The sequence below is a fragment of the Mirounga angustirostris genome, unplaced genomic scaffold (genome assembly GCF_029215605.1).
Source record: "Mirounga angustirostris isolate CCGP_5_RB_7025 unplaced genomic scaffold, mMirAng1.0.hap1 SCAF_1, whole genome shotgun sequence".
In the NCBI taxonomy this organism is placed as follows: Eukaryota; Metazoa; Chordata; class Mammalia; order Carnivora; family Phocidae; genus Mirounga; species Mirounga angustirostris.
In genome coordinates, this window is record NW_026991709.1 from 210089682 (window position 1) to 210206132 (window position 116451).

At 58.1% G+C, this 116451-nt stretch overlaps 8 protein-coding genes across 15 annotated transcripts; 5 read left to right on the plus strand and 3 right to left on the minus strand.

Annotated features, from left to right (window-relative positions):
- The first annotated feature begins 12618 nt into the window (after positions 1-12618).
- On the plus strand, positions 12619-41475 carry EVI5L (ecotropic viral integration site 5 like). Of its 4 annotated transcripts, none has more exons than XM_045863132.3 (20): positions 12619-12774; positions 24436-24619; positions 25836-26025; positions 26432-26656; positions 26770-26844; positions 27440-27565; positions 28897-29040; positions 29211-29300; positions 30401-30498; positions 30581-30641; positions 33597-33650; positions 34599-34631; positions 35714-35866; positions 37151-37279; positions 38816-38956; positions 39040-39195; positions 39284-39430; positions 39510-39605; positions 39686-39781; positions 39964-41475. In XM_045863132.3, the coding sequence occupies exons 2-20, from the start codon at positions 24483-24485 to the stop codon at positions 40240-40242; spliced, it is 2430 nt and encodes an 809-aa protein (XP_045719088.1). In that variant the 5' UTR covers positions 12619-12774; positions 24436-24482; the 3' UTR covers positions 40243-41475. The 4 variants fall into 4 exon arrangements, with proteins under 4 accessions (XP_045719088.1, XP_045719090.1, XP_045719089.1 ...); XM_045863133.3 differs by having other exon boundaries at positions 12620-12774; positions 35714-35854; positions 39964-41474; XM_045863134.3 differs by lacking the exon at positions 34599-34631.
- Positions 41476-41495: 20 nt separating this feature from the next.
- PRR36 (proline rich 36) lies at positions 41496-52655 on the minus strand. Its single transcript, XM_045902250.3, has 6 exons — positions 52600-52655; positions 48147-48334; positions 47930-48029; positions 47604-47716; positions 45320-47509; positions 41496-45121 (listed from the first exon to the last, which is right to left on the minus strand). The coding sequence occupies exons 1-6, from the start codon at positions 52653-52655 to the stop codon at positions 44607-44609; spliced, it is 3162 nt and encodes a 1053-aa protein (XP_045758206.2). The 3' UTR covers positions 41496-44606.
- A 1120-nt stretch (positions 52656-53775) lies between these two features.
- Positions 53776-61243, plus strand: LRRC8E (leucine rich repeat containing 8 VRAC subunit E). The gene is made up of 3 exons (XM_045863896.3): positions 53776-53858; positions 57150-57292; positions 57971-61243. Exons 2-3 carry the CDS (start codon positions 57155-57157, stop codon positions 60212-60214), a joined length of 2382 nt encoding a protein of 793 aa, XP_045719852.1. The 5' UTR covers positions 53776-53858; positions 57150-57154; the 3' UTR covers positions 60215-61243.
- Positions 61244-62492: 1249 nt separating this feature from the next.
- Positions 62493-71658, plus strand: MAP2K7 (mitogen-activated protein kinase kinase 7). 2 transcript variants are annotated; one of them, XM_045863137.3, is made up of 12 exons: positions 62493-62703; positions 64432-64479; positions 67522-67663; positions 67836-67902; positions 68021-68134; positions 68213-68332; positions 68477-68584; positions 68678-68857; positions 68967-69047; positions 69158-69300; positions 69825-69870; positions 69983-71658. In XM_045863137.3, the coding sequence occupies exons 1-12, from the start codon at positions 62580-62582 to the stop codon at positions 70115-70117; spliced, it is 1308 nt and encodes a 435-aa protein (XP_045719093.1). In that variant the 5' UTR covers positions 62493-62579; the 3' UTR covers positions 70118-71658. The 2 variants fall into 2 exon arrangements, with proteins under 2 accessions (XP_045719093.1, XP_045719094.1); XM_045863138.2 differs by lacking the exon at positions 64432-64479.
- A 693-nt stretch (positions 71659-72351) lies between these two features.
- TGFBR3L (transforming growth factor beta receptor 3 like) lies at positions 72352-76819 on the plus strand. Its single transcript, XM_064571992.1, has 6 exons — positions 72352-72751; positions 73630-73766; positions 73866-74174; positions 74809-74929; positions 75022-75180; positions 75389-76819. The coding sequence occupies exons 1-6, from the start codon at positions 72682-72684 to the stop codon at positions 75454-75456; spliced, it is 864 nt and encodes a 287-aa protein (XP_064428062.1). The 5' UTR covers positions 72352-72681; the 3' UTR covers positions 75457-76819.
- Positions 76820-76937: 118 nt separating this feature from the next.
- On the plus strand, positions 76938-79437 carry SNAPC2 (small nuclear RNA activating complex polypeptide 2). 2 transcript variants are annotated; one of them, XM_045863897.3, is made up of 5 exons: positions 76939-77177; positions 77805-77924; positions 78084-78152; positions 78430-78721; positions 78813-79437. In XM_045863897.3, the coding sequence occupies exons 1-5, from the start codon at positions 76995-76997 to the stop codon at positions 79142-79144; spliced, it is 996 nt and encodes a 331-aa protein (XP_045719853.1). In that variant the 5' UTR covers positions 76939-76994; the 3' UTR covers positions 79145-79437. The 2 variants fall into 2 exon arrangements, with proteins under 2 accessions (XP_064428044.1, XP_045719853.1); XM_064571974.1 differs by lacking the exon at positions 78084-78152 and having other exon boundaries at positions 76938-77177.
- Positions 79438-80747: 1310 nt separating this feature from the next.
- Positions 80748-82711, minus strand: CTXN1 (cortexin 1). Of its 2 annotated transcripts, none has more exons than XM_064571986.1 (2): positions 82135-82711; positions 80748-81758 (listed from the first exon to the last, which is right to left on the minus strand). In XM_064571986.1, exon 2 carries the CDS (start codon positions 81736-81738, stop codon positions 81490-81492), a length of 249 nt encoding a protein of 82 aa, XP_064428056.1. In that variant the 5' UTR covers positions 81739-81758; positions 82135-82711; the 3' UTR covers positions 80748-81489. The 2 variants fall into 2 exon arrangements, with proteins under 2 accessions (XP_064428056.1, XP_045719854.1); XM_045863898.3 differs by having other exon boundaries at positions 80748-81773.
- Positions 82712-82850: 139 nt separating this feature from the next.
- TIMM44 (translocase of inner mitochondrial membrane 44) lies at positions 82851-97703 on the minus strand. Of its 2 annotated transcripts, none has more exons than XM_045863140.3 (13): positions 97548-97703; positions 94759-94860; positions 91834-92004; positions 90703-90783; positions 89809-89958; positions 88938-89077; positions 88594-88679; positions 87803-87895; positions 87590-87714; positions 86196-86246; positions 84414-84503; positions 83721-83777; positions 82851-83402 (listed from the first exon to the last, which is right to left on the minus strand). In XM_045863140.3, exons 1-13 carry the CDS (start codon positions 97590-97592, stop codon positions 83283-83285), a joined length of 1311 nt encoding a protein of 436 aa, XP_045719096.1. In that variant the 5' UTR covers positions 97593-97703; the 3' UTR covers positions 82851-83282. The 2 variants fall into 2 exon arrangements, with proteins under 2 accessions (XP_045719096.1, XP_045719095.1); XM_045863139.3 differs by having other exon boundaries at positions 83721-83831.
- Between the last annotated feature and the right edge of the window lie 18748 nt (positions 97704-116451).

Consider the following 116451-nt stretch of genomic DNA (forward strand, 5'->3'; position numbering starts at 1 on the left):
GAGCAGCCAAATGAGGAGGTGCACAGAATGAGTCCAGAGGGTCCTGCATGCAGGTGGCTCTGTCCCCACAAAACTGGGCTGCATAGGCCTCCCACATGTGGACGCCTCACCGACCAGGAAGCCAACCAAGTCTTGTTGTTGAAGAATTTCTGTAGAGTTTAACCTCCAGCCCCCAGAAGTTGCAACCTTCTAATCATTTGGCCTTCTTGGTGACCAGACCCCCCTGAGGCTGTGGAGGGGCCCTATGCCAAGTCATCTCGTTAACATAAACTCAGGTATGATCCAAAGAGGCTCCTTATAAATAACAAATGACACTCTTATCACTCAGAAAATTACAAGGGTCTTAGAACCTTCGTGCCAGGAACCAGGCACAAAGACCATCAGAGAAGCCATCCTAGATCTCCCCCACCCACCCACCCAGGCTAGGCCAGGTGCCTCCTCCAGGCTCTTCCTGGATCTGTCTTTCAGATCAGTCTCCCCACTGTCGACCAAGTTCCACATACAGAAACCAGCTCAAAATGGTGTTCAGGAAATGTCTAGGGAACAAATGGAATGAGCAAATGTTGGCTCACTCCACTGCCCAGTTCAACATCAGCACCACACATAGACACACATGGCTACCCAGTCCTACATCCCAACTCATATTCTCCCCTCTCTTCCACTGACAAATCTCATCATCTTTTAATACCACCTCTTCCGAGAAGTCTTTCTTCCCTACCCACTTGTAGCCCGTTCCCAAACTAACTGGGCTCATAGACTCTGCCACACCCTGTAAGCTTTGACCTGATAGGAGGTTTTCCCTATAGGAGGTCAGAACCCACTTAACCTCCCATGGCTCAGACAAGTGACACCAGCAGCTTTAGGGATGTCATTCTCCCCCTTCTTTGAAATGTTGGCCAGGCTCGGCTGGCCTCTCAGAAACTCAACAGAATTCCAGAACCTCGGCTAACATCCACAGACCAGGAGGAGAACACCGAGCGCTGTGGTCAGGAATCAAGGAATGGGCAGCCTGCTGGGTTTCTCGCCAGGCTGGACAGCGCCACCCAGTGCTCAAGGTGGCTTCGACACTAGTTGAGAGAACAGAGACCACGCGTTCCTACCTCCTTGCCTTTGCACTGGCTGGGACCTCTGCCTAGCCTGCCACACCCTTCCTCCATCTCGCCAACATTTTGCATGGTCTTGAGAGTGACCCCACAATCCTCCGGGTTGCTCATTTTCCTCACCTTGAGCGTTAGCCCTTCCTGGAAGGAAGGGCATGCCCTACCACAGAGTTCTGCCCTGCAGCGAAGTCAGCTCCTGGGTCTGCTCTTGCTTCAGCCCTGGAAGCTCAGTTCCTGGGGATGCAGATGATCTGTGCCTCACGTCTTGGAACAGGAAGTCTTCCAGGAACATAGGCATGCTTCTCACATCTTCGGAAGAAAAGAAAAAAAAAAAAAAAACAACTCCTCAGTCCTCTAGGTGTCACCAAACTTCTTGGAAAAGTGTTTTCCTCACTGCTGCCTCCCACCACTCCATGAAAATGACCAAGAGCAGGAACTACCTTCCCCTTGAGAAAACCAACAGACCCATTTTTGTCTTGGTCCTACCCATAAGAAGGGTGACTACTCCCTCCTTCCTGCTGGAAACCCCATTCTTCCAGAACTTCCCTCCCTGATGGCTTCATCTCTGGGTTCTCATTAACTCCCCAGGGGCTTTTCCATCCTCTTCCTAGGCCCCTCTTCTGCCTGACCTTGAAATGAGCCTATCACTCATGAAGCTTTGCTATCCAAATCCCCTTCCGCTGCTGGGAGGTTGAGGATGAAAGGCAGCTGGGGATAGACTGCTCATCCAATTTCTTCAGGACTGAAGCCAGCCTGGGGCAGCAAAATCAGAAGGAGGCACCAAGGCCAGAACTGCAGGAGAAACCATCCAAGATCCAATAGGGCAAACATGAAAATCCAAACTGGTCATGGGAATGGGGAGACCAGGGTGAGGCTATAGAATCATCTTGGCCTTGTGCTGTTTTAGGTACTAGATCTTTAATTACTTTCCTTTCCAGTGTTTCCTGTAATATTTAGTCTGTTTATGTTTCCAACTTCCTGGGTCCTTTGGATAGATTGTATCACTCTGTCATTTATTTCTGAATTGTTCATTTATTTGTTCATTCCAACTCTCTCACATAGAAGCTATCCATTACTGCATAATAGATTGTTACTAACCGAGTGGATTAAAGCAACACACATTTATTATCCCAGGTTTTTGTGGGTCAGGAATCTAGGCATGACTTAGGAGATCCTCTGCTTAGGTTGTTTCATGAGGCTGCAGTCAAGGGGATGGCCAGGATTAGGATTTTATCTGAAGGCTCAACTGGGGTATGACTTATTTCCAAGCTCACTCACATGGTTTTTAGTTGCATTCATTTCCTGTTGGACTAAGAGCCTCAGTTCCTAGCTGGCTGCTGGTCAAAGGATATCTTCAGGTTTTTGCCACATGAATTATTGCAACACAGCAACTTGCTTCATCAAAGCCAGCAGGGAGAAAGTGTGCCAGAGAAATGGAAGTTAGAATCTTTTGTAACCTAATTACACAAATGACATTTCTTCAGTGATGAGACATTATATCAGTTAGAAGCAAATTACTCCTTGGAAGAAGATTACACAAGGCCATGAATATCAGGAAGTGGGGACCACTGGGAAGTATTTTAGAAATTTCTTACCATATCCCACCAGAATATAAATTCCATTACAGCAGGAACACTTTTGTTCATGTTAACTATCACTTCTCCAGTGTTTTGAAGAGTGAATGGCATGTAGAACGTGCTCAATTAATATTTGTAAAATGAAAGACTGAATGGAGTAATCTGTATGGTCTAAGAGTAGAATAGCTGGAGATTGTTCAATTCAGGGGTTCTATTCACAGGTTGTTGAAACTAATCAAGGAGCAGTGGGATGGGTGGAATTGTCATAGCAGATAAAACCAGGGGTGGCAGACTGTAGGGTGAACACAGACAGGGAGGAGTCACCGGACTATAGAAGTCATGGTCTGGGGTGCCTGGGTGGCTCAGTTGGTTAAGCAACTGCCTTCGGCTCAGGTCATGGTCCTGGAGTCCCAGGATCGAGTCCCGCATCGGGCTCCCTGCTCGGCGGGGAGTCTGCTTCTCCCTCTGACCCTCCCCACTCTCATGCTGTTTCTCTCTCGCTCGCTCTCTAATAAATAAATAAATAAAATCTTTAAAAAAAAAAAAGAAGAAGTCATGGTCTGCTCACTTGCATCACCATGTAGGGCTCCAGGAAGTGATTAGGTGATATTATGCTTGGTGAGTGCTACATACCTGCCAAATATATCAATCAGCTATTGCTGCATAACAAACTGCCCCCCCCCTCAAATTAATGGTTCAAAATAAAATCTATTTAGTTCACAATTGTGTGGTTCAGAAATTTGGGTCAGGCTCAGATGGAAAGCTCTGCTGAGCACAGCTGGGCTTATTCATACATCTGTGGTCAGCTGGCAGGCTAGCTAAGTTTGGTTACTTAGCCAGTGCAGTTTTAAAACATGACTGAAAATGCTTTTTTAAAAAAGATTTATTTACTTATTTTAGAGAGAGACAGAGAGAAAGAGCACAAGCGGGAGGGCCATAGGGAGAGAGAGAATCTGAAGCGGACTCTGCACTGAGTGCACAGCCCAACACAGGGCTCGATCTCAAGACCCTGCGATCACAACCTTAGCCAAAACCAAGAGTCGGAGGCTTAAGTGACTGCGCCACCCAGGTGTCCCATAAATGAAAACACTTAGACAATGAAAACACTTAGACAATCAAGAGATGAGGTCACCTTGAATCTGGGTGTGCCTAACTGCTTCAACCAACAGAGTATAGCAGAAGCAATATTATATGACCTTCAGTGTTATATCATTAAAGGCCATGCAAGCTTCCAACTTGCTTGCTGGAAGACTCACTTCCAGAGTCTTGAGACACCATGTAAGAAGTCCAACTACCCTGAGGCTGCCATGCTTTAGATGTCATGTGGGGGACCACATGGAAATTCCTGAGACTATAGAGAGAGAGAGATCCCCACAATGAGACCCCAACCATTTGAGCATTCCCAGCCCAGGAACCAGACATGTGAGGAAAGATGTCCTCCACATAATTCCAGCCCCCAACCACTAGGCACCCCAGCCCTTCTAGTCTTCCCAGCTTAAGAACTAGATGCCATAGAGCAAAACAAACCATCCCCTCTGTGTCTTGTTCACAGAATCCATGAACATATTAAAAAATGGCTGCTGTTTTATGCCACTGAGTTCTGGGGTGGTGTGTTACCCAGGAATAAGAAATTGGAATAGATGGCCTCACTCATAGCTGGAGGTTGATTGGTTGGTGGTTGAGGCCATAGAGGTGATGAAGTCATATATTTCTCATCACCTGGACTAGCTTGGGCTAAATCAGAGTACACAGCTTTCATCAACCCCCAACAGAAACATCAAAAAACAAAAACAAAAACAAAAAACCAGCAGAAACTGCCATAACTAAGTTTTCAGAACTCTGGAAAAGAGTCAAAGGTTTATAGCAACCAAGGAAACACTGGTTAATAAAAAAGGCAACTTCAGAATGGTAAAAGTCTTTGCAGCATTTTTATTTGCTCTGTCCCACCTTCTTCCTGGTGTGGCAGTGTCATAAAAAGGGAAGTCCATGTTCTCAGCATGAGACCCTGGTCCCTGGATCTGAAGGGATCCCAGCAGACTTGATTCAAAAAATTATAATGTATGTATGCTCTAACCTGTCTGGAAACTACCTGAAAGACTGACACAAAGTACATATCTCTTTTTTGCTTACCTGGCATTCAAGCTAGAGAAGGCCTAGATGCTGCTCAAAAACCCTGCAAGCTGACTTAACAATCCATAGACATCTCGGGCAAAGATTATGGTCGAAACATACAATATACTGCCTGAGACTCAGGATCAAAAGCTGGGGAGAGTGTTTTTGGAAAATTAGGACATTCAGAAATACCTGCGTAGTAATGGGGATGTAGAAAGTCTGGTGCCCAGGTATTTGCCCAGGGCAAAATACATGCTCAGAAAAGACCTGAGAAGACCCCAAGGTTTACTCTAGGCTGATTCTAGGCCCAGTGCAAGCCTGGCTAAGTGTTGAAGGAGTGCTCTGGCACAGAAGTGATTTGCAAAGACAGAAAGGTGGGATTTATGTTTTATTTTATTTGTTTGCTTTCTAAGCTCTTGGATGTTCAAGCAAATCTCTGTAAAAACACCAGCTGAACCACAAACTAAGGAACAGAGAATTCAGTGACCACACACATGAAGGAATACAGTATTTGCAAGAATTGTTTGAGAAAATCACTAATCAAATTGCACTACTAGTGCTTTCAGCAATCAAAAACCAAAAACGATAACATCAAACATCAAACTCTGGTGCAAGGGGAGAATCTGATATCCAAAGTTACCACATTATGAATATTCAAATTTCCAGTTTTCAACAAGAAAAATCAGACATACAAAGAAACACAAAAATATGGCCTGTTTAAAGGAAAAAGCAAATTGACAGAAACTATCCCTGAAAAAGTCCAAATATTAGACATACTAGAAAAAGATTTCTAAGCAACTGTCTTAAATATATTTAACAATCTCTCATTCTTTCTCTCTCTGTCAAATAAATAAATAAAAATCTTTAAAAAAAAAAAAAAAGGCACCTGGGTGGCTCAGTTGGTTAAGCGACTGCCTTCAGCTCAGGTCATGATCCTGGAGTCCCGGGATTGAGTCCCACATCGGGCTCCCTGCTCAGTGGGGAGTCTGCTTCTCCCTCTGACCCTACCCCCTCTCATGCTCTCTCTCTCTCTCATTCTCTCTCTCTCTCTCTCTCTCAAATAAATAAATAAAAATCTTTAAATAAAAAAATATACTTAACAAGCTAAAAGAAAATATGGACAAAGATTTGAAAGAAACTAGGAAAACAATGTATGAATAAAATGACAACATCAATAGAAAGATAAGAATTATTAAAAAGGAACCAAACAGAAATCATTGAATTGAAACGTACAAAACTGAAATTCAAAATCACTAGCAGTGTTCAATAGCATATTTGAGCAGGCAAAAGAAATAATCAGAAAGCTTGAAGACAGGACCATTGAGATTATTGAACCCGAGGAGCAGAAAGAGAAAAAGAATGAAGAAGAATAAACAGAGCCTAAGGGACCTTTGGGATACAATCAAGTGGACCAATATACACATTATGGGATTCCCAGGAGGAGAAGAGAGAGTGGCAGAAAGACCATTTGAAAAAAAAAAAATGGTTGAAAACGACCCACATTTGGTGAAATACATGAATCTACAAATCCAAGAAATTCAGTGAGCTCCAAATAAGATAAACCCAGAGACTAAGATACACTAATATCAAACCATCAAAAGACAAAGTGAAAATCTTGAGAGCAACAAAAGAAGTGATTCATCATTTCCAAGGGATCCTCAATAATATTAATAGCTGACTTCTCATCAAAAACCATGGAGGCTAGAAGAGATGGTGGTGACGTATTTAAAGTGCTGAAAGAAAAAAAAAACTGTCAATCACGAATTCTATATCTGGCAAAATTGTCCTTCAAAGATAAGAAAGAAATGAAAATATTCTCAGACAAACAAAAGCTGAGAGAGTTCATGACCACTAGACTTGCCCTGCAAGAAATAATAAAGGAAGTCCCTAGGGACTGAATCTACCAGCACCTTGATCTTGGACTTTCCAGCCCAGAACAAAAGAGAAATACATTTCTGTTATTTATAAACCACCCATTCTATAGCATTTTGTTATAAAAGCCCAAATGGACTAAGACAATACTCAATGGTGTGAGACTGAAAGCTTTCCCCTAAGATCAAGAAAAAGGAAAATACCCACTTTTGCCATTGCTATTTAACATTGTACTGGAAGTTCTTTTTTTTTTTTTAAGATTTTATTTATTTATTTATTTGAGAGAGAATGAGAGACAGAGAGCATGAGAGGGGGGAGGGTCAGAGGGAGAAGCAGACTCCCTGCCGAGCAGGAAGCCAGATGCGGAACTCGATCCCGGGACTCCAGGATCATGACCTGAGCTGAAGGCAGTCGCTTAACCAACTGAGCCACCCAGGCACCCTATACTGGAAGTTCTAACCAGAGCAATTAGACAAGAAAAAGAAATAAATGGCATCAAAACTGGAAAGGAAAAAGTAAAACTACCTCTGTTCACCAGTGGGTGACATAATCCTATATTTAGAAAATCCTTAAAAATCCACAAGAAAGCTACTAAAACTAATAAACCAATTCAACAAAATTGCAGGATACAAAATCAATACAACAAATTCAACTGCACTTCTATATACCTGCAATAAGCAGTCAAAAAAGATAAGTAAAGCAATTCCACTTACAGTAGCATCTAAAAGAGTAAAATACCTGGAAATAAATTAAACCATGGAGGTGGAATGCTTGTATATTGAAAACTATAAAATGTTGTTGAAAGAAATTAAAGAATATATAATAGGTAGAAAGATACCCTGTGTTCATGGATAGGCAAACTTAATATTCCTAAGATGTCAATACTTCCAAAACTATCAATGGATTCAGTACAATCCCTGCCAAAATTCCAACAGTCTTTTTAGCAGACGTGGAGATGCCAGTCCTCAAATTCATATGAAATTGCAAGGGGCCCCAAAAAGCCAAAACAATTTCAAAAATGAAAATCAAAGTCAGGGACGCGTGGGTGGCTCACTCGGTTAAGTGGCTGCCTTCAGTTCAGGTCATGATCCCAGAGTCCTGGGATCGAGTCCTGCATGGGGCTCCCTGCTCAGCGGGGAGCCTGCTTCTCCCTCTCCCTCTGCTGCTCCCCCTGCTTGTGCTCTTTCTGTCAAATAAATAAAATCTTAAAAAAAAGAAAGAAAGAAAATCAAAGTCAGAGGACTCACACTTTCAGATTTTAAAACTTAATACAAAGCTATCCTGACATAAGGATAGACATATAACCAATGGAACAGAATTAGGAGTCCAGAAATAAACGCATACATCTATAGCCAGTTAATTTGTTACAATGGTACCAAGTCTATTCAATAGGGAAAACAATAGTGTCCTCAACAAGGGTGTGGGACAACTGGATCTCCACATGCAAAAGAATGAAATTGGACCCCTACTTCACCCCAGATATAAAAATTAACTGAAAATAGGGGCGCCTGGGTTGCTCAGTTGGTTAAGCGACTGCCTGCCTTCGGCTCAGGTCATGATCCTGGAGTCCCGGGATCGAGTCCCGCATCGGGCTCCCTGCTCAGCAGGGAGCCTGTTTCTCCCTCTGTCTGCTGCTCCCCCTGCCTGTGATCTCTCTCTCTCTGTTGAATCAATAAATAAAATCTTAAAAAAAAAAAAAAAAGTTAAAATCTTCATGGGGCGCCTGGGTGGCTCAGTCGGTTATGCGACTGACTCTTGATTTCGGGTCAGGTCATGATCTCAGGGTCCTGGGATCGAGCCCCAAGTCAGGCTCCGCACTCAGTGTGGAGTCAGCTTGGTATTCTCTTGCTTCCTCTACCCCTCCCCCACTCGTGCACATGCACCTTCTCTCTCTCTCTTACTCTCAAATAAATAAATAAAATCTTTTTTTTAAAGATTTTATTTATTTATTTATTTGTGAGAGAGAATGAGAGAGAGAGAGTCAGAGGGAGAAGCAGACTCCCCGCTGAGCGGGGAGCCCGATGCGGGACTCGATCCCCGGACTCCAGGATCATGACCTGAGCCGAAAGCAGTCGCTTAACCAACTGAGCCACCCAGGCGCCCAATAAAATCTTTTAAAAACCAAATAGTTATAATTTTTTAAATGAAAAATAACAAGTACTGGCAAGGACGTGGAGAAACAGGAACCCTCATGCATTGCTGGTGGGAATGTAATCTGATGCAGCCACTGTGGAAAACTCTTCTGGGTCCTCAAAGAGCCAAACACAGAATTACTCTATGGTCCGGCAATTCTTACTCCTAGGTAGATAGCAAAAGAATTGAAAGCAGGAACTCAACTAGATATCAGCACATCCACATTCATAGAAAAATTATTCACAAAAACCTGAAGATAGGAACCACCTGAATGTCCATCAACAGAGGAGTGAATAAACAACATGTGGTTCACACATCCAATGGAATATTATTCAGCCGTAAAAAGGAATAAAGTTCTACATGATAGGTGAACCTAAGTTCATCATGCTAAGTGAAAGAAGCCAGACACAAAAGGACTGATATTGTATGATTCCACTTATATGAGGTCCCTAGAATAGGCAAACTCATAGAGACAGGAAGTAGAATAGAGGGGTGAGGGACAAGGGGACTGGGGAGTTAGTGTTTAATGGGGACAGTTTCTGTTTGGGATGATGAAAACTTTTTGGAAATAGATAGCAGTGCTGATTGCACAACACTGTGAATGCACTTAATGCCACTGAATTTTAGTCTTAAAAACGGCAAGAGTTATATGTATTTTATCACAATTAAAATTTTTCCAAAAAAGAGGGACTCCTGGCTGGCTCAGTCGGTAGAGCATGTGACTCTCGATCTCAGGGTCAAGAATTTGAGCCCCATGTTGGGCATGGAGGCTACTTAAAAAAAAAAAAATAGTTGGTTTTTTTTTTTTTTTTTTTTTCAAAAAAGAGAAAGAAGTCACAATGCCTCCTAGGATCTAGGCTTAAAACTAGCCCAGCATCACTTCTGATGTAGTCTGTTGGTTAGAACAGGTGACAAGACAGCTCAGATTCAAGTGACAAGAAAACAGACTCCACTTCCTCATATAAAGAGCTACAGATACTGTGGCTTTTCTCTCTCTCTCTCTCTCTTTCTCTCTCTATGAGACAAATGAGGTCTAGGCTCACTCTAGTCAATATTCATAACAAATGAATTTCGAGTCCAAAGTTTAACCCAGAAAAAATTTTTGATTGTGCTAAAATTTGTTATCAGCAAAATACTGAGAGAAGAGTCTTTTAATAAATTCAAATGTGCAAAATTCGACTCTGGAGAAATGACAACCACATACCAAAAAAATCACAGTGGTAGAATTAGCAGTTGGTAAAAATTGGACAAAATGAGCCTGATTAATGAATCGAATGTTTCAAAAAATCACATGGAAAAAAATGTTCCTGATAAAGATGATTTCAATCAAGTAAAACTGAGCATAGAAGAAAAAGTTGGGAATGGTTTAGCTGCACCAAACAGAAAAGTGATCCAGGAATCTAATTGGCTAAATGCAGTTTGTGATTCAAAAGTATTTTCCAACAGAAATGTGTTGGATTTTTTTTCCACTGTGCTTATAAAAATGGAATCAAAGTGTCCCCAGAATAAAACCATCCTTTGTGTGAAAATGGCAACGTGAAGACAAGAGGGTCAAATGTCCTGTGCATCTTTTCTTGTGTTTGATTTTATTCACCAGACACCAGATGCTGCTAATCTCCCAGGCAAGGCCCCAGAAATGAACTGGTCATGACCCTTTTCTGGGGTGCCCTGGACCCCACCCAGACATGTGCTTCTATAGACCCCTTTGTCTCTCACATCCCTGCTGCCAGTCCGGGTTTTTCTGTTCCTTGGAAGGTGTGACTCACACCAAACTGTTCTTTCCTGAGGGGAACACTAGTGGGGAAAACCTCTGGAAACCCAGGTAAACCCCAAGACTTTGGCCCTTATGATGGCTACTCAGTCCCCCACACTGAGGGATCACGGGCAGCCAACATAAAGATTGTCCCTTGCTGGTCACTGGATCCTTACCATGTCCTGGCATTATTCTTACCCTCCTGACTTAACGCCCACCCTGCATCGCATTTCTAACCACGTCCATGCAGGTCTACGGAACCCCCTCAAGCCCACCCAGAAATTGAGGGACAATGTCAATGAGATTCATTTCAGCTTCATACTCTGCAAATCCAAAGTCACATTATAACTTTGTCAGGACTATGAAATGCCCAGCGGAGAAGCTGACTTTAAAAGAAGTGAGGTAAAGATGTTCTTTAAAAAAAAAAAAAAAAAAAGGGAGAGGGTATACAGGCATGTGGGGAGAAGGAATGCATTACATTTATTTTTACCACCCGAGTTTTTAGAAATATGTTTTGGGGCTTTTCTTACAGTTCCAGAATTTTAATAGATGCAATGTAGATAGTAAGAGATAGAGAGGCAAAGAGGGTGTGGACAGTATTCAGAGAGTTAGGCAGGGGAAGAGAGGATACAGACAGAAGCAAAATGCAGATGGAACAGAGTGTAGACAGAGGCAAAGAGAATGGCCAGGGGCAGGCAGCGAACAGATGTCAGTCATTGCTCCCAAAACCAGATAGAAGCCCCTAGTATTTAGAAGGTTGAGATCTCAGACCTTAGAAGGCCCTGACAGCCCCACTCTCTATCCCAGCCCTCGCACACCCATTTCTGCCTCCCCATTTTCAGCCCCCATCCTGAACTTACACTGTTACCTTCTCTTCTGTGTCCTTCCCTGCCGCATCCCCTCCAGGGCCCATCCCTTGGGATGGAATCGTGTCCTTTTTGCTAAATCTTGCTTGCTGTCAATGACTGTCCCTACATGCTCCTCCCCAGCCTGAGTGACACTCCCCCACCCTTTTCTTCCCTGTTGAGTCTTGGGCCTACCATTCATTTATTCATTCATTCATCAAGCATTTATACTTGGTTCCCACGAGCCTGGCCCCTGCTCAGCAACGCTGGGGACGCGGGGGAGACCTGACCTAGGCCCTGCATCACCCACCCGCCCCCACCCTCCAGGTGGGGGATGGGAGGGCCGTGTAAGCAGTGATGACACAGCCTGATCAGAGTTTTGATGGGGGAACTTAAGGCACTGTGAGCCCCAGGGAAGATACTTAACCAAGCCTAGACTAGGTTAGGGGACGGGCCTGAGCCTTGGACGAGACCCCACCCTCAGCAGCCCCGCCCCCAGCACAGAGCTGGGCGCAAAAATGCGGTCCCATCACCGCCCCCTCAGCCTGCCAACGCCCCTGCTCAGACCCAACCCGTTAGCCTCTCCCTTACTTGCCCCGCCCCATTATTGGTCTAGGTCACGCCCCCCTCAGCCCCTCCCCCATTTCATTCAATCCGGCCTCAAGCCCCACCGCCAGGGAGGCTAACCCCAAACCAATCTCACGACCCCATTGGCCAGGCAGTGTTACTGCACCGCCTTCCTTCAGTGTTATTGGGTCCCCAGGTGTCAATCTTCTTTATAGAGTCCCAGCAGTTGCCATGGCCGAGATTTGAGGGGCAGATAATAATGGACGGCTCAGGACGGCTCGTTATTGGGCAGAGAGCCCGGCTCTGGGCGGGGCTTAGGGCCAAACGCTTGGCTGCCTCCGTCTGGGGTTCTTCAGGGCCGCAGCCTTCCCTCAGAGACACACCCCTCTCTCCTTGTCATTGGTGCCCCCAGGTGTTGCTCAACAGGATGCCACATTTCGATAGGCAAAACCACCCGTCCTTCACTGCTTTCCTAATTTCAATTTGCTTCTCTCCTTAGAGGCGGCAACCTTCTGGCCGTAGCCAGGCCCCCCTCACGGAATGGCTACGGATTGGCCCGGCAACCCGTCACTCCTGGATGGTGGGCGGAGCCAGGGTGCCTGGGGGCGGTGAATTGGCTGACTGGGCCTCGGGGGCGGGGCAGCCGCTCCTGTCAGCGGGTGAAATGGCAGCGGCAGAACCGGCGGCGGCCGCGGTCCCGGGGGGCGGCTGAGGGGGCCGGGCCGGGGCTGCGGGGCGAGCAGCGCGGCGGGGATCCAGCGGCGCGGCCCGGGACAGTGAGGCTTGGCACGGCGATGGCAGCGCGTTCGGCGCAGGTAGGCAGGCGGCGCGGGCCGGGCCTCCCGGGCGCCTTCTCAGGCCGGCGGCTCCGCGCTGCGGCCCGCTGGGGCCCGGCAAGACCGGGACTCGGGCTGCCTCGCCACGGAACCCGCGCTGGGAGCCCTCGGCACTCCCGGAACGGACCCTAGCCGTCAGCCTTGGGCCGAGGCCCCCGCCCACCCTCGTCCCGGATGCCTCCGGACCCCTCGGGGCCCCTCCCCCGACCCTTCCGGGCGCCCCCCTCCCCCATCCCGCCCCCTCTGCAGGGGCCTCCCCCCACTCTCCGGCCGTGACCCCCGCCCACGCTTTCCATAGACCCTCAGGACTCCTCCCGGACCCTTCAGGTCTCCCCCAACCCCCACCCCGCAGACCCGCCCCCCAAGGCGCCCCCCCCCCTCAGGGCCAGGACCCCCGCCTCCCGCTATCCGGATCCCTCAGGACCCCTCCCATCTGCAGACCCCTTGCCACCCCATCCCTCCCCTCACTTCGCATCCTATCTCTGGGCCCAGACCTGCCCCCAGCCCCAAGGCTAGGAGCCTCAGAGCCCTATCCCTCCCTTTCAACCCACAGGACCCTTCCCCTAGCCTCTGTAAATCAGGATTCCTACCACAGGCCTCCGCTCAGCCTGCTGGCCCATCTCCCCCCCCCAGCAACCCCATGCCCAAGGGCACCGGGAAAAATCACTCCTCAGGCTCCTCCCAGGACACTCCAGCAGCTGCACACACACCCCTGAGCCTGACTCGTCCTGAAAATCCACCCTCACCTCCTGCTCAGGACCTCCCAACAGATAGTCTGAACCTCCCTCAGGTTCAGAGGCACACATCTTTCTGAAAGCCCCACGCTCACCCGTGCGTGCCCCCCGCCCCCACACACACATCTGGGAGCCAACAGTTCTCACAGAGATGACCATGAACCCTCGACAACTCATACTGACAGACACCCTGGCCCCTAACACACAAACAGCCAGGAGCCCCCTGATCTGCAGGTGGGCGTACACACACACACACACACACACACAGAGCTAGACACTTGGATCCCTAGCATGCACAGAGGAACGCAGACCTCCAACATAGACCCAGACAACTGGGCCCTCCCCACACACACACAACACAAACACACACTCTCACACGCAGGAGTCCTTTGCACTTTCACACACCATGGATCCCACCTGCCCAGGTCCTCCTGTGGTGCCCAGAGCTCCCAGCTCAGGCCAACTTGGAGACCTGAGCTGCCTACCCTGCCCCAGGCAGCCAGCCTGCCCAGCCACACCAGCCTTCCTGACCTGGGGAGGGTGGCAGGGTGACCCAGAATCTCCCAGCACCCCTGTGGACACCTGCCCCAGGCCTCTTCCCCTTTATCCATCTCCGCCTGCTTTGCCCTTCTTCAAAGGGAAGGGCACTCACTCTCCCTCCTACACTGAAGTCTTCCAAAAGGAAGCACTGCCTGCCCCCTGATTTATGCCATCCCCTGGTGAGGAGGGGTTCAGGCTGCTCCTGGCCTAGTCCTGAAGTCTGACCGGACTGGGAGGACCAGCCTCCTGACCCCATCTCGCCTGCTGGCCTCAAATGGCAGGGCCAGCACTGTTGCCAGGGGCAGCCCCTGATAGCCCGCATGAGTTCCTTCACCCACGACCAGTGTATCATGCCAAAATGAAACGGCTTCCTTCTCTCCTGGCATTTGGGACCCAGTGGGGCTGGGTTTGGGCCTGCCAGAAGCAGACAGCTCTTTGTTAAGGAATATTTTCAGAAGGGAAGAATGTGCTGAAGAGGCTCGGGTGGAATACGAGTGAGTAGTCAGCTTGGTTTTCCCCTTGGCCAGGCTTTGATCAAGCCAGAGGACCATGTCCACCCATCTTTCCCGGTTGTGTTGGTTCTCTCCTTTCGTCCTGCCACCCCACAGCTCTCACCCTCAGGTCCAACCTGTGGGTTTCCCTGGGCTTTTGTGGTTGGCTGCGGGAGGTTTGGAAGGAGCTGCAGGTGGCTTGGCCCTTGCAAAGGGATGAGGAAAGAAGATCACAGAACTGGCGAGATGGTGTGGCCAGGACTGCAGGGAGTGAGGAGGAGCCTGGGTCCCGCCCGTGCAGAATCCAGATCAGTCCAGCCCCAGCACTGCCTGTCTGGGCTCCTTTGAGCCACATGAGCATGCCTGGAAAGCCCCAGAGATGCAGGCCCAGGCTTCTTTGCAGATATTCACCAGTGGATTTTGGACGGCCCAGGGAAGAAGCACCTATTGGCTCAGGGCCTCAACTTCTCCATCTGGAAAATGGGGGGATAAATCCTTAGACCCTTGCTTTGTACTGCAGGGGAGCCAGTGAGGTTAGGATGTGGTCCTGAATGTCCCCTGGGCACCGTGTGGGAGGGGTCAGTGGGGTCCAGCAGGGCAGTCACCGATCTATGGGTGATAGCAGAATCATTGGCTGCCCTGGTCCCCTGGTTGTCATTAGTTGACGCCTCACTGGATAATGGCCATCTCTCTGTGGCCAAGCTGCATCTCAGGAAGCCGGCTGAGAGTTGGGGGTTGAGAGATGTTCTGTTGTGGGATTCGTGGCCGCACAGAAGCCTCCTGTGGGGACGGAGGGTAGGAGGGGGCCTACTTGCTGGCAATGCCCTCGCCTCGCGTACACCTCTGACGCACAGACCCGGGTAGGGAGAGGCTCATTCTGCCCACTTGCTGAAGGGAGGAGTGGATGAAGACTCCTGAAGGTCACGAGGCACACAGGAAACAGTCTCCACAGCCTCCCCAGGGTGGGCCCTTGTGCAGATGCAGTGGGGCCAGAAGGCTCTTCAGAATAGACTATGAACTCCTTAGGAAAACACGAGAAAGCTTCCAGGGAGGGCTTGTGAACAGTATCATGCACTTTCACCCGAGGCTGGGGGTACAGGCCTGTGTCTTTGGATATGCGCTTTGATGGGTGCGGGGGGCGGGGGGGCGGCGAGGCGGAGAGTGATCTCAGTTTCTTCTGGCAGAATACAGATGCTGATTGTTCCAGGTGAATCCCCACCACGTGCTAGGAACTGAGTCAGGTGCTGGGATATGAAGGAAGGTCACACGTGGTCCCTGCCCTGCCTCTAAAGACCCTCTTGGCGCACCCTGATCGGGCCCATCCCACATGCCAGGCCTGGTGCCAAGCACCATTTATGTATTATCTCATTTAATCCTCCAAACCATGGGGAGGAACCAAGATTCCAGTGTGCACCCTCACCATCACGTCCTGCTGCTTGCCATGTGGAAGCATGAGACAGAATTATGCCCAGCATGCTGTGGGAGTACAGAAAAGGGTCCAGTGCATCCCTGAGCCATCAGGGAAGGCGGAACAGGGATGACATGTAGGCCCAGAGAGGAGCTCTCTGGGCAGGCGTGGTAGGGAAGGGCATTCCAGGCAGGCAGAGTGTTTGGACAGAGGCTCACAAAGCAGGAGCAAGTGTGGTGCATTCAGGGAGCCATGCCTTGTTCGGTGGGCCTCATCCTGTACTCCCGGTGTCCCAGATGCAATCCATAGGGCACATACTGCGCACCCCTCCCTGGGAAAAGGGACCCGTAGTTGGAAGAACTCAAGAGAGGGAGCAAGCCCTACCCTGCCCAGCAGGAGTCTGTAGCACACCTGTTCCAGAAGTCAAACGGGAGTGACAACGGACTCACCGGAACCAGGGGAGAGATTTATCTTCGAAGGCCCTGTCCGCACAGCTCACTTGTACTTTTCTTGCCTCACTCAGTGTGCTGTGCTGTGTTGTGAGATGGTTTCATTGAGGTGCGTCTCCCACACCGGCCCACTAGTCCCACAAGGGCAGGGAGCCTGTCCATTTGTTCACGGCTGAATCTCAGACAAGTGTAGGACACATAGCAGATGCTTAGTAAATACTTGCTTCGTTTTAGGATCTGACAGTCTTCCCTACCACCCACTTAGGGAAGACGGCCTGGATCTCTTCCACAGAAAGAGGTTGACCCATCTGCCTCGGAGAGCTCCCAAAGGCAGGGTGTACCCACCTTGCCTCCTGCCCCCTGGCCCTGCAAGACTTTGCCACTGACACAGGCAGCAGGAAAGATACCATCTTGGCTTTGAAGAGCCAAGAGCCTTTGCAGGATGCCCCTTCTCTTATTCACCTGTCCCTGGAAGGCTTATAAGGGCTTTTAATTTTCTCCCTTGTCATTCTCAAGGACCTAAAATATAGAGAAATGAGGGATTTGCCAGGAATGAGCCTGTTTCCATGGCAGAAAGGAAGTTGGTGATGATATAGGGTAGTAAACATTTTTTTTTTTTAGGCCAGAAGGGATTCCACAGGTCATAATGGTCCACCTCTCAGATTTTAGTCTGAAGGTATTTGCCGCAGCTGTTACTTCCAATAATGATAATTATAGTTTCACTGCTTTAATTTAATTTAATAATTATGCTTTCTCTTTAAAGGGGGTCTGTTGCAGAGGAGAGGTTTGTTTTTTCATTCCACGAATATTGGATGCCTGATGGTGTGCTAGACTCTGGGGATCCAGTGGTGGCTAGATAGCCCCTGTCCACATGGAACGTTCCATCTAGCAGGGAATACCACGGACCAGCTCCTGTCCTAAGCACTTGACGAGTTTAGCTCAGGTATTCCTCCCAACGAAACCTGGGAGGCAGGTACTATCATTAGCCCTGTTTTCAGATGAAGAAACTGAGGCAAAGTGTATCACAAAGATATACAATGGTGTAGGAGGGATTTGAACCCAGGTTACTGGCTCTGGAGTTCTCACAGAAGGCCAAGAGATCTAAGAGCAGTTCTACACACACACAGCCATGTGAAGAAGGGACACGGCTATGGAAACATCCACAGCATAGAGGAGCAGCTAGAACTGGGGAAAAGAGGAGGGCAGACAGTAAGCCCTAAATTCCAGTTGCTGTCCTTGTTATTCAAGCTTACCCATTGGCTGCCCATCCCTCGGCAAGGAAAAGGACCCAGACACGAGGCCATTTCCCTAGGAGTTGGAGCCAGCCAGGACCATGGTGGTCTGCTGGCCCACACTGACAGTCCTGGCAGGCTGGGCATATGGGGTCACGTGGCATCTCCCGAGGCATCCGGTTCAGAAATGAGTCTGTGTCCCCCATAATCATTAGAGGTGGAGGATCAGAAGCTGGGCGGGGCGGAGGTAGGGAGCCAAACTGAAAGGAAACCTGGGGTCTTTATTCCTTCCTCTGAAATTGCCAAGCTCTCTGCAAGATGGCGCGCACACGCATACTCACTCCCTCTCCCAGTTGAAAAGTAATGACTGTGCTTTACTGAGTGCCCAGTAAATTGGGCATTCGTGCTTTAATGTATATTGTTTCTAAAGTAAAAGAATGCAGAGAGCGGCAACGCAGAGGATCAATTTAGGGCAGAGGCTCTGGAGTCAGAAATCCAAGTGCAAATCCTTCCTCCCCTGCGGCCTAGTCAAGGGAACCTGTGAGTGTCCCACTTGCTATGGGACATGCATTACAGCTGGCCTTTACTTTTCTGTCTACACTGATACAGAATCTTTGTTTTAAATTATTTTTAAAATAGAGTTTATTTTTTAGAACAGTTTCAGATTTGCAGAAAAATTGAGAAGACAGTAGAGGGTGCCTGCAGACCCCACACCCAGTTTCCCCGATTAGGAACATCTTCAGTAGGTCTGGTGCATTTGTTATAATTAACAATGTTGATACATTAACTACAGTCCACACTTTATTCAGATTTCCTTAGTTTTGCCCTAATTTCATTCTTCTCTTCCAGGAGCCCATCCTGGATCCCACATGACATTTTGTCATCAAGCCTTCTTAGGCTTTCATGGCTGGGGCAGTCTCTTAGACTTTCCCTATTTCTGATGAGCTTGACAGAGGAGGAGGACTGGTCAGGCATTTTCTAGAATGTCCCCTGATCTGGATTTGTCACATGTTTTTCTTGTAGTTAAACTGGGATGATGTGTTCTGGGGAGAAAGATACAGAGGTGACTGCCCTTGTTAGCTCATCATGGGCCCATGCTCTCAATGTGACTTATCACTGTTGATGTTGACCTTGATCACTTGGCTGAGCAGCACAGACATTTTTGTCTTCATTCATTCAGGAAATGTTTATTGAGCTCCTACTAAATTCCAGATGTGTTAGGAGCTAGGAGTAGAAAATTAAGAAGATAGGCCCTTGCCCTCAATGTTCATGACCGGGGTGCCTGGGTGGCTCAGTTGGTTGGGCGTCTGCCTTTGGCTTGGGTCATGATCCCAGGACCCTGGGATCGAGCCCCACGTCAGGCTCCCTGCTCAGCGGGGAGCCTGCTTCTCTCTCCCTCTGCCTGCCTCTCTGCCTACCTGTGCTCTCTATCTCTCTGTCAAAGAAATAAATAAAAAATCTTTTAGAAAAATTATAAAAAAATTTAAAAATAAGAAAAAAGAATGTCCGTGACCCAGTAGGGCAGGCAGGCGTATATAAAAGTAATTGCCATGGACTGTGACTTGGGCTGAGGTGTAAGGGGCAAGTATTTTCAGAGAGAGAAGTGAGCCAGCATGCTGGAGGTGGGGGTTGACAGGAACGATTTCACCAAAAAAGATATTCAAACCAGGTGTTGGAAGATGCCTTTCCAGCAAGAGGGAACAGCATATGCAAAGACACAGGCATGAAGAAGCAGTGGTCCTGGAGGGCTGAGCATCGTGGGGCTAGGATGAGGGAGGAAGCAAGGCTGGCAGGGCTGTGTGCACCAAGCAGAAACATCTGGACTCCATCTCCAAGTAGGGAGTGGCTGAAGGGTTTGGGCAAGCAGCAGGAGGGTAGTGCCAGGCTTGGCCTGAGCAGGTGGGTGGAGGGCAGCGCCATGGACCCAGCTAGTCCCGCTTGCAGCAGGAGGAGGCACTGGCTTTAGTCAGGAGAGTGTTGAGTTTGAGGAGCATCTATCTCCACACCAGGGACCAGGAGGGTCTCAATAAAATGCAAGCCCAGCCAGGCTCCTGCCTGAGCCCACTTGGCCCTGTGGGGGCCTGGCCCCTGCAGAACTCTCTAGTCTTTTCTGGAGTGGCATGCCTCCCTCCTGCTTCTGCACCACCCTTCCTCTGCCAGACCAGCCCATCCCTTATCTTTTTCTCTCAGCTATCATTCACATAACATAAAATTCACCCCTTTAAAGCGAACAGATCAGTGGGTTTCAATATATTCACAACGTGGTACAACTGTCATCACTGTCTAGTCCCAGAACATCTCATCACTCCAAAAAAGAAATCCTGGATGCAGGTCCCCCATTCCCCCCACCGCCCAGGCCCCAGCCCCTGGCAACCACCAGCCAACTTCCTGTCCCTATAGATGTACCTATTCTGGACATTTCCTATCAGTGCAGTCATGTCACTTGTGATCATTTGTGTCTGGCTTCATTCACTGAGCATAATGTCTTTAAGGTTCATCTGTACGGCAGTGTATGTCAGAGCTTCCTTCCTTTTTTATGGCTGAATCATATTCCAGTGCATGGATGGACCACACTGTGTTTATCCGGTCATCCATCAGTGGACATTGGATTGTTTCCACTGTTGGGTATGAATGACGCTGCTGTGAGGAGTCACATATAAGTTTTCATGTGGATGTATGTTTCTCATTCTTTTGGGTAGATAGCTAGGAGCAGAATTGCTGGGTCATATGGGAACTCCATATTTAACTCTTTAAGGAGCTGCCAGATGGTGTTCCACTCTATCTGTTCTTTGAAGCGTGTCTCTCAATCTGTAAGAGAAAGCTTGGATGATGGTTTCTTACTCTCGATGCCCCGTGTGCTCAGGAGGGCAGCGGCTCCGTCAGTCTTTGCTTGGTGCATTGCCCACAAACATCGGTGGGTGGGCAGGTGGGTGCAGTTCCTCAGATATTTCTCAAGTCCTATGTTGTAGGCCCAGTGCAGGGCACTGCAGTAGTGGGGACCCAGACAGGGGTGGTTCTTGCCCTGGTGGGGGATCTGATGGAGATGTTCGGGAGCCAGTTGGCAATCTTAGATGGTGCTCAGGAGAAAGGACAAGCTGGGAAAAGGAGGCATATATGTGGTCATTTAAGCCTCGAGAGGGAGACTGCCAAGGGCATGAAGGGACAGGGGCCAAGGCAGGGCCCGTGAGGGAGGGGGTGCCATGCAGGAGACTGAGAGGCCCTAGCAGAAAAGTAGGAGAGCAGCCAGGAGCCCAGCCTCTCTGAAGCTAGCTGGAAAAGGATTGCAAGAAGGAGGAAGCATGACTGGCAGTGTGCAAACACCCCTGAGAAGGAAAGAGAAAGGGTGGTGGAGAACACCCAGCAGCTGAGCCTTTCTGCCCCTGTGCGCCCGGCCCCAGCTCACTGGCAATCTCTTCCCACCCCTCTGCGTTGGTTCAGCCTCATAAGCCATGGGCCACCCTACGGGGGGCAGGGGAGTGTGTGTGGAGGGTGGTAGTGCCGGCAGACACAGGGGTAGGTGGCCCACTGCCCACTCTGCAGGACCCAGGACCCCCTTTAAGTGGCTGAGATGGAGCAGAGGCAAAGGGGACTGACGTTGAGGATGCTGAGAGGCTGGGACCTCAGACTTAGTGGGCCTGTGCATGGATCCCAAAGGCCTGTGGCCCCTCCGCACTCAAGGGCACCTGCCTTGTCTCTGGGTCTCTGTACCCATCCAGCAAGGACGGGATGGCTGTGGGGGCGGTGTCTCATCTGCCTCTTTCTCCTCCATATCGCTGGGCCTACAACAGTGCCTGGGCTTCAGATGGCCCTCAGGGAGCATCAGGGAAGGAACAGTTGAGCCAGTAAGAGTTGTAGTGCTCTGGAAGGGAGGCCAGGCCACCCACAGAGCTAGGAGGGCAGCAAGCCAGTGTCCATCCCAATCTACTCAGTCCCAAGGGTGGCAAGATCTGGTCAGTGCAGGAAGTGTGCGTGTGTGCGTGTGCGTGTGTGTGTGCATGCGAGAATGTGGGTGTGAATGAGATGGTGTGGATGTGTATGAGTGTGCGTGTATTTGAGTGTGTCTGTGTGTGTATCCATGTGTGTAGGTGCGAGATTGTGTGTGTCCGTGTGTGCGTGCACACACAAGAGAGTGGGTAGAAGAGTGCATGAGTGTGTGGGGTGTGAAATAGTGTGTGAGTGTAGGTAAGTATGTGTGGGTGTCAAATACATGAGTGTGTTAGTGTGTACAAGGTGTGAGTGTGTGTCTGTGTGTCTGTGTGCATCAGGAGGATGGCTTCCAGGGCCAGGCCGTGTTTAGTCTGGCGATGAGTCAAGAGAAAGTTCCTGAGGGATCAGAAGATTCTGCCTCTCAGACTGCAAATTTCAGCCTTATGTATTGAATCAATTTTATTTCCTGTATGAAATTCACATTAATATGTGATAAATAGCTGAACAAACTGCGCTAGTGGCTGGCCCCGGTTGTGTTTTTAAATCGGAAACCCGGAGTTGAACCATTCCCTTGGGCCCTTTGGGGGCAGCACTGGGGGTGCTAATACACTCCCAGGCTTGGATCTCCTGGGCTCAGCAAGGAGACAGTGGGCCCTGACCACTACACTGGCCACATGTAGTCTCTTTCTCTAGAGCCTCCATTGCTCCCCCAACCCAGCCATGCTTAGGAGGCTGCAGTCCTCACCTCCAACACGTCTTCCCCACCTCCCAAATCTGACGTTGGGAAACCCACACTGCCTTCCCAGCCCCTTCCTGCCCAGAGAGATCCTTCTAGTTCAGCACTTCTTGTCCACAGCCCATCTCTGCCCTGGCTGGTCACAGACTTTGACCCTGTGGTAAACCCCAGAATGCCCCCCCCCCGTCCCTCTCTCAGGAGAGATTAACTCCTGGCTAGACGGTGCACAGTGGCTTGGTCTTTGGGCCAGTCATCCCCGGCCAGCTAGGCGATGGGAAGAAAAAGTCTTCCAGTTCCACCAGCATGTGCCACCTAGAGTTTGTACCGCCCTCAGCACCCAACAGAACTGGAGAGCCTTTGGGAGCCAGAGGCAGAACCAGTGGCCCCGAGGAGACACAGAGACCAGGGAAGGGAGGGTTCTGGGCCCCCTACAAGGTGGAAGAAGAATGATGCCCACCTCTCCCATCCCCCATGACAGGGCAGCACAAGGGAAGGAAGCTAGAATCAAGTGCATGGTCAGGGTCAAGCCCAGGGTCAACCCCAGGGGACCTCAGGTGCTGGTTGGGGTCTGAGTTTGGATTGTGAATAGGTGTCCAGTGACCTGATGGCAGGTATGAAATGGTCTACTGTTATCCTGTCATCGTCCTTCTGCTGCCCAGGGTACCGGATGCCCCCTCTCCACGGACTAGACAAGGACCCCTCTGTGGGCTGAGCTGTCAGAGCCAGGTCAAGTGGGGTCCAAGGGCAATAGTGGATTCCTGGTTCAGAGTATGTGGGGGAGTAGGTGGGCATGAAGGAGCCATCCAAAGTGACAGTGAGGGGAGCAGCATTTCCTTCCTGCCTCCATGGCCCTGGAGATCCCCATCTTCTTCGACCCCTGATGCTAGCCTGGGCTTACCAGAAGCATGACTGAGTAGAAGGAACACCACCCCCGGCCCCTGCCTCCGCTCCCCTAGCCATTCCAACCCCTAAACCCTCCCACCAGGGTGCTGCCTGCTTCTGCCCACAGCCCCCACACCTGGTGTAGCAGAACCCTGGAGCCCAGCTAGACCGTGGCCTTGGCCCTCGCCCTGGAATGAATAAGAATGGCCAGCAGCGAGGGAGGGAGCAGTCATTAAGTATCAGGCACTGTTGTCCCATGTTACATGCAGTGGCTTGCTCAGTTCTCACGGCCACCCTCTGAAGTTGGTCCCATGTGATCCTCAGTCTTTGGAGACTCAGAGAAGCCAAGTGACTGGCCCAAGGCCACACAGCTGGTTGAGGGAGAGCAGCGGTTCAGACCCAGGTTCATTGGAGTCCAGAGCCTTGGCTTTCGGCCTGCTGCTGGGCTGCCTCTCCTGAAGCCGGCAGAAAGCAAGAGGCTGGTGTTCTTGAAGGCCCCGGGAGGGTGGGGCCGGACCATCCCCAAGAAGAACGGGACAGATGGGCCTGGCGCGCACCCGGCACACAGCAGCAGGCCGCGGTCAGGGTACTGATGAGAGCCTGTGGCTCTCGCTCTGCAGCCACTGGGGCGGATCCCCAGCACTTTGACGCATCCATCCCTGGCTTTCCAGCCCAAGGCGAGTGGACTCTTCCGGCTGTTGGCAGCAACGGACAATTAACAGTAGAGAATAATTGCTTCTGGCTGTGCCAGCAACCCACTTTGGTGGATGAGACGGGGAAGGTCAGATGCTGAGGCAGGGCTTCCAGGACCGGCCACAGCCAGAGACAGGGACCGAGGCTGTCAGGAAGGGCCACTGAAGCGGGGGCTTCTGCACCCCCAAGGTCTGAGTGACAGGGACCCTTGCCCCTGGCCCTGCTGAAGACTCAGGAGGGTCAAGCTGAGACTTGGCCTTCATGCCCAGGGACAGCAGGACAGCTCGGGCCCTGGCTGTGGTCCTTCTGTCTCTGTCCACGCATCTGGACACAGGCAGGGCTCCTGGTAGCTAGCATCTGGAGTAGAAGGAGCCAGCACGGCCATCCACTAGGCTGGAGTGCGTGGGGATGAGGGGTGCACCAAGTGGACAGACCAGCCCTGGGTGAGGAAACGTACCCAGGTGAGCAGCAGGCTCAGCTGCCCAGAGCCTGCAGGACAGGGTAAGGCACCCCACCTGGTGCTGACCACACGTGTCTCCGGTCCCCAGACAGAGCTGTGACCTGGCCCTGCTCGCAGCTGTTGAGCCTGCCCACCATGGCGAGCCCCACTCTGAGCCCTGACTCCTCATCCCAGGAGGCCCTGTCGGCCCCCACCTGCTCCCCCACCTCTGACTCCGAGAACCTCAGCCCTGATGAGCTGGAGCTGCTGGCCAAGCTTGAAGAGCAGAACCGGTGAGTTGGGGCCTGGGGGATGGGGAGCGGCCTCGCGGGGGTGGGTGCAGCCTGGGCCCCAAACAGAAGTTCCTGGTGGCCCTCTCACACTCAGAGCTGGGCCTGGCCCTGGGCAAAGGAACAGCTCCCACCAGAGACTTGACAGGGGCTGTGTCCTTGTTGTTCTCTCATCCCTGGATGAACAGACAGTTTCCCCATTCAGATGAAACCTAGGTTTCAAGAGGCCGTGTGAACCTGGCCTTCACCGACTGAGCCTCTGTTGGAGGGAAGAGCAAAGCCTCTGACTCAGCCAGGCCTTCCCACCTTTCTCCTCTGGCCCTCCCCCTGTTTTAAAATGTAGGTGTTGTTATTATAAATCAGATATGGCGAGGACAACAGGTCCAGAGTTTGTTACTCACGGTCCCTAAGAGGTGGCGGGGAGAGGGGCGCCACACCATGTGGGGCTAAACAAGAAAGCACCAGGTCAGTCAGGGGGCAGAGGGAGTGAGGGAAAATGTGAGCAAGAGCCTTTGTTGTGGTTTCTGCGAGGACCAGCAAGGACCAGCAAGGACCATCAAGGCCGTGTGAGCAGGGATAAAACTGGCTCGTTTAAATAATCTCAGCGGGCTCTGGGGTGGGGGCTAGCCCTAGTTGTCTGGCACCTGGCCCTGGGGGGGATCGGAGAAGGGGAGGTAGTTGGTTTGTGGGTTCTAGATTGGCTGGTTTGCATAGGAAAGGGGCACTGGCAGGCAAGTCCTTAACTATCTCTAGGAATCTGCTAGGCCTGCGTGGGCAGTCCCTCCAAGGTCAGTGAGGCCCCAGATGCCAGAGCTGCAGAAACGCGTGGTAATAGAGCCGCTTGCCAGCTGGCTGCCCCCCGGCCAGTGGCTCGCCCTGTCTACACCTGGCCTGTAAAGCACAGATCTTAACGAAACCTGCCCTGCTGGCTTGATACAAGACTAAGTCAGCTCCTATACATGCTTCTCAGCCTAGTGCTAGACACAGAATGGAACACTCGGAAGGCAGACTCTCCAGGGGCCCAGGAATAAGGACGCCGCTTAGAGAGTTTAGGGCACCGGCCAAGGTCACTGGCAAGAACAATTTAGACCCAATCCCTGGCTGCCTCCGGGCCCCCTGAGAGGAGCAGCCGGGCTCCCCAGGGCGTCTCTAGAGACCAGGGGCTGGGCCAGGAGGTGCCCGCAGGCTGGGCCCGCCTCCACCAGCCCTCCCTGCCCAGGCTCCTGGAAGCCGACTCCAAGTCCATGCGCTCCATGAACGGCTCCCGGCGGAACAGCGGCTCCTCACTGGTGTCCAGTTCCTCGGCCTCCTCCAACCTGAGCCACCTGGAGGAGGACACGTGGATCCTGTGGGGCCGCATCGCCAACGAGTGGGAGGAGTGGCGGCGCAGGAAAGAGAAGCTGCTGAAGGTGGGCGGGGCCTGTGGGGCTGGGCGGGGCCGGCCGGGCCACTGGGCCTCCCGCCCCGGCACCGGGGTCTTCCAGGGCCTGAGGGTAGAGGGCAGAAGTGGAGATGAGCCTTGCCGGGACACGGGAGGGGCGAGGAGCCGGGTGGGGATGGTGAGGCAAGTAGCTGTCACCTGGCGTCTCAGGTGCCTGTCTGTCTCCTGCCCTGCTCTGTCCCGTGACGGACGGGGGACAGCGCGTTAAGCAGAGCGCATTCTGTTTGCCGCACGGTGGCTCAGCCAGCTCTGGGCTGCGGGCGAGGCAGAGGCCAGCGCCATCCCAGGGGCTGGCCTGGGTGGCTGTGGGGGAGGCTGCCCTGGGACAGGGTCCAGCCCAGCCTCCTGCTCCCCCTGCCCCACCCCGCTGTCAGGAGCTGATCCGCAAGGGCATCCCACACCACTTCCGGGCCATCGTGTGGCAGCTCCTGTGCAGTGCCACAGACATGCCAGTCAAGAACCAGTACTCGGAGCTCCTCAAGATGTCCTCGCCGTGTGAGAAGCTGATCCGCAGGGACATTGCCCGCACCTACCCAGAGCACGAGTTCTTCAAGGGCCAGGACAGCCTGGGCCAGGAGGTCCTCTTCAACGTCATGAAGGTGAGGCCCGGGGCCTTTGGGGCCTCCCCTACCCGGGCCCCTGCCGGGGTTGGCCTGCTGGGGTGGCGGGGGGGGGGGGGGCGCTGCTGTGACGCACGTGTGTTCCCTTGCAGGCTTACTCCCTGGTGGACAGGGAGGTGGGCTACTGCCAGGGGAGCGCCTTCATCGTGGGCCTGCTCCTCATGCAGGTAGGTGGCTGGGGCCAGCCAGCCTTGGGTTCTGCCCCCAGGAGGTGGGCAAAAGCAGTGTTCCCTCCATCCACGGTCCTCCTAGGGCCGGAGCTTCTCTCTCCATCCGCCTACGACTTCTGCCAGTCTCCAGGCCAAGCCCCCAGGGGGTGGGCACAGGGGGGCTGGCCACCGGCACTGTCCAGGGGCCAGAACTCAGGCAGGGGGCTTAGGTCAGCCAGTATTAGTTGCGTTGAGGATTTCTTCCAGAGAACCCAGCAGACTCAGGAGGCGAGAATGGAGACAGCTGGGGGCGGGGGGACCAGAGGGTGTCTCACCTTGAGCTCTGGAGGTGGGCAGACCTGGATGGCAAGTCCCAGCGCCACTGTTTTCTACCGGGCGGCCTGTGGCAGGTGACCTCAGCCTCAGGAGGTTTCCCATCAGTAAAACCCAGGTGACGCTACTGACCAGAGGCTTGTTATGAGGGTCCAGGCCGCCCACACAGTCCATGTCCCGTAAATCTAAATGGAACAGAAGCAGGCAAAGCCCTGCACACCAGGGCCATAAGAAGAGCAGCGAGCACCCCCTCCCACCCTGCCTGCCCCCCCCACCGTAGATGCCTGAGGAGGAAGCCTTCTGTGTATTCGTGCGGCTGATGCAGGAGTACCGACTGAGGGAGCTCTTCAAGCCCAGCATGGCGGAGCTGGGGCTCTGCATCTACCAGTTCGAGTACATGCTACAGGTGAGCGGCAGCCAGGGGTGGTCTGCACCCACCCACTCCTGTCAGCCTACACCCATGGGCGCTAACCTAGGGCATCCCCATTTCTGTCTCTTTGAGAATCCGGGGGCCAAGAAGTCGCATGCATGTTCCAGCTAAGAAAGGGGTCCTGTGCTGGCGAGGCTGGGGGTACTGTCCCGAAGGGTGCCTCCAGGGACAGGGCGAGGACCAGCCATTGATGGTGGGGGCTCCTGAGAGCATGGGGCTCCCAGAGCTGCTAGGACAAGAGTGGTCAGGCTGGCTCTTCTCAGATACACCATCGGCCCCCTCCCTGTCTGCTCCCCAGTGGCAGAAGGAGGGAAAGTGTTGTCTGCCTGCGTTTGCTGATACCGGAGAGCAGCCGACTCTGTTTATAAATAGCAGCCCCTACAGGGCCTGCCCCTGGCTGGCAGACGGAGACTGGGCGTGCGTGCGTGCGTGCGTGCACACAGGGCCTGCTTCAGAAGCTGTCGCAGGTGGGGCTGTGTAGCTCGACGTAGCAGCGGGCAGGGAGGTACTGTCGCTTGAGGGGACCTGGTAGTGTTGACAAGCAAGTGGCCCAGGCCACAGAGAAGAAGCCACCTGCCCCAGGCCGGGTAGGCAAGGCCATCCACAGCAGAGTACGGGGACAGGACCAGAGAACTCCTGGCTGTGGGATGAAGCCCCAGGGCAGGTGGGGAGACAGCCCCAGAGTCCACTCTCTCTTGGTGAAGGACATCCAGGGGCTCCTGACACCTTGTCCAGCCCCAGTTTCCCCAATTTCTGTCCCTTTTCAGCAGTCTGAAGTTCAGGCCCATCAGACAGGCATCCTCTGAGAACTGCTGGGAGCCAAGCATGATGGGGCGGGGGAGGGGGGCGCTGTGGGTGGACACAGCAACTGGCAGGTCACAAAATATGAGGTGAGCTGCAGTGGGCTCACTACCCCACCCCCCCGCTCGCTCTCTGGGTGAACTTGGGGAGTTACATAACCACATAACCATCCTCCCCCCCACCACCCCGAGCCCTGGAAGCTCCCCCTTGAGGCAGTGGTGAGGATCCCATAAGCGTTATGCTAGTGCCTGCCAGTATACCCGGCCCCCCCCAGCTGCAGCTACTCCTGCCACCCCTGCCTATGTCCCCACCTCGTGCCACTCAGAACTCTCGGGTGCTTCAGCCTCACCCAAACACAGTGCCAAGGGCACACAGAGGAAGGGAGCCACAGGCTGCCCAGGGCGGGCCAGGAAGTCTCCCTGGAAGCCGGGGCACCGAGGCCCTGCACTTGTGCCCAGCAGTCTCTTCATGGTGCCTGGCCTCCTCCTCCCACCCCCTCACTCCAGGAGCAGCTCCCGGATCTGAACACCCACTTCCGCTCCCAGAGCTTCCACACGTCCATGTACGCCTCGTCCTGGTTTCTCACGCTCTTCCTGACCACTTTCCCGCTACCTGTTGCCACCCGTGTCTTCGACATCTTCATGTACGAGGTGAGGACCCCAAACACCCCTTTGTCTCCCAGATACCTGACATGGGAAACAAATCCCAGTCAGGCCCAGGCTAAGGAAGGGCCAGGGCTTGGAGGGATGGGGGGTGTCAGACAGCCCCCCCGCCCCGGGAGAGCAGGATTGGAGACTCACTGCCATCATCCCCTTTGCAGGGCCTGGAGATTGTGTTCCGGGTGGGCCTTGCCCTGCTGCAGGTGAACCAGACAGAGCTGATGCAGCTGGACATGGAGGGGATGTCCCAGGTGGGCCAGGAGGCCGGGGTGGGTGGGATTCCCTTACACCAGCCGCCCCCCCCCCCCCCCCAGCCCAGGCAGGTGAAGTCCTCCTGAGAGATGGGGAAGGGCCTGGCTGCAAGGGCAGAAGGTGCTCCTGAGCATCCTGCTCCTTTCCCATGCTTCCCTGAGGCCTTCCTGGAGGACAAGGCAGGCTCTGAGGAGCAGCCTGGCTACTTGGGGGTCGGGGGGGAAATGGTGGAAGGCCTAGGCTTAGGCCAAGCCCTAGGAGGTCCCACTCCCCTCTCCTGCTCCCAGCTCTGGGTCCTCCAGTCTAATGGGGCAAATAGTGATAGCAGCTGAACCACCAGGCCTTGGCTGTGGTTTGGGCCCCGGCAGCTGGGCCAGGCGAGGGCACGGACGGGAGTGAGGGGGCTGGGGCAGCTGCAGAGGAGGCAGCCGGCTTTCCCGCCACGTCCGCGTCATGCAGGCCCCTCCCCCTGCCAGCATCTTCCAGCTGGTGCTTCGGGGAAGAATGCACAAAGGCCACGGCTGTGTCCATGAACACGGGCATCCATTGTGTGCCCCTGCCAGAGGGGGCCAGCTGGGCTGAGGAGGGAGAGCCAGCCTGGCCCCGAACCGCCGCAAGCTGTGTCCTCCGTTGGGGCCGGTGCTTATTAACCCTTTGCCGGGGCTCCTGGGGCCACAGGCGTGCAGGCTGACCACCAAGGGGTCTTCCCTCCAGGCTGCTCCCACTGCCCTGACTCCTCACACTCTTGAGCCTCTCACTGCCCTAGGGCAGTGACACGCCTCCCCCCCCATCCCTGCGCTCAGATCCCACCACCACCCAGCCTCTGCCCGCGGGAGCTGCCGAAGCCCTGCTTTTCCCCTGCAGATGGCAGTCCTGGCTGCAGGTGCTGCTTCCCCCCAACGCACGCCCAGCCCCGCTTCTCGCACTTACTCGCTCCACACGCACTGACTGAGTGCCCATGGCAGGCTGGGCCCTGAGCTGGGACATGGTGACGCCCCTGGCAGACCAGCTCCTCCTGCAGGGAAGCGGGGTACAGCAGGGCTCTGGCGGCCCCCCGAGTCAGGGCCTGTGTGTCAGGGACGGTCTGTGCCCCCCACAGTACTTCCAGAGGGTGATCCCCCACCAGTTTGACAGCTGCCCGGACAAGCTGATCCTCAAGGCTTACCAGGTCAAGTACAACCCCAAGAAGATGAAGAGGTCAGTACCAGGCGGCCGGGGTGCTGGCAGAAAGGGGTCCCCTAGAGTGGGACGGCGACCACATCGGCTTTCCCCTCTGCAGGCTGGAGAAGGAGTATGCAGCCATGAAGAGCAAGGAGATGGAGGAGCAGATTGAGATCAAAGTGAGTCCCCAGGGAGGTGTGGGGGACAGGGACGGGATGCCCTTGGGAGTGCAGCCTGGCCCAAGCCACGTACCAGCCTGTCCTCAGAATTGGAGGCGTCGTCCCTCCACCCACCTGCCCCTTCGTTCACCAGCCGGCCGGCGTGTGAGCAAGGGCCTACCCCAGGGCTGGAGACCCGTCCCAGTGCTGGAGTGGCAAATAAGGTGGATAGGTCCCTGCCCTCATGGGACCCCCCAGTTATAGTGGGGAGATGGTTGGGGAACCCATAGATACAGAGTATGGACTCCAGAAAGTATTCTGGATAAAAACGTGCAGGAGAGAGGTGGAGCTGACCCCGGGGGAGATTGCTCCAGGCCCACGGAGCCCGTGCAAAAGGCTATGCAGCAACAGGCCTGATGGACTAAAGGAACATCAGGACTAGAGGAGTAGCAGGAAGGCTGCCTCAGTGGGTACAACCCGGAGGTCAGGGCCAGGCAGGAGCCAGGCATGTCGGACAGAGTCCCAGACTCTCCTTCCTCTCCTTCTTTCTGCTTTCATCCTTCCACACGTGATTTTAGTTAGTCACGCAATAAGCATTTATTGAGCACCTACTGTGTGCCAGAGTCACAGCAGAGACTGAGCCCCCCCCCCCAATCCAGCGAGAGGGACAGACACAAACACATACCCCTGGCTTTGTCCTCTTCAGGGACAGAGTTCCACAGACCAGGATTCAAATCCCAGCTCTACCATGGACCAGCCATGTGACCCAGGAAGATTCACCTTTTTGAGCTTCAGTGTCCCCTTCTGCAAAATGGGGATAACATTTGCTCTGCTGTTCAAATTATTATAATTTATTAATTTTTATTTTTACTACCATCACCACTATCAACATCTCCACCTCCTTTAGAAAGGCAGAGGCAGAATCTAGATTAGAATCCGGGTAACCTGCCACCCATACCTGAAAGGGAAAGAGGACATCAGCGTCCTGACCCTGTTTGTAGGTTTTCCAGAAGTAGTTTTGTGTCCTGAGTTTGCAAGCGTCCCCCTTTCTCAGGAATGGTAACTTGACTGATGCACCAGTCCAAACGTGGGTACCTGTCTTGCTCATGCACAGTCATGGGCCTGCCCCCATTGGTGACCATGAGGGCCCAGCAGTAGGTAGGGACACAGCAGACACTGAGACAACACGCCCCCCCTGGAAACTTCCCCTCAGAGGAGCTTGAGAGCCCATAGGCCTTAAAGGATCCAGGCAGATGCCTTCACCCATGGCCCTGCCCTTTGCTCTTTCCCTTTTAGCCTGTTTCAAAACGTACCTGGAATTTGCTTTAATCAGGTGTGGTATGGTGACAGACACGGAGACAACACACAGACTGCCTTTGAAAGAAGGGTTTATTACTCACAGTTCCGGAAAGGAGGGGGCACACCCCACCGTGCTTGGCCACATGGGGAAGCACCGGAAGCAGAGGGCAAGAGGGGCAAAGCATGGGCCAGTGCCTTTACTGTGGTCTCCACAGGAAGGAACGGGCAAGGCAGGGCAGTCAAGTTGGGGTCGAGGGTTGGTTCCTTTGAATAATTTCAGGAAGCTGCGGGCTACAGTGGGGTCCCGCGTTGTCCTGGGGCAATTTAGGGCAGGGAGAACATTGGGCTTGGTGTGTGAGTGAGACAGGCAAGGTGGGTGGGTGTGGGCTCTGGGTTGGCTGGTTTGCATCTGAAAGGCGCACTAGCCTGCAGGTGGTTTGCTGTCTCTAGGAATTAGCTAGTCCTGGGCAGGGCAGTCTCTCCAAGACTGGCCAGGTAGCTGGATATCAAAGCATCAAAAATACAGGAAAAAAAAAAAAAGCCTGATGTATACCTAGACCCCGGAGTTCTTGCTCACTCCTTGTCTCGTTTTCCCTTTGGAGTAAGCAGGAGAGAGGAGAGTTGTTGCTTGGGCACATCAAACTCCTCAAGGATCTCTGCGGTTATGCAGTGGTGGGCCAAGGCCAGAGATGGGGCAGAGTGATCCAAGGGTCAGGGGTGAGGATCTGGACTCCACATTCCGGATGTGGGGCAGAGACCTGTGCCTGAAACAGCTCTAATCCAGGCAAGCTGGGGGGCTCAGACAAGACAATGCCCCCCTCTGGTTCAGTTTCCCCATGCATGACATCACTGAATGACTATCAATCACGTCTGTGATTTTCTCTGACTGCAGATGCTTCCCAGGAGTGTTCTGGGTGTTTCCATCACCTTCTTCCCGGAGAAAAACCAGAAAATGTTCTTTGTAATCCACAGGGAGGCAGGGCCCTCATTAATAATGGATGAATGTGGGGTCTCAGGGCTTCAGGAAGATGCCGGATCTGGTTGGTGCTCATTCAGCACACACTTAGGATCCAACTATCTGTACCTGCTCCTTAAAGGGTACATAGGTAGAGACTAAGATGCAAGGCGTATATAAACCTCACTTTGCTTAAAACCAAATCCATCAGTGTAGGGGAGAAGGTGAAAAGCAAAGCAAGCTGCTTCCAGAACCCCAGTCGGGGGCTGACTTTTGGTGGGTCACAGAAACATAGCCATCCAGCTGAAGGAGGGCTGTGTGTTCCGCAAGACCCCCTCCCCTGGACCCTAACTCTGAGAACAGTTCATTCTGGTGCTGGAAGTGAAGCAGTGAGGGGAGGGAACGGAGAGGCGCAGAGGAAGGCCTGCCCTTGTGGGAGGTACCACACGTCTCCCCAGGAGACTCCCCAGGAAGGCGAGGGTGCTGACTACTGACCCCTGATACACAGTGCATACCCATGAAAGCAATCACTTTATGAACCAAGGTTTGTTTAAAAAAAAAAAAATCTAATGGGCCATGCTGTATGGGAATTGGCCCTGTTTCCTGGGATCACTGACCCAGAGCATCTGATGATGGCTCTATCTGGCCTGGAGGCAGCCTGGCCCTTCAGGTATGGCAGTGGGAGTGCGGTTCTGACACACTTCCCCCTTCTCCCCACATAGAGGCTTCGGACGGAGAACCGGCTCCTAAAACAACGGATTGAGACCCTGGAGAAGGTGAGGAGCGTGGCCACCAGCCTATGGCTCCAACCCCTCCAGGCCCCAAGCAGGACCCAGCAGCCAGAGGGCCAGCCAGCCCCCTGCCCGGGCCTGGGCCCCACCTTGAACCAGCGGCCCCGAGGAGCATGGTGCACATCCCATGGCCCCCTGCCCCACAAGCCCCACTGAGATTTGGGCTGCCATAGAACCAGGGGGCATAGGGCAGCTCTGCCTGGGATTGGGTGTGAAGTTATAACCCAGTTAACTGCAAACACGGGTCCCTCCTGGGCTGTCTGCGTGGGGGGAAGGAGGCAGACTGCTGCTTTGACTGAGGTGCCCTGAATTAGGCCACAGGCTCCCAACCCTGTAATTTGGAGGCCTCACCCTCGAAAGAAAGGACGTAGAGTAGAGGAGGGGCGGCCTTACCACAGGCGCCGTGGTGGGGTGCCACAACCTTGACCCTGGCCCCCAACCTGTTTTTAAAGATGGGAGTAAAGGCGGGGGGGGGCCCCTCTCCAACTCTCACTTGGCCCCCGCTGCCCACAGGGAGTAGTCATCCACCGGTGGGTACCGCCCTGGCGCCAAAGCCTCGATTCTTACTCCGACTCCAAGTTAAAACACTTCCCCGTGGCCCGCCGCTGCCGCCCCATCCCTCAGCCTCCAGGGATGCGCCTCCTCCCGCGCGGAGTTTGCCGGGCCCTGGAGGGGGCTGCTGTGGGCACCCCCACCTGCCCACCCACACACAGATCCCTCTCCAGGACGGAGCTAGCCTTGGCTTTGCTCTTCCTCCGGGTCCTCTCCTGCTGGTTCTTTGGTTCTCTGGTCTCACTCCTCTTTCCCCTGCTTCTAGAGATAGTCCACTGCGTTAGTGACAAGTGGTTCTTGTCTGTCTCTCCCCCTCTCCTGTCCCTGCGCCTTCCGCTCTGCCTCCTCCCCCTGTCGCTCGGAACCCCCTCCGCCGGGTAGGAGAGCGCTGCTCTGGCTGATAGGTTAATCCAGGTACTGTAGCTTTTCATGCCCCTCTCCCATGTCCGTCCTGGTCCCTGCACACGACAGCCAGGAACCGCCTCTTCCTTGGCCGCTGCCAACCCGGGGGCAGAAGGGGGCAGGCCTGGCACCATGCATGGGGGTGGCTGGGGACCGCTTCTCAGGGGAGACAGAGGTTTCCCTAGGGGGGGAAGAGGGGTGTGTGTGTGAAAGCATGGTGTGTGGGGTAAGTGTGAGTCTGTGAATGTCTGTACATGCACGTGGACAGAAAGCTTCCTCCCTCCAGGGGACACAGGTGGGGATCCTGAGGCTGTATCAGCCACAGGCCCTGGTGTGTGCACTGCGCTGAGCCTCCCTACCCCCCCCCCCCACATGCACCACCCCTTCTGGCCCCTCACGCTCCTCTCCGCTCCTACCTGCAAAGCCTGCCATCTTCCCTCACCTGCTTCTGCTGCTGCCTCATCTCGAATGGCTTTATCTGGAAGCTTCTGCCTGCCACCTGGTGGCTCCGAGCCTGGAATGGGGGGACCCGAATTGGGTGGGTTGAGGGAATGAGGCGGGGGGAGGGGTCTTAGCCCTGGGTAGATGGAGGCCCCAGGATTCAGGACTGGAGAAGGTTCCAGAAGAGCTGTACTCCACCTGCCAACCCTGCTCTGAGGGCCGGTCCTGAGTCCCCGGGGCCTCTGCTGCCTCCAGACCCCACCCTCGCCAGTGGAGCCCCGCAGCTGCTGTGCCTCAGTCCCGAATAAGGATGGGTTCGCCTCACCTGGGACAGAGGCTGGGAGCCAGGAGCCGGCAGGGGAAGGAGCTGGCCTCGGCCCCACCTTGGGGCCCCCGTTCTCCATTTAAGCCCCACAAAGCCTGGGCCTGGGGTGGGTCTGTGCTTTCAGGCTCGTCCCCGTGTCCTGTTCCTGCCTGCCCCCACCCACAGGCCCAGACCCGGTGGGGCGCCCCATCCCAGGCTCTGAGTGCGGGAGGCCTTGCCCCTCTCCCACCCCATGGCCGCCCTCTAGGGGCCTCCCCCTGCGGTGGGCCAGAGGCAGGGCCTGGAGTGTGAGCAGAGGGTCACGGCCTCCCGTCCTCACTGTGCTCAGGGGCAGGTGACACGGGCGCAGGAGGCCGAGGAGAACTACGTCATCAAGCGGGAGTTGGCCGTCGTGAGGCAGCAATGCAGCTCAGCGGCCGAGGACCTGCAGAAGGCCCAGAGCACCATCCGGCAGCTTCAGGAGCAGCAGGTACCAGGCCAGGTGGGCAGGGCTGCGCGCCACACCATGGCTCCCCCCTTCTGGATCTGCCCCCGTACATCCTGGGTGGGGTGCGGGGTAGGGGAGGAGAAACCTAGAGGGAGTGCAGATTCTCCCCCAGCCCTGCCCCCAGGTTGGGGAATCCTGGGGTCTCCATTCCGCCCCCAGCCAGGGAGGTGTCTGACCAGCCACACTGAGAACGAGACAGCATCAGCACAAGGGCCCCTGGGACCCAGGCTCTACCTGCAGGGCCCCCTCCCTCAGCTGATGTGGCTGTGACTCCTTAGGGGAGCCCTGGTGTGTCCCCAAGGTCGGAAGGGCTGTCAGGCTTCCCCAGGGCCAGCCATGCAGGGTGGGAGCTAGCATGAGAGACAGGAGGGGGTTCCCTGCTCCAGAGCCCAGCACTTTGCCCCCATAAGAGGGTCTGGTCTGTGCCCACCACTCTGAGCTGGCAGAGTGGGGGTGAGGGGCCGGCCCAAGTTGTGCTGTGGAGTCAGGAACTCGGAATCATGGTGGGAGGGCCCTCACAGGCCAGAGCATGGTGAAGAGTCCACTTCTCCAGCACGTGGCTTTTGGGATTTTCCTTCAGCTGTACCCAAGCCACCTTCTTATTTGATGACCTGCCAGTGGCAGTGTGGCCAATGGGGAAACCAAGGCTGGGCTCATCCCAACCTTGGCACGATGCCCCCTTTGAGGCCAGGGAGACATTCCCCTGGCACCCCCAAGCTCCGCCTTTAGGGGCATCCCTCACCTACCAGCCAGGTCTTCACTGTCGAGCTGTTTTGAAGTGGGGGTGTAATGAGAGGAGGGAGGTGGGGAAAGAGGGGCAGGAGCACCATAGCCCTGAGCCCCACCCTGCTCCCACCCCCACCGTGTGGTTAGGCACTGACCACACAGCAGGGAGGGGGCCCAATCCTGGGAACCAGCCCCTGGCATCCCTCCGGGGGGCAGCCTGAGGCCATGGAAGGATCCCTTCAGAAGGTCCCCTCATTGTGGCTTTCCCAGGAAAGAGGCTAAGCCAGGATGGCGACACCCCTGGGCACAGAGCATCAGAACCCCCACGATGGGGCTCAGCTCTCTCCCCACGAGGTCAGAAGGCACAGGAAGGGGATCCAGGGTTTCTCCTCACCCCCCACCCTGCCTCTACTGGCAGCCTGAGCCCCTCTGCCAGCCCGGGGGCTTTGAGGAGGGGGGGGCCAAGGCCTGGGCCCACAGCCGGTTGGCAGGAAGGCTGCATACCCTCCAGCTGCCGCCTGGGGCCCGACACAGCCCTCTGCCCGCCTCCAGGACAACCCGCGCCTCACCGAGGACTTTGTGGCCCACCTGGAGACTGAGCTGGAGCAGTCAAGGCTACGGGAGACCGAGACGCTGGGGGCTCTGCGGGAGATGCAGGACAAGGTTCTAGACATGGAGAAGGTGCGACCGGGTGGGCAAGGGGGCAGGCACTCGGGGAATGGTGGAAAAGGGGAAGTGGAGGTACTGGGTGCACTTTGGGAGGTACATGACCAGGCCCTAGTCAAGAAGGGGTGACCAGGCAGACCCGCAGGGCACATCAGACCCCCCTTGCTCTGCGGGTCCCCCAAGAACCTAGGGAACCTCCCTGACACATTGGTGCCCCGCTTCCTCCCACATGGTCACCACCCAAGGTTCTGGGCCTACGGGAAGTTGGGCCCCTCACCACAGACCCTCCTGAGCCCCGGAGGTATACACACGTGTCAGGGCACACACAAAGCAGAATGACTCTTCAAGGGGCATATCTGCCCTTGTGCCCCAGGCACAGGGCCAGCAGTGTGGTGGCTTTCATGGGCTTCTGGGCAGACAGTCCCACCCGTGTGTGTCTCCCTCCCCGGGCTCCAGGATGGAGGTGGGAGGGAAGGCCAAGGCCCATCAGCGTTGCTCTCCCCTTCCCCACCCCTATGGAGATACCACCCAGGGGGTGCACTGGGACCACCCTCTCCCACCTGCTACCCTAAAGGGGGGCCGCAAACCTCCTGGGCCCTCCTCAACTGTTGTCACCTTCACTCCATATTGACTCAGCTCCCACAAAGCCACCGGAAGAGAGGTGCCCCGGCCAGCAGAGGGCAGCAGGACCCACTCACACAAGGCAGGAGCCATGCCCCACCTCCCTCAAGCCTGCACTATGTGGGGTGCCCTGCCAGGTGGGGTGACTGCCCCATCCATGGGCTTCTCAGTCCCCATCAGCCGGCCCAGAGCTGGGCTTTCCTCCCACCTCCCTCCACATCAAAGGGAAATGTGCACCAGGAGATCCTGCCACCACCACCAACCCCCCCAACTCCCAGGCTCAAACAAGGGTCAGTGAGGACCTCCAGCAGCAAGCCAAATTTTGATCCAAGAGGCTGGAGCACAAGTCCCTCATCACTAAGCCCTTGGAATGCTGGGCCCGGGCCTATACTGGCCCTCAGCCCATTCCAGGGAAAGGGGCTGCCTAGCCTGGTCTGGGGCGTGGGGGGGGGGGGGGGGTATAGGGGCAAGGAGCAGGGACAGGTTGCTGCAACTCATAGTCTTCTCAGCTGGTGCTGAGGCAGGTCCCAAGTGTGATCATGGGCCCCAGGGGGCGGATCTCAGATTCCCAGGTGGGGAGGCCCCTGCCCTTGCCCAGCCTGCCTGGTGTTATTAGCAGTAAAATGTGTGGAGAACGCTGGCATTAGGGGGTCACCCTGAGACAGTCCAGTGAGAGCAGGTGCTGTTCTTGACATCCCCTTTGCAGGCAGAATTTCTGAGGATCTATCCCCGGGGCCACATGGGTGGGGTCTGCTCCGCATAGGCCTGGGCCGCCCGTCCGGTGTATCCTGGGCTCCGGGGCGCACCCTGTCCCCGCGGGGCTGGCGGAGGTGGAGCTCAGAGGAGACGTGGCGGAGGGGTCTTGGTCCCGCGGTCAGGGCCGCCTGGCCGCGCAGCTGCCCTGGGCTCTGACCGCCTTTCGCCCGGCAGAGGAACAACTCGCTGCCCGACGAGAACAACGTGGCGCGGCTGCAGGAGGAGCTGAAGGCGCTCAAGGTGCGGGAGGGCGAGGCGGTGGCCTCGGCGCGGGAGCTGCAGCTGCAGCTGCAGGAGCTCTCGGACACCTGGCAGGTGAGGGCCCTAGCCCGACGCACACGCGAAGTGGCCCGTGCGACCCTCGGGGCCGGAGACGGACCGCGCACCTCTCCCCCCAGGCCCACCTGTCCCGCGGCGGCCGCTGGAAGGAGTCCCCGCGGAAGCTGGTCCTGGGCGAGCTGCAGGACGAGCTGATGAGCGTGCGTCTGCGCGAGGCCCAGGCTCTGGCCGAGGGTCGCGAGCTGCGGCAGCGCGTGGTGGAACTCGAGACGCAGGTGGGCCCGAGCGCCCGCGCCCCGGGGGGGGGGGGGGGGGAGGGGTCGGTGCCGGCGGCCAGGCCGTGACCCCCGCCGCCGCCCCCAGGACCACATTCACCGCAACCTGCTGAACCGCGTGGAGGCGGAGCGCGCGGCGCTGCAGGAGAAGCTGCAGTACCTGGCGGCGCAGAACAAGGGGCTGCAGACGCAGCTCAGCGAAAGCCGCCGCAAGCAGGCCGAGGCCGAGTGCAAGGTGCGCCCCCGCCCGCCCTCCCCCCCCGGCCCCCGCCCCGCCGCGCCCCTTGACCCGCCCTCGCCCCCTCTGCCCCCAGAGCAAGGAGGAGGTGATGGCCGTGCGCCTGCGGGAGGCGGACAGCATGGCGGCGGTGGCCGAGATGCGGCAGCGCATCGCCGAGCTGGAGATCCAGGTGAGCGGCGGGGGCCGGGGCGGGGGCCGGGGCGGGGGCGGGCCCTGCCCTGACCGCCCGTGACCTGGCCCGCCCCGCAGAGGGAGGAGGGCCGCATCCAGGGCCAACTGAACCACTCGGACTCGTCGCAGTACATCCGCGAGCTCAAGGACCAGATCGAGGAGCTGAAGGCCGAGGTGAGCGCAGGCTGGCGCGGGAGGGGCGGGAGCCCTGCGTGTCCCCCGCGGGTGAGGCGCGGGCGGCGGCGCCGGGGAGAGCGGGGGCGGGGGTAGTGGGGGCGGGAGGAGCGGCCCGGTGGCCCGGTTCCGTCCGCGGGGGCGGCCGTGCCCGCCTTCAGCGCGCCGGTTCCCCGCCCCAGGTGCGGCTGCTGAAGGGCCCGCCGCCCTTCGAGGACCCGCTGGCCTTCGACGGGCTGGGCCTGGCGCGGCACCTGGATGAGGACTCGCTGCCGTCGTCCGACGAGGAGCTGCTCGGCGTGGGCGTGGGCGCGGCGCTGCAGGACGCGCTCTACCCGCTGTCCCCGCGCGACGCGCGCTTCTTCCGCCGTCTGGAGCGGCCGGCCAAGGACAGCGAGGGCAGCTCAGACAGCGACGCCGACGAGCTGGCCGCGCCCTATAGCCAGGGCCTGGACAACTGAGGCCGTGCCCTGCGTGCGGGAGCCAGGGGGCCAGCGCCCGCTCCTCCGCAGGTGGCCGCACCTGATAAACTCCACGCGCTCCGCGGTCCCGCCCACCGGAGGGCCAGGCCCACAGCGGCGGGGCGCAGAGGGTCGGGCCGCGCTGCGGTCTGAGGATCCTCAGGGTCCCCCCGGCAGGCCCACTCTCCCCAGCAGTGTTTATCCATCTTGGTCTGTATCGCTCCGGGCCCGGTTCCCTGGAGGGTCTGCCCCTCTTAACAGCCAGGGCAGGGGATGACCCAGAGGTCCCAGGACTGGATGAGCAGGAAGCTCCCTCCTCCCAGCAGTCCCCCTTCTAGGACACGGGTGGCCTTGCTGGGAAGGGCCCAGGAGCTAAAGGAGGCCTAAGGAAGAAGGGGCAGCTCTGGGCTGGAAGTTACCGCCCCATGATGCCCCTGGGGACCGTTGGCGGCTGGGCACAGATGGCCAGGCTGGGCTTTCCTGCCTGGTGCAGGCATCATGGCCCCTGAAGCAGAAACCAAAGTCCCCCCTACTGTATGCAGGGCCACCTGGGGTGTGAGTGGACAGTGGGAACCAGCCCAGGCCCGGGCAGTGTCTGCCCCTGCTTCTTGGGGGCCAGAGCAGCTGCAAGGAAGTGAAGAGACCCCCTCTCCCCAGCGCCCCACATCTTCCTCTTGAGACACTCCCATCACCTTGTCTTGGCCAATGATGGAGGGGCTCCCCCACCCAAGCTAGCCTGCTCTCCAAGGAGTCCCCAGCCTCCACATCCCTTCCTTCCCTGTGTCCTCAGCCCCATCCTCTGGCCAAGGCCAGGCCCCAGGGGAGGAGCCTTCCCAGTGGGGTTACCTCCCCTTGGCTGCTCACGGTGGTCCCGTGGTCTCTGCAGAGTCAGAGCTGAGAACGGTGCCAAAGTCCAACAATGCCCCCAGCCCCTTGCCCCCAGGGCCTTGTGACCCTCGGGCCTGACCCTGTCAGGTGCTCCTGGAGCCTGGAGCAGCGTCAAAAGCAATCTCCCTGGCACTTCCTGGGGTGGGGATCATGCTCAGTTACCCCTTTCCGGTCGCCCACTCCTCAGTGTTAACAGAGCCTGGGGACCAGGGTGGGCATCCGAGGGGCTCTCCCATGTGCCCCCCACACTGCCCACCACCATTTTGCACACTGCCTGTTCACACTCCACATGTCGCCCAGGCGGGAAAGATGGAAAATAAAGTGTATTTACACAGTCACAGACAAGGGTACAACACGCCTGGAGGGGACTGCAAGCAGCTAAGAGTCTCCAGCTCCTTGTCCTGAAAAGCAGTGAGAAGGGGAGCAGACTGTCCTTGCCTGTGGGAACCTCCCACAGTCTAAGGGAATCAGGGGTAGGGGGCCCAGCAGGCCAGTAGGGATGCCAAAGAGACTGCCTAGGTTGGGGGGCAGCATGGGAGAGAAAAGGGCACACGCTGGTTCAGTGTGAACAAAAGGTTGGAGGTTGGGGGGAATAGGATGGGGGGACAGGTCGCAAAGGACTTCAGATGTCAGGCTGACACGTGGACCCTTATGGCGTGCCAATTTTCGGAAGGGCAGCTCTGGAGATGGTGACAGTGGGGAGGTATTGGGTGGGGGGCATGATTTTCCACCTGGGTGATTCAGCTTGTGTCTCCCCTGACAGACATGGAGGAAGGTGGGGGCCCAGGGCTTCAGGACGATCCGGGATCTGATTGGTGTTCATTCAGCCCACACTTCCTGAAGCCCTTCGGGCGCTCTGCCCTGCGCCAGGCTCTAAGGAGTCCCCAGTGTAGTGGAGACAGACAACGGGGTGGGGCTGGGGGCTGAGCCTGCGGACTAGTGGGTTAACTGCCCAAAAGAATCAAGGAAGGCTTCCCAGAAGGTGGGGGTGGGAGGTGGAGTCATCTCCAAAGGCAAAAGCAGAAAGCAAGACTTGGCAGGGTCAGCAGGAGGCGCATGATGCCACTGAAGAAGGAACAGGAGAGAGTGGGCCTGGCCAGACTGCAAATCCACTTCTCAGGAGCCAGAATTTGTGCTTTGAACTGAGGGCCCTGGGGAGCCATGGAGGGCTTCGGTGGGGGAGGGGGCACCATCAGATGGACGAGTGTTGGGGGTCAGTCAGGAGGCCAGGGCAGAACCCAAACAGCTGGGCAGTAGGGACAGGGAGTAGGGCCTCCCCTGAGGGAAGGAGGCCCAGAAAGGCAGAGCCCTTGGGGGCAGGGAGGTTGGGGAGCAGCAGAGCCAGGGATGGCAAAGGAAGGCTTCCCAGGGGGAGAATCTTAGTTGGGTCCAGGCAGATGCCAACCAGGCCCTACCCTCTGCACCCGAAGTGCCCCCACCCACAGTGGCCTGATACTTGCCAGGCAGCAAGGCGTGACACTGGTTGTGCACCAGGACAGCCAAGTCCCACGCATTGACCCATCACCCAACAATGGTGTGTGTCCCCACACCATTCCCATCATACAGATTTAACGTTGAGACCCCCAACAGTTGCTGTCTCTCCTGCTCCCACAGGGTAATTCTACCCCAGCTGGCTCCCCAGGATAGGGCAGGGCCCCAGGGGAAATGTCCGAGGTTCTGCCCTGCTCCATCTTAGCGGCTGGTCTTGATGCCCTGGCTATCCAGCATGTCAGGATTAACCCCCAGCATCTGGAAACAAGGACACCTGGGTCCTTGCAGGGCCCAGCTAGAAAGGGAATCTCTGTGATTTGCCATTGAACTCAGAGCTTGAGTGAGGGAGCATGCTTGTCCACCCCCCCCATATACATTGGCCCCCAGGAGTGGAGGTGCACTGTCCCACTGGGAGAAGGTTGATTTTCTCCTAGGACTCCAGGCTGACATCAGGGGTGAGGACAGGCAGGACTTGGTGATCTGTGTCTGACAGGAGTGTGGCTACAGGGTGGACTACAGGGACTGGGTCTAGGGGCAGAGACTGGGCTGAGGGTCCAACACGGTCCCGCTCTGTCCTTCTACCTGCCCTGTTTGTGATCCCCACAAGGCCTCCGTCATACTTGCTATAAAGCAAGAGACCCTCAGGGAGAAAAGGCCCAGGGGCTGCATTTTTGGCAGTGATACTTGGGAAGAAGGGCCTGGGTGTGGCTAGAGGGGTCCAGGGTCAGGGTGACTCAGCTGAGAGAGGAAGGACAAGGAATTCTGAAGAGAGATTGGCTTTGTTGAGGACACTTGCTGTGGGCACAGGCAAGGATGCCTGGCTCGAGGGGCTTGAGGAGGGCATCCTGAGATGGACAGAAAGGTGAGGCCCATGGGTTGGGAGGCACAACCTTGGGGAGAGGCTGCTCCTTCCCCCGCAGAACCCTCTCGGCACAGTCGGCTCCCGGGACAAGGAATCCTTAGGTGGGGCCTGACCCAGGAGGGCCCTGTACACTACACCAGGTCTTCCTGAGGAGCCCTGGGCCCAGCTGCAGACCCACCTTCTGCATTGGAGCCTCCTCAGTGAGCACAGTGCGCCCTGGGTTGGGTTGGGTTCAGTTGGGAGGACGCAGGAGAGAGCCAAGATCGCCCTCAGGTCTAGGCGACGCTTCCCTCCCTTTGGCACTCCCGGGGCGTGCCAGGAAAGGGGGACGTGCACTGTGAGAAGGGGGCCGCAGGAAGGGACGCCCTGCCCTCGCCCGGACCTGAAAGAGCCCTTCCCACACGTCTTTCCCCCTCCCTGCAAGAGATGCCGGCTCCCTTAGGGGAGTGTAGGAAGAGTTTCGGTCGTTCAACCACGCCAGGCACGCATCAGCTCATCCACTCGATCGTGCAATATCACTGGGCCGCTCCTCCGCCTAGCATTTCCACCATAAGTCACACAGGGAAAAGCCCAGGTTCACGCACGTGCGTGGGGGGCGCCGCGCTGGACCGCGGGGACCCAGAAGCCGCAGGTCCCACCCCAGCCCCGCCTCACGCGCCCGTTATCCTTAGTAGAGAAAAGGCACCGCTGCGTTGTGTGCGAGAGGCCTTCAGCCAGAGCTACTACCCGCTCGTGCACAGCCGCCAGCACCCGCTGGCCCAACCCCTCTCGCCGCCCCGCGGTGGACCCCCGCGGTGGACCCCCTCGGCGACCGCGAAGGCGCACAGGCTGCAGTGTCCCCGGCTTTATTGCAAAATCGGGCAGCACATGGTAGACAATACTCACACATGGGGTGGGGCCTAGGCCAGGGAGGGGGCGGGGCTCGAGGGGAAAGACCTTGGCCAGAGGCGTGGGGGGGTCGCGAGCCTGGCCCCAAATCTAGGCCTCCGGGGGCTATGTCCAATCTACCGGGAGCCAGGCTCCCGGAGGAGGGCAGGCGGGCAGTCTAAGACCGAGAGGCGTAACCGGAGGGGCGGGTCCTAAAGTAGGGAAGGGGCGTCGTGGGCGGGGCTAAGGGTCTGGCTCAGTGGAAGGTCTCCACCTCCACCACCGTCCAGTCACCCTGCGGGGAAGCCACGTCGTCCGGGGAGAAGCTGGTGACCGAGGTGATGCTGGCGCGCGACTCGTCGAGGGGAGACAACAGTTCAGCCCAGCGGCCCAGTTCGGCGTCGCTGAGCGCAGTCCGGGCGCCCCCCGCGACGCCACCAGCTCCCGCGCCCCCTGGGCCGCCGCCGCCGCCGCCCGCAGCGCCCTCAGCCGCAGCGAGCAGCAGCGTCCGGCTCAGCAGGTGCTGCACGACGCTCGCCTGCAGCGCCCCCAGCGGCAGCTCGCCCAGGCGCGCCGGCTTCGCGCCACGCGAGGCCGCCGCCGCCGCCCCTGCTCCAGCTACCACCTTCCCACTACCCGCGCCGGGGCCGGGGCCCGGATCCAGCGCGCCTGGGGCGGGGCTCGACGACTCGGGCCCCTCAGCCTCGTAGATGGTGCATAGGCCGTCAGCCGAGCCCGACCCGGCCGCAGGAGGCCAAGGCAGGGACGCTCCTGCGGGGTGGGACGCCAGGCCGCGCCTAAGAAGCGGGAAGCGCGGCTCCCGCCACAAGGCCCCGCCCCTTCCCTCCGTCCCGCCCCAGACCCAACGGCCCCGTCCGCGAGCTGGGAAGCCTCGCCTCCCACCCCGCCCCCCTACCACCTCCCGACCTCGCCCCTCCCACAGCTCGGCGGGGTCCAGGGGCCGCTCACCTGCGGTGCTGCGTACCGCCAGCGGCGGGGCGGGACCTCGGCTCCAGGAGGCCGGGTGGCAGGCGGCGAGCTCCGCGTCGGCGGGCGGGGAGGTCGCGGCGCCGCCCTCGGGCCCACTGTCGTAGCCGCGCAGCTCTTCCGGCGTGCTGGTGGCGCTGCTGCTGTGGCCCGCCAGGTCCGGGCCGCTCAGCGTACTGGACGGGCTGCGCGAGGGCGGTGGCGGCGGAGCCGGGGCCAGCGCTAGGGTCAGCCGTGGGCCCGGGATCGGGGCATCCGGACCTGGGGTCGGGGGGCGGCGTGGGGCCTGCAGAGGGGGTGAGTCCGGGGGAGAGGGAGGGACTTGCAGAGGGGGCAAGGTCAGGGAAGGTGGAGCCTGAGGAGGGGGCGTGGCCAGAGGAGAGGGAGGGGCCCGCAAAGGGAGAGCGGAGGCCTGCAGAGGAGGCAGCGCCAGGGAAGGTGGAGCCTGAGGAGGCGTGGCCAGGGGAGAGGGCGGGGCCTGCAAAGGGAGAGTAGAAGTCTGCAGAGGAGGCAAGGCCAGGGAAGGTGGAGCCTGCGGAGAGGAGGTGGCCGGCGGAGAGGGAGGGGCCCGCGGAGAGGGTGGGGCCAGGGGAGAGGGAGGGGCCCGCGGAGAGGGAGGGGCCTGCGGAGGGGGTGAGGCAGGGGGAGAGGGAGGAGCCTGAAGAGGAGGCAAAGCTAGGGAAGGTGGAGCCTGGGGAGGGGGCATGGCCAAGGGAGAGCAAGAGTCATGCAGAGGGGGTGAAACCGGAGGAGAGAGTGGGGCTTGCAGAGGTGGTGGGGCCTGAACAGGGAGCACGCTCTGAGAGGGAATGGCCTGTGGAGGGGGTGTGGCCAGATACACTGGAGTTTGTTGAGGAGGCATGGTTAGGGGAGAGGGTGGGGCCTGCAGAGGCGGTGAGGCCAGAGAAGGTGGGGCCTGTATAGGGAGCCGGGTCGGAGAGGGAGTGGCCTGTGGAGGGGGTGTGGCCAGAGGAGGTGGGGTCTGTGGAGGGGGCCTGGCCAGGAGAGAGGGTGCAGCCTGCAGAGATGGTGAGGCCAAGGGATATGGAGAGCACAGAGGAGGACCCTGCAGAGAGAGGGTGGTCAGAGGACAGGGAGAAACTTGCGGAGGGTATGTGGCCAGAGATGAGTCCTGCGTGGGAGGCGTGGTCACTGTATAGGGCGTGGCCTGAAGAGGGGGAGGAGATAGGGAAGCACTGGCCAGTGGAGGGGTAGTAGTCAAAGTGGAAAGGCCCTGCAGAGGGGGTGTGGCTTGGGGAGAGGGCGGGTTCAGCAGAGATGTGGCTTGAGTAAAAGAGGCTTGTAGAGGGGCCGTGGCTGGTAGAGGGGCCGTGGCTGGTGGTCCAGGAGCCGACAGAGGAGGTGTGGCCAAGGGAGAGTGGGGAGTCAGAAGAGGGGGCAAAGGTGGAGAAGCCTGGGTTGGGGGCATAATCTGCAGAGGGGGTGACAATGATGGAGAGAATGAAGCCAGAAAAGTGGTTGTGGGAGAAGTGGATGCCTCCAAGAAGGAGGTACCCGGGGGTGTGGGTGGGGCTTGCAAAGGGGGAGTAGCCGGCGGAGAGGGGAGGGTCTGCTGAGGGAGGGGAGCAGAGGGAGGAGGGGCTAGTGGAAGGGGTGTGGCCAAAGGGCCGGTTGCGGACTGGGAAGGGGGCGTGGTCGGTGGAGAGGGAGGGAGCGTGTCAGGCAGAGGAGTGCCTGTGATATGCGGAGGTGGTGCCAGCTGTGCCGTCGAACCCGGCTGAGAGGGCGTGGCTAAAGGAGGAGAAAGACCCAGCACGGGGGTTGCGCCCTTCCTTGCGGGTGTGGACTGGGGGGTGCGCAGAGCCTGCAGCCCTTTCGACTTGGGCTGCGAGGGATGCCCCAGAGCCCGAGGTGTTCCACCCGGCGAGGCCCCGGGGCGGGAGGGGGAGGACAGAGGAGTGGCGCTGGAGCCCAAGGGGCGCGAGGCTGGCTTCTGGAGGCCTCCACCAGCGCTGGGTCGCCTCCTGGCGGCGGGGCTCGGCTCTGCGGGACCATGCTGCGGGGCACTGCTCACGGATTTCCTGGGGGCCTCGGTCGGAGGCCGCGGCCGGGCACTCGGAGCTGCCCGAGGGAGACCGACTTCAGCGCCTGCAGCCCGGGACCGACGGGAGGTGGCTGGGGAAGGGGCGCCTGGGGAGGGCCCGGAAGAGTCTGGGGACAAAGCAGAAGGCCGGAGGGTCAGAGATACTTCAGGGCTGGTCCCCTTCACTAGCCCAGGAATCCCGCTCCTCCCCAGGTCACGTACCTCTCCGTGCCCCGGCGCTCAGCGCGCTCCTTCTGGGGGTTTCTGGGGCTTTTCCTCTGGTCACGGGTTCCTCAGCTGGGGGCCGAAGCCCCTTCTGCGCAAGAGAGCCTAACCTAGGAACAGGAGTGGCCGCCCTCAGTACAGAGCTCTTTGTTTCTCCCAAGTCTACATTTTCCCATTTATGCCCTCTCTGCGGACCAATAATGGCTTGCACTCAACATGCGCCCAGTGACCTGCAAATGCTTCCACTCCCCAGTTCATGTGTAAAATTAAGTTTACAGATAGTGACACTAACCCTTGCCAAAGGGACTGGGGAGGCATTTTACCTGGTGGTCCCGCTGGCACGTCCCGGGCTAGTGATAGAGCCTGGGCCTGGGGTCTTGGCAGGGGCCCGCTCCCCTCTCCCAGCAGCTGGGGGCCTGGAGGCTGCAGGGAGAAGGCCAAGTCAAGGCGGTGCCCCCAGGAAGGAAGGGGAGGTTGGAGCCTCAGAAGGAAAGGGGGACAGGAAGATGGGGTCTGAATGGGGGAAAGAGGGTGGGGTACCTGGACTCCGGGGGCCTGTCCCAGCGCTCTGCGTTGGTCCCACCCGGGGACCAGCCTCCGGGAGAGCGGCTGCCCGGATACCCCCAGCTCGCTCGGCCAGGGGCCCCCGCCCAGCAGCTCCCGCTGCTCCCAGGACGCGGAGGGCCGCGCTGGTTACTGGGGGAGGGGGTCGAGGAGACCCTGGGGGCCTGGGGGTAGGAAGGCCGGGAGGGCGAGAAGCCGTCGTCCGCGTGGCGGCCCCTGCCCTGCCCTTGTCCCTCTTGTCCATCACGCACCTGATGAGGAGATAGACCGATCAGCATCCCATCTCCTGCACGGCAACGCTGTCCTGGCACCTCGCTGCCCCTTCCCCAGCGTTGCCACCCATAGGCACCCAAACCTCGGCCTCGATCCACTTCCCTCCCACCCACTCACCCACCCACCCACCCGCCCAGCTGCTCAGGGTTGTCCCCTAGTCCCACCCCCACCGCCTTCCTCCAAAGCTGAAAGGCCCTGCCAGCCCCAGCCCACCCGCCTCTGCTCCCTTTCAGGACCCGAGACCCACGCCCCTACCCCTCGCCCCTTCAGGGACCCTGACCACCAGCCTCGGGGACGGGGGGGGGCCGCCCCAGGCTCCAGATGAGGGGGACGGGAGCGCATGCCCGGGTCCCCTCGCCAGCCCCCCCCTCCCCACCCCCCCCTCCCAGCGCCCTCCCCGAGGATGCGGGCACCTGCCGGGAGGAGGAGCGGCCCCGGCGGCCGGCGATGGGGCTCGGGGAGACAAAGAGCCGCGTCCGGAGCCCGTCCCCCTCCCCCAGCCGGGCCCCCGTCCGCGCCGCCCGCTCCACCTGCTCGCGCCGCGCTCACCTCGGGCTCCGGCCGCCCGCCTCTCCACGCTGGGTTGCCTGGGGTGGGGTCGGGCGGGAGCGCCGGGGCTGCGGCGCGCAGCGGGTCGGCGAGGGGAGGGGGCTGCGGGCGGTGGCGCGGGGAGCCGGGCCCGCCCCTCGGCCGCGGACGGGGAGACGGGGGCGCGCGCGCTCGATCCAGACCCGGGAGGCGGCGGGCGGGAGCGCGCCGGGGGCGGCGGGGAGAGGCGCGGTGGAAGGAGGCGCAGCTTCTCCGCGGCTGAGCCAGAGGGCCCCAGACTCCCAGCCGCAGGGGCCTCGGGGGGAATCCCTTGGGGGTCCCGACAGGGCCTAGCTCCTTCCTCCCAACGCACACACCTGCCCCGGCCCCCAGCCCAACCACCTGGCGACCGAGGCCCGCCTGGACGCGGATAGGCTGGGCCCTGGCAACCAGGGGGCGGGACCATCGGGCCTCGTGCCCATTCAACCAATCCGGCCCTCAGGATCCCTGGTCCCTGTCCTCGCCTTCGCGACCGCGGAGGCCGGGCCCCCCAGAATCCTCGGGAGCCTCCGCCCCTCTCATATCCAAGACTTTTCCCAGACCCCAGAAAACCCCTACTTGTTTTGGGGGGGCGGACTACGGAGAGAATGCAGCCCTGGAAATTTAGGGGTAGACTCGGATTTAGGGAACAGAAGAAGAAAGGAAGGATGGGGAGGGGGAGACAGGACTGTGAGAGGTGACCCAGCCTTTTGCAGGGCAGAGCACCCCCCACTTTCCACACCTTCCTGTGTCACATGAAAAAGCGAAGTCAAGTCAGCAGAGCCCAGCTTGGGAGCGGGGGGGATGTGGATACAATATTGGGCATGGGGTGGAAGGCGTCGAAACTGGTGCATAAAGGAGCAGAGCCAATCCTGTCTGAGGCTGCCCAGCACAGCCGGCGGGAGTGGAGGTGTCATTTTGGTGACTTTACCAACTCCTGCAGGGGGTCTCAGGGGAGAGCCTTGACCAGGGACAGTGGCATGAAGGAGGCAGAAGTGTGAAGAAGGAGATGGCCATCCTCAGCTGCCCTGCACTGGCCCACTGATGCCAAGCGCCCTCCTGCACCTCTACTTATTGCTAGGCAACCTACCCCCTCTGCCGCCCCCCCCCCCCACACACACAGTGCTTTCTGCCTCGGATACCTCCTCTCTCAGACTTAGCCACTCCCTACCCCATCCCAAAGAACCAGCGCCCTCTGCCCCAACCCTTTCCCCATCACATGTCTGCATGTCCACACATGGGCTGTTCATTCCTTGTCTGGAACCGGGGGACTTCCATGCACAGGACAAGAAGGGGTGGCATTTGGCACCTGGCTGAACCTGTCCTGGAGGGAAGGGGGTGGGGGGATAGACTTAACTAGGGTGTGGCTGGAAGCAGGACTTTGGGTCTTCTCACCTCAGGAGTTATGCCCACAACTGAGGGTCAGGGAATGGAAGAAAGAAAGCAAGGTCAGAACTCTTCAGTAGCCATCCTTTGAATGAACCCCCCCCCCCCCAGCCTGGGAGAGGTGTTCCCTCACTGTTCCTCAGGACACTGCCCTCCAGATTGGATCATTCTAGGCCTCACCTCCCCCCAAGTCTTCCCGAGTGTCACCTGTGTGAGCCCCTTCTGACACAACAGCAGCCTGGTCCCCCCACCTGCCCACGCGCCCACTCATCAGCAGGGCCCTTCTGAGTGAGTCACAGCCACCCACCCAGATGCCCCCCCTCCTACCTTCTCTAGGGCTAGGTCCCTCCAAGGCTACTCTGAACCCATCCTGCACTGTATTGGGATCTGGACTCTGCCCTCTTTTAAGAACATTCCAACAACAGGGATTATACAAAACAAAGTATACCCTACGGTGGAATATTCCTCAGCAATAAAAAGCAACAAACTACCAAGACACTCAAAACAGGGACACATCTCAAAAACATTCTCCTGAATAAAAGAAGCCATGCACACACACACACACACACACACCATGCACTGCCTGATTCCATTTATATAACATTCCAGAAAATGCAAGCTAATCTATAGTGACAAAAAGCAAAGTCGTGGTAGCCAGGGCTGGTGGGGAGGGAGACTGTTGAACCACCCATTGTAGCCACTCTCAGATTCCTGACCCTCCGAAATCGTGGGAGACAATAAATGCGAGTGGTTTTAAGCTGCTAGGATTGGCAGTAATTACACAGCAATAGATAACTACATCACATTCACAAAACCTAAAAAGCTGGGTATTAAATAACAAGTGTTGGTGAGGATGTGAAGAAATTGGAACCCAGGTGCACTGTTGGTAGGAATACAAAATGGGATGTGGAAAACAGTATGGTGGTTCCTCGAAAATTAAACAATTAAAGAAGTATCATATGATCCAACAATCCCACCCAAAAGAATTGAAGGCAGAAAGGAAGGAAGGAAAGAAGGGAGGGAGGGAGGGAGGGAGAGAGGGAGGGAGGGAGGGAGGGAGGGAGGGAGGAAGGAAGGAAGGAAGGAAGGAAGGAAAAAGAAAGAAAAGAAAGAAAGAAAGAAAGAAAGAAAGAAAGAAAGAAAGAAAGAAAGAAAGAAAGAAAGAAAGTGCACACCCATGTTCATGGCAACATGATCCACAACGGCCAAGTGGGTGGGGGCAACGTGGAGGTGTGTCCTCCAGCATCTCCCAGAGCTCCCCAGCGGAATAGAACCCTAGCTGCCCGTGAACCTGTTCATTTACCCTCATTCGCGTACCCTTGTTCATGCTTACTCACCTCCTTCCTTTCCCGGTCTCCCCTCCCTGTTGCCCCACTCCAGTGCTTCCTGGGATCACCTTCCAGGTAGACCACTGGGATCCAATTCCTTGTCTCAGGGTCTGCGCTAGAGGACTGTGAACTAAGACAACACCTCAGTCATCCACCCAACCATCATTTACTGAATGCCCACGGTGTGCCAGGCACCACTGAAGTGTTAGGGACACAGTGGGGAGCAGGAGGGACATGTGCCTGGGGTCATGGGGCTTCCATCCCAGTGACCTCAGAGATTCATATAAGTGTGCAAAGCGATGTGTATCAGGATGCTCACTCCAGGGGCGCCTCGGTGGCTCAGTCGGTTGGGGGTCTGCCTTCAGCTCAGGTCATGATCCCGGGGTCCTGGGATCGAGTCCCACATTGGGCTCCCTGCTCAGTGGGGAGTCTGCTTCTCCCTCTCCCTCTGCCCCTCCCCCCACGTGTGTGCGCACTCTCTCTCTCTCTCTCTCTCTCAAATAAAATAAAATCTTTTTTATTTTGGGGTGCCTGGGTGGCTCAGATGGTTAAGCGTCTGCTTTCGGCTCAGGTCATGATCCCAGGGTCCTGGGATCGAGTCCCGCATCGGGCTCCCTGCTCAGCAGGGAGCCTGCTTCTCCCTCTGCTTCTCTCTCTCTCATGAATAAATAAATAAAATCTTTATTAAAAAAATCTTTTTAATTTTTTTTAAAGGATTGTCACTCCAGCATAAAGCTGTAAACCACCACCACCCCCATCCCCAGGGCATGGATCCGAAGGAGCTTCTCCAGGGGCGGGAAGGGGGCGAAGGAGAGGGAGCAATGACTCCATCTCAGATGGCCCAAAGTGGCTTTGGCCTTCGTTACCCACCTCACCCAACGTAGTTACATGCACAGCACTTGTCACAGATGGAGATCTCGTTCCCTGGCATGTTTGCATGCTTACCTCTGTGTTGGCTGCCCCCACTCGGGCAGAAGCTCTGAGAGAGAAGGGGGCCTTGCTTATCTTGGCCTCACAATGAAGGTCTATCTTGGGGCTGCCTGTGGTGGAGCCCACAGACACTTCGGAGATGTCACGTCTCCAAGGGTCATGCCCATCACAAGGCTTCACACAGGAACCTAAGCTGAGGGGAGGTCCCATCCTCAAGGTTTGGAGTCTCAGGTCTCTGGCTGTCTAGTGAACTCGAGTCTAGTGAACTCATGGGCTTCTTTTTCCCACAGGGGAGGGGTCTCGTTCTCCCATTTCGTCCAGGTCCCCTCTCCCTCGAGGTTTGCAGACAGAACCCATCAAGGTTCATCAGACGCCTCCAGGCTGACCTGGGTGCTTTGCTAGTCTAAGACCCAGCTCAGGCCTCCTTGGCTGAGGAGGAATGAGTGGGGGTGGGGAGGTAGTCATCCTTTCTAGAAGTGAACCTCCCAGACTGGACTCCAGCCCCGGATCCCAGAGAGCCCTCTGGCCCCTGTGCTTCCCCTCACCGCACCCCCCACCCTACCCCAGACCTAGGAGCAGCTTACTCCTATCCCTTCCCCAGAAGTCCAGAGCAGGTCTCAAGCTTGGGCAGGGTCACACAGATAAGCACCCCCATTCTGCTCAGCTTCCCTTGGCTGGGTGCTCAGAGCAGGAAAAGGGAAGCCCCCTTCCCTTCCCCGGACTCTGTTCACTGGTTCCTTGGTTGTGCCTGAAGACCAGGTGGCCGCACCTGGGGGTGGGGGTTGGGGAGGAGGAGGCTCTTCACCTGTTCCTGACAGGGTCTATACAGCCTGGATCCTGGAAGGAGGCCCAGAGGCTGGTTTCGGGAGCGCAGTGCCTCCGGGCCCCCTCGGTCTCCCCGACTGCAGCCTGACCCAAAGTTCTAAGACCCCTGCTCCTCCGGCCCGCCCCTCACCCACCTCGGGGGAGAGCCGAGGTAGACTCCTCCCGCGATCCCTCGGCGCCGGGAGTTGGGGGCGACCTGGGAGGGCCCAAAGGGAGGCGGGGCCGGGACGTCCCCTGGGCGGGCGGGCAGGGCGGCTCCCGGGCTCCTGTCCCGCCCGCCCGCCCTGACTCACCCAGGCTGGCCCGGGAACTCTGCGGGAGTCCCGGCCGCTCCGCTCCCAGGGACCCAGAAGTTGGGCCCAGCGTCCCAGCCGGAGCGGTGAGTAGGTGGCTCTCTGTCCCTGCGGACGGGGTGGTGAGGCAGGGGTTTGGCCCACGTGACGACCGCCCCAGGTGACGCTGGCACTGCCGCCGAGCCCGCGGCCCGCCGGGGCGCACCAGGAGCTGGGGAGGGGGTGGGGGCAGCGAGAGACTCGGCCGTGGCCAGCCCAAGGGCGCCTGTGCGGGAGCGGGCGGGCCTGGCCAAGGACGGAACGAAGATCAGCAGGATGGGGGAGACCCCCCGGGGGGGCGATCTTGACCCCATTCCCCTTTCCTTGTCTGCTGGGACAACAGCGACAACTCACCTCTGCGAACCCCTCAATGCCCCAGAACCATACCCCTTGGGGTCCTTACCAGGTTGCCCCCTCTGGGACTATTAAACCTCAAGACCCCCTTCGCTCCTGAGTCCTGGCAGGGCAGCTCAGAAAAGTACTAGGTTGGGAGTACCCGAGCCGGGGCCTGGCCCAAGATCTGCTACTAAGGGGCCACCCCCCACCCCCACCCCTGACCTCAGTTTCTCGTGCTTTTTTTCTTAGTTTCTCTCTTGTGTAAGTCGAAGATCGGACCTGTGTCCTCCAAAGCCTGTTTCAGGGCTGAGAGCTATCGCTGTGTCTTCCTTGCCCATTAGCATGGGCTGTGGGTGAGGAGGGGTCGGACCAGGAGCACCCACCACTCCCTGTTTTGGGAGGCCAGCTGGGAGCTCAGGGGAGGGCCTGAGAGAGGAGAAGCAGGGGTGAGGTAGGGATGGGTGGAGCTCAGGATGGGCAGGGGGCAGTACCTGGTCTTTAGGTGGACCAGGGGCCCCCAACCTGGCCGGCAGAGCAGTGTCGGCCCATCTGTTCTCTGCCAGAGCTCCCCTCTGAGGTTCTTTTGGCGAAGATGCTGCATCTCAGCAAGAGGTTCTCACCCACCACAATACAGGGGGTGCCACCAGCCAGACGAGACTTGGGGGTTACGCCTTAAATACCACTTGTAGCTGTGAAACCTCGAGCTGGCTATTTCCCTCCCCGTGAGTCTGGAAAATGAGGGTTGCAGCAACCCCCCTCTCCCCCCCCACAGAGTTGGGATAAAAGGAGGTCCTGGAAGCATCTGGTGGCCATAAGCTGCATGTGGCCCTGTGGTTGTTTTCCTCTGAACTCCCCCTAGCTCAAGCCCTCTGCCCCGGGGCCCTCCCACCAGCCCTGCTCAGACAAAGGGGGGCCAGTCTTGTGTCTGTGGAAGCTTAATGGCAGGTTCAGACCATCCTGTTTGAGTCATGGAGACAGATAATGATAACCCCCGTGTCTGCCTCCGATTTGTGTTGTGTATATACCTTGTTCCGTGGGAGCCAGGGGGCCTTCCCCTGGGGACCCTGGGTGTCTCTGCCTTCTTGCCTTTGATTGTAGTCCTGGCGTGGGGGGTGCTGGAGCTCCCAGCAGTGCGAGATGGACGCAGCCAGGAAGTTGGTCCCTGCTCCCAGCAGTACGAGATGGACGCAGCCAGGAAGTTGGTCCCTGCTCCCAGCAGTGTGAGATGGACACAGCCAGGAAGTTGGTCCCTGCCCGTCTATTTCTGTCACAGCCCCCAGAAGTACTCTTCTTAGGTTAAACAGCAGAGTGGGGTCCCTCAGAGGGACAGGTCCCCAGGGCAGGGAGAACAGCGGCTGGCTGGAACTGGTCCTGGGTCTCCCCCTCAGCTCAGTGTGTACATCCAGATGCACACTCAGAATGCCCCCAGGTGTCCCCTTGGATGGCTAGTGTACATTGGGCCCCTGGGTGCTGTTGAGCCACCCTGCATATGTTTCTCTAAGATTCCCCGGTGACTGGACTGATACACTCAACTTTTCTTTCTCTCTACACTCACACTGAGAGTGAAGGATGGGGCATTGTGGGAGGGAGCCTCGGTTCTGTCTGAGCATCCCCTGCTTGCGCCTGATTCTGGGTGAGTCAGGGCCTGAGTCAGGGGGCCCTGCCCCTGCCGTCCCAAAGTGAGGGCCTCTGATGGGATTAGAAGGTGTGGTGAACTGCCCCACCCTCAGCCTGGTGGGCAGAGCCCGCATCCTGTATCCCTGCCCACATCCACCCCATCCCCAACCAGGAGTCAACCCAAGGCCTCATGCACCTGGGGACCAAAAAAGGGAGGGAGGGAAGTGTTGAGTAATTGGCTGAGGTGTGGTCCAGGGCCAGGTTCCCCCTAAGCAATGGGTGGAAGGCTGGGGGACCAGCTGATGGCCCAGATGCCTCCCTCCCTTGCCCAGCCTCCAGGAACCCCACGTGGGAAAACTGGCAGGGTAGAGGAGCACGGATGCTGGGAGGGGCAGTCGAGCCTAGGAGCCCCCTTGGAAGCAGTGGGGGCCTTGCTGCCTCCCTTTCCTTCCGTCCAGCCTCAGGGAGTGGAGGAGGGAGCCTCCCCAGCTGCCTGCCTGGGAGGGTGATGTCCCAGCTCGTGGCACACGCCCCCATGGGACTTGCTCCTGGCCGTCCGTATCTGAAATAATGATACCTTGGTCTAAAACGAAACCCAGGGACAGAGTGGGCTGGCCGCCCAGCCCCAGCCGGGTCGTAGGTGTCACTCCGGCTGCTCCCTGCGTTTTCCATTTCCCAATCCTCTGCCCTTCGGCCATCCTGACACCCCCTACCCAGGTTTCTGTTTTCTGCCCCAGATTCTGGGCACCAGCCCCTCTAGACACCCAGGTGTCCTAGTCCTCCCGCCCCCTAACTGACCAGCCTTCGGTTTTGCCACTCCCTGCCCCTCGGGCCCTGTAACCAGAGCCAGGCTCCAGCCGGCTTTTCCGGTTGGAGGTTGGAGGTGGTGCCTGGAGCGCCCCTGAAGGGGGTGGGGGGGCCCACACCCCGGAAGTCCCGAGCCTGCCTCAGCGGCTCTCCGGCCCAGTGGCAGAGAGAGCCGGGGCCAGCCGCCCGGACACGAGGTGTCTGGAGTCAGAGCAGCAGAGCGAGCGTTTCGGGCTTGGCATCAAGGGTGGGCGGTGGCTGGGTTCTGGGAGAGGGCCACACGGGCTAGCTGGGGGACAGCGGCCCCGTGGACTGTCCGTCCGAAAGGGCCAGCAGCGTCAGATGGGGGCAGGGATCCCGGGGAGCAGAAGTGGGGAGAACTGTAGTAGATTGGCTTCAGGAAGGAGGGGAGGTCTGGGGGAGAGGGGAAGGGGGCACACAGCTCGTGCGCTCTGCCAGATTTGGGCAGGCAAGAGCACAAATTGGGAGCAGAGGCACGTGTCTGACTCGCTGGGGGCCCACGACCAGGCGCCCCCTCTTGAGGGTCTCTGCAACCCCTGCCTCCCCATCTCCCGCAGGAAAGATGATTCCGGTGGCCGAGTTCAAGCAGTTCACGGAACAGCAGCCCGCCTTCAAGGTGCTCAAACCCTGGTGGGACGTGCTGGCGGAGTACCTCACCGTGGCTATGCTCATGATCGGGGTCTTTGGCTGCACCCTGCAGGTAAGGCGCAAGGCCGGAGCAGGGCCTGGGCATAGCGCGGCCTGGGCGTAGGGGGCGGGGCCTGGAGGCGAGGGCGCAGGGGCGGGGCCGATGCGGGCGGGGCCTGGCGGGGCGGGGCCGGGGATTCCGGAAGTCTTCCTGCTAACTTTCCCGCAATTCTGGAGCCCGGAAGCGTGAAGTCAAAGTGTTGACAGGATTGTTTCCTTCCGCGGGCTGTGAGGGAGCGTTGGTTCCATGCCTTTCTCCTTCCCGGCTCCTCGGTGGCCTCAGGCATTCCTTGGTTTATAGATGACGTTCGCTCATCTTTCCTCAGTGTGTGTGTGTGTGTCTATGTCCAAAGGACACAGTCATACTGAATTAGGGCCCACTTTAATGACCTCACCTTAACTTGATCACGTCTGCTCTGCAAAGACTATCTATTCATAGGTATTAAGGATTAGGACTTCAGTATCTTTTGCGGGGGCAGGGAGGGGGGGAGAGCGGGAGGATCCCATTCAAGCTAACTCCTTTTTTCAAAGACTGAGGTGCTTCCAGAGGTTTAGCGATTCTTCCAAAACCACAGCCAGCTCAGGACAGTCAGGGACTGGGGCCTCCTCCCACATTCAGCCCGCCTCCCCCCCCCCCAACTATGCAGGCCGAGCCAGCTCCTTGACCCTCTTCCCCCACCCTCATTCCCAGGTGACCCAGGACAAGATCATCTGTCTGCCCAGTCATGAACTCCGGGAGAATTTATCAGAGGCCCCATGCCAGCAACTGCTGCCACGGGGGGTCTCCGAGGAGATGGGGGGCCTCCGGGAGGTCAGCGGCCTCAAGAACAACCTGGACCTACAGCAGTATAGCTTCATTAACCAGCTCTGCTACGAGACAGCCCTCCACTGGTATGCCAAGTACTTCCCCTACCTGGTCGTCATTCACACGCTCATGTTCATGGTCTGCACCAGCTTCTGGTTCAAGTTCCCTGGCACCAGCTCTAAGATCGAGCACTTCACCTCCATTCTGGGCAAGTGTTTCGACTCACCGTGGACCACGCGGGCCCTGTCCGAGGTCTCTGGGGAGAACCACAAGGGCGCCGCCGCGGGACGGGCAACAGCGACCATGGAGGCCTCCGCAGGGCCAGGGAAAGCAAGTGAGGGTGAGAAGGAAAAGGTGCTGGTGGAGCCTGAGAAGGTGGTCACTGAGCCACCGGCCGTCACCCTATTGGATAAGAAGGAGGGTGAACAGGCCAAAGCCCTGTTTGAGAAGGTCAAGAAGTTCCGCATGCACGTGGAGGAGGGAGACATCTTGTATACCATGTACATCCGGCAAACGGTGCTCAAAGTCTGCAAGTTCTTTGCCATCCTGGTCTACAACCTGGTCTATGTGGAGAACATCAGTTTCCTGGTAGCCTGCAGGGTAGAGACCTCGGAGGTCACAGGCTACGCCAGCTTCTGCTGCAATCACACCAAGGCCCACCTCTTCTCCAAGCTGGCTTTCTGCTACATCTCCTTTGTGTGCGTCTACGGGCTAACCTGTCTTTACACCCTCTACTGGCTCTTCCATCGGCCCCTCAAGGAGTACTCCTTCCGTTCAGTGCGGGAGGAGACCGGCATGGGTGACATACCGGATGTCAAGAATGACTTTGCTTTCATGCTACACCTCATCGACCAGTATGACTCGCTCTACTCCAAGCGCTTCGCCGTCTTCCTCTCTGAAGTCAGTGAGAGCCGCCTGAAGCAGCTCAACCTGAACCACGAGTGGACGCCTGAGAAGCTGCGGCAGAAGCTGCAGCGCAACGCCCGGGGCCAGCTCGAGCTGACCCTCTGCATGCTCCCGGGGCTGCCCGACACTGTCTTCGAGCTCAGCGAGGTGGAGGCGCTCCGGCTGGAGGCCATCTGTGATATCACTTTCCCCCCAGGCCTCTCACAGCTGGTGAACCTGCAGGAGCTCAGCCTGCTCCACTCACCCGCCAGGCTGCCCTTCTCCCTGCAGATCTTTCTGCGGGACCGCCTGAAGGTCATCCGCGTCAAGTGTGAGGAGCTCCGCGAGGTGCCCCTGTGGGTGTTCGGGCTGCGGGGCCTGGAGGAGCTGCACCTGGAGGGGCTCTTCCCCCCAGAGCTGGCTCGGGCGGCGACCCTCGAGAGCCTCCGGGAGCTGAAGCAGCTCAAGGTGCTGTCTCTGCGGAGCAATGCCAGCAAGGTGCCAGCCAGCGTGACTGACGTGGCCGGGCATCTGCAACGGCTCAGTCTGCACAACGATGGGGCCCGCCTGCTGGCCCTTAACAGCCTCAAGAAGCTGGCGGCGCTGCGGGAGCTCGAGCTGGTGGCCTGTGGGCTGGAGCGCATCCCCCATGCCATCTTCAGCCTGGGCGCGCTGCAGGAACTCGACCTCAAGGACAACCACTTGCGGTCCATTGAGGAGATCCTCAGCTTCCAGCACTGTCGCAAGCTGGTCACGCTCAGGCTGTGGCACAACCAGATCGCCTACGTCCCCGAGCACGTGCGTAAGCTCCGGGGACTTGAGCAGCTCTACCTCAGCCACAACAAGCTGGAGACCCTGCCCAGCCAGCTGGGCATGTGCTCCGGCCTCCGCCTCCTGGACATCTCCCACAATGGGCTCCGCTCCCTGCCACCCGAGCTGGGCCTCCTCCAGAACCTGCAGCACCTGGCTCTGTCCTACAATGCCCTGGAGGCCCTGCCCGACGAGCTCTTCTTCTGCCGCAAGCTGCGGACGTTGCTCCTGGGCTACAATCACCTGAGCCAGCTCTCGCCCCAGGTGGGGGCCCTCAGAGCCCTCAGCCGCCTGGAGCTCAAGGGTAACCGCTTGGAGGCCCTGCCAGAAGAGCTTGGCAACTGTGTGGGACTCAAGAAAGTGGGGCTCCTGGTGGAGGACACTCTTTACGAGGGCCTGCCGGCAGAGGTGCGGGAGAAGCTGGAGGAGGAATAAAGCAGAGGTGGGGAAGGTTGGGGTAAGAGGCCTTCTGGATGCTTCCACCCCAGAACCTCTACTGTTGTCTTCAAGAGAGGTGGCCAAGAGGGCCTGGGCCAGGAGAGGAGGAGCAGACACATCAACCTTGTGGGGTCCAGGCAGGATCCTGGGACTGGTCTGTCTGAGAAGAGACAGGAGGCTGTGGATTTGGGGTGGAACATCATAGAGGGATTAACTCAGTCATAGGATTCTCAGACCAAAGATACCTGTGTCTTTGGCGGGCTGTCCTGCCCTGCCCCTGGACATTCTAGCTCAATTAGTGCCATATATGGGGGTGGGGCACATCCCAATGGGATTTCAACCCTCTCCACACCCCCGCCCCCGGCCCCGACCAAAACAGCTTATTTCTGGGATTCTCTCCCAGGGAGGGGACACAGACACAAGGGACCAGCGACCCTCGCCCCCAACTTTGATGTCAATCCCTTATTTATAAGTTGTTTGCTACAGACACGTGAACTCAGAAAAGTGGTTCTCATATTTGGCTATGCATCAAAATCAACATCCCCAAAACAAAACATCCCAGGCCCCACCCCTGAAAGACTGACTCAGGTCTGGTTGGAGGCCAGAAACCTGCCTATAAATAAACATCCCAAGTAACTCTGATGCAGGGTGGTCCTAGGCCTGTATGTTGGGAACTATGGACCTACAGAATCTGGATGTCCAGAGCAGGGATTCTGAACCCTTTTTAAGTCCTAGAACTTTTGAACATCTGATAAAAGCTGGGCACCTCCTTTCCCAGGAAAATGCTCAGGTACACATACACGCAAATGTCCGCAAGCAACTTCAGGCAGTCAACAGATTCCCCCAGATGTCCCAGAGGGCCACTCGTGGACATCCTAAGGATGGCAGACTCCAGGGTTAAGAATGCCTGCCGTGGAGGTTACATTCTTCTGAGCACAGGCAGAGACTTGTCTCTCAAGTGTTCCCTGCGTGAGGGAGCATCTATCAGTGGGTGCTTAATAAATAATATGAATTATGAGAACTAAACTTCTGATCTCTGCTATCCACTTCTGTTGTCTAAGCCTTCCATTTCACCAGACCAATTACAGGCAAGCAAAGACACTCACGTGCCAGAATCAAGGCTATGAGTTTCTGTCCCGGAAGCAGAGGCAGGGAGACCTCAGCTTATCAGGAGAAATTAGGTGGCATCCTCTGCCCAGCTTTTTTCTGGAGAACCCCTTTTCCTCTACATTCCTTGTTAATTCTCCAAACTCCACTCTCTTGTATCTGTTCCACCATAAGTTGTCACCACAGAAGTCCCCACAAGCCTTCAGCGCCCACCAGTGTTCCTGCGCTGGACCAGGAGCAGGTAGGGCACAGCCTGACTGACCCTGACCTCCTGGGACTGGACACCTCGAGGTGTCTGCAAAAGGCGAGCCTCTTCCTGGCAACGAGAGCAGAGGCAAGCTGCTTTCCGAAAACCAGGATTCCAGTTGCGGACATTTTCCCCGGCACCCATCGGACCAGTTAAGCGGCGGGGAAGACAGGCCGAGGCGCATTAACACCAAGGCCCGTCTCCTGCACTGTCCAGGAGCTGGGCTCACATTCCGGGGAAGGAAGACGAGGGAAAGTCTTAAAATATCCCATCTGGGTCTGACCTGGAACTCTTCTGGCCATGACCCTGGCCCTGTGGTCGAGATCAGGGGTCCCCCATGCCGCTGGTCCTAGGGCCCCTACAGTGACGGAGCCCTACCCCGCCCCTCCCGCCAGTCCTTGGTCAAGCCCGAGCTTGCTGAAATAGAAAGGGCTCCCCACGGGCGCCTAATTATGGTGAGGAGGCAGCAATTAAGCCTAACAGGGATCCTAATGAAGCACTGTCCCAGACGAGAAAGGCAGCTGGGAGGGAGCGTGGGTGCCAGAGAACAGGCCGGGCGGGGAACAGCGAAAACGAGGAGCTACTCCCAGTAACAGCGGCAGAACAGCGAGCCAATGTTGCGCATGCGCACCAAGGGCCACGCGCGGCATCGCGTCTACCCCTCCGTACGCAGGCGCGCCGTTTTCCCCGCCCGCCCTTCTCTACAGAACAGTGAATGGATTTCAACACAGCGCCTCTCGAGAGTGCGCTCGGAATCCGCGCGTGCGCAGCACAGTGAGAGGATTTGCACGTTGCCAGACGCGAGCTCTAGGTGGCGTCACCCCTCCCACTGGGAAGAAGCACGCATGCGCGGAGGGTAGGCACGCGGGATGGGCGAGTGCGCGCCGCGGGCATGCGCCGTGCAGGGAGAGACGGCGGCTCGGTGGGGTCATCCAGGCGCAGGCGCAGTGCGGTGTTTGTCTGCCGGACTGACGGGCGGCCGGGCGGTGCGCGGCGGCGGCGGGGAAGATGGCGGCGTCCTCCCTGGAGCAGAAGCTGTCCCGCCTGGAAGCAAAGCTGAAGCAGGAGAATCGCGAGGCCCGGCGGAGGATCGACCTCAACCTGGATATCAGCCCCCAGCGGCCCAGGCCCAGTAAGCACGGCGGCGTGGGGGAGGGGGCGGGCGGGGCGGGGCGCGCGCCGCGGGCAGCCCCGCCCCCGTCGTCAGGCCCCGCCCCCGCTTCCGGGGCGCTCTTGCTCCTCCTCCTCGCCACCGCGTACCCCCCGCTGTCGGCTCGGGGGGGGAGAGGGTCACGGTGACCCGGGGGGCGTGGGGCCGCGGGCTCCCGGGCGGTCTTCCTCCAACGTAGGGGTTCCCCCTTACGGGGCCTACGAGCCCAGTTACCCGGCCCCAGGGCAGGGCCCCCCACCTGATGACCCGCCCCCTCACCGTGATCCTCGGAGCCTGTCACCCTCACCTACCCGGAGCCGCGCTCCCCTAATCCACGCGACCGCGACCACATCCAGATTCCTCGCAAACACGGACGCCCCTTCCGACCAGATGATTTCGCTCCTGCCGTCTCAGTGCCTGGCAGGAGGCCCCTTGCCCCATTCCGCACCTGGGTCCTCGTCAGATGGTTCAGTGGATGATCCACTCACACTCATACACACGCGCACCTGGCCCGGGTGACACCTGAGGTCGTTTGACCACATATAACTCCCTATTCCTCTGACCTCTTTCCCTTGACTGTGTCCAGTAATCCCTTTTTCCCAGGCTGGGACCTTGTCATTGGGCCTAGCAGGCCCCCTCCCACGCACACCCTACCCACATACACCAGGCCCCCTCAGACTTCTCTGACTGGTTTCACTGCCACCATCTTGGGGACTGTCTAGCTTCTCCAAAAATACACACCGAACCCCCAGCCTAGCAGCTTTTCCTCACCTGGACTCTTCCCTGCACACCCACACTCACCTGGCCTAGGGGTACGTGAGGCCAGTGTGGTGATATCTCGACCTCCCAGCCCACGTACACTTCTCTCTGATCCCGCTATCTCTGTGACTACCTCCCTGGCATTTTATCATCTGGAATCAAAAGCTGCTCCTCCTTCCCCCAACACTCACACCCGGCCTGGGATTACCACAACCACTGTCTAGTTTCTTTATGTCCCACGAAACGCCCTCCCCAAATCTCTCAGCTGGAGGGCATCAGGTCTTCACCCTCCCCACAGACCTGATGAATAGCACCCCACCACACACTTTGTGTCTCTACAGAACAGTGAATGGCCCTCCTTTGTACTTCTGATATGATCCTTGTAGCTTATGTAGCTCCCTGTGGGGTCATCCTGGTAGGAGGGGGCACGCACCCCCATAACGGGGTATTGGGGTCACTCCCTGCTCACCCAGCCTGACCTTCACAGCCTGACCGCCCCCAGTCCCTGTGTGCGGTCCACTCCTCATCCCTCACTCTTCTGACTTGGGGTAGCGTGGGTTCCTCCCTGGGGCGGAAAGCCCTCCCAGGACTGGAGGGTCCCTGCTGGGCTGTGCGGTGCTGTCTCCCCTAGCCCCGGCATGGATGAGACAGGGCTGGGTATGGGGCCGGGGCTGCCTTATGGGGTGGCTGTCCGAGGTGCAGAGCGAGGTACAGTGAGGCCCACGGCGGGAAGGCCCCTGAGGAGCCCCCTCCAGGCGTCTGTGTCTGTCAGCTCCATCCCATGCTCCCGGTCCTCCCATTTCTGTCGATTTCTACCCGTCTCTGCAATTTGGTGCCTCGCGCCTCCCTCTCTTCTTCGTTATGATTTGATTTCTTTTCTTTTGGACAAATCAGTTGTTTCTGTTGTGATTTATCGTGGTGTTGTTTTTTTTCTTCCTTTTCCCCATCCAGTTATTGTGATCACTCTAAGCCCTGCTCCTGCCCCGTCCCAACGAGCAGGTACCAGCCTTTTTATCATCGTCGCTTGGACATCTGCACCATTGACCTAACCGCTGCCCCGCCGCAGAATGCCCTCCCCCACCCCCCATGCTGTGTGTGCGCGTGCGCGCCTGTCACTCTTACTTTCTCTCCTTCCACACCATCAGCGATCAACAGTGTTCGGCCCACTTGGCCTCTTCTTCTGTGTCCACTCGCCTTCCACTCCTCCCTTCCTGGTGGGCTCAGGTTTGGACTCCCTGGAAGAGGAAGTGAGCTCCTTTACCCACCGGGAGTCTGCCGCCTGTGAGAGGTCACGTGTGTGCGTGTGTGTGTAAGGGGTCATGTATGTGCGCACGTGTGTAGTGTGCGTGCACGTGTAAGGGGGAGAGAGAGAGTTGCGCCAGGCCATCACTGTGCCTGTTGATTTGTTTCAACAGCACAGCGAACACGCATCGCCCGACTCGGGACACAGCAGTGGACAGAAGGGACCGCGGGCCACTCGACACGTGGCTGACGCTCACGGACAGTGAGCACTTTCCCGGTCCGGGAGAGGTGGAGAAAGCAGTGATGCCTTGTAGAAAAGGCCGGTTCTTCAGGGGGTGGTCAGTCGGGGAAGCCTCTGGAGAAGCTGGTATCTGAGCACCGGGTCGTGGCAGGCGGGGAGCCGGAGATTGAAGGTGGAGGAAGCAGCCGGCCGGGGCCTGAGCGCAGTCGCTAGCGGGTCTGGAGCAGATGTGTGCGGGGGGTGTGTGTGTGTGTGTGTGTGTGTGAGTGAGCACAAGAGACAGAGAGACAGACAGCTGGGTGGGGTCTGGCCCTGTTGGCCCTTGTGTAGGTGGAACTAGATTGGGGCAGGGGGGTGTGTGCGCGCGCGCGTGTGTGTGTGTGTAAGACAGCGTGGGCCTGGCTCTGTTCAGGGCTCTCGGCGTATCGTCTGTGTGCGTGTGGGGTTTTGCCACGTCCTGTGTGTGTGCGTGCGCACACACGCGTGCATGTGTGTCGGACTGACAGCCTGGTGCGTCTGTGGCCCCTGTTAGCCGTGTGCTTCCATGCGCTCTCTTGTTCTCTCTCTCTCTCTCACTCAGCCTCTTGCTCTCACTGTGCCCTCCTGACCTGCCGCGTGGCCTGTCACCACCTCTGTAACCTCTGTTCTCAGGGCCTTTGTGTACCTCCTCCCTTCCCCCACCTTAGCCACCCTATACCAGCCCCCCTCAAGTCCCCACCGTGTTTCAGTTTGTAGGGCCACTGGAAGCATCTGTCCCCCCACCCCAGAAGTGTGGAGAGGGTAGGGGTGTGGTCTTCACCCCAGAGAGGAGCTGACCATGCAGGGCAGAAAAGGGGCCCAGATACCCCCAGGGGGCGAGAGCCTGGCAGTATCCTCAGAGAGTCCAGGTACAGGGGAGCATTGGGGGGCCCCTCAGGTGCCCCTGAGGTGGTTGAGCGAGAGAGGGAGAGATTAGGACTTTGACCATGACAGAGGAGTGAAGCAAGGACACTACAAAGCCAGGGACTAGAGCAGCAGGGAGGGTGCTTAGGTGGTGAGGCCTCCAGGCCCGTGCAGGTGCCAGGCCTGGCCATCTCCCTGGGCTCTCCCGAGCTCTTCTTTTGCTCTGAGCAGGCCTTAGCAAGACCTATGTCCCTTCTATGACTGCAGGTTAGGATCCTGTACCTGCTCCCTCACTCTGGATGTGGTCAGGGGCCCAGGGTAACAATGTGGGGAAAGTACCCAGATGCCAGCAGTTCGAGCATATTTGTCTCTGTCCATTGGTCACTGGGCCCACGTTACCAGGTGCTTGCAGAACTGTGGGAGGGAAGCGTGGAGCGTGGCAGGGGGTGTAGGCAGAGAAGGGGGCATCAGCTGAGGGTTGTGGGAGAGTGGCAGGCCCCCGGTCTCCCGGCCAGCCGTTCTCCACAGGAAGGTCCTCTCTGGCCCCACTTGGAGACTCTTTCAGCCAGTGCCCTACCCAGCTAGGGACCCCCTTCTGGAGCACCAGGGCCTCTGGGGTACGAGGCTTCAGTGGAGGATTATCTGTCTTCTCCAGGGGCCACACGGATCTCTGTTCCCACTCTACTGCCAGCCCAGCCAGGGAGGATCCTAGCCCCGCAGGGAACCTACTGTTCTGTCCCGGGCCCCTGTCCGGCCTGTCTCTGCAGTGCCTCCTCTGGGCAGCTGGGCCCCAAGTCTTGGCTCCCATCTGTCTTGTCTGTCTCCTGCCCTCCCGATCCCCGAATGCCGCCTGCCCGTCCCGGGGTGCCCGCTGCCTGCCCGCTGCCTGCCCGCCTGCCTGTAGCATGCCCAAGCTGTCCGCATGCAGGCTGCTGAGAAGCCCCCACCGCCTGGCCCACTCCCCACCCCCACATCCCACCAGCCCTTGGAGGGGCTGTGCCACCTGGATCCCCTCACCCCGAGGACACAGGCCCAGCCTGGGGGCCTGCCCCCACCCATTGGCCCTAGCTTTGCAGGCCAAGCTGGGAGGCTCAGAGATGAGCCTGCTGGCTAGAGGGTGGCCCTCCCTGACCCTGGAACAGAACGTGGGGCAAGGCAGCTGGAAGTATGGGGCCCTCGCCCAGTGTCTCCCTGGGGTGGTCTGCCTGATTCTTATTGGGCAGCCAGGGTCAGTGCTGCCAACAGGCCCAGAACCCAGGCTGATCCTGGCAGGCATTCCTTCCTCACATGGTCCAGAGTGTGGGCACTGTGGCCCTGGGTCTGCTTCCTGGGCAGAGGTGGGGAGGAAAGGGACATATCAGGAAGGCTGCCTGGCTGAAGGATGTCATCAGTCTCTGGGCCGTGATCCGTGTCAGCATAGACTTGGGGACAGCCCTCAGCCTCTGAGGACCACCTCTCCCTGCCAGCCTACTCCATCTTCTTCCAGGTCAGGGGGGTGGGAGAAGGTACCCTGAGAGTGGTCAGGGAGACGCTAGCTCCTCCAGCCCAATGGGGTGGGGGCTGGGGGGTCTGTGCTGGCCTACCTGGTGCCAGGGAGGGGGAGACCAGAGTCCCAAGGCCCCAGAGTGCCAGGTGGTGGCTAACCCCCTCTCACCCTTGGTTCTCACCCCCCCCAGCCCTCCAGCTCCCACTGGCCAATGATGGGGGCAGCCGCTCACCGTCCTCCGAGAGCTCCCCACAGCACCCCACGCCCCCTGCCCGGCCCCGCAACATGCTGGGGCTTCCGCCAACCTTGTTCATGCCCCGCAGCATGGAGAGGTAAGCTGTTGGGACGGGCCCAGCTGGCCAGTGGGGGGGGGGGGGGGTCACTTCGCTTGCTCCAGAGAGGAGGGTGGTTAAATTTAGGGGAACCCCTGTGTGTTGGGGACTGGGGTGGCCTCGGTTTGGTTGGGATCCTCCTCCACCGGGACCTCCTCCCTGTCCCCCCCAGCATCGAGATTGACCAGAAGCTGCAGGAGATCATGAAGCAGACGGGCTACCTGACCATCGGGGGCCAGGTACTACCCTGGCCCTGGCCCCCTGGGGGGTGGGCAAGACGCACCTCGGGGCTAGGCCTTGGGGTGGGGGCGGTGCCCCAGGCCTGGCCCATCCTCCAGCTCTGGCCGTCCTTACCAGCGCTACCAAGCAGAAATCAACGATCTGGAGAACCTGGGGGAAATGGGCAGCGGCACGTGCGGCCAGGTGTGGAAGATGCGCTTCCGGAAGACGGGCCACGTCATCGCCGTCAAGGTGAGCCCCGCCCCAGGTGGGCGCCCCCTCCCCTGCCCTGAGACCCCGGCACTAAGGCTCCCCTGGCCCTCCGTGCAGCAAATGCGGCGCTCCGGGAATAAGGAGGAGAACAAGCGGATCCTCATGGACCTGGACGTGGTGCTCAAGAGCCACGACTGTCCCTACATCGTGCAGTGCTTCGGCACCTTCATCACGAATGTGAGTGTGCGCCCGGCCGGCGGCCTCCGCTGCTCCCCTGCCTCTCTGGGGGCTCCGCGGGGCCTCCTCCACGGCTGGAGTCCGTGGCGGGGGGGTGGGTAGGGGCTGCAGCCGTGCCCAAGCCTCCCTGTGCTGCCCCCGCAGACGGATGTCTTCATTGCCATGGAGCTCATGGGCACGTGCGCTGAGAAGCTCAAGAAGCGGGTGCAGGGCCCCATCCCCGAGCGGATCCTGGGCAAGATGACGGTGGCGGTGAGCGGACCGGGCAGGGGTGCGGCCGGCCGGGTCGTCCCCCCTGGGCCCCGTCCTCCCGTCACTGGTGCCCTCCCGCTGTCCTCGCTGCAGATCGTGAAGGCGCTCTACTACCTGAAGGAGAAGCACGGCGTGATCCACCGTGACGTCAAGCCCTCCAACATCCTGCTGGACGAGCGGGGCCAGATCAAGCTCTGTGACTTTGGCATCAGCGGCCGTCTGGTCGATTCCAAGGCCAAGACGCGCAGCGCTGGCTGCGCCGCCTACATGGCCGTGAGTGGGAGCCCCGCAGCGCTTGGGCGGGCGGGCGGCGGGCGTGGGGGATCGGGGCGGCGCGCCCGCACCGGCCTGGGGGTACATCCTCCCCTTCTCCTGCCGGCAGCCGGAGCGCATAGACCCCCCGGATCCCACCAAGCCAGACTACGACATCCGGGCCGATGTGTGGAGCCTGGGCATCTCCTTGGTGAGTGGGGGCCCCCGCCTTTTGGGCAGCATCTCCTCGGGATCCAGAAGGAGGCGGAAGGGAGGGGAGGAACCCGTGCTCAGCCCGTCCAGCCCGGTCCTCTCTTCTAGGTGGAGCTGGCGACGGGACAGTTTCCCTACAAGAACTGCAAGACAGACTTTGAAGTCCTCACCAAAGTCCTACAGGAAGAGCCCCCGCTCTTGCCCGGCCACATGGGCTTCTCAGGGGACTTTCAGTCCTTCGTCAAAGACTGGTGAGGAGCCCGCCGGCCCGCCTGGGTTCTAGGGGGTTCCGGGCCCAGACTGAACGGAGAAGCCCCCGCCCCCACTGTGGAAGCGCCCCCGGCAGGGATGCAGGCAGGAGCTGGGCCCGGAGCCCTGGGCATTAGGAGTCGGGGTTGGCCCCGGCCTGAGCCTGCCCTTTGCCGTGGGAGGTTGTGGACAGCAGATAGGCCCCAGCGCCAGGGGCTCTGTGTGTCCAGCCGCTGCAAGCCGAATCCTGCCTGCGTCGTGTCCACGTTTGCTTGTCCCGTGCGAGAGCCCCGCTCACCTCCCCCACGAGCCCCTCCGTCCAGGTTGGGCTTCTGTCACAGGCGGGATTCCCAAGTGCAGGCCTTGGGTCCTCGGGCTTTTCAGGAAGCAGCCCTGGGCCGCGAGCACACAGCAGCTCCTTCCCCGAGATTCTGAAGACCCCCATCTCGGAGCCGGGACACATGAGTCCCCAGGGCAGCCAGGCCTCTCCTTCCCCGGTTCTTACTTTTCTTTGCTTCTCCTTCAGCCTTACTAAGGATCACAGGAAGAGACCAAAGTATAATAAGCTACTTGTGAGTACCTGGGGCCCCTTCCCGCCCCCTCCCACCAGGACGTCCGCCCGGGGCCTGAGCAGCCGCCCCGGGGGAGCCTCCCTGGTCCTCAGCCCCACCCCTCGGCCCACAGGAACACAGCTTCATCAAGCGCTACGAGATGCTGGAGGTAGATGTGGCATCCTGGTTCAAGGACGTCATGGCGAAGACTGAGTCACCGAGGACTAGCGGAGTCCTGAGCCAGCACCACTTGCCCTTCTTCAGGTAGCCACGTGGTGGCGGCCAGCCCCACCGGGGGCCAGGGGCATGGCCACAGGCCCCCCTTCCCCACCTGGCCACCCAGCTGCCCACCAGGGGAGACCTGGGACCTGGACAGCTGCTGAGGGCTGAGGACAGAAAGTAGGGGGTGCCGACCCACCCCCAGCCCCCTGCCCACCAGCCGTGGACAGATGGGCTCGCCAGGCCCCAGCCCTTCCCGTCCCGGGGTCAGCCGGCCTCCCGGGGTCAGCCGGCCGTGCGCGTCCCCCTGACAGACACTGTGAACGGAAGACAGCAGGCCACGAGCAGACTCGCTATTTATTCAGTCGTAACCTCTGGGCTGGGGCGGCCCCCAGGGGCCGGGAGAGAGCCGCCCGTCCCGCCCCTCCCCCCCCCACTCGCCGTGTGCTGTCCCCTCCGCCTCCCTCTGCAGACATGCTCCCTGCCTCCATCCCCCCTCGCTCCCATCCCCTGTCTACCTCTCTGGCTTTCCCCATCTCCCTCCCTGCGTCTGCCTCTCTCCTGGCCGGTACCTGGGCTCCCCCTGCCAGCCCCCCCTGGGGGACTCCTGGGTCCATTTGGGTCTCCGGCAGTGGCGAGTCCGTCAGCTGGTGTCCTCGCCCCAGGAAGGCAGGCTGGGCGTTACGACTGCAGCTGGGCCTGGGCTGGTCTCTCTCTCTCTCTCTCTTTCTCTTTCTCTCTCTTTGATCTCAGGGGGTCCTTTTTGGAGTTTATTGTATTTTATTGTACTTGGTGGGGTGTTTGGGGTGGGGGGGCAAAGAGCTTGTTCTCACGGGGTTTGTCGGTACCTTCAGAAACTTTTACCAAAGTCATGTTTAGCTGCTTGTGGTGGAGTCCCCTGACCGCCTGTGGGCACAGGCGTCTGGGGCCGGGGTGCGGGGCCGAGCCCCAAAGGTGGGCTCTGGGGGGCTCCTCCTCCCTCGGGGCCAGCCCTCGGGGCTGGAGACTGGCCACAGCTCGGGGGGGTGAGTTGAGGACCTCAGGGGGCGTGGAGGGAGCCCGAGGGGCCGTGGCCACACGGGGTGGCCTTCAGGGAAGGCGGGTGCAGGGCACGGTGAGGGCAGCGGACGCTGCGGCGGCAGGGAGGTGGTGGAGGGGGTCAGTGGCAGGAGCGGGGCCCCGGGGCCCCGGGGAGGCAGGGATCGAGGGTGCAAGGGGCGGGTGTGGGGGTTCGAGGACGTGTGACAGGACAGAGGTGGGGCTGGCTGAGGGCTGGGCATGTGCAGGCAGTCACGCCCTTGGAGTGCCCCTGAGCGCCCCTCGACTCCCCCAGAGCTGGCCAGTCCGCCCCGCGCCCTCTGCAGCAGCTGGAATGGGAGGGGGTGTGTTTCCTTTTTGTTGGTGATGCATGCAAATTAAGTGGACAACAAAACAAAACAAAAAAACAAAAACAGAAACCCACAGAACCACAAAACCAACCAACACCAAAGGTGAGGAACTTGGCCGGACGGAGCGGACGCAGTCTAGGCCTAGGCATCGCTGTATCCGGTCTGTCCTGCGGACTCTCGTTCTGCTCCAAACTCACAAAACGCCGCATGTTCAAAAGTCCTGGAGTTCTCTGCTCTCTGCCCCCCACCCGGGAGGGAAACGGCCACCTTCTCTTGCCCCGGTCCCCTTTGTGAGGGGATGGGGGCAGGGTGGGGGGCCCACAGGCCTGGTCCCCCACCTCCCTCACCTGGCCCAGCCAAGGAGGGGAGGGGAGGCGTGGCCTTTGTGGGTAGCTGGAAGGTTCCGTGGCTGGGCCCAGGGCCAGTGAAGGCCCTGGGGCCAGCCACCTGGATTTATTTTTATTTAACTATTTTCTGTTTTGTGAGTGCGTCTGCCCGCCCCTGCCCCCCTTCTGCGTGAAGTGGGTTCTGGGGGAACCTCTTCTTCCCCTCTGCCTCTTTCCTGTCCTCTCCCTCCGTCGCCAGTCACCAGCCATCCTTCTTGACCAGGCAGAGGGGGGAGCGGGTGGGCGGGCGGGCAGGGGCCTGGGGCGGCTTGGCTGAGGCCGCCGGCCCACGACCCCTTCCCCGGTCGCCAGTATTCCCCCAGCCCTTTTTAAAAACGAAATGCCCCCGTTTGTAAATCCTTAGACGCTTGAGAATAAAACCCCTCCCTTTTCTTCCACGGAGTCTGTGGTGTGTCTTGAGCTTGGCAGGCCGGGGCAGCAAGAGGTGGGAGGGGGCTGTGAGGCCTGAACTTTGGCGGGGGTGGGGGCGGGGGGAGCCATGCCTTTCCAGGGGTTGGGGCCTCTGCACCCGGGCGGGGGACTGAAGCCCAGCCGGGCCCGGAAGGGTCGTATTTGTAGTGAGTTGCCGCATATCAAGTGACCAGTGTGCCGGACCTCCCTCCCCACCACCCCGCCAGCCACAGGTTGGCCAGAGAGGAGCCCTTAATCCCTGGCAGACCTTGGGCGCCGGCTCTGATGCACACCCCTCAGTCCACCGCCCCCGCCTCCTGGGGTGGCTGCTCAGCCAAGGACAGGGCCGCCTGCCCACCTGTCGGGCCTGGGTGCCGTCTGGCGGGCAGCTGCACTCCTGGGGCACACTTCGGGGGCGCCGGTCCAGCATGCTGGGTGCCACGCTCCTGCTGCTGGCCCTGCTCCCCGGGGTTGCCACCTTGCCCAGCGGACCACCTGGTACGTAGAGGCTGGGGACACGGCTCATCAGGCTTCCATCCCTGTGTTGCCCTTTCTCGGCTCCACCGCCCCTCTGCCTTGCCTGGGGGAGCGGGGGGGGAGGGCAGGTGGGCTCTGCCTCTGTCTCCCGTCTCCAGATCCTTCTCCTGGACCCCCAACTTCTTCAGAGGCCCCAGCAGGTACACTGATGCCAGTGACCGTGGGAGAGCGGTGTACCAATGCTTTTAGGAAACGTGTGGGGACTGTCCTGAGAACATTATTTGACAAGGATCCCAGCGGAGTGCCTCCCTCGGGCAGAGGGGGTGTGGGTGCATGTGGGTCCCCACCCCGTGTTGCTGCTGCGCTCGGTCTGGGAGTAAGGAATCTGGACAAATGGAGAGGCCGGAGACCCTGGTGGCCCGGCTGGGCTCCAGCTGTGCCAGAGGGGCAGAGAGACAGCACCTTCCTTCTTCCCTTCCCCATTGCTCACGGTAACCTTGGAAAGGAAGGGGGGGGCAGCACCCTCCCCAAGCGGGCGCTGGGCCCCTTGGGTAGCTGACCTCACCCAGCCTGGCCGCCTTCCCCGCCCCCCGTCAGGCACCCTTCAACCCTGCCCCGCCAGGGAGTCCCAGGTCCGCTGTGGGGGTAGAGATCCAGGTCTGGGAAGGGGGGCTCCTCCCCAGAGGCGCGCATTTTTGCTCCCAGCCTCGGCTGCTGGGCGGTGGCGGCCCCCGGACCTTCAGGGGACGTACCATGCCTACTCTGCCAGCACCGAGCACCGGGGAATCCCGCACCGCAACAGCATCCATTTTCCAAAGGAGGCGGGAAGGTTGCTCCGCTGGCCTGGAGGGGCTAAGGGGCAGCGCGACCTGCTTCGTGTCACCCTTTCTCCCCTCCAGCGCCCCCATTCCCCGCGGCGCCCGGGCCCTGGCTGCGCCGTCCCCTTTTCCGTCTGGAGCTGTCGGACGCGGAGGAGGCCTTCCCGCGCCGCGCGGGGCCGCTCGAGGTCCCGGCCGACAGCCGCGTGTTCGTGCAGGTGTGGACGCGGGGCGCGCCGGGGCGCGCCGGGGCGCGGCGGGCCGGGTGGCGGGCGGCCGTTGCTGATCGCGCCCCCGCCCCCGCCCCCGCCCCCTAGGCGGCCCTGGCCCGACCCTCTCCGCGCTGGGGCCTGGTCCTGCACCGCTGCTCCGTGACGCCGTCCTCGCGCCCGGCCCCGGGGCCCGCCCTGGCGCTGCTGCGCGGGGGCTGCCCCGCCGACTCCTCGGTCGTCCTCCCGCCGCCGCCGCCGCGCCCAGGTGCTGCCGGCTCCGCGCGCTTCAGCTTCCGCCTGCGCCCGGTCTTCAACGCCTCCGTGCAGTTCCTGCACTGCCAGCTGAGCCGCTGCCGCCGCCTCCGGGGAGCCCGCCGGACACCTGCGCCTCTGACGCTGCCGCCGCCATCGCTGGTGCGCGGGCGCACCGCCGGGAATCTGGGCGCCTGGGCCAGTCCCGGGGCCGGGGGGGGGGGGGGGGGGGCTGGGCACAGGCCGTCCGGCCTCTGAAGGAAGAGCTCCTTGGAGCTTGGGAATCTAGGGGTCCGACGCTTTGGAGGCTGGAGACGGGGGTCCCTCGGAGCTGGGGAGAGTCGCTGGGTCTCTCTCGGGCTGGTGGCTGGGCTCAGGGACGGAGAGGGGGGCCTGCGGGGCTCTGCCTAGGGGTTCCCCAGGGGACAGGGAATGGCCGCTGGGCTTGCTCTGGGATGCCTGGGGCGGAACTCGGAGGTCCCTCCAGGGCTGGGTGGCTGGATGCAGAGGCGGCCAAGGGGCCAAAGGTCTGGTATCTAAGGTTCTCGGAGAACTGGGTCGTGTGACCTTGAGGGGCTGCAATTTGCAGTCCTCACAGGCTGGGTGGCTGGCTGCTTGTACATCTCAGGGGCTGGGCTCACGGGCCTCTCGGGGGTCGGATTTCCAGGAGTTCACTGGTGCGACTCCTGGTCGCAATAGAGAGCTGGACACGTAGACCTCTCGGGAAACCCGGGGACAGACAGGTCCCTGAATCCTGGGGCCTGACTGCCCATCTCTTGCCTCCTCCTCCCCCCAGTGTCTGCCTCAGGATGAGGCGTGCACGGGCGCCGGCAGCGGCGAGAGCCTGGGTGCCGACAGTCCCCACCTGCACACGCTGACGCAGCCCATCGTGGTCACAGTGCCGCGGCCACCCCCCAGTGAGCGCGCAGTTCTCCGCAGGGGTCGGAGAACGGGGGGTGGGGAGGACATCTGTGGCCCGGGCCCAGTCCCTGTGTCGTACTTCCCACAGGGCCATCCAAGGGCGTCCCCGGCAGAGCCGTGCGCCCCGAGCCTCCGGCCGCGGCCCCCGCGGCCCTGGAGCCCGCGCCCGTGGTGGCGCTGGTGTTGGCTGCCTTCGTGCTGGGCGCCGCGCTGGCCGCCGGGCTCGGCCTCGTCTGTGCGCACTCAGGTACCACGCTCTGCCCGCCGGGACTTCCGCCCGGCCCCCAGCCTATCCCCGCGGGTCGGGACCCCGGGTCGCCGCGACCCAGCCGGTGGAGCCCCGACCATCCCCAGACCTGCCTGCGATACGCCCGCGGCAGCCCCCAGGGGGCGCCCTTGCCCCGGCCCAGTGTGCAGGAACCCCTAGTGCTCCGCAGCCTCCCTCTCCTTTCCAGCGCCCCCAACCCCCGGTCCGGCCCCGAGAGACTCGCCCAGCGGCCCCCAGCCCAGGATGCCCCAGTGAGGCAGGTAAACGGGGGTACGGGTGGGGGGAAAGGGTTGTAACGTGGGGCCGGTAGGACAGCTGGAAGAGGGAGGTGATGATAATGGCGTTTTAGGCGTTCCCTGTGCCGGGGAGTGTTCGGAAGGTTTCATGCCTATTAATTAATGTAATCCTCATAACAACGTTCAGGTAGATATTATTATAATCCCCATATTAGAAATGAGACCCATGAGGCACTCTCTGAAGTAACTTGTCAAAGGTCACAAAATTTGGTGGAGCTGGAATTCAAACTCGGGCACTGGGTCGGTCACCCGTGGCCAACTTCGGGCTCTGTGTCACAAGAGGGGTCCTCAAACCTCGGACAGACACTAGATGAGGAGAATTCGCGACTCAGACCTAGCACCCACCCTCACTCCCGCACACAGACTGACGGAGGAGGCCAGTGATCCGCTGGGAAGGGGGTGGCCTGCGTTGTGTCCTCTCCTTCGCTCAGCCTGGGTAGCCCCTCGCCAGGGATGGCGCACCCCCAGCAAGGTCCCGAGACACACCAGCCACGGCCTCGAACCAGGCCCGCCAGGACTGCACCGGCCGCGGCCCACCTCGGACCCGACGGGACCACTGTCTCTGCTCCGAACCCTCCCGCCCCCGACGCGCTCCTCCTCGCACCCTCCCACCTGGGCTCAAAATAAACATCTGGTCTGACCTGCTGAGTTCTGAAGTCTGCGTGTGAGCTTGGCGCGGGTATAGGGGGCAGGAAGCAGAGGCCTTGGACCAGGCCTTGGGGGCCGGGCTCACACGCCCATGTATACGTGTGCAGATGGAGGCCAGGGGAGATCCAAGGGAGTTTTTCCCAAACAGAAAGGGACACCCAAGCCCACGTGCTTAAGTTTTAATAAGCTCCGCCTCCTTCCTCAAGCCCTGCACCTGCCCACCTGCCTCCGGCGGTCTTCCCAAAGCCAGGCTTTCTCCGCTCTCCACCCCCACCCTGGACTCTGCCCTCGCTAAGGCCTTGACCTCTGGTCTCTGCTCCAGCGCCCTCTGTCTAGTCTAGAGCTCGTAACTGTCTCCTGTCCGACTTCCTCCCTTCCCTCGAGCGGGACTACTAGCTCCATTTCACAAATGAGGAAACTGAGGCTCGGCTCGGCCATATCACTTGCTCTAGGTCCTCAGGGCTAGCCAACCCCACAGCCCAGGTTCTTGGCTACCACTGAACAGCTGCCTTCCTGCCAGGGTCCACTCCTTTTGGAGAAGCAAAGCACACAGTAGGAGTTTCGCGAGACTCAGTCCCGGAATGGAGGGAGGGCGGGAGATCTAAGGTCTCGGCTCCAGTTCACGGAGGAGATAAAATGCAGGCAGGTGGGGTGTCTCATGCGCCCCCACCTCCGTTCGCATGCCAGTCTCTCCATCCTCTGCCATCTAAACTGTTCTCTTCGGCCGCAAAGGCGGAGCCACGCCCCCATCTGGTTCCGCCTCCGCGCCGTGCTTTCTGGCCCCAGCGGCCTCCGTAACCCCGCCTACCAGGGAAACGGGCCCGGGACGCAGACACCGCCCTCGCCGGCATGAAGCCTCCGCAGCGGCGGCGAGCGGCCCCGGCGCGCTACCTGGGTGAGGTGACCGGCCCCGCGGCCTGGAGCGCCCGCGAGAAGCGGCAGCTGCTACGACTACTGCAGGCGCGGCAGGGCCAGCCGGAGCCGGACGCCGCTGAGCTGGCCCGGGAGCTGCCGGGCCGCAGCGAGGCGGAGGTGAGGGGGTCCTGGGAAGGGAGGGGGGCTGGAGCCCCGGCTAGGATGTGGGCGGGGCATACTTTGCGGCTGAGGGGCGGGGCGGGGAGGCGGGGCGAGCGCGGGGTGGGGGCGGGGGACTTGGAAGGGAGGCTGAGTGTGGACGGGGCATACCTGAGGCTGAGGGGCGGGGCGAGCTTGGGGGAGAGGCGGGGCATGCGAGACTGAGGGGCGGGGCGAGGTGGAGGCCGCGCGTGCGAGAGGCTGAGGGGTCGGTCGGACTCCGAATTAGACGGAGTGGAGGCCCCCCCCCCCCCCCGGTCAGGGCGGAAAGGGCAGTGAGGCTGAAGTGAGAGCCAGGAAACGGGGCCGAGTGGGTGAAGCGGGGCGATGAACAGGGTAGTCCTTCGCAGAGGGTGGGCCCTGGCTGCGGGGAGGAAGCAGAACCGGCCTTACACCTTTATGGGGTGGCTGGTCACACCTGGGGCCTGGGCCCGAGCCCCGGGGCAGAGTCACTGAGACCTGTAACACCGGGGTAGCCGGAGGCTAGGGAGCAGTGCCGGTCCGGGAGCAGGCAGTAGGCTTTGGCCTCTCTCCCCAACCCTGGGCGTGTAGAAGGCCCATTCGGCCTCCTCCTCTCTTATCCAGATCCGGGACTTCCTACGGCAGCTCAAGGGCCGCGTGGTCCGGGAGGCCATTCAGAGGGTGCATCCCGGTGGCCCGCAGGGTCCGAGGCGCCGGGAAACACAGACCCCGGCCCCCATCGAGGTGAGGCAGGACAAGGCCCGCCAAGGCCGGGCCCTGGGGCATGGTGTGGGTGTTGGGGGGGATAACCTGATCAGGGGGATCCCCAGGAGGGGCAGGGCTTGGAGACCCCCGAGGGTTGGTCCCTAGGCCGACTGTGTGCCCTCTGGTCGCCCCATCCAGGTATGGATGGATCTGGCTGAGAAGATAACGGGCCCGCTGGAGGAGGCCCTGACTGTGGCTTTCTCACAGGTACAGCCATCCCACAGGCAGGATGGGGGTGTTATGTATAAGTCTAAATTAGGGGGACTTGGCTCCGGGGCCCTTCCTCTTGCCAGCTCTGTGACGCTGGCCAGTCACTGAACACCCTGAGCCTCAGTGACCCCGCTTCCGACAGCTCCCCTATGTTACGTCTAACAGGGAGGATTTGGTGAGCAGGTGGAGGTGGAGGGCTCAGCTGGGTGCAGGGCAGCGGAGAGGCGGATGGGAGGACTTCCCCCTTTCCTTCCCTGATCTCTCTTCCTGCCAGGTACTCACCATCGCGGCCACGGAGCCCGTCAGCCTCCTGCACTCCAAGCCCCCCAAGCCCACACAGGCGCGTGGGAAGCTACTGCTGCTCAGCGCCCCTGGAGGGCGGGAGGACTCGAGCCCTGACACCCCGGGCCCCGCCCCTAAGGCGAATGGCCCCGCCCCCGAGGCACCTTCTGCATCCCTGGCTGACCCGTCGTCGGAAGGCGACTTCTCCGTGGACTTTGAGAAGATCTACAAGTATCTGTCGTCCGTCTCCCGCAGGTGTCATGGCCCTGAGCTTTCTGCAGCTGGTGAGAGTAACGGGCAGGGGCTGGGAGGGAACGAGCCCCGGGCAGCAAGGCCCCCCCTGCCCTCACCCCACCCCTCTGTGTCCATCACCAGAGGCAGCGGTGGTCCTCGACCTGCTCTTGGCACTTCCCGAGGAGCTGCTCCGCCTGCCCTGCGATGCCCTGGTTAAACACATGTCGGATATGTACGTGCACCTGACAGCCCCTCAGCCGGACCCAGCCACAGAGGGCCTGGTGCCTGGAGCTGAGGATGCCGGGACAAGCTCCCCGGGGCAAGAGGAGGCCAGCCAGGCCGTGCCCCTGGCTCCAGAGAATGCCCCGCCCAGTGAGCCAAGGTCTGCTTGGCAAGCAGCTGGGGTCTGCCCCCTGAACCCGTTCCTGGTGCCCCTGGAATTGCTGGGCCAGGCAGCCAGCCCTGCGAGGTGAAGGCCCGGTAGGGGGAAAATACACCAGACATCTGTGAGCCCCCTGGCCCTCAGTCCTGCCTGGGCTGGTCCTGGGTTGTCAGGAGGACCCAGCCACGGTGGAAGGTCCCTGACATGGTGGGCAGCAGGGGGTGGCCTTGAAGATGATCGACACGGTAGGGGTCTCCGAAACAGAAGCACAGTTGTACAGGGGTTTGGCCACAGAACTGAGGTGGGGGCAGCCAGCTCCTCCCCCCACAAAGCCTGTCCCAACATCCTGTATCCTATGTCCTGTGAGTAAAGTTCTTGCCATTATGTCTTGTTCCCTTTTTCCTGGGAGTTAAAGATGGGAGTGGAGGCCCAAAGTGCCAGAAGAAGTCATAGGTAGGAGTGCAGGAGCTCGGGGTCCCAGGGCTGAATGGGGGGCATGTGAGGGGGGAAGGCACCGTCATCAGTAAAGGCTGCCGCCGCCGCCAGGTCTGGTTCAGTGCCACCTGGAGTGACCTTGGTCTGGCCGTGAAGGGGACCCTCGGTGACTGCATGGAGGATGAAGCCTGAGCCTGACAGGTGTTGAGTGCAGGGTTTTCAGCGCAGGTGACCTCCCCTCACACAGATGAAGAGAAGCCAGCAGAGGGTAGCCAGGTGGGAGGAGCCAGGCCCCAGGTACAGGTCAAGGGTAAGGGGTGGGCTGCCTCAGGTGGCAGGAGGTCGGAGGGAGGGGAGTAAGTCATCTCCCCCCACCCCCCAGCAAAGCAAAGAGGGGCAGGGAGGGAGGAGCTGAGCTGGGTAGAGGAAGGGTCCTGGCTGCTGCCAAAGGCCCCGAATTCCCAGGAGTGTGGCGGGGTCTCCCTGCAAGGGGTCCCCCCTTCATCAGCCTGCCTGAGGGTGTAGATTCAGGGAGAGGCTGGGGAGGGCACGGCAGGGGAGCCAGGTGTCCTCCCACAGCTCCCCCCCCAGCCTGACTAGTCCTCTGGGAGCTGGTAGATGTGTTCGCAGAGCCCGTGCATTCACACAGCCTTCCTTTTATAGAAGCGCCTGCTCTTCCCCACACACTGCACACGGCTCCCCGGGGCACAAACAGGCTCCCGGGCGGGGGGTGTGGAGCAGAGCCAGCCCACTCTGTGCTGCCCATCTCCCAGCTTCCAAAGTGCGCGTGTGAATGGTGGGCAGGAGGAACCAGGCTGAGAGAGGTTTGGGGGAGCAGATGTGGTCAGTGCCAGGAGATCATGCCACGTCTTGGTGGCACCCTCCAGGGCCGGCTGAGCGGGGCCCCCCACCCCTCCCAGCCCCGCTTAGTCCCGTTATTCCACAGCCTCCAGTCTCCCCAAGTTAAGGGAAAGAAGGGGGGGTGGACCTTGGCGATGCGCGTTGCGGAAGGGAGCTAGTTCACCCGTCAGTCCCCCCAGAATGCGGCCTGCGTGTTTTGGCAGCATGGGGCAGCCATTAAGAGCATGTGGAAGTCAGACCTGGGTTTAAATCCCAGCCAGGCTGGAATCCCGCCACTCAGTATAGTACAGGCTAGTCCCTCAGGCCGCCTGGGCCTCCATCCCCCGGGCTGTCGAACAGCGATGCTAAGAGGGCTCGCTCTGGGTCCTGCAGAGGGGACAGGTCACGCGCAGCACGCGCTAACTCACGCACCGCCTGGCATGTAGTAAGCGTTCAGTAATAGCTTTTATTGACACCATCGGCTCAGAGGCAGGGAGGAGGGGGAAGGCATGGGGAAGGCCGCGGGGGGGGGGATGCGGGAAGGGGGCAGGGGGAAGCGGCAGGAGGGCCAGGGAGGGGCGCTGACCTGTACTGGGGAGAACCTGCCTGCACTCTTCCTCCCACCGAAGGTGCCGCGCGTCCTGGACACAACAGCCATTGGTGCTCTCCAGGCTCGGTCTCCGGGGCAGGCCGCGCAGGGCATATGGGTGTGCAGCGTCCACCCCATGGGCGCAGGAGAGCCTGCCCCGCAGGAGCAGCTCAACATTAAGGGGGGATCGCGGGCGGAGTGAGGATGGCCAGACCACAGGGGAGGGAGTGGGGACACGGGGGTCCCCCGCATCCAGGAATGGACAGGACACTCATGCTCGGCGGCAGGGCACTAGCAGAGCCACCTATACGCCTTGGGGTGGGGGTGGGGGTCCTCTTCCCAGTCGGGGGCCAGCAGAGCCTGCGAGTTACGGAGCGAGGACGGGGCGGGATAAAGGCACGAAGTGGGGCTCCGGCCAGGCCGGGAGGAAAGATGGGAGGGGTCTGAGGGGGAGGAGCCGGACCTCTAACGGCCTCCTCCCTCGGGCTAGGCGCTGGGGCGGAGGTCCTGAGCGCTCCCTGCCAGGCGGCGCCCCCGTCGAGTCGGCCCCTCGGAGAGCGGCAGGGCACGGCTCAGACCAGCGCGTAGTCGAACTGCCCGCGCTCGAGCGCCTCCTTGTGGTCGGTCCAGGACGAGGCGGGCATGCGGCTGTAGGGGTCGAGCAGGATGCGCACGCAGCGCACCATCAGCAGCACCAGCACCACGAGCAGGCAGAGCACGAAGGCGAACACCGTGCGCTGCTCCGCGTCCAGGCCCGCGCCCACCGGGGGCCCCGTCGACGGCGGCAGCGGCTCGGGGGATAGCGTCCACGTCGCGCTCATGGCTCACATCGCCGCGCGCCCTGCGGAGGAAGGGCCTGCCGGGGGCGCCAGGATGAGCCTGCGCCTTCCCGCCCCTGCGCCGTCCCCTCCCGCCACCGCCCCCTGACCTTGCCCGGATACAGCCCCCGCCCGCGCCTCTGTCCCCCGGCTACGCCCAAGCCGGGCTCGCGGGCAAGCCGCCACAGGCACGCGGGGACCCAACTCCGGCCGTGCGTGCAGGTGGGGGCGCTGAGACTGGGGAGAGGGAGCCCGGACCCGGCCGGCCCGCGCACAACAGGTGCGAACGCGCAGCCCCGGCGGCGCAGCGGGGCGAAACCCTGTCCCCCGCCCCGCTCCCTTTGTTCTCGGCGTCCCGGGGACCCTTCCCCCACCCCACCCCCCTGCCGCGCCCCTCACCCTGGCCTCGACCGGGACGGGGACCGAGCGCCCGGTGGCTGCGCTCTCTTCCGGGACCCGCGCCGGCTCCGCTCTCGGCCTCTCCCCGGTGGTAGCGGCGGCGGTTGGTGGCGGCGGCGGCCCGGGCTCAGCCCACCCCACCCGCCCCTGGAGCGCTGGAGACCGAGGCAGGCGAGCCGCACGCTAGCCGGGCCGCCGCGGCTGTTCCCATGGCGACGGGGGCGGGGCCGCCGCGGGGGGCGGAGGCTGCGCAGGGAGCGGTGCGCGGGCTCGCGACCCCGCCCCGGCCTCCGGGAGGACGGCGCTCCCCCCCGGAGGCGCCTGGGAGACCCCGGCCGCGGGGAGCCTCAGCACCGAGGACCTCGCCCACCCCACCCCAGAAGCACCCCAGCCCGACTTCCGCACCTTCCCCCCATTCTCTGCGATAGACCCCTCGACCAGATGTCCTGCGCGGACGGATCCCAATGCCTCCAAAAATCACTCCTATTGGCACTCAAGCTCCTCCAGCTCTAGGAACCCCAACCCTCCGAGACCCCAGCCAGACTACTGAAAACTCCCTAGCTCTTGTCTCGGTCACCCAAGGGCGGGCAGGGTCCTGACCAGGCAAGGCTGCCCCCTCCAGAGCTTCAGTTCCTTCAGTGACCTTGACCACCTCCCTGTGACCTCCTGGTCAGCTCCCGCCCCACCCCAGTGACAGACACCTCGGACCACCCAAGTTGCTCTCCTGCACTTTGGTGTTTTATTATTTCCAAATCGCAGGCATATACACACGGGTAATAAGGGCACTGTTAAAATAAAAAACGGAGCCAAAATGCCCTGGCTGAAGTGGCCAGTGGGCCACTCTGAGTGGCGGGGGCCTGGGCCCTGTCCTCCTGCCTCCAGAGAGCCCCTGGGTAGGGGCCCGTTGGCACCATCGGGCCTGTGCACTGCAGTGACCTCGCTCAGCAGCCCCGCGGGGCCGAGGGGCAGCGCGGGGGCTGGCACTGTGGGGAGGAGCCCCGGCAACTGCCCGCCCTTCCCCGTGCCGCCCTGGTAGAGAACCGACAGTCCTGTCCTCAGAGGTCTAGCTGCTGCGGGCAGACAGCAGTCCTCTGGGTGTCCATCACGTGCTGATCCAGCCCAGGAGCCCCCGGCCGCGGCCACCGTGCTCAGAGGACCTGCTCTGTGCTGGAAGCGGAGATGTCCAGAAGCCGCCAGGCTGCATAGGGGTTGAGCTCGTCCTGGTCTCGGCAGAGCGCCCACACGTACAGCATGCGCAGCACCTTCTCCTGCCGGGGCGGGGAAGGTGAGGGCTGGGGACAAGGGGCTGTCGAGAGGAGCAGGGCAGAACACAGAGGGGACACCAGGAGGGACCAGGGAGTGGGGCTGGGGGTGTCAGCCTGGCTCTGGGCTCCAGAGGCTGCAACTCTTGGCCCAACCAGACAGGTCAGTCACCCTCTGACCTCCACCAGGCCTGACTGGGACCCTAGACTTCTGGAAGCCCGGCCCTGCTGTTTCTGCACAGTCACAAAACCTCCTGGCTCCAAAGTGCAAGGCAGCTGAAGATGGCCACCTGCCCGTGCTGCTCCATTTCCTCTCACACTCACCGGGTCACCTTCGACCACCTCGCCTTTGGGGTTCTTGATCACCATCACCAGCTGGGCCTGGAAAGTGATGATCAGCACAGGCCCCTGCTCCATCATCTTGCCCATGGCCAGCTGCGGGGGGGGGGGGGGGGGGCTTAGAGTGGCCACACCCCTTCCCTGCTGCTCCCCTTGTGGTGCAGATCCCCGCTTCCCAGAGAGCGGCCCCAGCACCCCCTCGTGCCCCTCGCTGGGCCAGGCCCCGGAAGGAGGCTGAGGAGTCCAGTCGTCCGTTTCCAGGTGGGAGATTCCCACAAGACCCTTCCCAATGTGACCCATTGTCTGAACTGCTAAGACCTGGGCTGGGCGGCCACATCAAGGCCCCCCGCAAAGGGCCCAGTCGTGCACACAGGCAGGGGTAGAGGGAAGCGTGCGCTGGCGTGTCTCCAGCTCCCCATAGGGACCGTCGGGGCCTAAGTGGTCCTGACAGAGCGCCCCCCTTCCCAGTAAAGGCGCAGGGGCAATACTGCCTTTGGGGGCCCCGAGGTCTGGGCAGCAGCACCCCCCGCGTCTGCCACCTGCCTAAGAATTCTCCCACCACGGGCTTCCGCTGAAGGGGCCCCGGAGGCCCCTTAACCCAAGCACCTGCCCATGTCAGGACTCCTGCAGGGACGGGGCGCCCCTGTGACGAGCACACCCCCCGGGAGAGACACTCACGTCAACGCTGTCGATATCCAGGATGCGGGAGTGGAACTGCAGGCCCAGCGCCCTGGCCTGCTGGATCGGGTGAGCCAGCTGGCTGTAGGTCTGCAACGAGAAGCCGCACGCCTGGGGCCGCACGCACGCACGCACGCACGCACGCCTGGGGCCGCACGCACGGAACGCAAGCCCCGCCCGAACGCAAGCCCCGCCCGAGCGCCGCAGCACCGAGGCTGGCGCGCCGCGGGGCCCGACACGCGGTCCTGGGCGGCTCTCCCCGCGGCGCGCCAGCCGAGCCCCGCGCTTTCAGCCCTCGAACCGTCCAGAAACGGCTCCTGGCGCGGGGCTGTGCTACGCCGGGCGTGGCGGACGCCAGGAGCACGGGTCCAAGCAGGCGGGCTGGTGCCCCCCGTTTGCTGGCCCGCAGCGCACACCCCTCCCTCGTTATAAAGGCAGCACTGCATCAAGACTACCGACTGAAAGTGCCATCACCGGGGGAGTTGGTAATTTTCCTGCCGCAGAATCTGAAACACAGCCCCAGGGGTAAGTTGAGGCCTCTCTGGCTGATCGTGGACTTGCCCCTATTCACCGCACTCTGAATCCTGGCCTGGAATCCAACGCGTTTTCTAGGATTTGCCCTAATCCGCGGCTGCTCTGAAATGAGCTGCACGGGGTGCCTCCTCCTCGCTGACCAGCTGCTCCGGGAAGCCGCTGCCCGCAGGCAGCCCGCATAACACCCCTGGCCCCGCCCCAGCCTGCTCCCAGGCCCAGGACATGTGCAGCCTTGTAGCTTTCCTCCAGAAGCTTCTCTGGACTCAGCAACTATGATGGAAGACATTCCAATCACAACTACTTTTTATGGAAATAACCGCTACCAAGAAAACAAATGCTGCCGCTCCCATTTCTGGTGTGATTCTTAAAAAATGACATTTAAAAAACACCTCTGTGTGAGCACCTGCAATTTCAAGTGCATTTCCAGGGGCACCAGCAGCTCTCTGGCAAAGATAACCAACCACATCCTAATGGTGCCAAAGTATTAAAAAAAAAAAGAAAAGAAACACCACCACCACTCACAAATGCCTGTTGGATTAGTCACCATGCAGAGGAGTATTTTAAAAAAAAATCTGACATCTTCTCCTGCTTTCTCCCAAGTTGTTTGTGAGCTGGAAGCAGAACAGAGTCAGCCAAAAAAGGCTCTGGATTGCTTAATACAAATAAGCTCAGAAAAAGACAAAAAAAAAAAACAACCCACAAAGACACAGGTCAGGGCGTGAGCAGGGGGAGGCGAGGTGGCCAGCCAGAGCCCTGCAGGCACGGGGAGGCTGCCAGGCTCCAGGGAAGACAGGGTGTGCTCCTGAGGGGGGCTGACCCTGTCACCCATGGCCCGGCACCGTGCAGCCCGGGGACCCTGAGCCCCGACTCCGGGGAGCAGTCAGGCCTCGTCAGGACACGGCTCCTCCCCATGCGGGAAATCTATCACCGTCTGTTTTGATCTGTTTCGGGAACTCAAAGTGAGGACAGCTAATGAGTCCAGCCAGCGCTTTGTGTCCTGCAAATGCTGCCTGTGTTCGTGCTGTACCCTAATGATGCCTGTGACATGGGCGTGATGATGGACGCTGGCCCGGGGATGGGAAGGTCACACACACCCCTCTCCGCCCAGCCCCGGCCCCCGGGGTCCCCCCACAATCAGGACACCAGACCCCATCATGCCCTTCTCAGACCATGCTGCCCAAGCAGATCTCCAAGCTATGATTCTTTTTAGGCCTAACTAGAAAAAAATAAAAAGAAAGAAGTACTCACAGCTTCATAGCACCAATCTTTGAGAATGTCGAGCTCTCCAGAAATCATGGCCTAAAAAGGGGAAAACAAAAAAAATTAGCTCGAGACTAAGAGGGGACGATCTAGGCAGGAGGCCCTCCCCCACAGGCTGTACCTGGGGAGCAGGGGGCCTTGAATTGGGCTGCAGCAATGGGCGCCCCTCCTCAGGCCCTGGGGACCAAGGGCCTGTGTGTGTGACCCCCGGCAGCCCAGGGTGGTCCCAAGGGCCTCGTGGGAGGAGGCAGAGGAAGGTGGCAGCCTGGTGGGCTCACCCTGGCCAGGAAACTGAGCCAGGGAGGCCAAGAGCTGCATTCTCCCTCCACTGGGGATGGAGCTTTGCACAGCTGGGTCCACAAAAGCACAGAGGAGGGGTCCCAGGGGTGGCCTCCCCAGGTGCCATGGGGGAGACCTCCACAGGAACTTGGAGGCAGGGCTGAACCTGCTCAAGGTGACGGAGGAGCTGAGGGCCCGAGGGAAAGCACAAGCAGGCTGGGGGCTGAGACAGCCTCACCCCAGAAGAAACTGCCTGTGCTCGGATTGCTGCTTTTGGGGATCGCTCCATGTCTACCTCCTCCCTCCCTGCCCAAAGTGGCGTGAGGGACCTGGGAAATCGGAAAGGGAGGGGGACCCATGAAGGTCACTGGGATGGAGGAGGCAGGAGGAGGGGACAGGAACCCACTGGGGCTTGCAAGGCCTTTCTGTGGTCTCATTAGGACTTTTCCTGGGCTCCGGCCACGTCTTGGGGGCTAAAGGAGCAGACGTGGCGGAGGAAAAGGCAGCCGACTCAGGCAGGGGCCTTGTGGAGGGCTGGTTGCAGCGGGACTTTGGGCAAGCCGCTCCCTCCTCGCTTCTGAGCCAGGAAGGGGATAGAAGATGGGATTCAGGATTCCCATAGAGAGGACACCTCGGAGGAGAGCCCCCTTAGGGTCCCCCTCATGGCTTGCCCCACGGGCTACAGCTTCACCCACTCCTGAAAGGCCCCGGGCAGCCGCTCACTGCAGCCTCCAAGGAACCACCTCAAGCACAGAGCACGAGGGAACCAGACAGGAGGCTCCAGGCCAGCTTTCAAGGGAGGCAGGAGTTGCTGCCGGACATTGTGACAGGGAACTCAGTCCCGGGAGCAGACACACCCAACAGCCAAGGCAAGAAAGCAGCTGCCGTTGTGGGGACCAGCAGGGCCCACGGGCGACCCCAGGTGCCTTCTCAGAGGTGCATGACTAACAAGGGCCAGGCATGGGGTGCTCAGGCCTCTGAAGGCGGGACAGGTGTCTGCCCTGGCGGAGCGCTCCATCAGGCCACAGCCGGTTTGTCGTGCGCAGCCCAGGGCGATAAGAGACTGGCCAGGATGGGGAGGGCCCGCTGAGGGGGCAACCCACCTCCAGGACGTTGGGGATGATGTCGTTCTCACACTGCTGCAGGAACCGCTCCTTGTCAAAGGCGGGGTCAACTCGCAGGATCTCCGTGAGCACCTCTGACATCTCCGTCTTGGAGAATAGGCCCCCTGGAGGCAGCCGAGCCAGGAGTGGGTCGAGGGCCCGCGGCCCTCCCCTGCTGCCAGCCCCGGTGGCAAGGACAGGCAAGCCACTCACCCAGCAGGTCTGTGACCTTGTCTGTCAGCGCGCGGGACGCCCGGATGAGTGCGTTGTCACTTTCGTCATACTTCATCTTCATCTCAAAGAACCCTGTGGGGACATGGGCCAGGGTCAAGGGGCCCTTCCAGAATGACACCCCTACTCCATGACTTCCGAGGGCTCCTCGGGGCCCCTACGAGATCCAGTCTCCGTGCTGGGTAAACAAGGGGACTTCTCTGAGCCTGCGTCCCCAGCGGTGGGCCGAGGGGGCTGTGCGAACCGTGAGGGGCCGCCCTGCTAGCTGGGGCTCTCCCTCCAAAGGAAACAGGCTTCTAGCAACCCCCACAGGACAAGGGACGAGGGTGGGTGGCACCTGGGGAGCCCCATGCCCCAGACAAGAACAGAGAACTCTGGGGCCTCGAGCTGGCTGGCCGGGCCCCACCAGCGCCCCCTATGAGGGAGCGTCTCACGGGGAAATCCACAGCCGTTTGCCCGGCCGCCCTGCTGCTAGCAACCGCTCTGGCCACGGCAGCGATGGGTGACTCGGCCCCCATGGTAGGGTCCCTGGCCCGCCAGCCCGAAATGTACCGCTGCCCGCGTGAGCAGGGCTGCCTGTCGGCCTGTGCTCTGCCAGAGCTCTGCTGCTCACTGGCTGGGCGATCCTGCGGAAGTGGCTGGTCCTCTCTGACCCCGGTCTCCTCCTCTGTACAGTGGGGGTCTGGCTTGTGCCCAGCACATGGGGAGCACTCAGTGAGTTTCCGCGGTCACGGCTACGCTGTCAGCTGAGCCTCCGAGATGTGAACACTCACGATTAAAGACCACATTGTTGTCCCTGAAGTCTTTCCACTGCTGGTACCACTTGGAGTCCTTGTGCAGCACGACTCCCAGGGCCTCCCTGGGAAGACCGGGCCGGCGGTGAGCAGCGGCGCGGGAGCCCCGCCACCCACCCGGCCCCGGGGGGAGGGGTGTAGCGGGACAGCCCACCCCGCGCCTCTCAGCCTCCTCTCTCCTGTTCCCCACCCCACCCGCGCCCCCAGACGCACTAGGGAGCAGGAACTGTTGAGCAGAAAAGAAGCTGAGGAATGAACTGACTCGGGCAGAACCTTCTGCGGCGCTCGGCCACACCCAGTGCGCTGGCCGGTCTGCTACCTACTCATTGGGCTCAAACACCTTCTCTTCCTTGAACTTCTCTCCCGCAAACTCCTTCCTCTTCCTGAGCCGCTCTGGCCTCCGATAGGGCCCGGTCTGCCCCAGCACACTCTCGTCAAGCTCCTTCTTCACAGACTCCACCCCCTGGAGGGAAGCAGCCAGCCACGCGGTGGGCACTCGGGACCTGCCCGACACCGCAGACCACCACGGTGGGCCTGTGTGTTTGCGCCCCACGTCGGAGAGCATCTGCTGGGAACCCCACCGTAGGGCCTGATGACACCCCAGGGGCTCGGCCTCCCCCAGTGTTGAGGTCACGTGGCTCAGAGTGACCTGCCCGACTTCCCTGCATGGGCAGTGGGACTGTTCTAGATGGACCCTGCTTTTCTTTGGCCTCCCTCTCATTCCCCGAGACAGAGGCTCTGGCCCTGTTCGGCTGGCTGTGCACCCCCCGCTCTGTAGGGCCTGCCCCCTCCACCTGTGGCCCCTTCCCTGTATGTTCCTCTGTCACATGTCACTCAGGAACTCCTCATCCCCTCCTGGGACCCCATACCCCTTGAGAGCAGAAACAAGGACTTTCTATCTTGTGGCCCCTGTGGCCAGCAGAGGGCTCAGCCACGGGAGGATTCGACAGGTGATAGGGAACGAATTGGGGACCTCCAGTCACCCTGAGTGCAAAAGGTCCCTGGTTTAGAGGCACAAGCTAAGGATGTTAGCGGCTGAGAAGCTCTCACTTGCCCGAGGCTGCCTAGCCGGGAGTGGAGCACAGACCGGGTGCCTCGGGTGGGCTGAGCTCCGAGGTGGGAACTCTGGCTCCTGGACTCCGAGCAGGCCAAGGCAAGGGCACCCCCGGCAGCAAGGGCACCAGGCCGCCCCACCTGAGAGAGGGCTCTGAAGGCGGCAGTCTTGCCCAGCTTCTCCCCACCCTTGGACACTGACTCGGCGGACTGCTTGGCAGTCTTGGCTGCTTCTTCCACGCTCTCCTTGATTTTCCGGCCAAAGTCGCTTTTACTGACTTCGTCGAGACTCTACTGAGACAGAGGGACAGGGGTGTCAGCACAGGACCACTCGGGGCCTGCATGAGCTCCCCCAGAGCTAAGGCCAGTTGAGCCCTCCAAAGGGCGGGAACGGGTGTTCTGAGCTTGTCTGGCCCGTGGGGCCCCGAGACTCAGGCCCCCCGTGTACAAAGTCTGGGGTGCTGGACCCCTGGGCTCTGGGCTAGACACCAGGTCAACTGGCTCTCCCCAGAATGGGCAGGAGAGGCAGCCGAGGGATAACGGGAGAAACCTGCATCCAGCACTGCACCGGCCTGCCCTGCTCTCCTGCCCAGAACAGAGAAAAGCAAAACAAGGCACAAAAAAGAAGCCCCTGGCGCAACTCCCTGCCTTCCCCACCCTCGCCTGGGGGCCAAGCAGCGCTTCCTGGTGTTTAGGCAGGAAGAAAAAAAAAAATCCTCGTTTCTGATCCAGTCTTTGCCAGCGGCAGCTAAGCTTCTCACCCGAGTGGTAAACTGCAGGGCACGTGGGCTAGTGTGACTCTGCTCTCCTTCCTGGGGGCGCCGCGCAGCCTAACTCCGGAAGCCACCGCACCAGGCCGGCTCTTCCCTCGCCTGCCGCCCACGGCTCCGCAGCCCCGGGCCAAGTCCCGCCAAGTCCTCCCTGCCCGGGCCCCAGCTCTGCCGCTGCTCCCGGCACCGCTCTCTCCTCCCAGACGCGACCCACAGATGGCCCCGAGCCGCGGCCAATGGAGCATGGCGGCCCAGAGACCGTTACCTCCTTCACTGTGCCCGAGAGCTCCCCCAGCTTCTTCTTTATCACCTCGCTCGTCCGCACCGTTTCGGATTCAATGGTTTTCTACGGGAGGGATGTTGTTTGTTACGCCGCCGCAGTTATCTTACAGGCAAGGGTCCAAAGAAGCATTTTTCTCAGCAGCCCTCTCCCCTGCCAGCCTGCCCACCCCAGGGCCCCTCACTGCGCCACAGCCCGGCCGGCGGGCTCAGCAGCCGAAGGCTGACACGTGGAGACCCTCTAGGCCCAGCCCCTGGCTCCACTCCCTCGCTAGGTGCAGGGGTGATCTGGCCCCCTCCGCAGCCCCTCCCCCCGGGCTCACTGACATTATCCTGCCTCACTCTGCACCCCTGCAGCTGCCAGCCCCTGCCGGATCTCCCGCAGCCACTGTCCCCCCGACCTGCCCCCAAACCACCCCTTCCTTAATGGAAAGGAAGGGCGACCTGCCGCCGACGGAATAGGCCTTGCGCATGGCCTGGGAGGGGGCCCGGAGAACAAAAAGCCCAGGGTCCTGGCGCGGGCGCCCACTGGTAGGAGGGGAGGCTGCCCCCACCCCACAGCCCTCATGCGGCAGAGGTGGCGGAGCCCGCTCGCTAAGAGACGGCGACCATTAAGGACACGTGCAGTGCTGTAACCCGCTTTCTACCCGCTTCACTCAGAGGGCCATGACCAGTGCATCTCAAGCCCACTGCTCCAGCGGTCACCAGGGGAGGCCGGCCGACGCACATGCGGGCCCGGCAGCTATGGGGGGCGCCGAGACCCTGCATTTCTCACGCCCTCCCCAGAGAAGCTGGCGCTGCCGGTGTGCAGAGCACGGTGCTCCATCTCAGCACAGGAGTTTAGGCAGGAAGAAAAAAAGGCCCAAGGACTTTCTATCTTGTGGCCCCTGTGGCCAGCAGAGGGCTCAGCCACGGGAGGATTCGACAGGTGATAGGGAACGAATTCAGGACCTCCAGTCACCCTGAGTGCAAAAGGTCCCTGGTTTAGAGGCACAAGCTAAGGATGTTAGCGGCTGAGAAGCTGGGCCAGCGCAGTGACCTCACCTTCCCCCGCCACGCTGGCACCGCGCGGGAAGCAAGTGTCCCACCAGGGGAGACGCGAAGCAGAGGGACTCACGTATTTCCTTCTGGCTTCCTGGAGCGCGTCGGACTCTTCCAACTTGCGGGCCTCATCTCGGAACTTTTTAATACTTTCTTTCATTTCTTTGTTTTTGGCTAATTCTTGTTTGATATTATCCAGTAAGCCAGAGAGAAAGCCTTTCCTGTTTCCAGAAGAATAGGATCTGGACTAGAAAGAATGTAAAAGAAACAAAGGGTTTGTACTTTTTCCTCTGTACCGATACGGGGTTCACAATGAATAGCTACCTCTTTTATGAGCGACAAAAGTCAAATCAAAAAAGCATCAGGTGAGGGGCGCCTGGGTGGCTCAGTCGATTAAGCATCTGCCTTCAGCTCAGGTCATGATCCCAGGGTCCTGGGATGGAGCCCCAAGTTGGGCTCCCTGCCCAGTGGGGAGTCTGTTTCTCCCTAGGTGCAAGGGTGATCTTCTCCCTCTTCCTCTGCCCCTTACCCCCATTCGTGTTCTCTCTCTCTCTCTCTCCCTCCCTCCCTCTCATAAATAAATTATTTTTTAAAAAATATTTAGAAAAGAAGGCATCAGGTGGTAAACTATGAGATGTCCAGACTATGAAATGTTATTCAGTAATAAAAAGGAATGAGTTAGCAAGCCATGAAAAGATATTGTGGCCTTCCGCAACGTCATATGTCAATGACATCTCAATTTAAAAAAGACACAGAAGGGGCGCCTGGGTGGCTCAGTCGTTAAACGTCTGCCTTCGGCTCAGGTCATGGTCCCAGGGTCCTGGGATCGAGCCCCGCATCGGGCACGCCGCTCCGCGGGAAGCCTGCTTCTCCGTCTCCCACTCCCCCGTCTCCCACTCCCCCTGCTTGTGTTCCCTCTCTTGCTGTGTCTCTCTCTGTCAAATAAATAAAATCTTAAAAAAATAAAAATAAAAAAGACACAGAGGACCTTAGCTGAGAGAAGCTGGTCTGAAGAGACTCCAGACGGTATGATCCCCGCTCTAGGCCCTTCTGGAAAAGGTGAAACCATGCAGACAGTAAAAGGATCTGTGGTTGTCACAGGCTGGTGGGGTGGGGGGGGGAGATGAATGGGCAGAGCCCAAGGGAGTTTCAGGGCACCGAGACTACTCTCTGTGACACGACTATGGTGGACACCGGGCAGACGTCTGTCCACAGCCTGGGAATGTACAGTACCCAGAGCGAACCCTGAGGCAAACTGTGGACTGCAGTTAATAACAGATCAATACCTGCTTATGAGTCGGAACAACCATGCTACACTAATGCTAGATGGCGCCTCATGGCGAAAATGCCTCACGGGGAAAACTGTGTGCCCAGGTGGGAGGAGAGGGGGAGAGGAAGCTGATGGGAACTCTCTGTATTTCCTGTTCAGGTTTTCTGTACTTCTAAAAATGCTCAAAAGAATAAAGTCTATTCTAAAACAAAACAAAGTACCAGGCTCCTTCTTCAACAGAGGAGACCCTGGATGAGAAACGGGTGCAGCTTAGAATCCTCAGAGGGATTCAAATGTGCTCATCTTAAGGTGAAGGTCAACACCCAAAGGGGCCCTGGGCTCAGGACTGGGACAACATCCCAAAGAAGCTGGCATAGGGCCCTACTCCCTGGGCTTCTGGGGCCGGGGTAACTTCTTCCTTTGGGGTCACTGTCAAGTCCCAAGTTGGGCCTCACATGTCAACCTTGGGCTTGGCATAAACCTCCCTCGTTTATGGATCACTGTCACCAAGAGCTGAAGCTCAGGGGTCCCCCTCATAGGAAAACCCCGACACACCCAGGGGCCAGAGCCTAGGGAGGCCAAAAGAAAGGCCAAGGCCCCACTCCACGCACAAGAGCCAGTACATTGCCCAAGATACAGGCTCCAGGGTCAGACTGAGCCAGGGTTGGGTCCCTGCTTCGCCAAAAGCATGAGAGCAGGCTCTGAAAAGGGAATGCTTGAAGAACCATGCGAGGGAGCCGCCGCATGGGGCAGGGACCACTTCCATGGTGTCCCAGCGCAGCGCCATGGCCGGGGCCTGCCTTCCCATTTTTCAGGGTGACTGACTCCTGAGCCCGCATCAAGCCCCAGGGCCAGCCTGGCCAGCCTTTCTCGGGGTGTGGGGGTGGGAATGGAGTCTTGGTGAGGGAGTACAGGTTCTAAGACCGTCTGGGGGGCGCCTGGGTGGCTCAGTTGGTTAAGCGTCTGCCTTCTGCTCGGGTCGTGATCCCAGGGTCCTGGGATCGAGTCCCGCATCGGGCCCCCTGCTCAGCGGGGAGCCTGCTTCTCCCTCTCCCTCTGCGGCTCTCCCTGCTTGTGCTCTCTCTCTCTCTCTCTATCAAATGAATAAAATCTTAAAAAAAAAAAAAAAAAAGACCGTCTGGGACTGCGCCGCCTGTGTGAGAGTCTACTGCTGGGAGGAGACTCAGAAGGAAGGGTAGGGTGTGAGCTGCCCCAGTGTGTGGGTTTGGGGAAGTAGGTCAGCTTCTGGGCTTTCCTCCCCGTGGTGGTGAGGCACCCACAGAAAGAAGCATGGTTGAAGAGGTATGAAGGGAAGGGCAAAAGCTCTAGAAAATGCGGTCTGTGGGGAACAACAGAAACAGAAAACTGAGCCCCCGAGATGGGTGACTCTGCTCAAATGCCTGGAGGGCTGTCACGCAGAAAAGGCAAGAGCCACAGGGAGGTGGATTTCAGCTGAGTCCAGGGATGCCTTTCCAGCTATTAGAGCTGACACATCATCTGCCTTGTCAGGCGGGAGTTCTACCTCTGTTAATGCCAAGCACCTCTCGAGATCCTGAGAGGACCAGCACGCTGGACTCTGGAAGCCCAAAGGCCTTAGATGTGGAATGTCAGCCAATCAGTTGCCCCAGGCAGTGTGGGCAACATCTTGCAGCCCTCTCTCCCGTCAACTAGGCCTGATCTTTCAGATGACTTTCCCCTCCTCTCAGCTTGCTAGCATTCTGAGTCACTCACCACGGGCAGCTCTCTGCTGGGCCGGCGTATGGGATAGGTACCATGGCGTAGCGACACCAGGTTGTGGCTGGACAGAAACTGGACTCCACTGCCGAGGCATTTCTAATTGGGGGAGAAAAGAGAAAGACCCAATTCAGTTAAGAGAACGACTGGGAAGTAAGCAGGCCACACTAAAAAGCTGGGGGTCGCCCAAGACTCATTTGCCGATTTTTACCGCATGCCTGTGCTGTAAGCTAGACCCTCTGCAATCTTGCTAAATTCTGAGAAGCCAGTGGAATCTTGCGGAAAAGACGACACTGGATCTGCACCTCCAGGGTCCATGTCTACTTTCCTGCCTCTGAACCTGGGGAAAACCAGAGAAGTCCCAGGAAATGCCAAACTATGGTGGAAGAAGGCGAATCGTGCCAGTCTAATTTAATCCTGGAGACTGAAATGGGCACCCAGAGCCTCGATGCTGGCAGTAAACAGTCTTCTCTCACAAGCATCCCCCACTTCTGCCAGCCCCAGAAAGCCAGAGACCTGGGCTTTCAGAGGTAAAACACGGAGAACTTACTGTTCCAGGCACAACCCTGGGAGAAACCTACCATGTCCCAGGGTTGGGTTGCCAGTGGGACAACTGAGGGGATCCACCTGGGCAAAAACACTACTAATGCCATGTGAAAGGCATTTCTGCTCCTACCAAATGAAGAACTTTTAAGCTCCATAAGAGAAGGGCCTGGACCTGCACAGGCCTTGAAACCTAGCACCCAGTACTGAACCACACACGCTGATGTCAATGACCCCATAGAACCATAGCCCGGCGGGGGGCGAATCGCCCCTCACTTCCTGATCGCACTCCACGTGCACAGGGGAGTGAATGGTGGCCTCGGCGCCCAGTGGAGGAAGAGCGAGAAGTCAAAACACCGTGACAGTCACGGCTCGCATTTATATGCCAGGTCCTCTACCGAGGGCATTTCCTGCATCGCTCCTCCTAACCCTCCGTGTGAAAGTGCGGGAGGTAGTTCTCTCCCTGGCTGAGAGCTTGAGCTCATGGGGGCGGTGGGAGTTGAGGTGTGTATGGAGTGCTCAGAAAACAGTAGTATTTCATGTTGCTGGAAGTCGGTTAGGAAACTGGGAGTCAGAAAGGTTAAGCAACCTGCCCACAGTGTCAGGTGACTTTTAAAAGTGACTTTTTAAAAAAGTCAAAAAACCACTCTTCCATTTCCACATTCCCTGGGCCTTTCCTCTCCCTGTTTCACGCCTCCTTTCTCCAGAAACTTTAAGCAACATCCCAAACTCATACAAATGCCACCATCTCCTATAGTTCAGGAGTAACTCCTGAGATGCCTGGCTGGCTCAGTCGGAAGAGCATGAGACTCTTGATCTTGGGGTCATGAGTTCAAGCCCCATGCTGGGGGTAGAGATGACTTAAATAAACTTACCAAAAAAATGATTTATTTTTTTATTTTTTTGAAGATTTTATTTATTTATTAGACAGAGAGAGAGACAGTGAGAGAGGAAACACAAGCAGGGGGAGTGGGAGAGGAAAGCAGGCTTCCTGCGGAGCAGGGAGCCCAATGTGGGGCTCGATCCCAGGACCCTGGGATCATGACCTGAGCCGAAGGCAGATGCTTAATAACTGAGCCACCCAGGCGCCCCCCAAAAATTATTTTTGTAAAAAAGAGTAACTCCTGGGACGCCTGGGTCATGATCCCAGGGTCCTGGGACCGGGCCCCGCATCAGGCTCCCTGCTCAGCTGGGAGGCTGCTTTTCCCCATCCCTCTGCCTGCCACTCCCCCTGCTTGTTCTGTCAGATAAATAAAATCTTAAAAAAAAAAAGAGAAAGAGAGAGAGAGAGAGTAACTCCCAAGAGTTTAGTTTAGTAAGTTGTTCTCTGCCTACACCTGTTGATCCTGGAGCACTGACTTCAGCAACAGTCTGAGATAGAAGTGGATGGCTGTCTAACTTGGGAAAGAAATTCCACAGTAAGCCCAAACCTGAGGTTGGTGCCCCACCAGTTTTGTGCCCAAATCCAAACGTGTAAATTCAATCTCTCAACCCTGACTCAAAAGACAAGCAGCCAAGAAAAAAAAATCAGCCCTGAGTCAGACAGCTTCTTTCTCCCCACACTAGGATCCCTGTAAGATATTTTCCTCCCTCCACAGTCTGGCTCTGTCGTCAGTCTGACCCAGGATTTTGGCCAGGTCAGCTACCCCCCCAGCTGACACTGTGGGCAGGTTGCTTAACCTTTCTGACTCCCAGTTTCCTAACCGACTTCCAGCAACATGAAATACTACTGTTTTCTGAGCGCTCCATACACACCTCAACTCCCACCGCCCCCATGAGCTCAAGCTCTCAGCCAGGGAGAGAACTACCTCCCGCACTTTCACACGGAGGGTTAGGAGGAGCGATGCAGGAAATGCCCTCGGTAGAGGACCCGGCATATAAACGCGGGCCGGGACTGTCACGGTGTTTTGACTTCTCGCTCTTCCTCCACTGGGCGCCGAGGCCACCATGCACTCCCCTGCGCACGTGGAGCGCGATCAGGAAGTGAGGGGCGATTCGCCCCCCGCCGGGCTCCGCCCATGGCCGCCTCCCAGCCGGCACGCTCTGCCCCCGCCCGTGCGCTTCGCTCCGGGACCCCGGGCCCGGCCTCCGCCGACCCAACGCCCTGAACCCAAGGCTCTCGCTGAGCCCAAGGAAGGGCCGAGGGGCCAAAGGCCTGAGGACAAAAAGGCCCTGGAGGTCGCAGGCCTGGAGCTCCCTAGACCCGCCCCCACCCCGCACCCCAACCCTGCACGTCCGCTTACCCGCGGGCAGCGACACCAGCCTCCCCACAGCGCCGCCGCCGCCATGTTGCTGGATCCCGTGTGACCTTCTGGCAACGCGGCCCGATGGCGTCACCAGCCGCGTCTATGTGGCGCGGCGTGGGCCTGGGAAAAGCCGGCCCTGGGGGCGGGGTTTCGGAGAGGAAACAGCCCCTGATTTAGACAGCGCTCCCGGGGAGGGCGGGGCCTTGGAGAGCGGTCCGGGGTAGGGGCGGGGCCTAATGAGCTGGAGATTCCTAGAGAGCTAGGCCTCTGATAGGGCAGGATTTCGGAAGGCGGGACCCGTGACTGGATGTCGGCGTGGGGGGGGCGGGCACTTTTTTGAAGCGGAGAGCTCTGGTTGGATAAGACCACGAAGGGGCGGATCGTGAGGGCGCGAATTCCGTCCCCCGCGGTGGTCTCCCCGACAGATCGCGCCGGGTTGCAGTGGCCGGAAGGGCAAGTGGAGCGGCTGCCCACAGGAGTGGATTCAGCTGGATTCTGACTGATTGGCCCGCGGACCAGCCCGGTAGTGACTGACCCTGGCTCTCACTGACGGTGGCCTACAGTGACCGACAGACGGGCAAGTGAGTTGCTCCCAGAGCGAGAGCACGTGAGCCCACTTTGTACAGCACTTTGAGGAAGCTCCTGTTGGTTTTAGTCCAGATCAGGAAGATGAAGCTAAGACCAGGCTGGGTGGAGGCCGCTCCTCCGTGGATTCCGTGTGAATTGACACACCTGGCCCTAAAGAAGATTAGGCCTTTGTCTTTTTAGCACCTGGAGACTATTTTCCATTTAGAGAATGCCGCCACCAAGTGGCGGTACCTTAACATGGCCATGCGATCTGAGTCTAGGAGAGATGGGGAGCTGGTACCGTGGGGGGGAGTCAATGCATGCTGCCTTTGCCCTGTTGAAGCCTTTTGAGTTATTAAACTGTGATAAGGTCTGTGGGACTTGAAAGGGAGGCAACATACACTCCCTAGCTTCAGGGTTGGACAGATTCTCTGTCTCTCAGAAGCTCCACCTCGAGGTGGGAGTAAGTAATGAGGGCTTCCACTCTGGCTTTGAAATGTCTTTACTCGGAGAAGAGCAAACTAGTTAAGTGGTTGGGATATATAGGTTTGTTGCTGAGAAGAAGGTCTGGAGGAAGAAGAGCCCTTGAAGGAGACTGGGCAGGACCGGTCAACAGGTAGGAAGAGCACCTGGAAGACCTCGGAGAAGGCAGGCGGAGTGTGGAGTGTTGAATGCTACAGGGAACTCAGGCAAGGCAGGCCAGGCCAGACCCGTGTCCATTGTCCTTGGCATTTGTGCAATATGGAGGTCCATGGTGAGACAAGCAAGAGCATTTTGGTTGAATGGTGATTGTGGAAGCCAGGTTTCAGTGGGTTGAGTTTGTTTTTTTTTTACAGAGGTGCGCTGGAGTCAGCTCGTACTGGCCGGCGAGAGCGAATTGTCAAATTTTTAGGAATTTGGGAGCTAGTTGTTAAACACGGCCCTTGTTTAAAAGTTCATTGTATAAACTTCCCCATCAAATGGATTGTATTTAGACAAAGGTAATAAATACTCAAAACTCAACACTTCCTAATTATTTTTCCACGTGTTGCTAGCTGCGCTACTGAGGGCATTTACATAAATCACATCTGTATGCTGGAAATACTGTTACGCATGCTGTTGCATCTTCTGTCAGTTCCGTGTTCAGTGACACCGCACCAGTAGCTTGAAGTCCGCCACGGTGGGAGGAGTATTTACACCACAGGAATCGGCAAACACTGCAGATCGGGAGCTTTTGGTTCGTTTGGAGGGCCTGCTAGTGAACATTCAGCCAGCACGTAGGGCAGGCATGGGCACCTCTGAGAAATCCTTGCTGTGTGTAGAGGGAGAAATGATGGCAGCTGGAGGAACATATGGGGAGCGTTGAGGGTGCTCTGTGTGTTTCTCCACCTTTTCATTTTGAAACACTTGAAAGCCACAAACAAGTTGCACAGTATAATGAACACTCACGGACGCTTCACCTAGATTCATTTTGCCACTTGCTTTAGCCATTTCTGTTATATATACACACACAAATACACACACACGTACATATACAAGCAGGTTTGTTTGTTTTGCTAAACGTTTGAAGGAGAGTTGCAGACATCAAGACACTTCCCCTTCAATACCGATCAGCACATTTCTGATAAGGGCATTTTTTTTTTTTTTTAAGATTTTTATTTATTTATTTGACAGAGAGACAGTGAGAGAGGAAACACAAGCGGGGGGCAGTGGGAGAGGGAGAAGCAGGCTTCCCGCGAAGCAGGGAGCCCGATGCGGGGCTCGATCCCGGGACCCCGGGATCACGACCTGAGCCGAAGGCAGACGCCCAACGACTGAGCCACCCAGGCGCCCCCGTATTTTCCGTATTTTTACAACAGTGGGCATATAGTTGGCGATACTGTCCTGTACATTTAAAAATTGGTTAAGATCTCTGGCTCTCTCACTCTCTAAGTCAGAAAGAGAGCCCTCACCAGGGACCGAATTCTGCCAGCACCTTGATCTTGGACTTTCAAGTCTCCAGAACCGTGAGACATAATTGTGGTTTACCCCCTCCCCCCCACCGCCCCTGCCCAGTCTGTCGTATTTTGTTACAGCAGTCCCAGCTGACTAAGACCTTCAGGTCTCCCTGATCAGTAGACCAAGCCGTGTGCTCAAAGCTCCCTGGTGGGGTGGCAGGGTGCAGGGAACCTTCCCAGCGCTGTATGGTGAGTGGGCACTGGGCAAGGTCAATGGCAAGACCAAGAGCAGGACAAGGACCAAGGCCCTCAGGGAGCTGCCCTTTGGAGAAGCATCCAGAAAGCCTGTTCTTGGGAGTGTGTGTGTGCAGTGTTCATCCAGGAAGGGCAAGATTTGGGGCTGGGATTATCACAGAAAGACTGTTATTTCACCGTGGCCCTGTAACAAATCATTCCAAAACAAGATGGCTTAACAGCAGAGTGGTGGTTCCTGGTGACTGGGGGGTGGGGAAATGGGCAGGTGTTGTTCAGTGCCTATCAAGTTTCAGTTCTGCAAGGTGAGGGAGAGCTAGAGTTCTGCTGGCACGTAGGGCCTACAATTCGCAATGCTGTATCGTGCACTTCAAAAATTTTAGTTTTAAAACATTCATGTTGGGCGCCTGGGTGGCTCAGTTGGTTAAGCGACTGCCTTCGGCTCAGGTCATGATCCTGGAGTCCCTGGATCGAGTCCCGCATCGGGCTCCCTGCTCGGCGGGGAGTCTGCTTCTCCCTCTGACCCGCCCCCTCTCATGCTCTCTCTCTCTCATTCTCTCTCTCAAATAAATAAATAAAATCTTTAAAAAAATAAAATAAAATAAAATAAAACATTCATGTTAAGTGTTCTCCCACCCACCCACCCCCACCCCTAAAACAAAGGATACGGGAAAACTTTGCAGGTGAGGGATATGTTACCTCGATTGTGGTGATGGTGTCACGGGTGTGTGTGTATGTCCAAAACGCACCACATTATATACATGAAGTATCTGCAGATTTTGCATTTCTGTTATACCTCAATAAAGCTGTTTTTATTTTTATTTTTTTAAGATTTTATTTATTTGAGACAGAGAGAATGAGAGACAGAGAGCATGAGAGGGAGGAGGGTCAGAGGGAGAAGCAGACTCCCTGCCGAGCAGGGAGCCCGATGCGGGACTCGATCCCGGGACTCCAGGATCATGACCTGAGCCGAAGGCAGTCGCTTAACCAACTGAGCCACCCAGGCGCCCCTGTTTTTATTTTTTTTAAAGATTTTATTTATTTATTTGACAGAGCGAGAGAGAACACAAGCAGGGGGAGCGGCAGGTAGAGGGAGAAGCAGGCTCCCCGCTGAGCAGAGAGCCTGATGCGGGGCTCAATCCCGGGACCCTGGGATCGTGACCTGAGCCGAAGGCAGACGCTCAATGACTGAGCCACGCAGGCGCCCCAATAAAGCTGTTTTTAACAATGTCATGGCTTAAGACGAGTTTGTATGCTCTCACCATTTCTGTGGGTCAGGCATCTTGGTGTGACCCAGCTGGTCCTCTGGCTCAGTGTCTCACGGGTCTATGATACAGGTGTCAGGTGGGGCTGTCACCTTCTCAAGGCCCGATGGGGGGAGGCTGTGCTCCAGGATCACTCATAGGGCTGTTGGCAGGATTCAGTCCCTTGCCAGCTGTCAGACCGAGGGCCTCCATTTCTCATGGACCACAGGCTTCAGTGTTTGCCAGGTGGGCATGCAGCAGCTTCCAACTGCCAGCTGCCATAGCCAACTTCTGTCCACGGGTGTAAGAGAGGGCCAGCAAGGCAGAAGTCACAGTCTTTTGTAACCTAATGTCAGATGTGACATCCCACCCCATTTATCATATTCTGTTAGTTAAAATGGACTCATTAGATCCTGTCTATACTCAAGGAGAGAGGATCAGACAAGAGCATGAATATAGGAGATGGGAACCATGAGGGCCAATTTAGAAGCCCCTCCCCATAAGTGTTAGAGTGTTTTGATTCTGCAGCCTGGGGAGGGTGAGACTCGGGGCCCAGGGGTAACGCCCCCTGCATTTGGTATAGTTGTACCGTAACAAAACCTGGGGCCTGGGCAGTGTCTACTTTTTGTGCTTAGAGATTTCCTTCTTGGCCTATGTAAGTTATCAGTCTTTGTTACTGGCCCTTGAAAACACCTGTGATTAGTCATGCTGACAGCATGTACTCTGGATAGGATGTGATACGAGAAGGGCCCTTCACCTCTGGGGTTTTCTTCCCCAAACCCATCACCCCAGTCTATCTGTGAGAAAAGCATCAGCAAAATTGAGTGGAAAGTCAAGGAAGTTCCCATATACCGCACCGTACCCTCTGCCCCTCTGCATGCACAGCCTCCCCAACTGTCAACATAACACCAAAGGGACACGTTTGTTACCATCAATGAACCCACACCAACGCATCATTATCATCCAGAGCCCATGCCTTACATTGGTGTCCACTCTGTGGGTTTGGACAGATGGATAATGAATGTATCCATCGTTATAGTAACATACAGAGTATTTCACTGCCCTAAAAATCCCGTGTTCCACTTCTTCATCTCTCCCCGCTCCGCACCACTGACAGCCACTGATCCTTTTACTGTCTGTATGCTTTTGCCTTTTCCAGAATGTCATAGAGTTGGAATCCTACAGTGTGCAGCCTTTTCAGACGGGCTTCTCTCACTTAGTCCTATGCATTTGAGGTTCCTCCGCGTCTTTTCATGGCTGGAGAGTTCATCTCTTTTTCGTGCTGAATAGCATCCCATTGTCTGGATGTCCCGCAGTCTATCCCTTCACCCACTGAAGGATGTCTGGGTTGCTTCCAAGTCCAAAGCTGCTATGGACACGTGTGTGTGCAGGTTTGGGTGTGTGGTTGTAAGTTTTCACTTCATTCGGGTAAATATCAAGGAGTGTGACTGTTGGACAGAAGATTTCTAGTCTCATGCCCTCACTTTGCCATAGTTTCCTAAGTTCTCGCTGTGATTATGTTTCTGGCAGTTTATTCTATTTCTAACATTTTTCTGTGCTGTGATTGTATTTTATGAAGCACAGAGTTTTAATAATGCCCTGTCTCCAACTTCGCGTAATGTTTATCACTATGTAATCAGGCTCTTTTTTCTTTTTGGCCTAAATGGTGGTTTTTCTAGATTAATATTGCCGGCCCAATAATCTTAATTAAGAATAATAGCTGTGATTTATCAAGCTCTCTAGGCCAGGCAGTGTGCCAAGAGATTCACATACTGGCTTAGTTAGGCCCTTTTCAGCCGTGAAGGACCTGAATGAGGGACTCCAGCATCTAATCATGTAGGTAGGCCCCGAGGGCGGACCCGGACAGCCCCCTGGTTTTGGGTAGACCAGATGGGGGGGACCCAGGCACATCCTTAGCAAGAGAAGTCTGCTGCTTGCAACCTGTGCTCCTCCTGCATCCCTTCTCCCAAAAACGCCCTCAATGCTGTTCTGGGCTGGATGTCATCCCCCCCCCCCCACCGCCCCCTCCCCTGCCAAATTCATCTGTTGGATGATCTGACCCCCAGCACTAAAGAATGTGACGATTTGGAGACAAGGCCTTTAAAGTGATAAGTAAGTTCCGATGAGGTCATTAGGATGGATCCTCGTCCAGTGTGACCGGTGTCCGTCTAGGAAGAGGAGGTGAGGACGCAGACACGTGCACAGGGACGGCCATCAGCCGGCCAAGGACAGAGGCCTCGCCAGCAGCCACGTGTGCCCGCGGCTTGATCTCCGGCCCCTGGAGCTGCGAGACGACACGTTTCTGGTGTGTGAGCCCCCCAGGGCTGTGTACTTTGTTAGGGCAGTCCTTTGCAAACGCCTGCAACAGCTTCTCTGCGTCCTCCCTCGGCCCAGAGCCCCTGCCCACGCCCAGCTGCTGCCGTGGCCCACAGGCCTCCATGTTCTGTCTGCCTTCTGTCTGGCTTCCTTCCCGGCCCTGCTCCCTCCTCTACCGGCTGGCTCTCTCCTCCAGCCCCTGTTCCCCTCCTCCAGGTACAATAATAGCTCCTGGCATTGGAGGAGCACCCCGTCTGCTCCAGAACAGCGTGCTCGGCCCTCTTCTTCAGCGCCAGCCCCCCCTCCAGCACCCCCACCCCTTGAGGCGGATGCTAGCAGGAGCTCTTTTGTGCAGATGGGCGCCCAAAGCTGCCCACAGCCGCTGGCAGCCTCAGAAAGGATGTGGCTGGCCCGGTTAGGGCAGGGCTGTCCTCCCAGGTTAAGGGGGGGGGGACTCCTGGCCCCGGGGGGGGGACTCCTGGCCCCGGGGGGGCAGGGGATGAGGACAGGATGCTCTGGGGGGGGAGGGAGGGAACAGCCTATGCAAATGTCAGCGGCGCAGAAGGGCGTGGTGGGTGTCCTGTGGGCCCTACAGTCAGCTCTGTTTGCGCAACCATCCCTCTGGTTGCAGTGAGGAGGCCACTGAGGTCCCTAGGAGACACCATAGTGTCCCAAACCAGGGGCCCTGGCAGGTGGGCCTGCTGAGGAGCCAGGAGATAGGCTGCCTTTTAGGGGCTAAGGCGGGCAGCAGAGGCCATTATTAAGCACTTCGCTGATCTCTCTTCTCGAAATTATTTGCGCTCATCAGAGTCCACGTAGGTTATGGGTGGGATAGTCAGTAGGCAGCGGATGCAGAGCCTATGAGGCAATCAGGCCTTTCAAAGAGCCAGGCCTGACCTGTTAGCAGGGCTGACTTATCTATTAAATGCCCAGTGCATTGGGGGCCCTTGCAAATGTTTCAGTTTCTTTTAAAATGAGAAGGAAAGGCCCCCATGATCTAGTCTGGATTCTACCCATCTTTTTTTTTTTTTTTTTTTTAAGCTTTACATATTTATTTATTTGAGAGAGAGAATGAGAGATGGAATGAGCAGGGAGAATGACAGAGGGAGAGAGAGAAGCAGACCCCTCGCTGAGCAGGGAGCCCAATGCGGGACTCAATCCCAGGACCCTGAGATCATGACCTGAGCCAAAGACAGACACTCAACCAACTGAGCCACCCAGGTGCCCCGATTCTATCCATCTTTATGCCCCACCTTGGTCGTAAAATTTAACTTTTAATGTATACATATAAATTTTTTTTTTTCCTTTATGGACTATGGGACCCATGAAGGCCAAAGTGCCTGGGGCCCATGCAAGTCACAATGGGGCATACTTTTAGCATATTTTGGGGGACTGATCATCCTAGGGCCTGTCTTTTCAGTCTTGGTACTATTATCAACCCCTCTTCTGTTACCATGATCCAGAAAGGGAAGATGGGGAGGAGAGAAAAGAGGGAACAACCCACCAGTGTGGAGGAGGCCTGCGCACGCCCACATTCACAGCAGCACTATTCATTAACAGCCAAAAGGTGGAAAGCAACCAACCCTAGTGTCTACCGACAGATGATAAACACCATGTGGTGCATCCGTACGCTGGAATGGTATTCAGCCTCACAAAGGGATAACGTTCTGATACCTGCTGCAACAGGGATGGACCTGAAAACACTTGCCAAGTGAAGCAAGCCAACAGTCTCTGGAATACACGGAGTTCTGAATGCAGACAGCCTTCTGGGGCATAGGGGCCAGCCCCATTGTCTGGCTCCAGGCCCTGGGCTGATCAGGACAGGGGGTAGTTGCCCCGAGTGTGAGAGCCCCGCAGAGGAGGGGGCTGGCGGTGTGGGCTCTGCATTGACTGGTCTGCACACGAAAGGTGCAGTTTGGGCAAGTTGTTTTCCTCTCTCTAGGAATTAGCGAGCCCTGGGAGGGGCAAGTCTTTCCCAGATCAGCAAGGCCCCGAGGTGACAGAGCATCAGAATACAGAAAATAGGGGCACCTGGTGGCTCAGTCGGTTAAGTGTTCAATTCTTGATTTGGACTCAGGTCACGATCTCAGGGTCGAGAGGTCGAGCCCCGCGTTGGGCTCTGTGCTGAGTGCGGAGCCTGCTTGGGATTCTCTCTCTCTCCCTCACCCTCTGCCCCGCCCCCCCCCAAAATGAAAGATTTTAGCATCTTTGAATTTTTCCTCATTATGACAAATAACAGTTGGAAATTTGAGGACAAGAGAACATATTATATAAATACAGTTACAGTTGTTATATAAAAATAGTTAAAATTTTTATATTTTCTAGACTTCATGATCTCCCTGGTGTCAGATCCAGAAAGCCTCTTTCTAAGAAGAGCAGTTGTGTGAAGGCAAAACAGATAAAAACATTTCCAGATTACCAAATTCATAATCTGCCACATCGCTTATCAAGCCTCATGCTCTAATCTGTCACTACCGACGGTTTGTGTTTCTTCCAAGACTTCATTCTAACACATTTAGATTGGTTCTGAATCCATTCTTTCCTCTGAGCAAGGAAGGCAATACCATTGCTTTCTTCTAATGTAAAAGAGTCTTTAAAAAAAAAAAATAAGAATCACCAGAGAAATGTCTTTATTTTTTTTAAAGATTTTATTTATTTATTTATTTATTTATTTATTTATTTATTTATTTAACAGGGGGAGGGTAGAGAGAGAGAGAGAGAAGCAGGCTCCCCACTGAGCAGGGAGCCCAACACGGGGCTCGATCCCAGGACCTGGGGATCATGACCTGAGCTGAAGGCAGACGCTTAACGACTGAGCCACCCAGGTGCCCCTGTAAAAAGAGTCTTATGAGATTCCAGGGCAGTTTAGCTCAGATGCCCATACAGAGCATACCCTCCGAGTGGTTCTCTCCCAGCATGGTTGTGCTGGGGGAACTCAGTTGCCCTGCAGACGGCTGGCTTCCTTTGCAGTCAAGGGTGTCAGCTGGAAACGTAGAACCACCTCCAGACGAGTCAGCTCCTGGTGAGTCGATACCATGCTGCTCCCCAATTTCTCTCCTCTCAGCCTGCTTGAAATCCCTCCCAAGGAGGTGAGAAGTGGCTGGCTTAGCTCCTTCCCTCCTATATCCCCTTGCTCAGGGAGTTGAAAAGGATATGGTGAGAAAGTCTTGAATCACTGGGATTTAACTTCTGTGGGAATAAACACGCACAGCTGCCAACATTAATTTTACTTCCAGTCCTTCCAGATCTCGTTTGAGTTTGAAGGACCGTCCAGTAGCCACGTGCCACATCAAAAGTCACTAAGGGAGCACTCGAAGAAACATCCCTTTGGCTTTCTATGGGGTAAAAGGCACGGTATGCTTTGTTGGCAGAAACAAATGGTGCCTTTGACCTTGTAAACCGTGAGACCTGTGCTCAGTGTGTAAGAACTGTAATGCAATCTTCTGGGCACGCTAGAGAGCTTTGTATCACGATTTGGGGGAAATTGAGGCTACATAGCAATAAGTACACTTTGTATCTTGAGGATTTTCCTGATTTTAAAGAAACTGTCATGTTTTTCAAGTCAATCAAAACGCAGAGTAAAAAAAAAACATCTATCCACACCTATATCCAGGAATTTTCCTTTTTTTTTTTTTAATTTAATTTTCAGGTTCTTTCATACCTAGTATTTCCTGAGATGAGATGATGAATAAAATAGTTGTAAGAAGGTGGGTATATGTTACTCTTCTGACTTTACTTCCCCCAGATCAATTTCAAATACCGTTTGTTTAAGTAGGCTCCACACCCAACGTGGGGCTTGAACTCATGACTCAGAGATCAAGAGGGTCAAGAGACCCTCTTGATCTCAGGGTCGAGAGGTTGAGCCCCGCGTTGGGCTCTGTGCTGAGTGCGGAGCCTGCTTGGGATTCTCTCTCTCTCCCTCACCCTCTGCCCCGCCCCCCCCCAAAAATGAAAGATTTTAGCATCTTTGAATTTTTCCTCATTATGACAAATAACAGTTGGAAATTTGAGGACAAGAGAACAGCTTGTATTCCCTCTCTCTCTGTCAAATAAATAAAATCTTAGAAAAAGAAAAAGAAAGAAAAAGGAAGGAAGGAAGAAGGAAAGAAGAAAGAAAGAAAGAAAGAAAGAAAGAAAGAAAGAAAGAAAGAAAGAAAGAAAGAAAGAGGAAGAAAGAAGAAAGAAAGAAGGAAGGGAAGGAAGGGAAGGAAGGGAAGGAAGGGAAGGAAGGGAAGGAAGGAAGGAAGGAAGGAAGGAAGGAAGGAAGGAAGGAAGGAAGGAAGGAAGGAAGGCAGGCGCCTGCGTGGCTCAGTCGTTAAGCGTCTGCCTTCCATTCAGGTTCTACTGACTGAGCCAGCCAGGAGGCCCCAGTTTCAAATACCATTTTAAAAAGAAGTTTGGGAAAGATTCTACACTTTATTACGTGTTCTGTGTCCTGGGGAAAAGAGGGAAGGCATCTAGCACATGACGGGGAGTGTCTATGAAGTCCCTGAGACCAATGGTGAGGCGTCTGAATGCAGTGGGGGGATTTGTGGTTTTAATAACACCTTTGAGGTGGAATTCACGTACTAAGAAATTCATCCTTTTAAAATGTATACAATTCAGTGGTTTTTCGTATATTCACAGAGTTGTACGACTATCACAGTATCTAATTTTAGGACATTTTTATCGCCCCCAAAAGAAACCCTGTGCCTGTTCCTCAGTTCCCCCAGCAAGCGCTGATCAACTTCCTGTCTCTGTGGATTCGCCTGTTCTCAGAGGGGAGGACATACACGATCCAGGTGGCTTGGGAAGATAGTATACTAATAGTAACTCCTTGAGTTTGTACAGCACTTAATGATTTATAAAATGCATTCACGGGCGCCTGGGTGGCTCAGTTGGTTAAGCGACTGCCTTCGGCTCAGGTCATGATCCTGGAGTCCCTGGATCGAGTCCCGCATCGGGCTCCCTGCTCGGCAGGGAGTCCGCTTCTCCCTCTGACCCTCCCCCCTCTCATGTGCTCTCTCTCTCATTCTCTCTCTCAAATAAATAAATAAAATCTTTTAAAAATAAATAAATAAATAAATAAATAAAAATCTTAAAAAATAATAAAAAAAATTAAAAAAAATAAAATGCATTCACAAAGTCACCTAAGTATCAATAAATATCACGAAATCAAAAAAAAAAGGGGGGGGGCCTGGGTGGCTCAGTCGGTTGAGCGCCTGACGCTTGATCTCAGCTCAGGTCGTGAGCTCGAGCCTCATGTTGGGCTCTGTGCTGGCTAATAAGCAAGAAGGAGCAGCAGTGTGAAGGGGCAGAGACAGGACGGCTGGCGCAGGACTGGGGGCTGGGAGCCACCGTCCGGTGGGGGAATGCCACATCCTAACACACAGATGAAGTGGGAAGTTGGGGTCGTCAATGCCGGGACCTCTTCTACCCCTCTCATGCCCTCTGCCGTTGAGACTTCTCTGGAATGGAGGGTTGAGGGAATTGCCAGGGTGGAGCTGGGGTCCAAGCACTGCAGGGATGCCAGCACTGCGGGGGCCCTGTCTTCCCCAGGCTTGCACTCCTGGCTTCTGGCACATTCAGCCCCATCTGCTGATGGAGTTGTCCCGGGAGCCCTGCCCCACTGCCCTCAGATTCTTCCGTCCTATTCCGCCAGTGGCTTCACCCGCCTCCTCCCTACGCTTGCCCCTCCTGGTTCCACAAAACCTCCCCAGTTCCTTGACCCCCATCCAGACTTGGCCTCTCTGCTGTTCCTTCTCATAGCTCCAAGTTCCTCACGGCGCTCAACCTGGCCTGTGGGAATTCACATGTGTGTTACTTAATGGATATGTGTCTTTCCCACGCAGCCTGCACTTCCCTAATGATCTGTGATGAAGGCTCAGGTTTTGGCTTTTGCTTCTTTTAAAATTTCCAATCCGGGGGGCGCCTGGGTGGCTCAGTCGTTAAGCGTCTGCCTTCAGCTCAGGTCATGATCCCAGGGTCCTGGGATCGAGCCCCGCATCGGGCTCCCTGCTCCGCGGGAAGCCTGCTTCTCCCTCTCCCACTCGCCCTGCTTGTGTTCCCTCTCTCGCTGTGTCTCTCTCTCTCAAATAAATAAATAAAAAAAAATCTTAAAAAAAAAAATTTCCAATCCGGGGGCGCAGTCAGTTGAGCGTCCAACTCTTGGTTTCAGCTCAGGTTGTGATCTCAGGGTTGTGAGATCAAACCTCACGTTGGGCTCCATGCTCAGTACGGAGTCTGCTTGGGGATCCTCTCTCTCAAATAAGTAAATCTTTATAATTTCCAATCTGTTGTGAAGCAATACGTGGTTCCCCACCAATTCGTATGTTGCGGTCCTAACCCTCAGCACACCTCTGAATGTGACCTGATCGGGAAACAGGTTCATCGCCAGTATGATTAGTGAAGATGACGTCATCCTGGAGGAGGGTGGCCCCATGTCCAATACGACTTCGTCCCTTTAAAAGGGAAATTTGGACACAGGTACGCACACAGGGAGACCCGTGTGAAGAAGAAGGCAGAGATCCTGGTGAGGCTACCTACCAGAAGCCAGGGAACACCAGAGATGGCCAGCAAGCACCAGACGCCAGAGAGAGGCCTGGAATGGAGTCTCCCTCACCCTCAGAAGAAACCAACCTGCTCGCACATCCATCTCTGACTTCTGGCCTCCTGAACTGTGATATGATAAGTTCTGGTTTTTTAAGCCACCCTTGCAAACGAATACCTAGATCTCCTGACTCCGTTTCCATGGGAACGGACCCATTTGGAGACTTAAAGGTTGACACCATCTGGGCTGAGCACCCATGGTGAGTCAGCTGGTCTCACTCATTCGCGTCAAATTCTTGGCAGTTGAAACACCGACGATGATTTTTGTCTTTTGATTGAGGTGAAATACACATAACAAAATTCACCCTTTTAAAGTGAGCTGAATCAGTGGCATTTAGTGCATAAATGTTGTGCAACCACCATACTCTGTAGTTCTAGAACATTTCCATCACCCTAAAAGGGAATCCTGTCCCCATGAAGCAGCTGCTCCTAGTCCCTCCTCCCTCAGTCCCTGACAATGACTAATTTACTTTCTATGGATTTACCTGTTCTGGACATTTCTTTTTTTTTTTTTTTTTAAAGATTTTATTTATTTATTTGACAGAGACAGCGAGAGCAGGAACACAAGCAGGGGGAGTGGGAGAGGGAGAAGCAGGCCTCCCGCCGAGCAGGGAGCATGATGTGGGACTCGATCCCAGGACCCCGGGATCATGACCTGAGCCGAAGGCAGTCGCTTAACCAACTGGGCCACCCAGGCGCCCCTGGACATTTCTTATCAATGGAATCAGACATGTGACTTTTTTTTTTTTTTAAGATTTTATTTATTTGAGAGACAGAGAGAGAGAAAACACAAGATGGGGGGAGGGGAGAGGCAGAGGGAGAAGCCGACTCCCTGCTGAGCAGGAAGCCCGGTGCTGGGCTGGATCCCAGGACCCCGAGATCATGACATGAACCGAAAGCAGACGCTTAACCGACTGAGTCACCCAGGCGCCCCAATATTCGACCTTTTGTGTCTTGGCTTCTTTCACTCAACACGTTTTCTAGGTTCATCCGAATAGGAGCATGTCAGAGCTTCACTCCTTTTTATGGCTGAGTCCTATGCTGCTGTATGGATGGGCCACCATTTGCTTATCCGCTCACCCACGGACCAGCCTCTCTCAGGTGTTTTACACAGTGAGGATGCGCGGATTGAATGCAAGAGTGGCTGGAAGGTCAGAGGCCGTAGGGGAAGAGGCACAGTGGCCCATGCTGGCGGGGCCAGGAGCCAGTGGGGAGCGTGGGTGAGGAGGGACGTGGGTGGTGATGGGGGGAGGGAAGCAAGCTTCCACCGGAGGGGGCGAGCACATGCGGAGGAGAGCGCAGCTTGGGCTGCTGGTAGGGGAGAGGACAGACCCACGAAGCTGGGAGCAATCCCAGACATACCGCTCAGAAGGAACTGGCTCCTTCACCAGCAGAAGGAGCTGTGCTGGCTGTGGGCTTCCCGCCTCCGGGGGCTCAGGGCCAGGGCTGACCTGCTCCCCGACTTCAGGCGGCCTGCGGAGCCAGAGGCCCTCAGGGTGGGCTGGGAGCCCAGGAGGGGCAGTCCACCAGACCAACACCCAGACCACGGGAGGTCCTTGGATCCCATCAATGCCCACCTTGCTTCTTTTGGCACTTAGTACTGTCCACCAGCAAACCCACTGTGGATTTTCACAGGCACTGGCCGGGACTGGGTACATCCAGCTGCGGTCAACACCAGCGGGGGGTGGGGGGAGCGGGTTCCTCCCCACCTGGGCACCAAGGGCAAGGGAGTGTTGGCCGCACGGGGAGGCCTGTGGGCTGCATGCGGCAGGTGGTGCGAGACGCAGCTGAGCGGGCGGCTTTGGGGAGCGAGTGACCCTCGGCAGACCCACACAGCCCCGTGCTCGGTGTCATGCTCTGCTGTTGCCATTTTAACGTTCTCAGTACATTTTTAAAACTTTATTTTTAATTGTGGTAAAATACGTATGACATAAGATTTACCATTGTAACCACTGTTAAGTGTCCAGTTAGGTGACATTAAGCGCATTCACACTGTTGTGCAGCCACCCCACCCTCCATCTCCAGAACTTTCCATCTCCCCACACGGAGACTCTGTCCCAATGAAGCACAGACTCCGCACCCGCTGCCCAGCCCCAGCTCCCACCCTGTCCTCTCTGTCTCTGTGGACGGGACTCCTCTGGGGACCTCCTGGGAGTGGGGTCCTATGGGACTGTGTCCTTCTATGTCTGGCTCCTCTCACTGAGCAGTGTCCTCAGGGTCCGTCCACGTCATGGCAGGTGTCAGGATGTCCTTTCTTTTTAAGGCTGAATATATTCCAATGTACGGACATTTTTATCTGAAATATTTTCTTCTAAGTAAACTCTGCACCCAACGTGGGGCTTGAACTCATGACCCCGAGAGATCAAGAGTCGCATGCTCCATTGACTGAGCCAGCCAGGCGCCCCTTTTCTGAAATTTTTGAACAAAGCGCATTTTCATTCTGCACCAGGCTTCACAAATTATGTAGCCTGTCCTGCTGGCCACCGTCACATGAAATCCAGCAGAAGAAATCCTTCTAGGCAGCAGCTTGTTTAGTCTCCTCCCCGAAACTCACAAAGGGGAACTCAGCGCCGGGGCACACGATGAAACCCCAATGCACTGCTTTGGGGGCGCACAGAGAAGACCTGGTGACAAACCTTTGAGGGGGCCAGGTATGGGTTGAATTGTGTCCCCTGAAAAATACATGTTGGTGTGCTAACCTGGAGGACCTCAGCATGTGACCTTAGAGACAGGGTCTTCACGGAGGTGATCAAGTTGAAAGTTAAGGTCAATAAGGGTGGGTCCTGACCCAATGGACTGAGGTCATAGAAAGGGGCAGTTTGGACAGATGGACACACACAGAGGGGAGAGGATGTGAAGGCACAGGGAGATGGCCATGTGACTGGGGTGACACGTCTATAAGCCCCGTAATGTTCCCCTTCCTTTGAGACTCACGCCAGACTGCAGGATGTCACCAGGGGTGGCTGGGAGGGCCCTGACCTCTCCTTCCCTCTGCCCCATGCCTCCACCGTCCTCACCAACAAGCTGCCACACCTTTCAGTCTGATTCCTGGCTTTTTAGGGATATAACCTGCGTTGGGCAGGGGGGATTAAATGGGCCCAAACAGGAGGGAAGGAGAGGGAAGAAAAGGGGGTGCTTTACACACAATCTCTTTAAAATCAAAACATTTAAGACTGCATCTTCATGTGGTTGAAGGGTTTAAAAATAACTTGCCAAACACTGACATTTTTTTTTTCTGGGGTCACAAAAGCAGATAAGTGGAATGTTTTAAGATTTTTAAAAAATTACCAGGGGGAAAAAAAAAATCAAAGCCTTCTGACAAAGCAGATTTAAGGTTTGTGCTTCTGTGCTTCTGTTGGCTTGGGCCCCTGATGCCTCCACGGCTGGCGTCTTCCACCTCTGATCAGGTCTCTCCGGACGGCCTCATCTTCCACCAGTGGTCCACGCAGGACTCCGATCCCTCCACCTTGGACACATCCCTTTCTAAGAGTCCCTTTATTTGGTCACTTCTGCTTTTCACCTGGAACTGCTGCGGTGCGATCCATTTGTCCCTGTGAGTGCACATGCCACGGATGCCCTGTGAAAACCCTTGCGATGGACCTGCCCGCTCCCAGCCCTCGGCGGAGAGGCGGACGCGCTCAGCAGGGGAGGGACGGAGGCACCAGTCGCCCCTTCACTGCGGGGGTGGCCTCGGCCCTTGAGGCCTCCACCGCCTGCCTCAGCCCAGCTTGCTGAGGAGGCCTGTGAACCTCGAAGAGACAGACACACCGCGCTGCAGCGCCCCCCTCCCCCCTGGGGAAAGGCAGCGTGCACACCTACACCTGCCTTCGGAGCGTCTGCCCCAGAGCCTCTAGTTCGAGCATGTGCGACTCTCCTCGGGAGTCCCGTGGGCCTGGGTTAGGCACCCTGGCCTTCTGAGGGGCCCCTGTGGGAAGTTTCCAGTTGCCACGAGTTGTGTGTGTCAAAATGGACCAAGACTGTCCCCACCACGCCGTCCACATCTGGTGACGATCCACACAGCGGTTTCCTCGGGACGCGGCAATTTTATTTACGTGGATGAAGGAGAATGCTTGCATTCACTCGTAGAGAAAAACTGGCTTTAGCTGAGACAGCGTGTCCTCCCACCCTGGATTCCAGAGTCTTTCCTGTGAGGCCCCTGGTGGTTTCCGGAGCTCCAGGCCCTGCACAGACTGTTTCTGGGACCTCATTCTCACAAAACTAAGGAGCCGGCCAAACCTAGGATGCTCTATACCAAATTGGTTTAAAAAAAAACAAACAAACACTGGAAGACATCTCTTCTCTAACCGGCCGGCTAAGCTTTGGTCATATCATCTGTAAAATGGGTACATGAACAACACTCAAGAGTAACACCTCCCTCACAGGGATGTGCCCATAAAGGGCAGTAAGTACTCTGTAAAGTGAACAGCAAGACTCGTGACCAACAGGAGCTACAACTGCCAGCCCGCCACCACCTTCTAGCAACAAAACCGGTCCCTGCTCAGCCAGCTCCCACTCAGATGCCACTCCCCCAAGGGCCCTCCCCTGCGGCCGCACCCGCCTGGCTCTCAGATCACCCGCACCGGCTGGGGGTCTTCTGGCTGCTTCTTTCTGACCTCTGCCAGGCCCTAGCACGTGGAGGAAAGCAAGGTGTGCACTTGGGATAAATGCTCCCAGGCCAGCTTTACCTGTGCTGCAGGACTGCCCTATGGTTTCCCAAAGCTGGTGGGGTGGAAAGCCTGGGGCTCTGCCACTGGTCAGGGGCTCAAAGCCCCGGGCCACCAGCAGCTGTCCTGCTCTGAGTGGGCTCCAGGCCAACGGCAGAGGTAAGGGGTCAGTTCACGGTGCCCCCATAGCCCCCACCCTCATGTCGCAACTCGGATCTTATTATTAAACACAAACCGCAGTTTCCCAGACAACAGTGGTGTCTGTGATTTTCTCCCTTCTCTTCTGGAAATCCTTTCAAATTGTGCCAAGATATTACTGAGGTTAAACAAAAAAACCACAAAATCCAAAGACAAAGGGATGCAGGCATTAGGCCCTTGCAAACGTAACCTTGAACGGAAGAACGAAAGCAGCTCAAGAGGAGACCATCTGGTGGCAAGAGAATCCCGCCCCCCCTTGCACACGGGGCTCAGCCTCTCGGGGCTCCACGGTCTGGGGTGAGGGGGAATGTGGGGCGAAGGGGGCTGGGAGGCTCCGCTGAGGCACACTTCCGGCATCACTGGGGGCGCTCATGAGAAACGCAGACTCTCTGGTCCCCCAGACCTGCTGACGCCGAGAGTCTGCTTCTAAACGAGGCTCCTGGAGGAGGTGGACCCACGCTCTGGTCCAGGAAGCCCTGCTGTCCAACACATGGAGGAGGACTGACACCCAGATCCCTTTTCTCCTTGGTGCCTGGGACTGCCGGCACACAAGAGGCTGCCCAGGGCCCCCGGCTGGAGGTCCCGAGCCGGCCCCTGGGTCAGAGCACCCGAGGGACACCCGAGGAGCCCCCCCTTGCTGGAGTGCCACCCTGCTTCCCCAGCTGGTACCAGACCGTACTTCTACAAGGGAACCCGTGGGGCGTTTAGCCACATCTGGCAAAGAGGGAGATGGGTGGCTGTTATGGACCCCCATTTCACAGAGGGGAAACTGAGGCCCAGAGAGTCACTGGTTTGCCTGCACTGCACACTGGGGAGTGGGCGGAACCAGGACTCGAACCGAAGACTCTGACCCTAAGACCCCTGTGCTCCATTGTGCCCCCAGTGAGTCAGAACTCACTCTCATCACCGAAGGAGATTAGCATCAGAAGATACTCAGAACGGCCACAGGGCTCAGGTGTGGGGAGCAGATGGCGAGGCAACACCCAGGGACAACGCAGGAAGCCCACAAACCTCTGAGAGAAGAGAAGCGAGGCCTCTGGGTCTCCCTGGGGAGGGGGCTGGCTTGTGAGGACGTCCAGATGAGGGGTGCATCTGGGCAGAGGCAGTGGGTCACAGAGCATGTCCTGGTGCCTTCCCCTCTCCACTCTGGGGTTGG

Excerpts from the sequence above, each read along its gene's own strand:
- LRRC8E (XM_045863896.3), top strand. The coding sequence starts at position 57,155 with ATGATTCCGGTGGCCGAGTTCAAGCAGTTCACGGAACAGCAGCCCGCC. Across the intron at positions 57,293-57,970 it reads TCTTTGGCTGCACCCTGCAG|GTGACCCAGGACAAGATCAT; the intron begins GTAAGGCGCAAG and ends CCTCATTCCCAG.
- MAP2K7 (XM_045863137.3), top strand. The coding sequence starts at position 62,580 with ATGGCGGCGTCCTCCCTGGAGCAGAAGCTGTCCCGCCTGGAAGCAAAG. Across the intron at positions 68,858-68,966 it reads GCTGCGCCGCCTACATGGCC|CCGGAGCGCATAGACCCCCC; the intron begins GTGAGTGGGAGC and ends TCCTGCCGGCAG. Across the intron at positions 69,871-69,982 it reads CAAAGTATAATAAGCTACTT|GAACACAGCTTCATCAAGCG; the intron begins GTGAGTACCTGG and ends CTCGGCCCACAG.
- TGFBR3L (XM_064571992.1), top strand. The coding sequence starts at position 72,682 with ATGCTGGGTGCCACGCTCCTGCTGCTGGCCCTGCTCCCCGGGGTTGCC. Across the intron at positions 72,752-73,629 it reads CTTGCCCAGCGGACCACCTG|CGCCCCCATTCCCCGCGGCG; the intron begins GTACGTAGAGGC and ends TCTCCCCTCCAG. Across the intron at positions 74,930-75,021 it reads AGTGCCGCGGCCACCCCCCA|GGCCATCCAAGGGCGTCCCC; the intron begins GTGAGCGCGCAG and ends TACTTCCCACAG.
- CTXN1 (XM_064571986.1), bottom strand. The coding sequence starts at position 81,738 with ATGAGCGCGACGTGGACGCTATCCCCCGAGCCGCTGCCGCCGTCGACG.
- PRR36 (XM_045902250.3), bottom strand. The coding sequence starts at position 52,655 with ATGCCAGGGAACGAGATCTCCATCTGTGACAAGTGCTGTGCATGTAAC. Across the intron at positions 47,717-47,929 it reads CGTGCCAGCGGGACCACCAG|GTTAGGCTCTCTTGCGCAGA; the intron begins GTAAAATGCCTC and ends TCCTGTTCCTAG. Across the intron at positions 47,510-47,603 it reads GAGCGCCGGGGCACGGAGAG|ACTCTTCCGGGCCCTCCCCA; the intron begins GTACGTGACCTG and ends CTTTGTCCCCAG.
- EVI5L (XM_045863132.3), top strand. The coding sequence starts at position 24,483 with ATGGCGAGCCCCACTCTGAGCCCTGACTCCTCATCCCAGGAGGCCCTG. Across the intron at positions 30,499-30,580 it reads AACCCCAAGAAGATGAAGAG|GCTGGAGAAGGAGTATGCAG; the intron begins GTCAGTACCAGG and ends TCCCCTCTGCAG. Across the intron at positions 38,957-39,039 it reads AGCTCTCGGACACCTGGCAG|GCCCACCTGTCCCGCGGCGG; the intron begins GTGAGGGCCCTA and ends CTCTCCCCCCAG.
- SNAPC2 (XM_045863897.3), top strand. The coding sequence starts at position 76,995 with ATGAAGCCTCCGCAGCGGCGGCGAGCGGCCCCGGCGCGCTACCTGGGT. Across the intron at positions 77,925-78,083 it reads AGACCCCGGCCCCCATCGAG|GTATGGATGGATCTGGCTGA; the intron begins GTGAGGCAGGAC and ends CGCCCCATCCAG. Across the intron at positions 78,153-78,429 it reads TGACTGTGGCTTTCTCACAG|GTACTCACCATCGCGGCCAC; the intron begins GTACAGCCATCC and ends TCTTCCTGCCAG.
- TIMM44 (XM_045863139.3), bottom strand. The coding sequence starts at position 97,592 with ATGGCGGCGGCGGCGCTGTGGGGAGGCTGGTGTCGCTGCCCGCGG. Across the intron at positions 92,005-94,758 it reads CCAGCAGAGAGCTGCCCGTG|TCCAGATCCTATTCTTCTGG; the intron begins GTGAGTGACTCA and ends CATTCTTTCTAG. Across the intron at positions 89,959-90,702 it reads TCTCGGGCACAGTGAAGGAG|AGTCTCGACGAAGTCAGTAA; the intron begins GTAACGGTCTCT and ends CTGTCTCAGTAG.